This window comes from Hakea prostrata, chromosome 4 (assembly GCF_041222555.1).
Source record: "Hakea prostrata isolate BN-2017 chromosome 4, UWA_Hpros_2, whole genome shotgun sequence".
In the NCBI taxonomy this organism is placed as follows: domain Eukaryota; kingdom Viridiplantae; phylum Streptophyta; class Magnoliopsida; order Proteales; family Proteaceae; genus Hakea; species Hakea prostrata.
This window is the reverse complement of record NC_142603.1, coordinates 11,967,709-12,093,425: the sequence shown is the minus strand read 5'-3', so window position 1 is coordinate 12,093,425 and position 125,717 is coordinate 11,967,709. Positions and strand designations below refer to the sequence as shown.

The 125,717-nt window shown below is 37.5% G+C and overlaps 8 protein-coding genes, 1 non-coding gene and 2 pseudogenes across 12 annotated transcripts; 3 read left to right on the top strand and 8 right to left on the bottom strand.

Annotated features, from left to right (window-relative positions):
* Positions 1–13,473: 13,473 nt before the first annotated feature.
* On the bottom strand, positions 13,474–22,402 carry LOC149017933 (uncharacterized). Its single transcript, XM_089152256.1, has 2 exons — positions 21,972–22,402; positions 13,474–18,010 (listed from the first exon to the last, which is right to left on the bottom strand). Exons 1-2 carry the CDS (start codon positions 22,313–22,315, stop codon positions 17,794–17,796), a joined length of 561 nt encoding a protein of 186 aa, XP_089008382.1. The 5' UTR covers positions 22,316–22,402; the 3' UTR covers positions 13,474–17,793.
* A 1,303-nt stretch (positions 22,403–23,705) lies between these two features.
* LOC149017932 (glutamate receptor 2.2-like) lies at positions 23,706–27,711 on the bottom strand. Its single transcript, XM_089154253.1, has 4 exons — positions 26,380–27,711; positions 25,967–26,279; positions 24,714–25,123; positions 23,706–24,520 (listed from the first exon to the last, which is right to left on the bottom strand). The coding sequence occupies exons 1-4, from the start codon at positions 27,709–27,711 to the stop codon at positions 24,098–24,100; spliced, it is 2,478 nt and encodes an 825-aa protein (XP_089010379.1). The 3' UTR covers positions 23,706–24,097.
* A 5,955-nt stretch (positions 27,712–33,666) lies between these two features.
* LOC149017931 (glutamate receptor 2.2-like) lies at positions 33,667–43,546 on the bottom strand. 2 transcript variants are annotated; one of them, XM_089152254.1, is made up of 7 exons: positions 42,853–43,546; positions 42,323–42,662; positions 41,254–41,418; positions 37,757–39,093; positions 37,348–37,660; positions 36,032–36,441; positions 33,667–35,323 (listed from the first exon to the last, which is right to left on the bottom strand). In XM_089152254.1, the coding sequence occupies exons 2-7, from the start codon at positions 42,336–42,338 to the stop codon at positions 34,904–34,906; spliced, it is 2,661 nt and encodes an 886-aa protein (XP_089008380.1). In that variant the 5' UTR covers positions 42,339–42,662; positions 42,853–43,546; the 3' UTR covers positions 33,667–34,903. The 2 variants fall into 2 exon arrangements, with proteins under 2 accessions (XP_089008380.1, XP_089008381.1); XM_089152255.1 differs by lacking the exons at positions 41,254–41,418; positions 42,323–42,662; positions 42,853–43,546 and adding an exon at positions 41,027–41,096.
* A 7,017-nt stretch (positions 43,547–50,563) lies between these two features.
* On the top strand, positions 50,564–63,505 carry LOC149017930 (serine/threonine-protein kinase SAPK10). Its single transcript, XM_089152253.1, has 10 exons — positions 50,564–50,820; positions 50,951–51,198; positions 53,598–53,672; positions 53,755–53,856; positions 53,946–53,999; positions 54,098–54,190; positions 54,403–54,495; positions 60,173–60,277; positions 60,461–60,559; positions 62,822–63,505. Exons 2-10 carry the CDS (start codon positions 51,022–51,024, stop codon positions 63,104–63,106), a joined length of 1,083 nt encoding a protein of 360 aa, XP_089008379.1. The 5' UTR covers positions 50,564–50,820; positions 50,951–51,021; the 3' UTR covers positions 63,107–63,505.
* Positions 63,506–67,035: 3,530 nt separating this feature from the next.
* Positions 67,036–75,248, top strand: LOC149017929 (putative disease resistance protein At5g66900). Its single transcript, XM_089152251.1, has 6 exons — positions 67,036–67,200; positions 67,301–68,171; positions 68,684–69,096; positions 72,568–72,923; positions 73,609–73,841; positions 73,930–75,248. The coding sequence occupies exons 2-6, from the start codon at positions 67,517–67,519 to the stop codon at positions 74,739–74,741; spliced, it is 2,469 nt and encodes an 822-aa protein (XP_089008377.1). The 5' UTR covers positions 67,036–67,200; positions 67,301–67,516; the 3' UTR covers positions 74,742–75,248.
* A 4,041-nt stretch (positions 75,249–79,289) lies between these two features.
* On the bottom strand, positions 79,290–83,520 carry LOC149017928 (protein IQ-DOMAIN 22-like). The gene is made up of 4 exons (XM_089152252.1): positions 82,955–83,520; positions 81,585–81,785; positions 80,593–80,670; positions 79,290–80,398 (listed from the first exon to the last, which is right to left on the bottom strand). Exons 1-4 carry the CDS (start codon positions 83,378–83,380, stop codon positions 79,580–79,582), a joined length of 1,524 nt encoding a protein of 507 aa, XP_089008378.1. The 5' UTR covers positions 83,381–83,520; the 3' UTR covers positions 79,290–79,579.
* A 5,279-nt stretch (positions 83,521–88,799) lies between these two features.
* LOC149017927 (dehydrodolichyl diphosphate synthase CPT3 pseudogene) lies at positions 88,800–92,445 on the bottom strand (annotated as a pseudogene). Its single transcript, XR_016173167.1, has 3 exons — positions 92,220–92,445; positions 91,824–92,110; positions 88,800–89,986 (listed from the first exon to the last, which is right to left on the bottom strand). The product of XR_016173167.1 is annotated as a dehydrodolichyl diphosphate synthase CPT3 pseudogene (transcript).
* A 2,933-nt stretch (positions 92,446–95,378) lies between these two features.
* Positions 95,379–95,450, top strand: TRNAD-GUC (transfer RNA aspartic acid (anticodon GUC)). The gene has a single exon. It is a non-coding gene; the product is annotated as a tRNA-Asp (tRNA).
* A 215-nt stretch (positions 95,451–95,665) lies between these two features.
* On the bottom strand, positions 95,666–104,299 carry LOC149017925 (nucleobase-ascorbate transporter 3-like). Its single transcript, XM_089152250.1, has 14 exons — positions 103,957–104,299; positions 101,894–101,991; positions 101,610–101,786; positions 100,838–100,938; positions 100,597–100,672; positions 100,443–100,502; positions 100,171–100,355; positions 99,971–100,067; positions 99,793–99,879; positions 97,546–97,604; positions 96,911–97,002; positions 96,751–96,828; positions 96,465–96,616; positions 95,666–96,279 (listed from the first exon to the last, which is right to left on the bottom strand). The coding sequence occupies exons 1-14, from the start codon at positions 104,084–104,086 to the stop codon at positions 96,061–96,063; spliced, it is 1,611 nt and encodes a 536-aa protein (XP_089008376.1). The 5' UTR covers positions 104,087–104,299; the 3' UTR covers positions 95,666–96,060.
* A 7,349-nt stretch (positions 104,300–111,648) lies between these two features.
* On the bottom strand, positions 111,649–113,326 carry LOC149017924 (serpin-ZX-like). The gene is made up of 2 exons (XM_089154251.1): positions 112,869–113,326; positions 111,649–112,740 (listed from the first exon to the last, which is right to left on the bottom strand). Exons 1-2 carry the CDS (start codon positions 113,286–113,288, stop codon positions 111,703–111,705), a joined length of 1,458 nt encoding a protein of 485 aa, XP_089010377.1. The 5' UTR covers positions 113,289–113,326; the 3' UTR covers positions 111,649–111,702.
* A 4,723-nt stretch (positions 113,327–118,049) lies between these two features.
* LOC149017923 (serpin-ZX-like) lies at positions 118,050–119,923 on the bottom strand (annotated as a pseudogene). The gene is made up of 2 exons (XR_016173175.1): positions 119,368–119,923; positions 118,050–119,239 (listed from the first exon to the last, which is right to left on the bottom strand). The product of XR_016173175.1 is annotated as a serpin-ZX-like (transcript).
* Between the last annotated feature and the right edge of the window lie 5,794 nt (positions 119,924–125,717).

Below are 125,717 nucleotides of genomic sequence, written 5' to 3'. Positions count from 1 at the left end.
TTTTAGGGTTTTTGGATCGGTGGTCCCTTGATTAATAATTTAGTTAATTTTTTTCTGTTAATTAATTTTGGTAATTAATTGTTTAGTGATTTGACGAACCTTAAATGTAATCTAGAAGGAATATGTATTAAGAAGCAGTGGAGATTCACGTAGTCACCGAATCATGTATGACTGCTGGTCAACGACAGAAAAGCTCAACACTTACCCTCTAGTTATTATTTTTTAAATAATTAGCCTTTTTCTTAATTTACAGAGAAAACATCATAAGCAAACATTTTCTCAAACTCTTACTTAGGGTCAGGGCTAGGGCCAGAGCCAAAATTTAATATGGGAGGTCAACTGTTGATTTTTTGCACAAAAACACAATGATTTTTCCATCCTTTATCTTTACCATTAAAAGTTTTTTCTAGTCAAGAAGGTTAGGAAGTAAATTTTAAAAAGTTCAAAAAAGAAAAGGAAAATTTTCAAAATTGGGGAAACCAAATGCTAATATTCCACACATAGAAAGATGGCCTAAGGGAAATTTTGAAAAGTGGGGTCCACAATCCCCCCCCCCACCTCTGACCGTGGGGTTGCTCTATCCCTGCATTCTCCTCTCAATTGGAATTTTATTTTTGGGTGATGTATTGTAACTTAGGTTAGTCGTTGTGATACCTTAAGCGCATACAAATCTTTGATTTTTTTGATTCAGGACAAGCTAAGAGAATACACTTGAGATCGTATGGATAAGTCAAAAGAAACCCATCAGAGGCACTTGCAAGGAAAGTGTTTCGACCAACTGGATACCCTTGAGTGCTGATAGAGTTGTCTAGAAGATTAGGATCTATGCGGAGATCTTAATATAAGTGATCTTTGTGGAATATACTACCTTGACTTTGATCTACCTATTAATTTTATTAAATAATTATAATTTAATTTATCGAATAAATTAAAAAATATGGTACCAAGGTGTCCTAGAGTTCTTGTTGGGATAATTAGGTCAGAGCTGTAGATAACATTGAGAAATAGTCATAAGGTTTCAAGATAACCCCACCAGCACTCCATCTTCAACCATTTCCAACTTCTTCTCTTCTTTGATGAAAAATATATAAATGTTATCTTTTAAAATATATTATCACCATAATGCAATAAAATAGTCAGTCAATGAGAACGTTACAGAGGCTGCTAGCATTTCTTTGGTGACCTTTCGAAACCCCAAATGGTGTGTTTGCTTGCCAAGAAACTCAAGGATAAACAAATAGAAATAATATTCCATAGAATTGGATTTGAAACAGTTGAACGACTAGTTCCTATAAATAGAATGAACCTTGATTTCAACTCATTATTGTAATTTTTTTTTTTTAAATTTCACACGTTATTTATATTTGACCATGGCTAATGTCTTATAATTTACTTAGGCTCATGCATGTTTGATTTTATTTGTTTGACAATTTTTAATATTTTTTTAAACTTAAATACTAAAATAATTTTTCATCAATTAAAATTTTACTTGTTGACTTTTCAGAAGAATACAATTAAAATGTCCTAGGGTTTTGGGGTTTAAGTACACGATTACTTAAAGCATTACATTTTGAGTATTCAGTTCGAAATACCCAAGTTACTGTTTCTAGAGGCGGTGTTCCCCCAACGTCAAGGGGCCTTGGTCCCCTCATTTTCTTTAGAATCTCTTAACGAAAGTCTTTTTAGCGCCTTCCAGTGTGAAACTTCATCACTTCGCCCGTCTCTTTAATTAGAGAAGATTTCTGAAGGTAAAGGTAATGTGTAGAAATGTCATTATACCTCTTGTGTTGAATCTTAGCACCGTTCCTAATTGCTTTTAGTTAATATTTAAACAAAATACTACTAGGGTTTACGACCGATGAACTGTTCCACGAGGTTCACTGCGCCATTAGTTACAACCAATACGATGACCTACATTAGAAGATTAATTAGATAATCCAAAAAGAGGATAACCCACCACATGGCTCTTGTAAGATTTGTTCCACAAGTAGTAAAGGTTCCAATCATCCTTTTCCAAGAACTTTCCTCTTTGGCTCTTCAGTTGTTCTAAGGAATCATTTCTGATTTTTTTTGGTTATTCAAATTAGAAATGATTCTTTAGCTCTAAATATACAAATATTTATGGACAAAAGTCATCAAATTTAAACTTGGCACCCCACTTCACTACTTTTCTAGTGTTTTCTTAATTCAATTTCTTGGTTATCCCCTAACTTTTTCTAATCTTTAAGATTTGATTGGATCTTCCAACCATTTCATAGATTCCATGTCTGTTTTCAAAACAGAAAATAGATGGAAATAGATAAATAATTCCAAGTTGGGTGTTTATGCTCATTTGTTTAACAAATGACACTTCCAATGGATTTGGTAAAGCTGTATTTTTCATCAACAAGAATCTAGACATGATGGAGAGAAATAATTTAATTATGCTAAACTTTTTATTCGTCTTGTACCATAATATTTGATTGGTGGTTTGATCGTAATCCATTGTATCTTTAATTATATAATATTTTTTATATATTAAATAAAGATACGACGAATCATTCATGGGCGCCGGTGAGTAAGGCGACAAATACAATAATGAAGAATCTATACACAGCTGGAGGGGCCACAACTTTGAATGGATGGGTCCCATACATTAGAGGTGGGCCTCCATCCTATGTGTTATGTAGAGTTGTCCCCCCCCCCCCCTTTTTTTTAATGTATCACATCAAGAGGCTTGTGGCAAGAGATGAAGGTAGGATTGCTTATGATACAAGCAAAAGTATAGACATATTTTTATATACTAGCTAGAATTTAACGATAAATACAAAAACTAAGTGTGCGAGTTTGGCCCAGATAGCTCGAATCCATCTAGTTTGTCCTGACGAGTAGGTCCTGGCTGAGTTATGGTGGCCCTGAATAACGTCGATGTTGAACTATAATGGTCAAGCTGTTGCCATTCTTTGTTAAATTTTCAACTAGTCCAGGTGCTGTACAGTCTATATTGTTGATTCGATTTCCCATCCGGCAAAATATGGAATCAGTATATTCTGAGATCTTATCATTCTAAATAAGCTTTTGTCATCTAATTATTCGACATAAATTTTCATGCACAAGCATGTATCATGCATTGTCAAACACACAATATTGTATGAGACATTTTGAAAACAAAAATAACCAAAATTGCTAACCATCATGCAGATAAGACTTTAACATATATAATTAGTGTAAATTTTAATTTCAATTCCCACCATATGATTCATTAGTTAATTAGGTTTGCTTTTTCTAGCTAGAAGAAATTAGGTTTTGCTTTTGAAATTATATTAATTTTAAAGTTAAATTCTTTAGCCAAAAGTTTTTAAAGAAATTATAAATAAATGTAATGAAGTCTAAAAGTCAATAAAATCTGAAAATTGTATGTCGACATGAGATTAAACATTTTAAACATTCTTTAGAAAAATTAAGATCCAGATGAGAACATGGTATCCGAGAGACCAAAGAAGGTGGTGTGACCGCCAACAACCCTATTTGTAATATTAATAATGAGTAGCCAAAAGTATGTTGCCATGCCAAAAAAGAATCCAAAATTTGAGAACAAGCCAACTTTATTCTATTTATTTTATTTCTGACCTTTTTTATTTTTATTTTAACAATTTCTGACAGAGATAATTCAAGCTATTTTTCAACCAAAAAAAAAAATTCAATGAATTCTGACATTACGAATTTTTGTTACTCTTATGAGAATTAATATATATTAGGCCATTGTTATGAAATCTACTTAAATTTTTTTTTCCTACTTGGAGTAAAGTCTATTTTAATTTACATAGGTGAATTTTATGAAATTGCATACCCAAGTATCTTTGTTGTAAGGAAAATTATTGAGTTATTTTTATATAATTTTTTGTAATGCCACTATTTAGGAATAATGTTTAATTACCATGATCATGTGAATCAAGAGTTTTACAACCTATAGACAAATTGAAATCGAAATGATTCTAGTTTTCAGCCAAAATTCACGACTCTGTGCGGATCTTGGTTGTGATGCAAATCAATTACAAAAACAGTCGGACAATTATTAAAAGACAGGCTTTATGACTTTAAGGATTTGAACTCTGTGGAATTGTGTGACCATACGCAACTATTAGGAATCTTCTGACATTATATTGAAAGATCAATGAAAGACTGACATTACTTATCATATTATTGACTATGTCTACGAAATTCAATTTTCCTTTTTCAATAATACCGTTTTGATCCAAAGACCCGATATGATATTTTATGATAACGAGTATCTTGTAGGAAATTAAACAAGAATATAGACGAAGTCTTTGTCTAAAATTAATATATCTTGCATAATCTTCACCACTTATGTCTAATTTGACTATCCTAATAATAACTTCACCGGAATTAATAGACACGAACTTTATACACCCTTTTTCAAACCCTCAAAAGGATCTTAGTGGTATTGAAACCCTAATTAAACCCAAGTCTTGGTAAGCAAGAAAAGTAAACTCATCTTTTGGTGCTATTAATATGTCTTATATGTCTTTGAATGCACGAGAGCATCTTCGTCACACACACAACAAATAATGAGATGAGACAAATGACACATAATTAATACAAGATAAAGAGAATTAACTAAAATATTAACAACTTGAGAAGTCTAAAATGGAGTTAGTAATCAAACCCATTAAATTATAATCAAGATAGTTAAAACCCAAATGGTTGATTGGTGGTTGTCTAGAAAGAATATCCCAAAATGCTGTTTTTAATGGAAGAAACGTGCCATCCCTTCTATGAAGCTATAGGTCTAAGGTTGAAGAAGATAACTTTGTTATTCATTTTTGTTTTTTTCCTAAGGAGGCTTAGCTGTTTGTGACACAGAAGAAGAATATTTTCTCTTGTTTCCCTTTAAAAGGAGAGGGAATATTAGATACCAGCTCCAATGGCTAGTAAGTTGACAACATATATAGATGGATAGATAGAATCCTTCTCTCTCTCTCTCTCTCTCTCTCTTTCTCTTTGTCTCTGGTTTTCTCATTCTCTCACAGCTCATAGCATCTTTAATCTGATAAGACTTAGCTAATAATGTCAATATCAATTTGGTGCATGAACTTACTTAGGTTTTGAAGGTGACCCTTCATTTATCTTTTGTCTTTGTCTAGCTTGGAAGGATCTCAAGGCATCCATCCATGAGCTTTGACAGTGAGTTTCTTCTAAAATAACCAGAATGGAATCCTATAACATTTGGAATCTTTACTTCTCTTTCTCTCTTGAATACCTTTTCTTTTGATGGCTGAGAGATATGGAATCTGAGATAATAATAAAAAGGTGTTTGTCTTAAGTGGCACATTTGGAGTGGCTTCATGCCTTCATTGTTTTTGGCATTGGCCCCCACCAATGGCTTTTTCTAATTCTTTGTTTGGGTAAAAACTCCTAGTAGCTTCTTGTCATTCATCATTCCTTAATTTTGGGAAGCCATAAAGAACATTTCAAATCTTTCAATTGTTGGATAAGTAACTATTATGGATTTTTCACCCATGGTGAAAGAGTAAATTTTAAAATTTCTTAAACTTTTGTCATTACAACTTTTTAGGGGAGAAGCCAAGATTCAGCATTGCTGACTATAATGACAAAAAAATTTATCTAACAAAAAAGACTGACTACTAATATATTTCACACAGAGAAAGAAAAAGTGAACTAAAATAAAAAGAAGACCAAACAAACCTTTCTAGGAAATTTAACAAATCGAAATAGCGGGGGTGGAGGGGGGGCGCTACGACCTGGGCCCTAGGAAAAATCCACCCTTGGAGCTATCAGTATCAAATATATTAAGTAGTCAAAGACCGAACTTTTGTAGAAAGACTTATGAATATAGTTTTCTTAGAGGTAGTTTTTACTAATCTAATATGAATAATGAAACTACACACAAATATTTTACAAGAGAGCCGATAAAGAACGAAAAAATTATACCTCTCACAGGGTTTGGAAAATATCAATCTTAATGATACATTTTTCTAAGAAAATTGCTGAGATAAGGTTACATAGAAAAAATGCTCTCTAGAAAAATCTTCAACACCAAATTCAAATTTTTTTTTCTTTCTATCAAATAATATCCATAATTAAGAGAATAATAAATTAATGAATCCCTAGACCCTAGTACAATTAGGGGAATTAAATTTATGGATGAGAAAGCAAGAGAATCTAATTAGCTTTTTGGGTAAAAGGAGTCGATCGTTGGCTCAAACATTTGGAAAGTTGTTGGGCTTTTAGACGTGTAGTACATTGAGTCCATCCCTTTATGGGAAAAAGCGAGAAAAGAAGAGAATAAGAAAATCCAGATTCCGATCTTGTTTTTATTTATCTCAATTCTCAGTTTCTCAGTTTCTCACACACCAAACAAAAAATAAAAATAAAAAATCCAAGATTTTTTTCATAATGGAATGGAATCCAATGAAGCAATGAAAAGAAAGTAATATAAGGTTATAAGTGTAATTTTCAACAACCAAGAAGTGACATGACACCTCATGTCTACGTGGCGACGTGTTGATGGTATAATGAAATATGAGGATCCGGTTCGCCGCATACGAGAGAAGAAGGGCTTTGGTTGGTTTCCACGTTGTACTCTTTCTCTACCATTCTTTTTCGGAATCTAATTTTCTTCTTGTTTAGATTCCTTTTTCTTATTCTCTCTCTTAATACTGAAGATCCACGTGTTTTCCACCTTTCTTTTTTCCTAATTTTCTCGCTTGTTCACGTGCAGCCATGAACTACCTTACGTTCTTTGCACCACCAAGATTTGAATCTAGATATCCTTAGACCAACCGTTAACCAATAATTTCAATTTAATATTCCTTAATCCCATGAGATTAGCTTCCTCCACAAGAGATCAACATCCTTTAACTAAAAAAGTCAAACAGTGCAAATCCACATATATTTGGGTGTCTCAACAATTAATATAGAAAAATAACTTCAAAGGGTCGGCTCAGTTGGTAAGATCAACGCTTTATTATGTAAAATTAAGGGTCTGAATCTCGACTGTGTAAATTGCTTGGCTAAATACTCATAGAAATCCCACCATTAAATTTGGTAGGATTAATTCTGAATCCCTCATCATAAACGGTTCAGATTGAATTCAATAAATTCAATAGTTAGATTTATTTCACCACCATTCAGCTATATTTAAATACTTGAGGATATAATTGAGGTGCATCTAAATTAGTTTAAACCAATTAGTTTTCGGGTTGGAGCTACCCTGCTCAGAATTTTTTGAAATTTATTGGAGAGATCTCTTTGGTATTCTTTTCATGCATGAAATACCAATACTTAGTCGTTTTGAAATTTCCTTAGAGAGACCCTTTTAACCTTCTTTCTATGTGGTTTCATTATTTAGTGCCCGTGGCTCTGTGACTCATTAGCTAAGTCTGGGTTTGGCTTAGATAAGCATTTTGATGGGATAGGTAGTTTAATTACCTTTCTTATAGGGTTCTTTTTCTTGTTAGGATTGCTATTGGAATAGATAAGGCTTAGGGGAAATGAGAGTTTGTTACTTCTAGAACTCAAAAGAGAAAGACCCATAATGGTAGATAGGAAAGCAAGATTAGAAGATATTTAAGTTATCCAGATTTGTTATATGAAGAAGAGGACATGTGGTGGAGTCAAGCTATCATTCTTATCCTGAAACATAAACAATTTTCTATAGTTTTCAAGTTTCCAGTTCATTATGGATCAATGGTTTGGCCACCAGCATATCTTCAATTCCAACCACTTAAAATTACTTGCAGCACTTGTCATTGAATACCAATTGGATCCATAGTGTTAGCAGCTGTAAATTCCTTTTACTGCTTTTCTTTTCTCTCAACTTTCTTCTGTCATTAGCTTCTTCATGACCACAAATGAAGAAGCAGAGAATTGAAAAGCTTTGTCGGATTGTTTAATGGATCTGCAGAGCAACTTTATGACTGCATCTGTTCCATTTCTAAAAAAGATTTGTCCAGAACCCCAAAACCAGAAAAGAGATGAGATCCTTCAAGGAAAAAAGTATGCCCTAAGTGGATAAGGTGAAGAAGAACCCCCAACATGTTTGTGGTTTAAAATTTGGCAATCTTTACCAGACCAACTTGGAGCATTAATATACAGGGAATATATATAATGTCTTTATTCTCTCTGGTGTGATCTGGTAATACTGACTACTCATACTTGTTTTTAGTAAACTCTTATCTTCATCAGTCAATAAACCCCTTTTTAATGGAGATGTGGGAAGAGAATATAGAAGCAAGGAATTGGACAGTTTGAATAGATTCCTTGATTCAGATAAGATTTTTCTTCTTCTTCTCCTTTTAATATGTTTTGGAATTGATTCAGATAAGCAACAAGGATGGATTAAGAATCCAAAGCAAGAATGGAGCATTAATGAGCCACCTCAACAACTTTCACTATTTAATTTTCTCTGCCCTAATTATTGGCTTTGGTTCCACTCATACATTATCTTCTAAGAAATTGTCAGTCACATGAATTTCAATAGTCACAATTTATTGTATGAAGCTAAATAAAATATAGAATCATATAAGTTGGAAAAACAAAGCAATCAAAAACGTATATACATACAAGACCAGATTTACGTGTTTCCTCTTAAGGATATATCCATGGCAAAGTAAAGATGGTATTTCACTATGAAGAAGAAGAGATGCATTCTTAGCCATTTTTCTACCCCGACCTTTTCAATTTGTTGAGAGATTGTATATAGTCATAGGTGAAAAAACCCCACTTCAAGGATAAATGATCACAATGACCCTGTACGTAAAAATGAGGAAAACAATAACATATGACCTCCGAATAGTTTGTGGTTCACAACTAGTCATTTTGAAGACGTCTAAATTTTGAATAAGAACCATCATAATTCAATGATGATTAATATTTAAAAAGAACCCCCTAGATACATTAATTAGGCCTTAGAGATATTTTACAGGATGAAAATTAACCTTCACAACAATCAAGGGGGAGGTTGGGCCATTTTTTATTTTTTTTCCCTTTCTAATCCTCTTTTTATATATATGAAATATTAACATTTGATCTTTTTTTTTATATAAATTTTCTTCTAATTTTCTTTTCATGTATCAAATATCAGTAATTAACTTAACTAATATTAAATACTAACTCCGTTTTCAACCACAACAATATATCATCATGAAAGATTCCTAAAACCCTAAAATCAACCAGACTAGAAGTGTTCCCATAACCATCATGATTTCTTTTCTTTCTTCATTCCTTTTCATTTTTTGTTTTTTTGGGGGGTTAACATTTTGGTCCCCCACCACAAGCCAAGCTAAAACCAAACCATATCATACAATACAGTAGTATTCAATTGAATTTGGTAGTGTGCGGTTCCATTGAATCTGTGAGATTCATGATTCATGCACAGCTGACACAGATTGACATGACAGAACCAAGAGATTGAGATTCCTTTTTACTGTTCTCCATTCTGGTGGTTACATCACAAGAAAAGTTCTGGATTCTGGAAGACCCGAGAATTTAACATATGGTGGAGTTTGCATGGGAACTGGGAAATGACGTGTCTGTTGTTGCTCGCGAGTATTGAAGATTCCTTTCCACCATTGTCATGTTTTGATAATGTAATGTAATGGTTGATTGGTTAGCTGAAAAGAAAATAGGAAAAAAGTAATGGTTGAAGAGAAACCAGTTTACAGTAATTCATAGCAGAAGCTGCTCAGTTTATAATATCTCATTTGTTCTAGTTTAAGAGGCAAACCAAATGCAGCTCACTTCTGTTATACGATTAATATAGTTTCAGAGGATAGTTTAATCATCATTTTGTTATCGAAAGACAGAAGAGATTGTTGGGGGTTCATTATCTTGTTTTCTTATGGATGAGTCGGTCAGAAAAAATGCTCTAAACAACAGGTTATCCAAGACATATTACATGTTCTATCAGAGAAACATGAATTTTAAAATAGTCTTGATGACAACACCCTCATCGCCACCCTCACCCCCACTCTTACTCATAAAGCTCTTTTCTTAGGTCGAGCTTCAGTACTGCGCAGCACCGTGAAGCCGACGGTCAAGATTGAAATCTCGATCGAGATTTTCGATCTCGACAGTCCACTTTGATTTATAAACACACCGAAATGGATGGTTGAGATCGGAATCACGGTCAAGATTTTGATCTCGACCATCGGCTTCACATGTTGCGCATTAAATGCGCAGCATTGAAGTTCGAGCGCTTTCCTTCATGCCACTTTACTCTCCTACTCTACATTTTTGCTTGAAAACAAGATTTTTCATATTGTTGACTCAATTATAAACAATTTTAAAACGAATCCATCAAAGACCCATTCCCAAACAAAAATAATCTCCTAACATAAAAAAGTATAGAAATGATTTTATAAACATATCGATCTCTTAGAACATAAATGTCTATAGACACATACTAAGATACCAACTTTTAGGAAAATTTTCAAAGAAACCCCAAAGATAATATGAACACCCCAATGCTATGCCAAATTAGTAATGACCCCTAAAATGTCTTTGTTTTTTAAATTTATACGATTGGATAGTCTCGATAGTAAATTCTGTTAAATTGTGGTTAAATAATTTAATAAGTCATATATTGTCTTTAATCTCTTGTGACTTTACAATATTGTTTTTAGCAAAACATAATCCTTAAATTCATGTTCTTTCTTCTTCCATGTGTTCCTTTTTTCTTCCTTCGTTTATCATTTTATATGTTAAAATAAAATATACGAAAGACATTCCCTTTCTTGACTGTCCCCCCCCCTTCCAATTGCTCTTCGGGTTGGCACAGTATTCTGCCTGGGAAAGATGTTCTTCGCCAAGGGACGGTTGGGAAAGTGGGAATGGTGCATATACAAATATTACCTTTGTTCAAGTGCACCAGCACACCTCCTTTTCTTCCACAGCCCCACATGGGTCCAGGATCTTAAAATTGGGTAGACCTGCCAATGGAATATCCTCTACTTCATTCCTTTTTCTCCCAATTAGAGGTAGAGAATATTCTTACGATCCCCATCATGTCACTTGGCACTCCTGACTCTTGGATTTGCAGTAAAACTAGAATTAGGGTTTTCACTGTGAGATCTATTTATCATCAATGTCTGGCAATGGCATATAGCTAAGGTGTTGCAACCTCCTCTTCATCTTCTTCTTCTTCTTCTCATTGGAGGCAAATTTGGAAAATTTTCACTTTGCCAAAGATCAAACAATTCCTTTGGAGAACCTCTCATGAGGCTTTAGCAATTGGTAACTCTCTGTTTCATAGAAGGGTATCTTTAGCTCCGGTGAGTTTACTTTGTGGCCACACTTATGAGAATGCTTGTCATGCTTTATTGTTTTGTTCTCATGCTAAAGAGTACTGGAGAATTGATGTGACAGATTTTAGGGGATATCATCTCCATGATTGGATGGATTTTTATCATGCACAGGTTTAAGGATTGCAATAATATCACTTGGATCAATCAACTTTGGAGCGTCATGTCTTGGTGTATCTGGAACACAAGAAATGTGGCCATTTTCAAAGGACTGACATGTTTATTAGTCATACCAAGATTACTTTTTCTTACCTTTGTGCATATATCCAAAACTATATAATGGGACCACTGGCATTGGATAGAGGGGTTAACCGATCTGCGTATCTTACTTTGGATGATAGCGCTCTATTTTAGATTTTTGTGGATGGCTCATGGGATCTTAAGACACAAGTAGGAGGTTGATGTTGCATCTTATGGGATTTGAGTGGGCACTTTTCAGCAACCCAATGCAAATATGACATTAGCAGTTTAATAACATTGGTAGATCTGGAAACTATTTGGGAAGGTCTTCTTCTTGGATCATCTCTTGGAGTTTCTCACTCGTAAGTGCATTCGGAATGCCTTTCGACAGTTCTAGCTTTACAGGGTTGTTCGTCTTTTAGAGGGGTTATGTTTGAGTCTTGTACAAGATATTGGACGTATTTCCTATTCTTTTTCTAGGGTTTTGTTTCACTTTATTCCTAGGGAGGTAATGGTTTTGCTAACTTTTTGGGTAAGGGAACTTGTAGTCTCTCTTTGGTGCGGTCCTGATGGGGTGTTCCACCCTTTTCTTTTCTTTTTTAATCACTGATACGTTTTTGCTTGTTTCTATCTTGGCCTTAACTCTTTTATATAATTAAAGCTTTCATATTTTGGCCAAAAACCAAAAAGAAAAAAAAAAAAGAGAAAGACAAAGCACAAAACATGGGGGTGGAGTGCACATTTGACTTCGTATCTTTTCATTGTGAAGAAAAAAAATTTTCATATCTTTCCTATCCATAGTATCCATGATTAATCTTATCTATAACGTCATATATGATATATTCACGTGATTCATAATAATAAACCATTTTAATACCTTTTGAGGGTAGGGTAGGAGATGAATGAAAATTGGACAGCTATCCCAAGTGGGCAAACATGATTTTAATGCACCATAATTGGTCAATATGAATATGATATCTGAAAATGATATCAACAAAAATTATAATATCAAATAAATTCTTTTTTTCATAATTTTTAAATATATATATATTGAAGATGGAAATTCCGACTCTGATCACCTATTTGGAGGAGTTGAAAATTTATAAATAGTTTATTGTATTGTATAATTCAACCAAAACAAAAATCATGGAAAAAAAAATTTTAATTTCTTGGTGAGGGAGAGAATGAAAGATTCCGATACCGAAAAAAGTTTTTCGTAAATGAAAACTAGTGGGCCGTGTACTGCATGAGATTCCACCTTTTGAATTGGGAGAAGTACAGAAAAGAAAAATCCAAACTCCTTTTCCAGAGGAGAAAGCATCACAAACAGTAATTTCCACACCGGTGGAATCTTTATTTTTTTATTCCAGAAAAATCTTTTGACGTTTTCAATTCCCTTTTTTATATATATATATATATATATTTTTTTTTTTAAAATATAATAAAGGAAATTAGGTAAAGCATCTCTATTCTTTCATTTCCTTCCTCCGACAAAGCGTTTGTCATCAGGATCTGTGTGGGACCCACTGTCTGATCTAAAATAAATCAACCACCCCATCTCATATTGGATTCTTTAAATATTCGTGAATAACAAGAATATGACAATGATAATAATAATAATAAAATATACGTGTAATAAAGAGAATTGAAGCTTGATCCTTGATCCTCCTCGTGAATCATTGAACTTAGATTCCGATTCCGGAATCGGCATAATTCTTCTAACAACTGTCATTACTCGCGAAGATGGTTTTTTTAATTATTCACAATAAGTCAAAGAGTAGTTGTGAAAATTCATACCCATTAAATGCCGTGAGACTCAGTGAGTCGACCCACATCACATGGGAATGAATTGAATTTTGAATCCCTTGTTCCAGGATGCCCCATACACCCCACCCACCCCTGTTTCAGGCCTACCCGTGTCAGGTCAGGCAGCACAAGACCCACACTCTTGTAAGGGTGAAAGCGAGGGTGTATGGGGCAACAGGAGCAGAGGATTTGGTTCGAAACCTTGAACTTATTGTCTTACATAAATATCTGCCACCAATGTGCTAGAAGCACATCCACACAAATACGATTCCGAGATCGGAGAAGATTTAACATCACATCACATCACATCCAACAAACACACTTAACACTGTGCAATCCTCAGTCTTCTGACTCTATTACAGTATAGATATCATGTGAAAGTAAATATGAAAACTGAAATCATGCTAACATGAACACCACAAAAGTGTTGATAGCTTGATGTTTCTACACTCCAAAGCTGGATGAAAAGTTGGCTTTATGATGAGTCAAGGGCCACACAGTTCCCACCACTATCAGATCAAATGATCAAACACGATCCACAGGTCTTTGACCTTTGATCATGCATTATCGATGAGATAGATTGGCTTGTCAAAGCAAGCACCAAAACAAATGAGTAGCAGCACCTGCTTTTTATCAAGATCTTACTCTACCCTAGAGGCTAGAACATACATACCAATACAGACTTCTTTACAACTTCTATGAGAATGCTTCCCAATATGATTGTTGATGAAGCTACCTCACTGTCCTAATCTGATGTTGGATTCTTACTGTGGGTCCACTTGCACATGAAATTCTATCTGCTTCTTCCTAGTACAAGCACATTCAGTCTAAATCATCAAATCTTCTTTTGTGGATTTGTTCCAAAAACTCAAAGTAGCATTATACCATTCAGACAAGTAAGGAATAAGTTCAAACTCTGGATCCTCATTTGAACATGATAGCATCCCTGTACAACTCAAGCCAACCTTTCCCACCTACATGAGACTGATTAGAGCTGGCTTTTAATAAGAGCTAAACGAAAATTCCATAAAAAAAAACCTAAGCATATTCTATAGAGAAGTTCAACCTAGAAGATTTGCAAAGCAAAGCTAAGTTGTGGAGTAGAGAAAAACATCCCAGGGAGCCTAAAAACATGACTATCACACTAACGATCCTTGCATTTTCATTGTCAAGACACCAGACACTACTGAATTACCAAATAGGTTGGGAGTTTACAAACCCCCACATTTTGACTCCTGAAGTTCTTGCCTTAATGCTTCCTAGAAATTATTCCAATCTGTTCAGAACAACCTACCTTCGTGTTTACTTATGGGTTAAGAAAGGGGGGCAGATCAAGCCAGAGAGCTCACTTCATTTCTTATGTATGCTTCATAACACATGCCTGTAAGATTGCACACAACTGCAACTAATAATCATGCTAAATCGAACTTAATGAAAAATCTGTCTGAAGCGAAACATGTGTTTTAACAGAATAAGTCGTCATTTTTTTTTAACTTAACAACGACATTTTATATATGCTTCAAAGATAGGCCAGATCAGGAACAGAAAATCCAAAGAGAAGTAGTATGACTTCAAAAATAGAAACATAAAATATCAAAAAGAGCAACAAGATTTATGAGACATTAGGTCAAGGTTTCCATACTGAGCAAAAGTGAAATGTGATAGTAGGAGAAACAAAAAATGAACAAATGAATGGAGAAACACAAACTAAATTGAAACAACAAAATATCCAATAGAACTTTAGAACAAAAAGGGCATGTTCACATTTTTAACAACATCCACGCTTCTTCAGCTTGGGATTCTGAACAATGAGCTTTAGAAGGCAACAAACAAATATCTTTAATTGTCTACAAGACCAAATAACATACGTTGGATCAACTTCTTACCTTACTGTCTAATGAGCAACAACTTTAGCCCCTTTCTTGAAGTCAGGAGTAGTATTCTATAAGATTTTAGTGGAACTGCGGTCCACATGATATTCAACTCCAAGCATGCATCCATATTAATTCACAATCATAAATATGATTTAAAACAACAATGCCAGTTAGTAAAGCAACGAGAATTTCCTAGCACGATGCCAAAATAAAAAAATTGAATAAGCATCAATTATGGCTTCACATACAGCAGCAAAGTGAATTTCTACCTTTTAATTCCATAATTGATTTTCACCAGAGTACTCAAATCCTTTATAAGAAATGCCGTACTTGTCTCAAACACAGACAATGAACAATATGAAGATCAATAACAATGTTATCAAGATACCTCCGATCCACTCAGCAATGGTTCCAACTGACTCACTAACAAAAGATGCATTATTGCAATTGCATATAGTATCTTGACTCGTTCCTTTTAGTAGCTTGTTCTGAGTTCATCAACTTTAACCCAACATTTATGGCTCACATTATCACATCATCTGGTGGTTTGATTCTTGGGTGTGTTTTAAATTTGCCTTTATTCTGCCCAAAACTAGCCAATCACATAACACATGCATGCTTAATTTTCTAGCTTCTACCCTGTTCCTGTAACTTGACACTAATGCTGAATTCTTATTACTGTAAAGCCCCTATAACCGACTTGCAATTCATATTCCTGGTATCAATGAAATAAATTCACAAAAACTAAAGTAGTTTACTGAATTGGAGCCATTTGAAAACATTTCACCAACTATATGTATGGACCAAGAAACATATACATACTCTGGTGCATACAGAAACAAGTTCAGAAATAATTATCAAATCTGATAAATACAGAACAAAAAATCCAAGCTAGCAAGCAAGAAATTTTTTTGAATGTACAAATGTATGAGCTGACTGCAAAACAAAATCATACAGAAAAGCCAACTTCCATCTTTAATGGTCTTCACCTTATGAGACAATTTCAGAGTTTAACATCTGAACTTAAGTTATAGCATCTTCTACCCACTTACATCTAAAAAGATGGTGATATGACATAAAAAAATCCACCTATATAACACGTTGAGATATATAAAACTTCAACCTAGCAGCCAAAAAGACCCTCACTACAATTCTTCAAAACCCAAAGAGACCAAGTAAGAGTTTACATATGGTAGCTTCTCTATGAGCCGCATCCTTCTCTCTGGAACAATAGAAGGAAAAGATTCGCCAAGCATGGTCATCTAACATGTGTTTGACTGCCTTCATGTGATCTTCTTTTGAGAGACCATCCATGCCATTTAGTAAAGTTAAACAAGCTTCAACACTTGAGTCAATAATAACATTTGGAGTCTGATCAGGAGGAGAAGCCCTCTGCATTTTCCGATAAGAATACTTTTCAATGACTAAGAAAATCCTTGTGGCTTCTTTGGCCACCCCACGCTTCCTTTCAGCAGGTGTTCTATCTGGATCATCCACTAGATCCGTATTCATGATTATTGTATATTTGCATGGTGGATGCTTCTGACTCTACATCATCTGGTGTATCATATTCAGCTTCAACTTCTATAGGTTCATTAGCTTGGCTACTTCCCCTATTAACATGTGCATAATTTTCACCAAAGATCAATTGTAACTCCTCCGAAAATGGCAACCCATTTTTTCTATACTTACTCCAAATAGGGATTTCTTGAATAGTATAACCCAAGTTATTTAAATAAATTCAATAACATGCTACACATTGGAACCAAATAGTCACTACTACACAACTATCAATAGATACAATGCAAATCCTGTGAGTTTGCTATCTCGTATTGGCTCAAGGACACAGGTCACTTGTGGTTGACCCATCAACAACATCTCCAAACCTAAAAACTCTACAAAAATCTCTTCATCTGAATCACTAGATGTATCCATATAATGACTATAATCCTTGAAAGTAATCGCACGAACCCCATTCAAATAAAAAAGAGATAACACCCATCTTTAATTCATAACATTCCATAAAATCCATACTTAGAGTTTTATAATCCACACCCTATTAAAAAACACACATAACGCATACAATGCATAACCAAATTTCCATAATCCATAACTTATTAAAAAGCACACATAATGCATACAATGCAAACCCAAAGTTTCATACTCCATACCCTATTTAAAAGCAGACATATGCATACACTGCAAATCCAAAGTTTCATAGTCCATACCCTATTTAACAGTAGACACATGCATACAATGCAAATCCAAAGTAAGATGGTCCATACCCTATTTAAAAGCATATATAATCCATAAAATCCATAACCTATATATATATATATATCTATGTGTGTGTGTGTGTGTGTGTGTGTGTGTGTGTGTGTGTGTGTGTACAAACATTCTTATACAGACCAACTGCATATAATATCATCCTGAAAAGAAAAATATAAAAACATCATGCAAACACATATTGTTCAAGTTTGAGTGGGGTCACTGGGGTGGCTGGGTAGATGCAAGCATAGAATAGAGAAAAATCTTCCTGAATTCAGGGGGGGCAGATATCAGCACTTCTCTGAATGTTGGATCTGACTTGACATATAAGATTGTATTGCCTAACGTGGGGTATCCAAATTCATTGTCATAAGAACACTAAAGGCCTTAGCAATGCTGAAGTCATTACTATCATTGGATGTTGCAATATTCTGAGCTAGGTACTTGTCCCGCTTTGCCAAGTACATTTCTGTTAAGAACTGAATTGGACTTGAATTCCTGAATTCGGGGCCTGTGCTCTTTCTCTCCCTTTTCTTCACATTTGGAGTCTTGTTATGCCTTTCAGTTCATGAAATCCAAAAAATAAAGTTCATGTTACATAATGTTTAAAAGCATGAAATCCAAAAGATAAAGTTCATCATAGGAAAGAAAATATCATCCATCATATGATCCATGAAACCAACGTAAGAAGTCCATCATAAAGGAAAGGGGGGGGGGGGGAAGAGGACATCAATTCTGTCCATCATGAAGTTGAGCCATAGGTGAAAGGAGTGTTTGGTATATTCTGTTGACTTCAGGTGTCATCATAAACTGGATCAAGCATTAACAGAGGATTTCTGCAACTCTTAAACATACAAATAAGGAACAAGAAAAATGAAAAAAGTCCTTAAAACTATTATACAGAGAACAATTGACTGAAGCAGAACCAATTCCTGAACATTTCAAAAAGAAATTGAAGCACAGAAGAGGAAGAATTCCAAAAGGGAACATCCAACCAAACATGACAAGTATTCCCAAGCACAAAATTGTTTCACAAGAGGGTGTAGTGGGGGGGGGGGGGAGAGCGAATTGGGAATGAGAGCTTCTATTGCTATGGAGTTCCCAAGAAACTTCACATGTCTCCCACCCCTCCTCCTTCCCTCTGACTTGCAGATCAACTGACAATAATAAGATTAAAATAAAAACACCAAAAATGCAAGAAATAAAAGCTATAATAGTACCTGAGGTCTCAGATAAGAGCAATACCAGAGAAGAATATCCAACCTCAAGGATGTATGAATATAAGCATTAGTCCTTGACAGCTGAGAAGTCCCCCCATTAGCATGTGCTAAGATGAAGAAGATGGAGAAGAGATGGACAGCTGCACCAAGCTGATTTCAATTACTGGGTTACCAAAGATAGAGGAGATGAAGAAGAGAGATCCCTTTCACAAGTACAACAGCTAGGTTGAAGGTCTGTCTGAGAATAAGAGGAAATTTTTTTTTCAGCTTTTCTCATTTCTTCCTGGGCTTTAGATCCCCCCCCCCCTTGACAAAATGACTTCAGTAAAGCTATTATTGGCATATTATTCACATTTAATATGAGTTTAAACCTAGCTACCATAGAAGTGTGTTTTTAAACTTTTTTTGCAGTAAAGTGTGGCAATAAAACATTTTCTTAATAATACATCCAGACTCCAGATACAACAAAAATACAAATTTAATATGCATTTTGACCAACTAAGGAGAAAACTATAGAGAACAAAGGTAGATTGACATAAGCCCAAGAAAAATACGTAAAAGAGTCACCTAATGAAATTTTTGGAAGAATAATCCTTTAAGGTTTGAGTAAGAAATAAATGAAGTTTAGAAAGGTAGCCTTAGATAGTAAGTTCCAGAACAATCAGACAGGTAAGGATATGTAAGCGAATTAAATATATTAGAAATTTATAATCCCTACTAAAATCCAGCACACAGAAACCCATACAACAATGATATAGCAGGTCTTCTATACGAATGAATGAAGAATTCCTAATTCTATAGATCACTCCCACACAGAGATGCAAAAATAGTGCTCGGTCTTCTAGAACAGAAACGTGACCAACCACATACTATACTGATGGTAGAACTTTTGGTGTTTTCTCTCCTATTATAAGCAAAAAGATCTACGCAAAATGTTGCTCGTCTCTATCTATGAAGATCACAGAACAACTATTCACAACCTAAAACCCCGGCAGAACAGAGCACCCATACCAAAACAGAGTACCGGAGAGGTCATGCATTTGACAATGGTCTTGGAAATCAACGTAGATGCCAAGCAAAATCTAACCAACATGCAAATTAGGAAAATAAAAACAAAAACAAAAACCAGAGAAAAAGATGGAAGAAGAACCCCATACAAACCTCTCTTTCTGGGAAAATTACGTGATTAGCTGCTTTTAGGTTTCCCCTTACAAAAATAGCCACTCAATGTTTCACTTTACAAAATTAGCCAAAACTGAGTTTTCATTTACAAAATTAGCCAAAATATTGATTTTTCACATTTTTGAACATTTTTTACCCCTAAAACTGATCACATTGAGCAGGAAAATCACTATTTTGTCCAAAAGGGAAAAGGCATTATTTTTTTCATATCCTTCGGACATTTTCACCCCTATGCCGGTATGGTCAATTTTAAGGGTAAAAATGTCCAAAGAGGTGAAAAAAACATTATTTTGGCTAGTTTTGAAAATGCAAACTCATTTTTAGCTAGTTTTGTAAAGTGAAACATTGAGTGGCTATTTTTGTAAGGGGAAACCTAAAAGCAAATCACGTAATTTTTCCCTCTTTCTTCCTCAAAGATTTGAAATCTGGAAAGAGGAAGAGATCCAGAAGAACTTGCCTGAACGAGTACCAAGACAGAAGCTTTCGATTTGTAGATCCTAATTTGTAGGTGAAACTCGATTAGGGCTTTGAGAACTTTCCAAATAATGTGGTACTGTATTTGATTGATCAAAACAATAGCCAAATAGGACCTTTCACAAGGAATCAAGTTCTGATTTGATAGACTTAAGATGAAACAAAATTTAGATGTGAAAGAAGGCTGAAACTAGAGTGGTATTATAAGGATAATAGCATAACAATATGGACTGAATAGATCTTCAAAACAGGGGCAAAACTATGATGAAGAAATTGAAATGACAATATAAGGGAATTGAGAATAACAATGTAAGTATTCACACTGCAAGGTGAATCGATTGGATCGAAAACCAACCTACCTTAATCAAACACAAGGATTTTCCATAAAGAAAGAATGCTAACAAAGCAATTTGATTTCAATTGATGAGTTGTGTCTTCACCTCTTACATGAGTCTTTTTATATAGCATTCTAAAGAGACATAAACATTAATGGTAACATCCAACCACTAACTAACACCATTTACATATTAATAACTCAACTACTACCTAACTCTTGACAAAGAAAAATTCATTTGACAATGAGTTCTTTTATTTTCAAAGCACAACCCTTTTTATTGACTTTTCAAGAACTAGACTTGGGCTTAAGTCTAAACCATGAATATGTGGACTAACTTTAATCCACTAAAACAGCCCTAGCCCATGAAAGTCATGGGCTGATTTGAGTGATAGCTTTAGATTTTGATGGGCCTGACCCAATAGGCTTCTTCTTTCTTAAATATGTTTTCAATTCTGCATCACCAAGCTTTGGTCCCATGAGTTACCGATCTTCTCAGAACTTCATGGCCAGAGCACGATTGATTAGGGAGATTTTCAAAACCCTAAGGCTTTCGTTCTCCTTCGAGTTGCAGATCTTCTCAGAACTCGATTGCCAAAGCCCAGCAGTGGCTTTCGACTTTTTCCGACTGTTGTGAGTGTGAAAAATCTCTGAATGGAGATGTTTTGTCTTATGTTCGTAATGACATTGATGCCCCTCAATTCTGTCGCACCCAATGAGCGTGCCCCGCATTTTGTGAGAGAATTGCTTCTGTGTCCAAGAAGTTGGAGCTTCTTGGGCAGGCACAACCAATTTGTGTGCTAAATGCCTAGTTTGGCACACTTTTACTAAACCATCATACTAATTTTAGACCAGTTTACCATATAAGATAGTGACTTCTCTGCCAAAATAGGAAAATGACATAGAATAAGTGTGCCAAAACCGTTACCATACAACCCGTAAGTGTGCAGGAGCGTTACCGTAGAATTCCTATACTAAGAATTAGCCATTGTTGATTTCTGTGGAAGCTAGGAAAAGAAGAGAAAAATGTAGACTGACATTATTAGTTAGTCACTCTGCCGTCCCCTAATTGAACAACCATTATTCTGTGGTAATCATGAAAGTAATCAACATGCGGAAAAATACTACAACCGCAGTCGCACCATTGATCCAAGAATGGACGAATGCATAATGAGAATCATATTCCTTTCAATACTTCCATTATCAGTGGCTAAACCAGAGTAACCAAAAGCACAACCACAAAACCTACAGATTACAGCACAGAAGCGGGAAACAGCACAAAATGAAAAACACAGAGAGAAACACTCACCCTCCCTCCTTTGCCATGCAACTTGCAGTGCTCTCATCTTCTCCTTCGTCGTCGTCGTCGTCTTCTTCTTCTTCCTCAGAATCGAAATCGCTGTTGGCTTCCGATTTTACTTTTCCGTTGCTTTCGTTAACCGCTTCTGCAATTCTCTCTTCTTCGTCGGCTTTGTCGAGTTCCCTTCGCAAGAAGAGGTGTACTTGCTCTTTTATGAACGCTTTCTTGTCTGATAAACCGATTTCAAAATGTTCTTCCAGCTTCTGGCTCACAGTAGTGATGGTGGTGGTAATAAGGTCCGGAGAGCGGATAAATTCTTGAATCCTTTGTACAAGTTCTGAGTCAGACACCATTTCTCTTCTTTTTCATTCACCATCTCTCTGCTTCTTTACCTTCTCTTTGATTCATTTAGGGAGAGAGAAGAGAAGAGGAAGAAGAAATTGAAGGAAGGTTGGGCCAAGAGGGTGCTGGGTTTGGGTGGGCTTTAAGAGAAGGAAAGCAAAAAAGGTGGGGAGATGGGTATGGGCTCAAAGCGGTTGATTGGACCATCATTTCCTTTAGATGTGTGACATGTGTCACAATATCACATCAAAAGGTTGAGGTCCATTTACAAGTCACATCATTTTTCTTTAAATTTAATCACAAATGATATCATAAATGGAATTCAACCATTTGATATGATGTTGTGATACATGTCATACATCTACGAGAAAATGGATATTGAATAAATTTTTGAAGGTAGTTTGGACAAATGTGACCCCTCTTCTTTCTTTTCTTTTCCCCCTAAAAATTAGAACATAACGTGTTTTAAGGATAACAGGATATATAATGTGGAAATTTAGAGAATATATTAGATATTGAATCATCATTAATCTTATTATTCTAAGTATAGTGAGATTATTAAAAAAAAATGGTTAGGGACACTTCTTTTTATTATTACATAAATAATAACGTTATGTAGCTATAGGATATGTATACTAAGAAACTGAGTCTTAATCCTCCCATTGCACATTTAAGAAGGGTCTCGTTTCTGAACACTGATAAGGTGAACTTTAAGTAAAACATGCTCCTAATTGTGAATAGAAAGGTGTGAAGGGAGCATAGTCCTATATCCTGACTAAAATAGATATGCATACATGTACATGTTTAGATATTCTAAGATTAATATCTAAACATATAGGACTATGGATATAAGTAAGAAGGTGTATAAAACATGTTTATTCATTATAATGTATTTTGGCATTTTAAAAAAGGTATTCATGGTATAGAATGAAAATCCAAGACATTATATAAATAGTTTATGAAAAAGAAAGTAAATTACTCACAAATAAGCAAGTTGTGGGTTTTGAAAGTTATCACTTGTTAACGAAGTAAAAATAAAAGAAGATAAAAAGAAAACTGAAATGAGTATTTTGGGTTTTTATTTTCATTTATTTATTAGCATGTCAATTAATATGCCAATTAAAACAACAATTAATAAAAAAATCAATACGGCTGCATTTAGAAGTCTAATGCGATATTAAGTTTATGCTTAATGTATGGGAAAATGTCGTTTTTTCAATTGTACATTCGAAAACACATATTAATACAATAATTAATATGGATATTTACTAACTATAGACACCAAACACACAGAGTCAACCTCATCCATGCCTTGAACAGAGAAGCATTCCTTGTTCTTTGATTTTTTTCAAACAAATGCGCCTCACTTGGAAATCCTTATAATAACTTTTCTGAGTTTAATTACTTATTCATGCAGTAAATGTACTTACAACAGTAGCAACAATAGTGGTCACTGCCACCATTTCCGTTAGTATTTTACATATCATAGCTTTGATGTTGTTTCTCCAACTATATCCACTTTGAAATCATCATTAACTTGGTTTTCTAATACCAATGGACTCAGAATCATCTCTTCAAATGAATCCCCCCAAAACCCATCAAAGTACAGCAGTTTGAATCAACTTCAAGGCTGGCCACCTTTTCTCTACAGAAGCTCATCAGAGAATTGTGATGCTAGCTTATCATGATAATATCTAGAACTGGTAACAGAGAATAAACATATTAATGCTTTAGGTGCCTTTCAAAATGATTCAGAGAATTTCATGCACCCCTGACTTTGGCACCTACACACTTCAGCTTTCTTCAACAATGACTTCTTCCTTGTGCTCGGCAGCATCTCTGCATCCAAATTTCACACATCCAACTTCAGTTGAAGGGTTGTGCATCCTCTTCACAGCATTTCTGATATAATTGATCTGACATCTAGCCTTTTGCCAATGTGATTTTATGGACATTCTTGTGGTGCATGTATGCCAACTGCAGTTCCCAAATGTGAAGAAGTGGATCAATAGTGAAAATACTGAAATGATTCCTACAATGAAGAAAAGACCTCCGAAACTTCGCACAGTGAGCTGGTTACTTGACACTGAAGTAGCACTGCAACTTGTTCCATTTTCTATCCAACCTTGCTTGATTTTGTCTAGTGTACCATCATCAGTAAGATTTAAGATCGCCATGGACATGTAAGGGACTAAAGGAGAACCTTTAGGAAAGATCTGGAAGACATACGATACATAAACTGTCCATTAATATTCACAAACAATAGAAGTGTTGGGGTTGGGGTTGGGTGGGGGCGTGGAGGGAGAGCATTCTAGCACATCTTTTTTTCTTCTTCTTATTTAAAATTTAGATTGAAAAAAGAAAACCCAACCTACAGAGAGAGTAAGTAAGAGTGGGAAGGAGACTTACAAAGCCAAATCCTTCAGATGAGTAAATGCGTCCGACCGTGGTGTATTTATTACAATACATATTGAGAAAGATTGGGATGTAAGGAAGTTCAAGAAAAAACACTTCAACTCCTCCATTGTGTGTTCCAACAGATAAGGCATTATGATATTCCTCTGGGGAGCCATAACTCTTGAGCTTGGAATCATCCAACTTCAAGTAGTTTGTCAGAAAATCATGCACAAATGAATCTCGTTGAAATCCCACATTATATCCATTTTTCATTATGTCATTAATATCTGTGATTGTTGGCTGCAACTTTCGAGCAGTTAATGTGGATGAAAGACTTGCTGTGTAACTTTGCGTTAGGATGAGCACAAAGAACACCCATGTGATCATCACAGTCCTGGTTAAGTTACTCTCAATCTTCTCTCCTACAACCATTGAAAGAAACTTATTTCTGACATTGATATTGCTGTCACTATCCACCACTACCTAAAATTGAAGAGACTGGAAGAAAAGAATATGCTCAATTAAAGTGGATCCTTAAATTTAACATTGATCAATCTCCCTCCCTGTTGTGTGTGTGTGTGTGTGTGCAATCATTTAACATCGATCAATCTGCTTCTGTGACTCTGTTGTTTGTGTGTGTGTGTGACATTTTTTCTGCAGCAGGAAACCCATTTCGATGCTCATTGCAAAGGGTTAATACACAAACATGTCCATAGAGTAGGAAAAGTTCTTCACATGGTGACAGAAGCAAAATTCTTTCATGGCATATTCTCAAATTGCCCATTACCTTCATAGGATACTAAGACCATTTCATGAATGACCAGCAAAGATTTTTGCCAGGACAAACTTGAAATTGCTTCATTTGCTTTGGTTGCATCAATTTCAAATATATAAGGACTATGAAATTCATTTGGTGGTCCAATTTTGTAAACAAATTTTCCATATTTCCTTGGGTGAAGATGATGGTGTTGGTCATGAAGTTTAGACCCAGGTGGTTGAGAGAACCATCACGAGAATAAGGGAGGTGTTTTTATTTTTAAAATTATATTGACGTTTAACCTATCAAATAAAACCATTTCATTAAAGAGCAAGAGTGAGATTCATTTCAAATTCAAAATTACAAAAGCTCTTCAGCTATTTCAAAGTTTCTGTTCCATTTGATAACCATTTCATTAGAACAATGTGTAAAACACTCAAACTAAACAACTTCTGAAATAAAAGTCATGATGAATCAGGAATAACTTGAAGGTAGAGGTTACACTTACGCTGTGCAAATACTAGTGTTAAGAAGGAGAACCAAAGGCTTGTTTGAAGGCGTTCCCTTCTTGACACCCCAAGCTCAGTATTTGTAGGATGTTCAAGAATCCACACCAAAACCCCTATGTAGACGAAACCAGCCATAGTCATCAACCAAAGACCAAGGCTTAAAGGCTTTACAAACATCCATAATTCTTTATTCACATCATGTTTGACTGGTACCACCATTTGCAACCCGGATTCTGTGTAAGGCATTGTGAAATCTACAAAAAGAGATCGATTTGCCAAAATTGTTATATCCCCCACTGCAGCATCGAAGTTCTGTTTATTCCCATGCATCACAAGAGAATTACATTAGTATTTATATTAAAGAATAAATATTTGTAATACTTTTTATGGACATGATGGAAAAGAAACTCACCTTAAGGTAAACTTGATCTATAAGTTCATTATAGCGCGAAAAATTTCCAGTCGGTGAGTAAGGTAGAAATTCATAAAAGATACCAAATGGTAGTCGATTTGTTGCATTTCGGAATACGTCTATGCAAAATCCTGAAATTAACACCTTATTAGTGATGGGGTCTTGTTCCACTTTTACAAATTGTTTATAAGTAAGCTTAACAGGCACCAAGATTTTCAAGCGCTCATGACCCATTGTTGGTAGAGCCCAACCCATTGGCTTGGTTGTTGAGTCTCCTGGCCATACAATAGATTTAAGGTTACAGCTGCTTGTAGAAGTTGAATTTCTTCCCTTATTTTTTTTGTCTAACTGTCTTGAAATGCCAATCTCTGGGTTCCAATATCCAATAACTCTTTTCCCCTCTCCAATCACATTGAGTATTTCGAAAGCATAAGGTTTTAACTGTCCTCCAACCAAATGGAAATCACCACTAAGGCCTTTAAATCTGATTCCCAAGATAGTCTGGAGAAGTTGTGGACCAATTGGTGAGTATCCAACCCTTGAAAGATCAGTTAATTTGTTGGTGGAATTGCTACTCAGGAATTGAGGATCCAAGGTTCCAACTTGTTCAACTGCCATAGCTAATGCCCAAACTGTATCATATGCCCATATCCCATAGGGACTTGGCTCAGATATTTCACCACTTGATTTGTTTGAAGAGTAGAACCTTCTTTTCCATCTGACTTTAAATTCTTCAAGCTCTTTTGACTTCGGTATGTATGGTCTCACACCTAAAACACCTTGCATTGAATTAATAGTACTGGAATCCATGGGAGTCAACAAACTTGATAACCCATCAGTGACAATCCAAGCAAAACCTTGTCTCATCATTCCTGCATTGTTTGCATTAAGAAAAAGCCGAGATCCAACAGAAGAAGACATGTGGACGATGAATATCCTAGTTTGCATTGTTGTCAGTTTATGAAGTTCTTCTAATATTTGATCATCATTTGCATCCAAAGGAATGGTACTCCTATATGGCACACGAACACCAATATCTTGGAAGGCATCAATGAAATAGGGTATCACTCCATGTCCATAGTTGGTATCTTCATGTATCAGAACCACTTCCTTCCATTCAAAGGCTTGGATAATGGCAGCAATGGCTTTAACTTGGATTGAGTCATCAATAGTGGTCCTTATAAAATAAGTACTTTTAAGGGTAGAAAGAGAAGGACTTGTTGCAGAGAAAGACAAAATAGGTACTTGAGCTTTTTCTCCAAGATTAATCACAAATGAAGCTTGAGTTGATTGTTGTGGCCCTATGATAGCTTGAACTGCTACATTTTTCATCAGGTGCAAAGCTGCATTTAGAAAATCTTGTAAGTGAACTATACAGTGTGTAAGCTGCATGTATCTGTTAAATTAGAATTTCCAACTTTGCTATTGACAAAATATTCAGATTTTGACTTAAAAAAAAAAAATTATATGCTGCTGTAGCTTAAAATGTGTGACTAGAATTAAACCTCTGACAAACGACAAAGAAAAAGAAGAAGATGGAAGAGATTGCGGCAGAAGAGCTTAACCAGCAGTCTCTCCTCCATAATTACAAAATATAATAAACAGAAAGTTAGTTTAGAGAAGAAAAAGAATTTCTTAAACAGATTACAAGTAGATAGAAGAAAGTGAAAAAGATATAAAGGCCGGGTATTCCATGGGACATTCTACCTTTGGTTGAAGATATAGTTTGTGAGTTGTTGTACCCATAACCCAAATTGGACCAAGTTCATCTCTAACTAGATATCCCCATCCCTGGCTTAATAAAGTCCTTTTGTACATCTCTTTGAGCATTATTTCTCAAGAGGAGTCTCTGGTTTTCTTACCCGAACTAACTTAATCTTTGGAGGTGGCTTCCCGTCCTCAGAGACGGCCCACTTTCACCTTTGCTTTGGTCTCAGGAGCAAAGACCGGATCAGAAGCAATCCAAAGAGCTAAGAGTACATTTTTTTACCATCAACAGGTATATATATAGTAATTCGAGACACGTATATATAACAATATGTCCAATTCTGCAAGTGCAAGCTTATAGTGTTTGCCAAGTTTCAAGCCTTTGCAAATACACCCAAAGGTTTGAACACCATACTTATGATGTAAATTGATAGTAGTCATTGGCTATTAGCTTGAGATATTGAATGGTATAATTTCTTAAAACTTAAAAAAGAAAATAAGGAAATGTCATGGCTGATGATCAAATATGTAGATCTCTCGAAAATTGCTTGTTGGTGCAAAATTCACAGAGGGTTACGAACTACGAATTAATCACGCCAAACTAACCAGATTTGGCTCAATCTGGACTTGAATCCACTCTTACTTGCAAGGTTGAAGAAGAACAGTTAGAATTGGAGCCGATCAACTGGATCGGCGCTCTGTCTCCGACGGTTAAGTCAGTGAACGTTGATGGATTAGGGTTCCAGAGCTCCTGAGAGCTTCAGAAATGTTTTAATGCTTAAAGGCGGGAACAAGCATATAGTTTTGAGTGAATTTGAGTGTCTTACCTTCTGTACATGCTTCAGCCCTATTTATAGATTCCTCTTTGTGACTTTACTTTCTCTTAGCCGTCGATTGAGCGTTATAGAATGGATGGCTAAGATTAGATCTTTGTATGACTTTCGGGTTGATCCCGTATTTGGCTCAAACCATTGGTTAAGCCCTATTTATAGATTCCTTTTTCCTCTTCTTCTTTTTCCTTCTCTCATGGGTCATTTTGCTAGACCTTCTGGTCGCAGTTTCGCTCCCGAAGCTGGGACTCCTTCAAAACCTGACCCAGAAAAAAACTCTGCTGATCCTTCTTCTAGTCAAGCCCCTAAATCATATTGGGACCTTGTTTTATATGCCCATGATGAGGTAATAGTCCCTTCATGAACCCGTGGACGTTAATAAAGAGGAGAAGAACCCGAAAACTGTCGGTCCTGAATGGTATCCTACCAAGATCAAGAAAGCCAAGCTATCTTCCTATTTTACGGGATTATCACTTTCCTCCTGAGGTTAAGGCTTGGACCATGCAGGCATTCATCAGCCATTTTTTCAGCCATGCAGACTTTCATCAGCCAAGCAGTTTTTCACTAGCCATTTTTTCTAAAGGCTTCTCATCAGCTATGCGGGCTTTCATCAGCCATTTTTTCTAAAGGCTTCTCGTCAGCCATATAAAAGGCTTCTCATCAGCCATAAAGGCTCTCATTAGCCATTTTCTCTAATTAAAGGCTTCTCGTCAGCCACATAAAAGGCTTCTCATCAACCATTTTTTATAAAGGCTTTTCATCAACCACAAAAAAGGCTTCTCATCAGCCATTTTTTCTAAAAGGCTTCTCATCAGCCATAAAGGCTCTCATTAGCCATTTTCTCTAAAAGCTTCTCGTCAGCCACATAAAAGGCTTCTCATCAGCTTTTTTTTCTAAAAGGCTTCTCATCAGCCATAAAGGCTCTCATTCGCCATTTTCTCTAAAGGCTTCTTGTCAGCCACATAAAAGGCTTCTCATCAGCCATTTTTTATAAAGGCTTTTCATCAGCCACAAAAAAGGCTTCTCATCAGCCATTTTTTTTCTAAAAGGCTTCTCATCAGCCATGAGGGCTTCGAATCAACCAACTTTTACGAATGGTTTCCCATTAGTCATAATCTGTTGATTGTTTTAAAAAGAACACTTTCATAATGGTAGTTTTATCAAAAGGGAAGAAAGTTATGTATGACTGAGCTATTACTGTTATCTTAACAAAATTACAAGAACGAATAAGGAAAATTCAAAAGGATAAAAATAAATAAAAGAAAAGAAAAACTTTGATGTGATGCATCATGCATGGGAATGAAAATCTGAAATCCAATAAAAAGTAGAAGAAGAGAAGGTAACTGAGAAGTAATGGTGCATTGAGGTTACCTGAGGATGCTGAAACTACAACGTCATTCTGGGAGTCCATGGTATGAAGCACAAGTCTTGTTGTATAATTTGCATGAATAGACAAATTATAAAAATCTGATAAAGCCATAGAAATGCACATCTCCGCAGTCTCCCCGATTTTTGATGTTAAGTCAATCATAACTCCGACATGAAACAAGGCTGTTGATGAATTGGCACTTCCATTTTGATAACCAACCACTAAGAAGAAGAAGAAGAAGAAGAAGAAGAAGAAGAAGAAGAAGATATGTGGATTTCATCATGCCAAAGTGAAAATTTAGTAATGCTATACGAACGAACGAACGATTGTTCAGATTTAGTAACACCATCCACCAGAATACAGACAACTGAAAATTAGAGTTAAGGATCTGCGTCGTGTGAAGTCTTGGAAAAAGGAAATGGCGTGTTGACTGGACAATGAAGAAAATGGAGCTGTAAGAAAGCGCGGACTATGGTGCAACTAACATAATGTCTTATTAAGTGTTTTTCCATGGATGAATTTCCCACAAGTCTATTTCTCTCAAGGCCAGGACATTTTCCAGATTTCCTTTTGGACCGTGTGCTCCAAGAGAATAGCGACCTTTAAATGAACCACCGAAAAGAAAGAAAAGAAAGAAGAAGTAGAAGAGAAAGAAAAAAGAGATAAAAGACAAAAATCTATTCTTTCCCTTTAAACCCCAATTAAAATAGTTATTAAAAATCAAAATTAAAATCAAAAGTATCTTTAATTATTAAAAGTCCAACATGCCCTTTTTTTTAAATTTTTATCAAACAATTAGAAAACCATGTACTACTATCAAGTAAAATTAAAGAGTATGTTTATAAAGTTAAACACGCACTACTATTTTGGGTTTTTTTAATTGTTTGATAATTAAAAAAAAAAAAAAAGTATGTTGGGCTTTTAATAACTAAAGATAATTTGGATTTTAGTTTTGGTTTTTAATAAATATATTAATTGAGGGTAATTTACTGTTAGGGTGATTACGACGATTTAGGGTTTAAAATAAAAAATATTTTTAGCCAAGGATGGTTTGGGATTTAAAAAAAATATTTAATAAAGTTAAATTGAACCAAAAAGTTAATGTAGGTGTTTGATATATTTGCTAGGTAAAAGGGGAGGTAAGTGATATTATCCAACTAAGAGGGGGTGTAAGTGCTATTTGTCCAACTAAGAGGGGAGGTAAGTGATATTTACCCAAATAAAAACTGTATTGAAACAAAATTTTGACAGTGTTATGATAGTAGATGAAATGATATATGTAAAAAACAAATATAAATCGTTTAGAAGATTGGCAAAATTTCTTCGACGACTACTCATTTTATCATTATAAATTTGGTGATACTGTTGGAAATTCTCTAGAAAGTTAGAAATACGAAGGAATTTTGTAGCGCAATCTTCAAGGTCAATAAATAATATTATTAATTTTGTCCCAATGATTCGGGCCTCAAAAGGTAATGTGCTAAATGTGATTAAGGATAAGCATCTGTATGGAAGAATTTCTAAAAATAATTCAAAGTAGGAAGAGATTTTATAGCGAAATCTTCAAAGTCAATGGATAAATCTTACCATTTCTATCTCAATGATTCAAGCTTAAGGCAACGTGCCAAATGTGATTAGGGAGGAGAATCTGTGTGAAAGAATTTATGAAAATAATTCAAATTATGGAGGGATTTTATAGCGGAAATTTAAGGTCAACAGACAAGCTTGGAAAAATTAAAAGATATTTTCATATTTATCTATTAAAATTAAAAGATGAAACATTGGAAAAATTCTTAAAATTTTAAAAATTGAGTTGAAAATCAATTAAACTTAAAAACTAAAAGAATTATAAGTGATAGAAGAGGTGAATATTTTTTTACAAAGCTTAAAATTTTTTGTTTCTTTGAGGGTATAATTTTTTAAAGTAGTGTACCTTACTCACCCCAATTAAATGGCATAATTGAACGGAAGAATAGGACATTGATAAAAATGTTAAACTTCATGTAGTTGACCGCTGAGATGCCTGCCTATTATAGGGGAGAAGTACCGTTAATCGCTAATCACATTCTAAATAGATCACCCCACTCAAAATTGACTAAAACTCCATATGAATTATGGCATAAACATTCTTGTATAATTGATCTCTTAAAGACTTGATAACCTATCGTTGCAGGCCTACGATTCCAGAGTGTTAGTAGAAGACTACTTTGAACCATTTGAGTTGAAGTTAAGAGTTCAAAAATGGAACCTATGGAGATGGACGAGATAAAAGATGACCCGATCACTTTTTTAAATGATTTTGGAAGGAGAATGAAAACCAACCCAGATGGGTAAAAAATGAGATTTTGACACGCATGAAAACCAAGGTTGGAAGACCCCAATGTCAAGGTAAATATTACCATTGAGTCAAGCATGTTTAGAGGTGTTTACCCCCCAAAGCTCGTCGGAAACCACTTTTGGATGAAAGAGTTATAGGGGCAATTTTCCTAAGGTGTTTAAGATGGTTGTTTGCATTGATGATGGTGAATGTTGGTAGTTGAAAAAGGTAGAATACTATTAATACATATTTGTTGAAGTTTCCTAACATGTTTCCGAACCCCATTAACTGGTGATTGGTATTACCTCTTCTATTTGAGACCGAAAGACCATCTCACAGATGCTCGTGGGCAAGGGCAACACTTGTTTCGATTTGGGGGTTTTTAATGTTGAGACTTTATTGGGTGTTTTGGGAGTGTTTTGGGGGCATCATTATTGTTTGAAGGTGTTCCCTCCTTAATAACCCCATTAAGAACCAAAGGCTTGTTTGAAGGCGTTCCCTTCTTAATTAATACCCCAAGCTCAGTATTTGTAGGACGTTCAAGAATACCCACCACAACCTCTTCTTCTTTTTTTGCTTTTTTTTTTTTTTTATTGAAGAAAAAGAAACTATATTAAAATTAAGTCTGGAAACACTTACAAAGACTACATATAATGTTATTACAGTAATCCTCTTGATTAAACGCTAGATTAACATAATATTCAAAATGCATCCGGAGCAAACTGTTTGGGAAAATATCAAATTTAACCATGGTCATCAACCAAAGATAAAGGCTTAAAGGTTTTACAAACATCCATAATTCTTTATCCACATCATCTTTGACTGATGCCACCATTTCATCTTTGACTTAGTCTAACTAATCTAGAAGCAGAACTTCAGGCTCATATCTAGAGCAGGACTGTAATATTTTGATACATCTTTAACTAATGCATTTCATATTTTATGATCAAAAAAAAAAAAAAAAAAAAAAAAAAAACAACTCCTACATGAAACAAGGCTGTTGATGAATTTCCCACAAGTCTATGGACTTATGCAGTGCAAAGGTGAAAATTACAAAGGAAGTCACAAGAGAAAAAAAAAAAAAAAGCTTTCCATGTTAATTTGGTTACGTGATCGAAAGTTTAAATCCAGCCAAGCAAAGTCTTTCTCTAGAGAGAGAGAGAGAAACCATGACATGCTAAGCAATTTCTTGTCTTACAAATCGATTTCAAAATTTTCTGCCGTCATTAGGTCCCAAGTGCGGACAAATTCATGAATCCTTTCGACAAGTTCTGAGTCAGGCACCATTTCTCTTCTGTTCCATTCACTATCTCTCTGCTTCTTTGCCTTGCTTCCTCTTTGAGATTCAGAGAGGGAAAGAGAGAATAATTGTAAGGGAAGAGGAAGAACGAATTGGAGGAAGGTTGGGCCGAGAGGGTGATGGATCCTTGGAAGGCTAAAGGGGTGGAAATCAGGGATGGGAGAAGGATGGGCCCCCATCCAGAGGGAGGGAAACAGGATGGGCTAGGCTGCAAAAATGTACCGAAGATGGGCATGGGCTTCAAGGGGTTGGGCTGAAGAGGAGGGTGAGAAGGTCCTTTACCGGCTACATGAGATGGTTACAGCCTTGCAGGTTCTTCTTTCTTCGCCAATCAGCACTCAATAGCAATTTTATAATGATGAAAAATATATCCAAAAATGAAGCATAATAGGCAACTGTTCGGGTTTCTAGTCTGTGATACCATTCATTCATCTATGCCTTGAGCAGCAAGCATTCCTTGTTCCATGATTTTTTTCAAACAAAGCAGTTACTATTTTATCACACAATGCCCCACTTGGAAATCCATATAATAACCTTTCTGAGGTTTAATTACTCATTCATGCAATCACTACATGTACTTACAACAGCAGCAACAATACTGGTCACTACCACCACTTTACTTAGCATTTTGCATGTCACAGCTCTGAAGTTTGGTTCTCTAACTATATCCACTCTGATCTCATCATTGACTTGGTTTGGTTTCCTGATACCACTGGACTTAGAATCATCTCTTCAAATGAATCCCCCAAAACCCATCGAAGTACCTCCAGGTTTTGCTGAAGCAGCACTTTGAATCAACTTCCCAGTTCTCATAAGGATGTCCAAAGCTAGGCCACCATGTGATTAAAAAAATTCCCTCCTTTTCTCTACAGAAGCTCGTCAGAGAATTGTAATGCTAGCTTGTGATAATAATATCTAGAAATGGTAACAGAGTAAACGTATTAATGATTCAGGTGCCTTTCACAATGTTTCATGCACCCCTGCCTTAGCACCTACTGACTTCAGCCTCCTTCAACGACTTCTTCCCCGTGGTCGGCCGCACCTCTGTGTTCAAATTTCATACACCCAACTTCAGTTGAAGGGTTGTGCATCCTCTTGAGAGCATTTCTGATATGATTGATCTGACATCCAGCCTTTTGCCAATATGATCTTAGGGACAACCTTGTGGTATATATATGCCTACTACAGTTCTCAATTGTGAAAAAGTGTATTAAGAGTGAAAATACTGAAACGACTCCTAAGATGATGAGGAGACCTCCAAAACTTCGCATGGTGAGCTGGTTACTTGACATTGAAGTAGCACTGCAATTTGTTCGATTTTCTAACCAACCTACCTTGATTTTGTCTATTGTACCATCATCAGTAAGATTTAAGACCGCCATTGACATGTAGGGGACCAAAGGAGAACCTTTAGGAAAGACCTGGAAGAAATACAAAACATAAACTGTCCAATATTCACAAACAATAAGAGTGTTGGGATTGGGTGGGGTGGGAGAGCATATGCTGCTAAAGTGCCTATCCTGTGTCTATCTATCTCCCTCACCAAGGGGAAGGACCATCTTGCCCCTCTTACCCTACCGCGCAAGGACGGCAGTTACTCGAAGCAAGCAAGGATGCCCAACCCTCCAAAAAGAAACCATAATACAGGTATTCAAGGAGCATCTAATTTTATCAGATATGTCATGTCAAATAGGTGTAAAATTTTGTTGGGGAACAGCCCAAAGTCCACAGTTCACTTCTCAAGTTTCAACTAATCAGATTGGTGATGAGAAAAACAAATATTGACAAATTCAGTTTACCCAAAAAGCAAAGAGGCACATGTCAGAACAGAGAGCTCTAGGACACAAGGGAAAGATGGCATAACATTAGAGGGCAAATGATAGAATCTGAGATGGAATTCCACATGTAAGCAGAGAATATACCTAAAAATGCAATGCTTAGAATTCCCATATCACCATCCAAGATGGCCAATATAGGTGCTCATCCATGGAACCCAATAGAAAACTTTGGTGTAGGAATTCTAGCCCATCTTCTTCTTCTTCTTCTTTTTATTTTAACTTAAATCTCAGAAAAAATAATGAAAAAGAATGCCCAACCTAAAGAGGAGTAAGAGTAGGAGGGAGACTTACAAAGCCAAATCCTTCAGATGAGTAAATGCGTCCGACTGTGGTGTATTTATTACAATACATATTGAGGAAGACTGGGATGTAAGGAAGTTCAAGAAAAAACACTGCAACTCCTCCATTGTGTGTTCCAGCAGATAAGGCATTATGATATTCCTCTGGGGAGCCATAACTCTTGAGCTTGGAATCATCCAACTTCAAGTAGTTTGTCAGGAAATCATGCACAAATGAATCTCGTTGATGTCCCACATAATATCCATTTTTAATTATGTCATAAATATCTGTGATTGTTGGCTGCAGTTGTCGAGCCGTTAATGTGGATGAAAGACTAGCAGTGTAACTCTGTGTTAGGATGAGCACAAAGAACACCCATGTGATCATCACAGTCCTGGTTAAGTTACTCTCCATCTTCTCTCCTACAACCATTGAAAAAAACTTGTTTCTTACAATGTTATTGCTGTTACTGTATATATACCACTACATAAAAGAGACTGGAAGAAAAGAAGCTCAATTTAAGTGGATCCTTAAATCCCTGAGAGGAACTACAATCATTTAACATTAATCAATCTGCCTCCCTGTTGTGCATGTGTGTGTGCAATCATTTAACATCGATCAATATGCTTCTCTCTCTGTTGTTTGTGTGTGTGTGACATTTGTTCTACAACAGGAAACCCATTTCGAAGCTCATTGCACGGGGTTAATACACATACATGTCCATAAGAGTAGGAAACATTCTTCACATGGTGACAGAAGCAAAATTCTTTCAAGGCATATTCTCAAATTTCCTGTTATCTTCATAGGATAGAAAGACCAGATTTGGTATAACATCTATTTTAATTTTGGTTTATGACATGAATGACCAACAAAGATTTTGGCAGAAAACTTGAATTTGCTTCATTTGCTTTGGTTGCATCAATTTGAAATGTATCAGAACTATGAAATTCATTTGGAGGTCCAATTTTATGAAAAAAAATTCCATATTTCTATGGGAGAAGATGATGGTGTTGGTAAAGAGGTTTAGACCCAGGAAAAGGCGGTGTTGGTCGTCGACTAGTGGTGTTGGAGAGACCACCAGGAGAATAAGGGAGGTGTTTTATTTTTAAAATTATATTAAAGTTTAACCTATCAAATAAAACCATTTCATTAAAGAACAAGCGTGATCCATTTCAAATTCAAAATTACAAAAGCTCTTCAGCTATTTGAAAATTTCTTTCCATTTGATACCCAATTCATTAAAATAATATGTAGACTCAAACTAAACAACTTCTGGAATAGAAGTCATGATGAATCAGGAATAACTTGAAGGTAGAGGTTACACTTACGCTGCACAAATACTATTGTAAAGAAGGAGAACCAAAGGCTTGTTTGAAGGCGTTCCCTTCTTGATACCCCAAGCTCAGTATTTGTAGGACGTTCAAGAATCCATACCACAACCCCTATGCAGATGAAACCAACCATAGTCATCAACCAAAGATCAAGGCTTAAAGGCTTTACAAACATCCATAATTCTTTATTCACATCATCTTTGACTGGTACCACCATTTGCAACCCGGATTCTGTGTAAGGCATTGTGAAATCTACAAAAATAGATCGATTCGCCAAAATTGTTATATCCCCCACTGCAGCATCGAAGTTCTGTTTATTCCCATCACAAGAGAATTACATTAGTATTTATTTCAATGGATAAGTAGATGTAATACCTTTCATCAACATGATGGAAAAGAAACTCACCTTAAGGTGAACTTGATCTATAAGTTCATTGTAGTGCGAAATTTTTCCATTCGGTGGGTAAGGTAGAAATTCATAAGAGATACCAAAGGGTAGTCGATCTGTTACATTTCGGAATACATCTATGCAAAATCCTGTAACTAACACCTTATTAGTGATGGGGTCTCGTTCCACTTTCACAAATTGTTTATAAGCACGCTTAATAGGCACCAAAATTTTCAAGCGCTCTTTACCCATTGTTGGTATAGCCCAACCCATTGGCTTGGTTGCTGAATCTCCTGGCCATACAATTAGTTTAAAGTTACCCATAGAAGTTGAATTTCTTCCCTTATTTGTTTTGTCTAGCTGTCTAGAAATGCCACTTGCTGGGGTCCAATATCCAATGACTCTTTTCCCCTCTCCAATCACATTGAGTATTTCAAAAGCATAAGGTTTCAATTGTCCTCTAACCAAATGGAAATCACCACTTAAGCCTTTAAATCTGATGCCCAAGATAGTCTGGAGAAGTTGTGGACCAATTGGTGAGTATCCAACCCTTGAAAGATCAGTTAATTTGTTGGTGGAATTGCTACTCAGGAATTGAGGATCCAAGGTTCCACCTTTCTCAACTGCCATAGCTAATGCCCAAACTGTATCATATGCCCATATCCCATAGGGACTTGGCTCAGATATTTCACCGCATGTCTTATTTGAAGAGTAGAACCTTCTTTTCCATCTGACTTTGAATTCTTCAAGCTCTTTTGACTTCGGTATGTATGGTCTGACAACCAAAACACCTTGCATTGAATCAATTGTACTGGAATCCATGGGAGTCAACAAACTTGATAACCCATCAGTGACAATCCAAGCATAACCTTGTCTCATCATTCCTGCATTATTTGCATTAAGAAAAAACCGAGATCCAACAGAAGAAGACATGTGGACAATGAACACCCTAGTTTGCATGGTTGCCAGTTTATGAAGTTCTTTTAATATTTGATCATCATTTGCATCCAAAGGAATGGTACTCCTATATGGCACACGAACACCAATGTCTTGGAAGGCATCAATGAAATAGGGTATAACTCCATGTCCATAGTTGGTATCTTCATATATCAGAACCACTGCCTTCCATTCAAAGGCTTGGATAATGGCAGCAATGGCTTTAACTTGGATTGAGTCATCAATAGTGGTCCTTATAAAATAAGTACTTTTAAGGGTAGAAAGAGAAGGACTTGTTGCAGAGAAAGACAAAATAGGTACTTGAGCTTTTTCTCCAAGATTAATCACAAATGAAGCTTGAGTTGATTGTTGTGGCCCTATGATAGCTTGAACTGCTACATTTTTCATCAAGTGTAAAGCTGCATTTAGAAAATCTAGTAAGGTGAACTATACAGTGTATAAGATATATAGGTTAAATTAGAATTTCCAGCTTTTCTATTGACAAAAATACAGATTTTGATTTAAAAGAAAGAAAATAATTAATTTGCTGCGGTAGCTTAAAATTTGTGACCAGAATCAAACCACAGGCAAACCATAAAGAAGGAGATGGAAGAGATTGCAGTAGAAGAACTTAACCAGCAATCTCTCCTCCACAATTACAAAATATAATAAACAGAAAATTAGTTTAGGAAAAAAAGACTTCTCTAAACAGATTACAAGGAGATAGAAAGTGATAAAGGAAACTAAACCTACGGCTACCCAGATAAATAAAAGGTCACAAAAGGTAAGCTACACATGACTCATGTACTGTCCCATATGAAATAGCAGAACAGTTAACATTCCTTCTCAAGCTGGAGCATACAGATTACCTATCTCAGCTTGAAACATCCATTTTTGAAAGCAGGGCCAGTTAGTGATGAGGCCTGAAAGAAGGAATAGGAAAGTGACCCCAAAAAAAACCGATGGGGAAAGAGATGGATCCTTTAGCTCTAATACCACTTAAAGGTGGATATGTAAAGAGGAGGTAAGCCTGGAAATATAGAGTTGCAGAGAAGGAAAAAATGCACAAGGAAAGGGGGCAGAGGAGAAGAATGCTCACATGTGCACACACATCCACATGGACTCTCAAACCGTAATTCAATTCGTCTTTGACGATGCAGGATTAAATCATCTTTAAGGAAAACTAAAGACTCTTAAATCTAAGTCTCTAACTAGGACTATAATTCAGATAAGGAAACTAGAAGTATTGAAAACCAAATATCATATGCACGTAACTTTTACTATAAATAGAGTAAACATAAACAAAGACATTATTGCCCCCAAATTATATAAATTCTTAAAATTCTACCATACCCACGACCAAAACTGGACATGCATAGCTTAGGCCTTGCATCTAGTCTGGCTTGAAACAGAGCTCATTTGAAGGTAAGAATCCATGTAGCTGACCCCATTTAGTTGCGAAAAAGGCTTATAGGTTGTTGTTGTTGTTGTTGTTGTACCCACAACCCAAACTGGACCAAGTTCATCTCTAATTGGATACCTACAGTTGGGTTCAGATCGGTCTGAAGCAGACTACTTGGATCAATTTATCTATTACTCTTTGTTACAGAGTCCATTCTGTCCAAAGTTGTTTCACTCTCTCTTCAAGTGTAAGTGGCTTTGGTTGGTCAAGTCTGTTGAACTAAGTGATCTACTAGTTTCGCAGATCTTAGAAACAGTCCATTTGGAACTTGGATCTACACCATAGTTGTCAAGGCATCAACGCCTTGGCGCCCTAGTCAAGGCGACCTGGTGTCGCCTTTGTTTTCGCTGTCCTCCATCGCTTTGCCTCATTTTGTCGCCTTGACGACTATGATCGACACTAGATATGTCGGAGTGGGTCAATATTCAAAACTGGTACGTCATAATTCGAGACACACATTACAATATGTCCAATTCTGCAAGTGCAAGCTTCTAGTGTTTGCCAAGTTTCAAGCCTTTGCAAATACACCCAAAGGTTTAAACACCATACTTCTGATGTACATTGACAGTTCTCATACCACTAAACTTTTGTTGCAAGGTGATAGTAGTCATTGGCTATCAGCCTAAGATATTGAATGATTCAATTTCTTAAAATTTAAGAAAGAAAAGAAGAAATGTCATGGTTGATGATCAAATATGTAGATCTCCCAAAAATTGCTCAACTAAAGAAAACACATTTCTTTGGAATTTTAATTTGGATTTCCTATTTTGAGGGAAAATAACCAACAATTCCCTATTAAATAAATACTTGACCGAATCTCACTAGCTTGAAAAGATAAGAGACTTTGAAGAAAAATGAAGTCTCACTGGTTTGAACCAGGGACTATTTACCTGAAGTCCCTACATACCCTTCTTCTCTTCTACTTTTTTGGAGACATTTAAAAGTACCTAATAAGAAATAATCCAACCTGCTTCCAGACATTCATTAGCATGAAAGGAAAGACTCCCAGGAGGATAAAGAAAGCAAATAAAATGCCAATTTTGATCTGATGCAGGGAAAAATATGAACAAAAACAAGAAGAGAAAGTAACTCAGAAGCAGTGGTTCATTGAAGTTACCTGAGGATGCTGAAACTACAACATCATTCTGGGAGTCCATGGTATGAAGCACAAGTCTTGTTGTATAATTTGCATGAGTAGGCAAATTATAAAAATCTGATAAAGCCATAGAAATGCACATCTCCGCAGTCTCCCCAATTTTTGATGTTAAGTCAATAACAACTCCTACATGAAACAAAGCTTTTGATGAATTGGCACTTCCATTTCGATAAGCAACCAATAAGAAGAAGAACACGAAGAGGGGAAGAAGATATGTGGATTTCATCATTCCGAAGTGTAAGTTTAGTAATATTAACGAACTACAGCATGCAGAAGTTTTGTGTTCAGATGTTGGGATTACTATTATATAGACAACCGAATATAAGAGAAGGTTCTCTCTTGTCTGAAAGTCTTTGCCAAAAAAAAAGTCTTTCACAAAGGAAATGGTCAACGGGCAATGGGCATGTGTGTGTGTGGTTTTTTTTTGGGGTTAACGTGTGTTGACAATTAGGAAAATGGAACTGTCAAAAAGCATGGACTACCCCACTAACATCCCCACAAGTCCTTTTTTCTTGGATGAATTTCCAGCAAGTCTATTTCTCTCCAGGGACACCTGGTCCCCCTTGGGTCCGAAGAGTGAAATGTTCAACTTTTATGTTTTGCTTTTGGGACTAGAGCCTTACAAAATCCAATAGAAATGTGTCCCAAACCCTCTACTTATTCATTTTCTCTTTTAGGATCATGGTTTGAAGCCAACCTCAATTTTCCAGGGCTCTGAGGTCTGCTGCCAACCGTTGGATTGGCATTTTGCTGACATGACACAATGACAGACCTAAGGGATACAACGTTAGGAAGTAGAGGATGTGAACCCATCCATGTGGGGAGTGGGGTTGGGTAGATGGGAGAGGAAAGATATTTTTCAGATTTCATTTTGGACCGTGTGCTCCAAGAGAACACTGACCTTTAAAATAAACGAAAAAAAACAAAAGATAAAAAATCTCTTTCGCAATGTTCAATTGAGTGGAGGAACTCATGCTCTCCTAAAGAGAACATAACCTTTAAAATAAAACGTAAAGATGACAGGAACTACCTGGTTGCAGGAGCATTCACATGCATATGCTAGCTCTGGAGAAGCAGAGTCATGCAGCAAAGAAACAGTTCCACTGCTGGATGTGCCCATATGGAACACTGATGATTCGACAAATTCCAAGTCTGTTGAAACCCAAGTCGGCATGAGACTTTTATGAGTCATTTCTCACCTACCTCTCACCATTCGCTGACATGACATTAGGAGCATCTTCCTCCTTCAAAAGTCTATAGAAAGGGTTATGAATATGATGTTAACTTTGACATTCTTTTCCCTCACGGCAAAGGCATCAACCTCACTATCCTATTCCAACTGCATCTATGACCAATTCTCTTATACGACCCTGTCCATCAACGGATAAGGTTAAACTTTGCAGCTCAAAGGTGAAAATTACAAACGTAAGTCACAAAATAAAACAAAACAAGCTTTCCAGGCAATCAGAGCTCCAGTTCGTAATTAAAAATTCAAAATATCGAGACCATGGTAAGCGATTTCAGGATTTAGAAAGAGACCATTGCAAAGTAGAGTTTTACCAAAAAGAAATCGTTGCTTTCTTTGTGTCTTCGCTGCCTTGCCGCCTTGGAATGCGACTCCTAAACAAAGGCAAAGCAAAGTATCCAGGAAAAAGAGGGATTCGAGTTTCAGGTCCATAATGGAAAAACAACCAATATGGTTTCTGATTCAAAGAGAAATTACTGGCAAATCAACGCTTTGCACCACCTCCAAACAAAATCCAACAAGGATACAGTACATAATATAAGGATTAGTTTAAATTGTGCAAGGAAATCAAGAGAGGGAAAAAATACAAGAGAAATAATCAGCAAGAAGGAAGAACATAGAACTCATCTTTCATCGTATGAAGGAGAGTTGCCCAGAATTATCAAGCCCTAGAAACAAGATATTCACCAGTGACGAGCAATGCAAGGACACCCGTCGTCGAATCAATCAAGAAGAAGCATGATTGTTGACGAGCGTTAAGAACCACGAACAGACGAATCTCTCGGCAACCCACTAAAGAACCTACCAAAATCCAAGTTCAAAATTACTGATTTCTCATACTTAATTGGCCTTGATTCTGTTAATACCCATCCAAATATGTGGATTAACCTTCTTCTTTTTGGGTAAGATGTTGATTAACCTTCCAGGCTTCCAGTGAAGAAGATGTTAAGCCCACAAAGAACAACAGAGTATGTCGGAAAGGACAAAGAATGAAAGAACAAACACTTGCATTGAGGGGCTTTTAAATATATTGTTCTGTTACCAAAAAAAAATGAAATATCATGATCTGATTTTTTTTTTTTTTTTTTTGGTCTTTTTCCTTTTTTTTGAATGAGGAGAAAATGGGGTGATAGGTGTGCATGAACGCACATCTTCTTCCTTAGTAAATAGTAAAATGAGTGTAGGAAGAGAGATTCATATCCAAGCCAAGTTGAATTGATTTGAATGGTAAAAACCAAGGTATTAAAGTTTGAGTTGGTTCATTTGTGGTTTAGGTCATTTGTAATTTGAGATTCATCTCTCTTGTATCTCTCTTCTTTCAATGGTGTTTCAAGGGTTCTTCGTAACCCATCTTCTCTTCTCGGTTTCTCTTTGGTTCCTGACATGTTATGACTTATTTGAAGGGGGGTGTTTTCTGGCGATTTGAGATCACAATGGTGTGGCTCACCTTCATTGGTATTCATTGTATATATTTTGTAAGTCAAACTTCTCCTTGATATAATGAATCAAGCTTCAATTTTGAGCCCTAGAGATGTAGACCAGGTCGAACTCCATCATCATTCTTTAGAGTTTTGTGTAATGGGGTGAGGGAGAAGGAAAAGAAAGCAATAGGTCATAACATTGCCATGCTGATTTTAATGTGGTGGTTGATAAGGCGTGGCGGAAAACAGCAACAGCGGAGGTTGAGAATGTTATGGATGAAAAATTCGGGCAATGTCGTAGAGAATTTGAGATGTGGAACAAAAGAGTTTTTGGAAATCTACAGAGGAATATTCAAAATACTATGCATCAGTTAGAGTTTCTTCAAAATAAATCAGTGGGTGAAGCGGATCAGGAGCAAGAAATTTCTCTCATGAATAGACCGGAGGCCGAAACTCGAGGGACCGGAACAGGGACAGAATCGGAAAGAACTACACAGAGGAGGCTCAATAGGGTGATGAAAATCAAAACATCAAATGGTGTTGACCATAGAATCCATAAATATAAAGAATTTCAAGAAATACATAACTTTTTACAACAAAGAGTGTGACCCGATGCTATAAGGAGGTGTTGGAGGCTTTAAACACTAGCATCAATGAACAAGAGAACGACCCACCACCACCATCGAGGAGAAGCAAAAGCAGCCATCCAGATCACCCCCAAAGCCCCGGAATAGATGCTCCAGTATTCCAAAAATATTGGGAGCTCATCAAATCCGATCTAATGGTTTTCTAACCTCATTAAACAGACCCCCCCCTCAAGCCAATGACACCAACTTAATCCAAAGAAGGCTTCACGAGGAAATTGACATTCGTCCCATAAGTTTAGTTAACACCATATGAAGGTAACAACTAAGATATTGCCGAGATTGAATAGATTTCACGAGTTGATTGATCCAACATGGCTTTGTAGAGGGACGATCCATCTCAGATAATGTAATGGTGGCTCATGAAGTGTTCAACTTTGTGAAGAAAAAAAGAAAGGAAGATGAAGATGGTGATCATGAAAATGGACATAAGCGGCATATGATAGAATGGAATCACTATAGAACAGATCCTTCTCCAATGAGATTCCCTCAAAAGTTTGTGAAGCTACTTATGCAGCATAACCAGTGGAATACTCCATCTTAATTAATGGGGCTATTAGATGTGTTATTAGCCCTACACGTGGACTACGCAAGGAGACCCTACCCCCCATTGTCTTCAACCAAGGTTCAGCTTTAATCGTAAAGGAGAAGCACTGAACGGTCAAGGTATTCAAATCAAAAATAGGGAATCCTCTCACACATGCCGATGATTGTTTAGTTTCGAGTTGAAGCTAACAACATTACACCAGGTGAAGAATATTATTAGTTCATACCGAAAGCAAGTGGCCAAGGTAAAAGAGCAAAGTCCACCTCGTGAGTAATACCATCCTAAATCAAAAGATGGACTCGCATCTTTAAAATTCCAATGGAGATGGCCCCTCAAAGTATCTCGCTCCCATCTACAATCCCAAAACACAAGTCTTCCATGAAATAAATGACGGGTGGAAAAAAGAATACAAGGATGGTCTCGAAGTTGCTACACCAAATGAAATCTTGTTAAAACCCCCTCAATCCAATTATGCGGGCACAGATACCGGGAGCCCATAAAAGAAATTCCCAAGTGCTCAAATTTGGGGTGATCTAGAGGGTAATGAGAAAACTCATTGGATGTCATGGGACCGAATGCACGCTAAGGAAATGGGAGGACTCGGATTTAGGGATGGCTCGACATAACAGAGCATTGTTGGCAAAGGGCCCGGAAACTACTAACAAACCCCTCAGGCTATGATTATGAAAAGTATTACTATCCAAAATGCAACGGAGGCAAAATCGGAAGTTCACCTTCATGGGGATGCGAAGTGTTCATGGCAGAGATGTCATCAAGAAAGGAAGGTTGGAAGGGAGATAGCATCATCTATGGAAAGATAGATGGGTTCTGGGCAGAGAGGCGCATTCCAGCCTCTATTTTGCCATCAAAGGATGTAGTATATGTTAAAGATTTAATTGATGTGGATGGTATGTGGAATAGAAGCATTAAATGCACTCTCTAGATGAGATTGCCTTAGCCAACAATCCAATACCAATGTTCCCAGAGGATCAACTCATTTGGCCAGATAAGAAAGGTATTTTACAGAAAATCAGCATACCACATCGATCAATGAAAGCAGAAATTAAGCAAAGGAAAGCTCAACCTCAAATCGAAAAAGTGGAATTGGTGGATAAAGCACGGAAAAAGGTTTGGAGTCTTAATGCATACCAAAGGTGCGAGCTCTACTATGGCGGCATGTAACCAAGCTTTCATCCGGAACAAACGCATACATAGGGGAATGGAATTGGACGATAAGTGTGCTAGATGTGGAGATTTGAAACTACGGACATATACTTTCATGCACTTATGCACGAGCGGTGGGGCTCGAATCTAGGCTTGCGATTTGATGAAAGTTGGATTAACGATTGATAGATGGATTCAGAATGGGAGCACTATAAAATGGCGGACAAAAGCACCTATAAGCATGGAAGCTCAAAATGATCCGGAGAGCCAAATATGAATGTGTCAACAATGGATGCGGCTCCACCGATGTAATCCAATTAGCCTCAAGGGCACAGAGACTCCTCAATGCACAAAGAACCCCACAACAAAGCAACTCACCCAATGTGGTTAACGAGCATTCAAGGACTCAAGTTGGGTGCTCATGGAACCTCCGAAAGGGAGTACTAAAAATAAACTCGATCCTGAAATCGATAAATCAACCACGGGATTGGTTTTGTGGTAAGAAATTGGAGAGGGATCCAATTGGCAAGATCCATGCCATGGTATCGGAGAAGCGAAGTTGGAGAGGCCTAGGTACAAGCATAGCATGTACGAAGGGAAGCGACGAAAAGAAGAGCCAATGGAAGAACACACATCTCGACCTATAACTGGACCGTAGTGAAGATAACGCGGCTGGGCCAACTCATGTACTCTTTGTTCCAAGGAAGCAACCAGCTCATTCCTGCCCAACCCGACCTGAGACGGCGTTAGATTGGCTAATCTACTATCGGTTGAAGGAGCTGTTCTCATCCGTCCTGTCTCTTGCATAATCAAGTTTTCTACCAAAAAAAAAAAAAAAACATTGTGAGGCCCACTTTTTACTTTTCCCAACTTTCCCACAAAGAGTGTGTAGTGGGGGTGAGGGAGAAGGAAAGGAAAGCAAAGAGTTTTGTGAAAAAAGTGATAGTGGTGAGGCCTACTGAGGCCCACTTTTTACTTTTCCCAACTTTCCCACAAAGTCCCACCAAATATATGGGGTTTTAAAATGACTTGGGGTGGGAAAGTTGGACTACCACATCATAGTTTCTCACTTTCCCACTCCAAGCAACCAAACAATCTATCATTTAGGGATTTAAGGGAAAAGTAAGAAATCTATACTTTTTTCAAAAATTTTCTCACCCCAACTTTATTCCAACAAACAAACGCAGCCCTAGTGTTTTGCATCTTCTGTTTTTCTAATTCAACCATTGTTGTTCCTTGGTCCCTTCCACCTTCTTGTACATTTCACCAAATATTGATATTTCATGTGCCTGAAGATGGAGCCTGCTCATCTCCTCATCCATCTACCAGCTCTTCCCGGTCAACCTCGAAGATCAGGAACCCACACCATCAATAACAGTAGAGGAAGATTGTTTCTTATTACAGAATCGAACAGGTAGTGGAGCTGGCAAAGACTTGTCATCAATTAAGGTGGATTCAATCAGTCCATGAAGGCGATAATAGAAGATCCATTTACTGGTTAGGGTTCCAGCCTTTCGGGAGTCAAATTTATCCCAAAAAAAGAAGACAAAAATCAGCTAAGACTCCATTACTTAATGCTTGATCAGTTTTATCCTTCACTACTTTTCTCCAGCAGCTACTCTGCTGCTAGTGGAGAGATCTCCACCGTCTTATCCAACAGGCATTATCTTAAATGTGATTAATTGACCCCTGAAATTTATTTTTTTTTTCTTTGAAAACGCCTTTATAATAAAACGAAAATACCCAACATGTCTACTAAATAAATCTTCACGTTGACAAAAGTATCCAAACTTGATCGAGTTAGGTATTGTAAAACCTTCCCCCCAAACACGGACCTTTTATTAATAATAAAAATAAATAATTAGAATTATCAACTTATCATCTCGTGCTATATTTTTTTGTTTGCATCATTCGATACAATCTTGGAAAAGAGTAGATGATAATCTTCCATAATCAAAGTGGACTCCATTAGTAGTATAAGGAGGTCGACAAGGTAGTGTGCTCCAAAGTTAATTTCGTCGGTGGTGGTGGTCTAGTAGTTCCAAACTCTCATGTATATAGTTTGGTAGTACTCATGTCCTAGGTTTGAAATCTCTCTACTCTTTTTTTTTTCCGTATTGGGTAGTTGTGTGCTTTTTGACTTGGGCATGAGATCGTTACCGACCTTCGTAGAATATACTATGCATGTGGCTGGGCTAGATTGACAATAAGTGCTCGCGTTACGGGCTTTCGTGGACTATATTATGCCTCCGACTGGACTACACTAATGGAAAATGCTCGCATTACCGATTTATATGAACCATACTATACCTCCAGCAGGGCTACATGCCTTCTTTTTGCTGGAAAAAAAATATAGTTTATTTCACCTTTTAAAGTCTTGAAGAAGCATATCATCATAAAAATAGTTAAAAATAGTTCTCAATGGGAGTGTATGTCGTCAATGATTCGCCTAGTAAACAATGGTGCCTTGTGGGCTCCATTTATCATCAAAAGAGCTTCTCTACAATTGAAACTCACAAGAACTTTACAAAGTCTCATCTAAGCAGCTCTCTAGGGACCTTTTTTGATGGCGAGTAGTTGCATCATCAAGTTGTGATCCTCAATATGCCCAACTAACGAAAAAATTAATTATCCCTTATAGTTATATATACTCCAATACTATTTTTTACCAAACCGTTAGAGTTTTCCCTTCTCTTTGTTATCCAGCCTCCGTGTTTTGCCCTTCTTCCTCGGCTTTGTCGGAGTTCCCTTGTAAGAAGAGGTATACTTGCTCTTTTATGAACACTTAGTTAAGGCAAATCAGATTCCCCTTCTTTTTTATTTTATGGGTGACGATATGATTAAAATACGATTAGAATTCGAATCCTCTACTTGCAAAATAGTCGGTCAAACTTCCTTTCATCACACATTTGGGCAAGGTTCTTGCTTCTAAGCATTGAAAATGTGATAATAAGTAAACCTCTAGCTTAAATATATAATAAAAAAATATATAAGGAGCACGGTTCTCTACCCTAACTCTAATGAACATGCACATATATATTATACGTATGCGTGTTTGGATATTTTAGAATTAGATTTATTAAACATCAATTAGAGTAGCCGACGGTGAGGGATCTTGCTTGGGTCCTTGCGCAGGACCATCAAGCCATTCACTTTGGGCGGTGGGATCGGAATTTCAGATCCTACGGCCGAAATTTCGGATTGATGATCCTGCGCAAGATCCAAGCTTTTTCGGACGGTGAGAGTGGTTTAAAATCCAAAGCTATCTTCTTGAGTTTTATACTAATCTCAACCATTATCACGTCCACCTTCCCACCCGTCTTGCATGTCTACCAGGTAGCACCATTGACTGTTTCTTCACCTGCTTGCCGCCCAAGTGGGCCCACTACAAACTACCCAATTACACCGGACCTCATATCCTAGTCAACGGATAACGCAAGTTATCCGTTTTCTCTCTCTCTCTCCAAGGGCTTTCACATATAAAAGTCAGACTCCCACTCCAAAGCCCACAATTATAAACTACGCCCAAATATATATCCTCTACCCAGAGCGTCAAAGGGCCCTTCGATCTTGTTAATGAGCCTATCCAAACAAATCTAGAGTTATAATTTAATAGCAGCAACATAATACTGTGATTCGTAAACCACACTGTCTACATGTATCTCCTTCCAACTTGACCAATATGCCCATCCCTAAAAAAGGCCGGCAATAAGGACCAACCGTGCCGTGTTTTCTGTACAAGTCTCACGTGACTCACGTCAACGTATCGTTCCGTACCGGAGTACACTAATGAAAGGGCTTCCAGGAATACTGGAACAGTTAATTTGCATTATTACTGATGAAGGGTATTTTCGTCATAGAAAAGTCCAGACATTAACGGTTAACCTCTTAATGAAGGTTAGGTTGCTTGACCATATATACTCATTTGTCCCCACGGCTCTACCACTGTTTTGTCTCTTTTTCAAGTTTCAAGTAAACGTATAATTACAATCTAACCCTTCCATGTACATCCACTTGAGATCTCCGACCGTCCATAATTGGCGATACTAATCTAACGGTTTGAATTCACTTACATTGAACTATGTCCCTTCACGCGACGACCAACGAGATTGCAACCTCGTGACTTGTGAACATTATCCGAAGTCGGTGGGCCACAGGGGATGTGTCAATTAAGAGAACCAGAGGGGTGTTCTGGTCATAAAGCCATCGATTGCCATAACTTCAAAGTTCAAAGCCATTTTTTTATTCCATTTTTGGATTTTTGATTTTTGATTTTAGATAGATAGAATAAATGTGTACCTATTCTACAGGTATTAATCTGTTTCAATCGATCAGGTGGATCAAAGAAATATCGGCTGTGAGTACGGGATTTTTAGATAGAAAGAAGCACAAGTCGAGTAAAAGCAGTTCACGAGCTCTCACCAGCTCTGCAACTCTTCATTGTTTCAGTTACAAGTTCAATTGAAAAGAAGAAAAAGAAATGGAGAAGAAGCGAATTTGGTCGAGGTAAGTATGCTTCACGGACTTGAACTTCTTACCCGTCTCTTTCTTCAACCAACCGTTTCTCGATCGCTCTATTGCAATGGATGATCATTCTTGTGCCACGTTTCTCTGTTGTTGGTTTGATCGTGATTAGGGTTCGTGTTCCAGTTTCTTTTACTTTGATAATATGAACTGAGACTTGTTGGAGAAGAAGATAGAGTGTCCATGGATCGATCTCAAGTCACCGTTGGTCCAGGTATGGATATGCCGATAATGCACGACAGCGATCGATATGAGCTTGTTAAAGATATCGGTGCTGGGAACTTCGGCGTGGCTAGGCTGATGAGAGATAAACAGACTAAAGAGCTTGTGGCTGTCAAGTATATTGAACGTGGCGAGAAGGTTAGTTGAGCAATCGATTCTATTCTGTTTCTTTTTGTTTGGTGATTTGCTTCTGGTATATTTTTTTCTGTCTCTTGTGACTGTGAGGTGTGTTACTTAACCGTTCATGGTTACTGTTGATGACTTGTCGATTACTGGTAGAGATGGCACAAAAAATTTAATTTTATAGATGACTGAAAATTCTGTCCAGTGATGGAGGAGAAAAAATTGAACTTGAGGATTATTGAGTGGTTTGACAGTTTTACCACGGGCTTTAGGGCTGTTCCCGGCCCTCTCAACAGTTATTTTGTCGTGTACGGTTGTCGGCGTTAATGTGGAAGTTTATTAATGAATGAATAAGGGCTGAAAGAGAAGTTGATATTTTGATTCTTCCATCATCTCTCAACCTCTCTTCCTAATTTATAAAAACTCATAGTGGTGATCTCTGCTTCTTTTATCTTGAAATACTAAGTTGATATTTTGATTCTTCCATCCTCCCTCAACCTCTCTTCCTAATTTATGAATACTCATAGTGGTGATCTCTGCTTCTTTTATCATGAAACACTAAGTGTTTGTTTATCGTGGTTCGTTATATTCCTTTTTGACGTTCTTTACTTTGTCGGATTTGCAGTTCTGATTACCCTGATCTCCTGTTGATATTGATTCCTGTGGTTGACCGACCTTATTCTTTTAAAACTCTGAGGTCTGCCTTTTGGTTCTTAAATGGAATAGATTGTAAGTGCTTGAATTTAGCATTGGTGTCGTTTTGGGTATTTCTGGAAAGGTTCTAATGGGGGACAGAATGTGAAGAAGGAAAGAAGAAGATGAAGGGAAAAAGAATGGAAAGCTAAGAAGAAACAAAGTTGCAGCAGGGGAAGAGTGCGCATGTGCACATTGTTGTGGTGAAGACAAATTTTCACCTTGTAAAATGTTGTGGAACTCGTTTCTAGGCCTAAACGTGCCTGGATTATCCTTTTTTGACGTTGACCACTGCATAGTAGGCTGTTGGTCATGTTCAAAATTTTCAGCTCTTTGAAACAGCTGTTTGTGGCCCCTAAACTATTTGGAGGTCCTGATTCCTTTTTTGGCATTTGTAGTGTGCAAGGGTATTTTGGTCTTTTTTCTGAAATATGGTTTTCACTTGTGTTCTATAAATAATCTCTCAAAACGTTAGAGAGGGGTAAAAAATGATTTAGGGCGACAGTCTGTAAGTGAAACCATCTATGCTACAGCCTTTGGGTAAACCATGTAAATCTTGTCTTGTGCATGTGTTTTGCACCATCTCGGTGGCTTCATTCAGTTCATTGTGTAGCTTTGCTAGCAGACATACTTTAATTCAAGTCATTCTATTTGATATCAAAATACGTTGACTACTAGCATTTAGATAATAAAAATAAGAGACTTCAATACGAAAACAATTATACTAAGACTCTTTAACAATTTAAAAATACTCTTAAATATCCCAGCAAAATTAAGAATCTCCTTACATAATTATGCCAGTCAATTAAAGAACTACAAATCCTGGATATCTACTAGAATATGGTTGGACGTGGATCTCAGTCTGGATTCACAATCGCAAACAGATTTGGTTCTAAGGCTGTGCTGCATCAGGTCCCTTCAGGTTGCAAGGAAAATGAAGGAGAAGTGATGTTGACTCAATATGATTCCAAATCTGGTTTGCTTAGTTTGCCACCAGATCCATTGGATTCAAAAGGTAAAACAAAGATTACATTTGAGAAGTATAATAATATCACAGATGGTAAGAGTTTTATGTAAGCAAGTTACTCAATCATTCCTTTTTGTCTTGGCATGTTCAGTTTTAATAGCAAGGGTCTGAAAGGTTTGAAAACTTAAGATTCTAATCGGAAGGAACATTATGAGCCTAAGAAGTATTCTGTGGCATATTTTGGATTTATCTTGAACCAGACCTCAACCAAGGGGTACAGGCCGCAGTGCAATGTTAAAGTTGCTTTTCTGCGATCTAGTGATTGCGCATTTGAATCAGGAAACAGCCTCTTTGTGAAATGCAGGGTTAAGGCTGCATACACATGACCCTTCCTATATACCCCACACTGGCAGTAGCCTTGTGCACTGGGTATGATGGCAGTTGTCAGCTGAGGATGAGAATAACTCAGAGAAGTTCTGTGTGCTGCCTTTAGTTTTGAGTGGAGTAGATGGCCCCTAGCAATGATTCTATGTTGACCCACCAGCACATTACATGGTAAGCTGCAAGGATCTGAAAGGTATAACACATTTAAAATCTTATATTAGATGGTGCCCCCTGACTCTATATAAGTATTTTGGTTTCAGATTTATCTGAAATCAGCATTCAACAAAACAAGAGCAACTTAAGACTTTATGATCAATGAAATACCAAATTCATTTTATTGCTTTCTGATTCTGATATTATGTGGGCGCAGATTGATGAAAACGTTCAAAGGGAAATTATTAATCATAGATCACTAAGGCACCCCAATATCGTTAGATTCAAAGAGGTCAGTATTGATTTAGTCTCTTTATTATTTTTTCTTGCATTAAAGATATGTTTCTTAAGTTTCCTTTACCATCCTACTCTAGGTCATATTAACTCCCACCCATTTGGCCATTGTGATGGAATATGCATCTGGTGGAGAGCTGTTTGAGCGCATATGCAATGCTGGCCGGTTCAGTGAGGATGAGGTTCTTATTTCAATCCATTTTGTTTTGTTTTTTCTTTTAAATCTAGTTTTTGTCAGTAGTTAATTTTTTTCTTCTATTTTTGACTGCAGGCCCGTTTCTTCTTCCAACAGCTTATATCAGGAGTCAGCTATTGTCATTCAATGGTAGTTGAAAAAGCTCTCTGTTTTGGGATTCCATCCTACATTTATCATGAGAATGTGGATGAGTATTTGTCTGACTTCTCCATGTTGTTTTCATGAAGCAAGTATGCCACCGAGACTTGAAGTTGGAAAATACATTGTTGGATGGAAGTCCTGCTCCTCGTTTAAAGATATGTGATTTTGGCTACTCTAAGGTACTTCCTTTGCTTTTGCAAATGCCAGTGTTCTACTGCCCTTGTTCTTATCTGTTTTAGTAGAGCTTGGAGTTAAGAGCTGATATTAGAAGGTCAAGAGTCTTTCTTGGTCTTAATAACCTTTTTATTTTTCTAGCTTTGGCATCCTCCTCATATTTGGGCTAGCCCTAACATCTGTATTCTTTACATTTCTAATTTGGCTGTTTTCTCAGTCATCTGTGCTTCATTCACAACCTAAGTCTACAGTCGGTACCCCTGCATACATTGCTCCAGAAGTTCTACTGAAGAAAGAGTATGATGGCAAGGTAAAGATCATTTCTAACATGTACAACTTGATTTATTGGAGTCTGCAGATTTTGTGAGTCAATTGTGTAGTATGGCATTTGTTCTTGTTTTAGGTAAACTGCTATGCAATTTCTTCCTGAAGTGCCACTAATATGGTCTTTTAATTGTTTTGCATGACAATTTCTGACACTTTCAAGCAGAAACTACAGTTTATGGTTCTCTTTAAACATTTTTCTTGTTAAGTACTGTTTGCATTCTCCTAGAGGAATTAAAACCTGATTATTGGGACTCAGAACCATAGAATGATACCAGAAGTTAACAATCTTGTGTAGCCATGGTATGTAATTCACTTTTGGTGGCAAGCACCTTGACAATGGGCTGATTCTTTTTCAACTTCTAGCAGGAGATTGCATTCAAACTTGCACCTATGCTTAATATGAAGTTCACCTTCTCATTTTTCACAAAACTAAGCTGTCAATCAAATCGAACTTTAATTAAAAAACAAAATGCTGCTTATTTTCGGCTGCCATTGTTTAGCTTTCTCTAATGTGACAAGAATGCCTCAATTGAAATGCTGTGGATAATCATTCTGTATCTTCTAGCAGATAGTATGCTGTAAATCTAACACTGATCATTACAACACTGAACAAAAGTCCTGAGATATTGTTTCACTCATTCCTTTCCTGTGGCATTAGTATTAAATCATAGCCATTAGTACTTGAAGAGTTAATGCAATATCATGCAGAATTAACCCTTGAAGGGCATCTTTTGGGTGTTTTTGGTGTAGATCTATTGTCATGTTGATAGGCTGTTGACTTCCTTTGAATGCTTCAGATATGACTTTGAAGCTAGTAATGTACATTTAATATTTAGATGGTACATTGGAAGTGCGTTTATTGGGAAACCGAGAAATTTTTGTTGATTCTAATTATCTCAGGGTTTTAGAAGAAAATGAGGTTGGAACCACCACAGCTTTTGGTGAACACATTTTATTACTGAGTTGTATATTACTCTTGGAGGTTTTTGAATCAATACAGTTTATCACTGTTCAGGAGTTGAAATTCTTCAAGAAAGTGGACAGAAAGTTCTCCAGAAGTAAGAACCCATACCATGTAGAGGGAAGTCAGGTGCCTGCTTGACTGTTCTATGTTGTGTAATAATCATCTTCTCTTCAACTACTTGGTATGCAGTGCTAGCTTCAGTTTAATGGTGGCAAGCCTGAAACTAAGCTGCATGACTGCCTGAAATATGAGATGTGGCATACCACCATTTGCTCCAAGTGTTGGGGGCTACGTGGCAGTTTTAAATTTGTTACTGTCAGTGTATACCATTGTGGTGAGTTCGTTTATTTAGGTGCCCACCTAGTGATATTGTATGTCCTGCACAGAAACAGCCCAAAGTGGCTGTGGAGCTGCTAGTGGCCAAATCTAATGACCAGTGATTAGATGGGTCGGCATTGTGATACTCTAATGAGGTCAAAACTCATTTTTTTTGTTTTCCAATAATAGTTTGTTACTATGTCCTAAGTCGTTCTCTGGTGATTCTCTTCAATTAAGGAGTCCTGTAGTGAGTTTATTTCAATTATATAACAGGCTTCTACACCCACAAATTTTGGGTTTGTTGGAATGGATAGTGGATTAGTTATTATATTTTGCGGAAGCTGGCTATTGTCTATGGTTGGCCATTACTGTTGCTACTCTGGCAAGTTTTTGAAATTTGAACTATAGTCTGCTGTAAGACAAGGAAAGGTAAAATAATGCAAAGAAGAAGGGAAATCGCAAACAACAATGATACTATAAACACATGATTTTACATGGTTGAGCGAGATTGCCCATGTCAACTGTTAGATGAGATCTGTTCCACTATCTACAGGGAATAGGGTTATTGTCGCTCATCCTTACTTCTCTTTCTGATTGTGTTATAGATAAAGAACCCTCGGTACATACTTATAGTGAAAAAAAAACCCTGTACAGGAATTTACTGAGCACCCAAAAACCAAGTGATGGGTGCTAGACATTGTACCCCCAACATTCACATCCTGGAATTACGTGTGATTTATTGCTTTTGTTTTGAAATCTGTTGCTGCTTTCAGATTGAGGAATCCATCTGAAACTCTGTTCTAGAACTTATTTGTTTCTTTAAGCACTTGACATGCATTCAGATAAAATCTTCTTTCCCTTCTTACCAACTTTTTTTTATCTTTCCCAGTATCTTATTCGTTCCTTGAACTGGAGTCTGGTTTGCAGTCTCATTTTCATGCACTGAGTTCCTGTTTGATTTTTGGCTGTTATTACCTATCTGATTTAGGAAATTAACTTATGTCCCAATTCTGGCTAGTGAGCCTTGGTGCAATAGTTAAGCTGCAAATTTGAAACTTGGAAACAGCCTCTCCTGCGAAGCACAGGAGTTCAGTCTGTATGTTTGCCCTCCTAGAAGCACTAGGTTGCCATAAGTTTTTGTTTGACTGGGATTCTTACTTTTTGAGTCATACTAAAACTAGGATTCTTCTGAAAGATACAGTGTGATTGAGATTCCCAGTCCTGGAATTACTGTGATTCTTTCCACCAAACTTCCCTAGATTGAGTTTCGAGTTCAGTCTACCCTAATCTTTCTCCATATTCACGTAGGTTGAATTTGGAAAGGATCCCCGCAAGGCCTCTAACTGGCAATTGGCAGCCCATTTTATGGCACCTGTTTCATGGCTTTAATTTGGGCGCGGCCACCGGAGACGGAAATACCCGCCCCCATAGCCCTGATGCATGAACTGACAGTACAAATATGGGGTCTCTGGGCTGCAAATTTTAGAGAGGAGAAGAGAAGGTTGTTAAGATCTTGTGGGAATGCACTTGGTGAAACAAAATTGTTCTCAATCTCATGGAATGACTGCTTGGTTCTCTAGAGTCAGGCCCTAATTTTACTCTTCTGGTAAATGAAGTTGGGAGCTGTAGCCCTCCTCATATGAACATATCATTCTCTGATACATGTAGAACAATTGCATTCTACACAACTTGTCTTCACATACAAAATAATTTTCATTTAGCATTCCACTCTGTTTAAGAAAATAACACATAATCTTACATTATCAATCATAACATGCCTGGCATTCATACATTTGATTTTCTAACATAATCATACTTTACATGGCTCACAAACACCTAATTGATGGATATCATATCATTTTATAATATGTTCACCATGCTTTTGATTTGTATAGCGTATGCAAAGCAGTCTTTTTTGTATTATATCATGTATTAAGGCTCTTTTTGGTATCAATTCTCATTCTCTATTATGCCTATTTAAAAGAAATAAGTACAAGAATTCATTATTGGTCAAGAATGAAAAATGGTTTGGTGAATTTTGTCGAAAATAAATTATGGAATGAAAAATAAGTTTGATGTCAAAATAAAAAATTGTTAGTAAATAATAGTGAGCAAGTGATAAAAGAGGGAAAAAGTATGATTTTTATAAAAAAATGTGTATTGACTATTTTACCCTCATCTTAACCAAAAAATTTAAGTAAACTTGTGCATAAATGAAGAGAATGAAATTCTCACCATAATTCATAATAGACAAAAAGTTCATTATGTATTTTTAAAGTTTTTCTATTATTTTAAATAAAATTAAAACTGATAATAGATGCCAAACAACTTAAAATAATGAAAAAACCTCATAATTGACAATGATAATTGATACCAAAAAGAGCCTAAGTCATGTTCCCCTCACCTTGATTCCTTCATGTTTGATTATTATATTCATATCTCCTAATAATGGAAATACTAAAATGGCTAATTCGCTTCTAAAGAAAGTAAAACTTATCTGTATACAGATCCCAAGAAAAGAACCCTGAACAATCATAAAATGTCACTTGCAATGATCATTAACAATAATTAATTAATTCAACAACTTCTAATAAATAATATCATATATCAGTAGGCATTCCAGTTTAAATGCAAATATTAAGACAATAATTATAGAAATATTTAAATATTCATAACCATCCAACGTAATGATAAAATAGCACAGTTAATATGCATGCTGTAGCACTACTCTGCCTAATGCAATTGTGTAATCAGAGGCATCAAGGCACCCTTCCTTGGTTGCCTAGGGTTTGCCTTGACACTTTGTTGGTGTCATCTTGATTTTTCCTTCCCACTTCCTAGGATTGCCTAGTCAAGCTGACTAGGGTACATGTGATGCTGGAGAAAAGTTAGTGGACCACATGGCCATTTATTTTTCTTTCGACACAAAATTCTGGTTCCATTTTCCTTGTTTTGGTCTGTGAATTATTCTTAAGGATGTTAGAATATTTTAGTCTGTTCACATGCCAGTTCTGTGCGAAGGCTGATCTAGTGGGGTTTAGAGAGTTAATAGTTGACCATTCAACAAGTGTTTCGTTAAGAGTTGTGTTTTGGCCTGAAGTTTAGATGAGTATTTTGATAGACTTCCACTTAGCCCATCCCATACTCTTTTCTAGCTGGGTACCTAAGCCCTTGTTTTGGGGCCTCAGATTGGCCTCAAATCTGATTTTGTATGGGCAGTCTTCATTAGCCAGCAATGCATGTGACCTGATTTTTGAAGAATGTGGAGGTTTTTCTTCTCATTGGGCTTGAGTAGACTTGCCATTAATTGTGTTGACAATGTATCAACACTTCATGGCACAATGTTCAAATGTTCTCAATTGTGATACCGTCCAATTGGAAGATGCTTGATCATATTTGGCCAATTTTTGCATTGAAACTTGATCCTTCTCTTTGCCTTTGTAGTGTTAGAACTAGGAGTAGCCAGAATTTTGGTACCAGACTAATGCGGCAGTATGCCACTGATCTAACATGGCTTAAACAATACTAAACAGAATTGTTTTCTAGAGAATAAAATATTCCAGATTCACACGAGTCATCAAAATCAGATGGGTAGATATTGGAACAAATGTCAGGGAGACCTATTCTCAAGGTAAGGAACTCTAACTGAAAGTTTCTTGTTGATCCAATGGCTGATCTGAAAATGTAGATAAATCCTAGTGATACTGGGATAGGGTTTTCAGTCAATTTACAATGTGTTTATTGTGTTAACAGGAGAATTATAAAATCAGAGAAACTCTGCTATTGTTAAATAAACCACAGGACTGATAATAGGAAATTGATTCTGCATTTTATAGATGGGAAGCCAAAGATAAGGAAAGATTTGAAGAAACAAATTATCTTCAGATTAACAATAAATCCTGGCTAAATGCCTTCTCCAAGATAAGATGATGAATGATCCGATGGTCAGATTCTAAAGAAAAGATGGCGAACCTAGTGCCAAAGGCTTCCACACAAGCAATCTCTTTTTTTTTTTTCTTTTTTTTTTTTTTTTTGGGGGGGGGGGGGGACAGTTTTCCTATGCAGTCTTACCCCAGCTGTGTCAAATAACACTTGTATATGAGTCCTGGGATAGAAATAGATTATAAAAGCTACAGAAAATAAAGGACTTCTTTCTTGAGTATTGATTGAGGGTCGGTTTTATGTTATCTGCATCGTCATTGGTTGTATGGTGTTTCATTGATGAGCAATAGTGACTAGTGAGGAAATAATCTCTCTCTTTCTCACTTCTCTTGGGCCTTTATCTTGTCAGCAGGCATATCTTCCCTGCTTTTACACACATGGGGTAGTGTGACAATATCATACTTCATACTACTAAGTTGCTTCTTCTCTGAACCAGATTGCAGATGTGTGGTCATGTGGGGTCACACTTTATGTCATGCTGGTGGGCGCTTACCCTTTTGAGGACCCTGAAGAGCCAAAGAACTTCCGGAAGACTATACAGGTACATGGCCAGACATTATCGTCAGCAAGTTCTGTTGTTGGTGGTTGTTTCTTGTGCAGTGACTATTGATTGGATTATTTGAGCACGCACACACACCAAAAAAAAGAAGAGAAAGATGACTATTGATTGGATTTTTATAATTATTATTTTGTTTTCTGTTTTTTGTTTGTTTGTCTCATGCAGCGAATATTGAGTGTCCAGTATTCAATTCCTGACTATGTTCACATATCTCCTGAATGTCGCCACCTGATCTCAAGGATCTTTGTCGCCGACCCAGGAACGGTTAGTAATTTATTTCTATGGATCCTAAACTCTGCAAAGTTCCGTTGTCACCCTAGCTTTAATGTTTTCTTTTTTTGGGATGAACAAAAATATCATTACCAAAACCCAGGAGGGGAATAAAATAGAAGAATGTACAAGAGACAAGAGGGAACCCGGGGGTGGGGGTGGGGGTGGGCGGCACTATAAACGACTAGGCGGCAATAGAGAAGAACCTACACTTTAGGTAACATCAATAAGCTTGTCCCGACAGGGGGTGTGGGAGCATCTGAAGTCAGAGACATCAAAGTAGATGGCTCTCTAGATTGAATCCAAATATATGGGGTTGGAGGTCCATCTCCTATGGTTCTATTCCCACCATAAGACATTGCAGCACCAACCACCAACTTACTGACCAAATCGCAAATGGTAAAGCCTAAAAAGGAACTCAAAAGCCATAATTAGTCCCTGAAAACCAAGGAAGTGTCTAGAGCGGGGCCAAATGGAGGAAATGACAATTCCCAAAATAAAACGGAAGAAGGGGCAAGAGAAAAAGAGATGGTCCACATTGTCGAGGAGGAGGCTGGCCAGATGGTGCAGGCATGATGGATGGGGGTGTAAAGGGGGAGATTGGACCAGACTTGAGTGGGACTCAAAAGGAGGGGGGGTGGGACCCAAAAGCTTCTAAAGATGAAGTTAGAAAGCATCATGGACTTAGGAATGTTAGTATAGACTTAATGGGGGCCTAAGAAGTTGTAGAGGATGCCTAAAGGATGCTAGGAATCAAGCTAAAAGGAGATGGAGGTACCATCACAACCAGTAGAAATGGTAGACAGAGCAAGATGACTTAGGAGGAGGAGCTTCCTTTAGACCCAGAAGGTTAGTGAAGACAGTACGCAAAGTCAAATCTCAAAAATTTTGGAGTATAACTAGTTGACCCAAACGAAGTCATGCTTAGTGGAGATATTCCAGGGCATCATCAAGTTAGCATTGTTCTAATCTTAGATTGAATAGAAGCCTAGGCCATCTTTAGCTTTGGGAAGCAGATAAGGACCAACTGATGGGGTGGAGGAAGTAGGAGAATTCTTGGCCATTCCACAGGAAAGCACAAAAGAGGCTCCCATGGCTCTTGTGGTGGGTGGGAAATAGAGAAGATGTCACACTAGTAGAGGCATGAAGGTTGGAGGACTAATTTGATCAGGACAGCTCTTCTGGAAAATGAGAAAACCTTGCCTTTCCAAAGTTGGAGCTTTATATGCATGTAGTCAAGTTGCGGGGTACAATGGGTGATTAATGAGTCTACTGAGGATGAGCAGTCCCAGGTAGATCACGGGAAGGGAGCCAGAAGAGGAACCCATAAGATGCATTAGGGAGGCCCTAAATGTATATAAGACACCTACTTAGAGAAAGTGTGATTTCTCCAAGTTGATGCAAAGACTGGAGAGAGAGACTTGAAGAGGGAGAGGGGTGAGAGGGTGGAGGATAAAAAAGTGGGGAGGTAAACCTGCCAGTGAGCCGCTAGGGATCAGTTTTAAAGATAAATTGCTCAAATTTTACTAAATATCGTGTATTCTTCTTGTGGGGCCCACTTTTTTTTGGGGTGAGTGGTCCTTTTTATTTTCTGTTTGTGACTCGTGCTTTTTATTTGTCAGTCAGTCAGTTGGGTTGGCTGTTGAGTAAGAATTCATTCCTGTAGTACCCTTATTTTCTATAGATCTTATTTGAAGTAACTAAATACAATACATTTCAGACAACTGCTTCGAGAGTTGGTATCTTTTTGCTTCTTGAAGTACTTATGGAGGTGTGATCCGGGTTAGGCCGACCATTACTTTTTTTTTTTTTTTTTTTTTTGGGAGGAGGGGGGGGGGTGTGGGGGTGGGGGAATAAAATGCATTGATTTTGTTAAATTTCTGCTTAGTGATGAATTTGTTTGCTTTGATGGTCTTTCTGAATCATATGGCTGCTGTTTCTTTTGGGGGGGGGGTGTGGGGTGGGGTGGGGGTGGGGGGAATAAAATGCATTGATTTTGCTAAATATCTGCTTAGTGATGAATTTGTTTGCTTTGATGGTCTTTCTGAATCATATGGCTGCTATTTTATATTAATTTCTTCATTGTTTCTTTAATTACATATCTCGATGATGTGGACGCACTTCAAGATTTCCTTTAAGGTTTTAATCACAATTTTGAACTCCCAATGTACTGTTGGAAATAAGAACTGCTTTTGTAATTAATGTAGCATCTGGGCGCTTATCAAGTCTCACACTCTTGAATAATATGTTCAACAGAGAATTACCATTCCCGAGATTCGGAACCATGAGTGGTTTCTAAAGAACCTTCCTGCAGACCTTATGGAGGAGAACTCAATGAACAACCAGTTTGTAGAACCTGATCAACCTATGCAGAGAATCGATGAGATCATGCAGATCATAGCTGAGGCTACCCTACCTGCTGCAGGAACTCGTGGCCTCAATCAGTATTTAACTGACAGCCTGGATATTGATGACGACGACATGGAATCTGATCCTGATATAGATGTAGACAGCAGTGGGGAGATTGTCTATGCAATGTGATTAGCAAGCAAGAGTGTCTATATTTTGAACTCTACTAGCTTCTGGGACAAAGCTCAGAATGCCTCTTCTTGGCAACATTTGAAGGTATGGGGAAAGCAGGTCCTGTTAAAATTGATCAATGTGTAGATGCTAAGTTGGTAAGAAGGAAGTTCAGTCCCCTCATGCTTTGCCTATTGGAGTCTGAAATGTTAATATTACATATCTTTACCAGTCTCTATGTCTGCAAAGAATTAATTATTGAATCTGTTGATGGAAGTTGGCGTTTATGTGAGGACCAGCCCCTGCCCCTGTTGTAGTTGTTCTGCGTTCTAGAGATGTGCTTCTCTTTCGCCTTCTTTTTCCATTCCTTGCCGTGAGCGTATTGTACTATATCAGTCATTAACTTTTGCTCCCAGAACAAATTCCTCTTGTATCATGAGTGACAAGTTTAAGAGCGGGAGGGAATAAACAGGTGTCCGATTCACTCCTCTACTTCCTGGTTGTGTGTATCTAAAGTTGTAAGTTCACTGCTGGATTAGCATATTGTTGAGGGTGGCACACTCATAGGCTCATAGCCATGGGACATACATGTCTGCGAAGTAGTGGATGTGCATTTCTTTCTATAGGTACTTCCAACTGTCAACAGTTCTACTCTCCCCGGAAGCTCTGATTAACATCCTCAGCTTCCTCCAGGGTTGGTTTCTAGTTCAAGACTAAAAGCTTTTCTGCCATCCTGGACCAAAAATTAACCACCAACATATGCGAAACATGGTTACGCTTTTTCCTCCAAAAAGGGTTGGAATTCTTGTACCCATTGTGAAGATTGATCCGCTACAACATCTTTGGCTACCCAAAAAATTTTTTTGGAGGTTTGTGATAATAATAAAAGAACAATCCAAACTAATGGATCAACACGTCTTGAAAGAGAGTTATATGCCTTACCATACTCTTGGAAAGCGGTAGTAAGATTTGAGGTTTCTTGATTTAGGTTTCTGGGTGAGAACTTACAGTCATGGTAGGTGTTTCTTGATTTAGGTTTCTATCAAGTGTAATTTTTTTCCATTAGTTTCTTCAACCTAAAACAATGTGCATTACATGGTCGTTCGTCAATCATATTATCTACTGGCCGTCGGTCAAGATGGAGGAGTAGTCAAATGGTTAGGAACCTGATTTCTCAATGGAGAGGTCATGGGTTCAACTCCTATCAGCGGCTTATGTAATATCCTTATTGAAAAGGAAACCGTTACGCTTCATGGAATCCTGATGACTAACCGTTAGAAAACTATCCATTATTTTGAAATTCAAATCATTCCCCGCCTCTCAATTTTAACGGTTAGAAATTCAAACGTTGCTTTGACGTTAGTTTCCAAAAGCCGGCCGTGTGTTCCAGATAATGATAAGGCATATAATATAACTTTTCTCCAAGACTTTGTTGATCCCAAACCTCGAAGAAAGAAAGAAAAAAGAAAAAAAAACACGTGCTCGTTGTCTATATATCTTCACTGGGATTTCGAATGGCTTGCCTGCTTGGTCATATTCAAGATGTTGAATTTTGAATTTAAGTTGTTTCAAATGGCTTATCCTCTTCATTTTCCTCTTTCCATTTTTTGATGAGAAGCTCCCAGATAGAATCAGTCAGTCTCTGTAATAGAAATTTTCTATTTCTTAGTTCAAGAATTTCCACGAAGAAATTTGTATGTTGTTGAACAACGATTTTATTTAGCTTCATAATCACAATGTTTGACCACAAAGTTCAATTGGCGTACGGTGATTAACAAATTCAATTTAAATTGATATTATCCTTTTGTGGTCAAATTCATACCTATATTTCAAAGATTGGTAAAGAAAAAGAAAAACAAGCGTTTTTTTTTTTTCAAATAACATCTGGAACATAATGTTTTTCATGCTTCATAATAGGACAAATTACATATAGATTCTCTGTGTTTTCAATCAATTAAAAGAAAAAAACCCACCTCCATCCACTAAACCACACAGGTTTCATCACGTTGCAGTGGCGATGAAAACCACAAAGACCTCACCATAGGCGTGTACAGTAAAGAATAGGAAATAATGGAGAAGAATCCCATCTTCACACACAGATACCGGTTGGTGTATGAGAACCCAAGACATGTTTAACCAAACCCAGATGGATTATGCCCAGTTGAGCAACTAGCACAGACAGAGTTGCCATCACACCTAAAGGAAAATTCGCCAACTGGATGCACATCACTTGTTGCTTATAAGAAGACGCATGGCAGGCTCTTGCCATATCATCCTTTGACTGAACCATTGCTAGCTACATTCCCCTTATTTCCTTCACTACTCCAATCTTCAGTTACTTTTCCTTTAATTGCAATCCATACAAAAACATCTACCCTAGAACACTACCCGATAATCACCTTTTCTGGGTTAGAGGATTCCATTCCAAATCATTCACGGCGTCTAATTCTATCTCTTCCTCACGTAGCTCTGGTTCATCTTGAACACGCAAGCAAGACAAATTGTGTTTGAGAGTCGTGTAAATAAGGGTTTGATTTGGTGCAGGTGACAGTTTCAGATTTGAGTTTTTCTAAACAATTGAGATTTGAGAGTCGGGTAAATAAGGGTTTGATTTGGTAAATTAGGAAATTTGAAATCCTTAAAATGTGAAAAAAGAAGAAGAAGTTTTTACAAATGAACCACACTATTTGATTTTATATTAAATTTACAAGATACAACTACCTACTCTTTTGATTTTTGCTGTTGGATTTTAATTGTAAAAATATGATGCAAATCTTATGGTATAATAGATGTGAGGATATTCTGGTCATAAAAATCATAATTTGTCGTTAATTGATTTTATTGAATACCTCAGGAGGAGGCAAATGCAAAGTGTCAGTTGTTTTTCACCATTTTTTCTTTTTTCTTTTATCTTTTAAGCTGCGTTTGTTTGCAAATGTGGGGTGGAAAAAAAAAAATGTGGGTCCCATGTGTAGTGGGGGAGGGAGAAGAAAACGAAAGGAAAGGGTTTTGTGGAAAAGTGATAGTGGTGGGTCCCACTTTTTACTTTTTCCAACTTTTTTACAAAGTCCCACCAAATATGTGGGATTTTAAAATGGCTTGGAGTAGGAAAGTTGAGTTGCCACATTTTCAAGGAAACTTGTTTCTCATTTTCTCACCCCAAGCAACCATACAATCTACTATTTTGGAATTTTAGGAAAAAAGTAAAAAATCAACATTTTTTTCAAAAAATTTTCCACCCCACCTTTATTCTAGCAAACAAACCCATACAAACAATTTACTATTTTGAGATTTTAGCGTTTTTTCTTTCTTGAAAGTCTCAATGGGGTCAAAAGTAAATGAAAGTAATTTGGGAATCGTGAAATAACTTAGACAATGAATTTATCATTTAATTTTATTATCTTATATATAAAATATATATATATAGAAGAAAAAACATAAAAGATGGTAAACATAACTGAATAAAGTTCAAAGGAACTAAATATGGTTTTTTTTGGTTAGGAAAGGGTGTAAATAAATCAATCTGCCAAGAGGGTGTATATAGAATTTATTCCAAATATACATATATGTTGATGTCATGATATGTGATGAGTCTCTGATGATTCTAGGAAAAATTTCTAAAATTTCCAATAAAGGATTAGTGGAATTTACTTTATAATTGAAACATCATATTCAACTTTGCCCGTTGGATACGCAACATCTCATACTCAATTTCCTTGCATATATAAAAGGCGAAAAAAAAGTTAAAATGGGCCCTACCGGATTTTGTCGTATTTCAAATGGATGCTTATTGTGTTGGTGGAGCAGGCCAAGGAACACATAGGTGAGTTCGCAGGTGATGAGAAATTTCCAAGTGAGTCGTCAATCGTGATCGCATCAAAGCACGGAGGCCACCTAATAAAGAAAGCGAAGGACTTTTTTTTTCGCATCGAAGAGTGGACCACTCCATTTTTCAAGTATTAAATCAGAGTCACAGAACTCAATGGTAAAGTAATGAGAAACTTCGAAGTAGTTTTAGGGTTTTCAGATCGGAAAATGGATGGTGGAACTTGCAGGAAGAAGATTCACGTTGTCTGACACAGCGACAAATTTATTGCGAGTGTTACATGGTTCAGGTATCTAGCGCGTGTCTTCTTTCATCTTCATCTGCAACTTCTTGGAAAAACTCCCAACGGCTACTTGACTTTCGTCTTTTTTTATTTTTCTGATCCTGAGAAACGTGGAGCCAATCTTTTCCCGAGGATGGAGTAAGAGTAGGGTTTGGTGCAACGACGATGTAAAGTGTAAGGTGAAAGCTGATTGACTGAGGTAGGAAGCAAGGAATCGATTTCGTGAAGGAGTCAATAAAAGTGGGAGATTGATTATAAGTAGTAGATCTGCTTCAGATATTAGAGTTTTCAAAGAAGTTGCTTGAGGTTAGAGAGAGAAAATATGGAAAAACCGTTTAATGATGGGGCGTCTTCGAAAGAAATAGATCAACTGGGTTTTACGGCTGGAGATTTGCTTTCTGCGATTCTAGAAGTCAAGAATAAGCCCAATCTTTTCAAATCATACTTGGAACTACTCGAAGGTACTCTTACAAATGTGTCGCCTGTGATTGAAAGTTGGAGAAGAACAGGGGTGAAGCTAGAAGGTCATCAAAGAAAAAATTTCTTTAAGTTGTCCGAGAAGATGGGAACAGGAGTGGAGGTCGTTAGGAAGTGTCCTAAGGTTCATTCCTGGAATTTTATACAGAAGATTCGGTACTCGGTTAAGCTTGGCAAACTGGACGAATATATGACCAATTTTTTTAACCTAGAGATGAAAACGGAAATCTGGCGTGACAACAAACAACTTTTGCTTGATTTCCAAGAAGTGCTGAAGAAGGTGGAAGGGCTGAGTGTGAAGCAGGGAAGGAACAACGGATCTAAGGGTGTGTTTGCAGTTCCTAGAATCCCAGAACATGTAGTTGGATTCAAAGTTGTTTTGAGCGAACTGAAGAATGAATTGTTGAAGGAAGACGTGAAGCTACTTGGAATATGTGGTCCAGGAGGATGTGGCAAGTCTACGTTAGCTGCCATGCTTTGCAAAGACGACGTTGTGCAAGGTAAAAGTTCCAAACGATGTATTATTCATTTTCATTTAATCTTCTAACTATGTGTTTTTGCTGCATAGCTTCTACTGGGTGTAGGTTGTACACAAAAATTTAATGATTTGAAAAGTAAGCTGCGTTAGCCAAAATTTATGAGTCTGAATACGAAACAATTTGCACAATTACGTGCATCTTGATACCAGGTTAACATACATACGTTACTGCATATGATTGGTGTGAAAAGATGTATTTTAATTCCTAATATGCTTTCTCTTATTGGTAAGGACTCTACCAAAATCACATAAGCTAATCTCTGTATTTGGTTAATATATTATCCTGAATCTTTGCCCTCTGGAGGCCCCCTCACTCCGGAAGCCCAAACAAAAATAAATTAGTTACTAACTCAGACCCCTAATTTCCCCAGAGCTGAAAATAGCAAAGGACCATAAAAAAAAAAAATGTAGATTTGTCTCCTTATTTTTCTGTCAAGTATTGTCAAACTTAATTTTTAACTTTCTTATATACAGGCAAATTCAAGAACATATTGTTTTTAAATGTTTCAAGGACGCCCAACATAAGGGTGATTTTAAGGACTCTACTTGAACAGATTGGTGGTCAGGTGCCTGAGTCTGATGTTGGTGATGAAGATGCAATTAAGCAGTTGCAATTCTTTGTGAAGCAGACAGCAAAAAAGCCACTATTGTTGGTTCTGGATGATGTTTGGGATGAACAACTAATTGAAAAGTTCTCCTTCGGAATAGAAGGATATAAACTGCTGGTTACATCGAGAGAATTATTTAAAATATATGATGACAAATATCATTCTAAGTATTCTTTGGGAATACTGAATGAGCAAGATGCCAGGGAGTTCTTTCGTCATGTAGCACTGGCCCAAGATGGGAATGAGAACTATATTCCAGATGAAGATCTCCTAAATGAGGTGCTTGTTATCTTCCATCCACTTGTATTCTTTTCACTCATCATTGCACATCCTTGTTTAAATTAAGTAATTAATCCTTACCCACACAGTACGTACAACTGTTTCTATATAAATGGCACAAAGAGACATCTCGAAATCCTTACTGTTTTCGTAATGGTGTTTCTGAATTTGACATGTGACGTGGTGTCTACTAAAGCTTAATCTCTTATCATGAAAACAGAAGAAGGCTGATCCGCCTTTCATGTTCTGAATGTAAGAAAGGTAAACCCATTTTTATGTTCATGAACTGAAACACCAAGAATATGAAAAAGTACAGGTCAGACAGAGAAATCTTGATGGCGTAAATCTGAAAAGCATGCAACAGGACTTTGCTACGATAATTTTGGAGAGAAAGAGGAGTAAAATTATTAATACTTTTGGAATTTTTTTTAAATACCCAAAATTTTGGATAAAAAAGAAAATCATTTCTCTCCTTCACTCATTAGTGACTAACATGTCTCTTTTTCCCTTGATCAATCTTAACAGATAGGGAAGGTGGTTAGTTTTTTAGAGAGGATGTCTGACCCACCTTCCCCCTCCCTTTGCTTCCAACAACTTCCTCTTCTAAACCTCCGGCTTCTACCCCTTGGACCTCCCCCTTCTCCCCCACCTCTGCTTCCATGTCATTTGGCATTTCCCTACAACTCATCCCTCGAGAAATAGATGGTCGTATCACTTGCATGGTGCCCTTATGATATTTTGGATGATGAAATTGCTAGTTGGAGCAATTGCTTGGGGGCAACTTTTTAGGATCGAGGCCTCCCTTGCCTTTAGTGCAAGCCTCCCTCTCTAAACAAAGGAAGCCTTCAAGTGCCCTGGACATCTTCCTTCTTGACCACAGATTCTTCATGTTCAAGTTCTCTGTTGTGGAAGACAAGATCCGTGTAATAGAGGGTGGGCCTTGGATGATTGGTAAGAAACCCCTCTCCTTGCGGCATTGGCATTGCAAGCTGCTGCTCAATCATAAGGACCACTGTTCCCACGAGTCTCTTTGTTGAGACTTTCACTCCATTACTGGCGTGGAAGAGCTAAGTATTGTTGGCTTAACCTTGGTTACCCTAATCACTTTGGATGCTATCACCATGAAGAAAGAGTGACCCACCTTTGCGAGGGTCTGCATGGACATCTTCATTGAGTCTCCCATCCCTTTCATCTCCATCACTGAAGAATCAGGTTTTTCTTTCTCCCAAGAAGTGCATTTCGAATGGAGACCTACCCACTGCCTCTCAAGCAGAAAATTCGGTCACCCCCTATGCTGACAGCAACACCCCTTCCGATCCTTTGCCCCTCACCCCTGCTTTGATGGACTCCATCTTAGGGTCCCATCCTGTAGTGGTGTAGCATATCCCTAGTAACCACTATGCCACCAATCTTCCTTCCCAGGTGGTTGAGGTGCATTGCAATCCTACGATTGCCTCTATTCCAACTGAACTCTCTCTTGCTCCTTCTCCCTCCGTCCCACTGGTTCTCTTGCCACCTTACCCTGTTGTCAACGTTTTTTCTTCATCTATCTCTTGGTGTAGACCCTTGTAGTCTTATTTCCGCAACTCCAACTCTCCTCGGCCGTTGAGTTCATTGGAACCACTTGTAGTCTTATTTCCGCAACTCCAAATCTCCTCGACCGTTGAGTTCGTTGGAACCACTTGCTGCCGCTGGTGGTCCTTCCCCCATTGCAACCTCAACATCTTTGCCTCTCTCTCTATCCCCAGCTGATCCCTCCTTCGTCTGTCTCCACTGGTGACTCTGTTGCTTCTCTCAACTTCGCCATAGCCCTTTGCTGCCATTGGGATCTCTACTGTGAATCCATCTTTAACCTCTGTTATAGCTTCTCTAGCTGGTTCTAACTCTAGCACTTCTATTGGTTCTTCTACTTGTATCACTGTTGCCCCTTGCCTCACTCACACTATATCCCTCCCTTGCAACCTCTCATCCTTTCTCCTCCTTCTCGCTAACACCTCTCCTCCATTCGTTGCTGCTCTGCATACCCTGCAACTCGCTCTCGTTCGGCGGCTTTCTACATTCTAGGAATCCCTTACTTCCATGGCACAAATTCAAACCTCCCTTGTGCTCACTTGGTGCTGTGCCGGCCCCCTTGTTAGCCTATCTCCCCCGCCTTGGCCCACTCTCAAATCTCTTCCCTCCCCTTTCTAATCCTGGGCTTTTTGGCCCATTGTTGAACCCCTTGGTTCATTTCTCCCCTTCTCATTCCTTGCCTAGGGTTCTATCCTAGTCCACTCAGCCCCGTTGCACCCTCCACCCATGGCCATTCTCACCCTCCCCCAGCCATGGTCCATCTCACCTCTCTCTCCACCACCGGCCATTCTCCTCTTCTAATAAACCTTGTTTGGCCCTCCCTCTATCTCCTCTAACCCATGTTCCCCCCTTGACCAATGACTCCTAGAATTCCGACCTTGAGGGCTCCTCTTTCGAACCCCCCCCGAGTTGTAGGCGTAGATCTCCGTCTACCAGAGGTCGTCATCACCTTGACCAAGATTTCGTTGTGGAGCTCTATTCTTCCATGAAGAAGAAGAAAAATCAAAAACGCTAGTCTCTCTCTTTGTTTTTGTCCCAGCTTTTGGCTTTTTTTTTCCCTCTTGCTTTGTAATTTCATGTGATTGCTTTGCTTAGTGCTGTTTGGCTTTGTTGGACTTAGCCCTTGCATCTTGTATCTCTTCCCCCTCCGCCCCTTTGTCCCCTTTGGTTAATGAATTTCCTCAGTCATCCAAACACCGCATCTTGTATCTCTTCCCCTCCGCCCCTTGTCCCTTTGGTTAATGAATTTCCTCATTCATCCAAACACCACCCCCCCCCCCAAAAAAAAAAAAAAAATCTTATCAAGTAGTGTGTGTTGACTGTTGAGACACTATCCACTTGCATCCAGGAAAAATATAATACATGTTGGGTCCTTCAGACAAGCGTGCCATCATCTAACACAGGCCCAGTGACCTCTGCTTGAGAATTATCTTCATTGCCTAGAGTATCCATATGCATGGAATCCTGGCTGTTCACCATGCTTTGCTTGCAAGTCAAAATTCAGTTACCATAGTTGGGTTTCAATCTTTTAGAAACTGAAGGATACTGGGTTATGAGCCTATTCCAGTAAAGCTGTGATCCATGGTCAATCTTTGCATTGGAACAAGAAGGAAAATTCCATTTGCTTTATTTAAATGGTTTGAAAAATAAGTTGGATTTCCTTTTTTCCTTTTTGGGATTAGATGAAGTGCAAAAGGATTATGGAACAAAAAGAATACCTGGTTCAACTTTATCCTATTTTTTCTGACAAGAAAAAAAGGGTGGAGCAAGAGTCACCATTTAGGCTTCACTATTATTTTTTTGTTCAAATTCAGTTAAGGGATTGGCCCTCAAATATGTTTGATTTGGTGGGTTTTGCTTCAATAACTGATTCCAGTTAGCTATGTTTGAATTTTGCAGATAGTGAGATGCTGTGATGGATTCCCACTTGCTATTAAAGTGATTGCCAAATCACTGTGTGGGCAGCCTGCAAAAGAATGGCAAAGAGTGGCAAGGAAACTGTCTGAAGGTTCCTCTGTTCTTGATTTTAATAAGTATTTGATAGAACGTCTTGCAACTAGCTTGGATTCCTTGGAAGAAGTGGTTCTGGATTGTTTCCTGGACTTGGGTAACTTCCGTGAAAATGAAAGGATTCCTGCCTCTACTCTGATAGATATTTGGGTTGAACTGTATGAACTGGATGATGAAGATGAGGCCTATGTCAACCTCCTTGAACTTGCCTCCCGAAGTCTTGTCGATTTCGTTGATAGTACTGGGTATGTGTTCCTTTCATCTTGAAGTCATTTTTATTAAATTTCATTGCTAATAAATATTAATTTCTTCCATGAACATGACTAAGTTGATTACAGTTGTTTTTGTCACCCCCTCCGTTTTTGGGTCTTCAATCTTTTGGAGACGTTCTTGTATTCGGCAACAGGTTGAATTATATGATTTGTAGACAATTAATAAAAGAGACATGAGGGAATGAAAGGGATAATAATATTAAAATGATCTAACCTCATGTACTACTACCAATAGTTGAAAGTACGTCATGACCTGCTGGAGAGTACGATTGTAGTCACTTGCACCCAACTAGTGAATCTTACATATGTACCAACCTTCAGAAAGAGCATACCCAGTGAGCAAGGCTCCCGCCACTGTGGGATGTTGAACAGTTGTAATGTACTCAACCTACCCTTTTGCAGAGTGGCTGTTTTCAGACCTGAACCCATTACCAATTTGTTATGATGAAGCAACTTTTACTGAAGAACCAAGGTTGCCCTGATGTGCAGACTTCCTAATATAATAGGAATGTGAACCCAAAATGCACACTTAAATTGGACCATCTTTTTCTAAATGATTTAACAATGTTATCCTGAAATAATGAAGTGAGCAATGCTGATGGAAGATGATGAATTGTAGGTCAGGCAAATGTATAAGCATAGAATTCTTGTTTGCCAGGAAAAATGCAGGTAAGATTGATGATGGTGTCGATGGGCTGTTTGTTACCCAGCATAAACTGCTTAGAGAGCTGGCCATCTACAAGAGCCGGCAGCAGATTGACAACCAGAACCCACAACAGATTAAAAGAGCTACCATACAAAAGAGAGAAAAAGAAGGCTATCTCAGGATCTCTCCAAAGAAACAAGAAGAAGAACAGCAACCTAATGCACGCCTTCTTTCTGTCCACACAGGTTTCATCATATTGCTTTTAGAATTTTTCTTACTTCGCTTCTATGTGTTTTTACCTTTGCTAACTAGTAAGAAGGCTGTGGCTTGCAGGTGAAATGTGTCCAGAAAGCTGGAATGGCATGCATCTACCCGATGTTGAGGTTCTGAATCTGAGTTTCTCAGCCAGAAAGTATACATTACCCCCATCAATGGACAATATGAGGAAGCTAAAGGTTCTGATAATAGTAAACTATGGAAGGTACTCTGCCGAGCTAAACCTAAGTGATGCGACAACATTCTGTTATATGGAAGACGTTAAGAGGGTCAGGTTGGAGAAAGTTCAGATTCCTTCCCTTCATAAAATTGAAACGCCGATGACAAATTTGCATAAGATATCACTATCTATGTGTGAGATTGGTCAAGCCTTGAGAGATTGCACAATTGATGTTTCTGAAAAGTTACCTAACCTTGTTGAGATTAACATTGATGATTGTAGTGATCTGGAGGAATTGCCTCCTTGGGTCTGTGATATTGGTGGCTTACAGAAGCTCAGCCTTACCAACTGCTCCAAATTATTTGCACTGCCAGAGGGAATCGGAAATCTTACAAATTTAGAGTCGTTGAGGCTTCATGCCTGCAAAGGGTTGTCCAGTTTACCAGAATCAATTGGAGGACTTGAGAAGCTTAGATCCTTTGACATATCAGATTGTGTGGACATAAAAACGCTGCCTGACCAAATGTGCAAGTTACAGGGTTTGAGGAAGTTTGACATGAGACATTGCGCAAAATTAAAGGAATTACCCAGTTGTACTACAAAACTTGTTCAATTAAGGGAAGTGATCTGTGATGAAAATGCATCTGCTCATTGGGAAATGCTACAGCGTATCTTACCTGATCTGAAGATTAGAAAGTTTGTCATCTGAAGGACAACTTCCAACTTGAATTGCGTTGGGATTTGATCTAGCAGCCACTACAGCATCTGAAAAGGGCGTTTATTAGGTTGAATATTCGTCATAAGAACAATTTCATTCAGGCCTAGGACGAATCAGGATTGAATATCCAAGTCTTATAAGATAATGTTGAACATGATATTTGCGTTTGGTTTGGGTTTTTATGTTTTTAAATATTTGTATTATTATACAGTAACCCTATATAACATGGTAGTAGGGCGTGCTAACTGTAGTTTTAATCCACTGGACCATTGTCACTCTGTCTTGTAATATTTGTGGCTCTTCTAGCCTTTTATGTAGAACTTGTATTGAAGGTTTTATCGCAGGTCTTCCACTCTTTTGACCTTAAGAGGTTTATGGAGCTGAACTACAGGTAATGGTTGAAGATGATCCAGTACTGCAAGGTAGTATTCAGTTACTCTTTTACTGACTCTTTTTTTAACTGCACTCTAAGCCGTTATAGTACCAGCACATCCTTACCCAAAAAGGTGCTCTGCGTTCTTAAAACGAAGTGGTGCGTTGGTGGACTAATAATATGAAAATCATGAAACTATTTTCATCAGATATCGTTCTAGTGCAGTGGTAAGTATTCACGCCTGCGTGACCGGTGATCCGGGTTCGAACTTGAGCAGCAGGGGTTATTATTGTTATATTTTTTTATAATTTTTTGTTAGCTCTGGCTCTACAATTCAACAACTAATGATTGGGTTTTTTCTTACAGGGATCGCACTTGTGAACTAAAAATTGCTCAGGGACGTTGAAGCTATGCACCATCTTCAGATGGAGCATATAGTGTTCCAATATATCAGAGGACAGTGCTTAAGCTTCAGGAACTGAAGAACGTAGATACCCTCAGATGGATTAGCAATTATCATTATCTACTATTACGGGAAGAAGGGAGGAAGATAACCATTCGATAAGTGCAGAATTTTTATGTAATATGGACAAAATAACATTGAACCGGGTTCGACTATGGTCTGGACTGGTTTGGAGGTTAAACCACCAAGTAGCGTGAAGAAGAAGGAAGCCGACGGTTATGGAAAGAAATGTGTTCCCATGGTATTTGGGATATACGATCGTGTTACACAAGGAAACTATAACTAATTCTGAAACGTGGGAAAAACCAATCAGATTGCCACCTGGAAAGAGCTTGGACGAATCCAACGGTCGAGAATAGCAGGAAAATCCTATATAAACTAAAGGTTCGCACACCACAAAAGTATCTAAATTGTTTCCTACTATTAATGTAATTCAATTAAGTTATGTTTCTAGCCAGAGCTTTGTGGTGATCCATTGCTAACTTAACCTTCGGAGGTGGTTTCCCAACCACAGAGTTGGCCCACGTCTAACCTTGTTTTGTAGGCACGCACTGAGGAATCTAAAGGTTGAATAGATTTTGGACGCATCATTTGGCGTCGTCTATGAGAAACGCTTCAAAAGCCATGGTAGACACCAGATCTAAGATTCAGAAGCACCAAAATCAAAATTTCCAAATTCTTCGGATGGAAATCTTCCTCCCCCTAAAGGAAATCATGTTCGTGAAGGTGAGATTCACGAAGAAAGAAGAAATAGAAGGAGGAGCTCGTTTGAACGATCCTAATGGAAAAATCCAGATGATTGCAGTCATTGAAGAGCAGATGAATCAGAGCCAACAACAGATGAATCAAATGCATGTTCAATTTTTGGAGAATGGCCAAAGGTCTGAGGGCCCCAAGGAACCCAAATCTCCATGATTGGGAGGAGGCTAGAAGGCAACCCACAGGGAAAGTCATCCAACCGAGGGCCAAAACCTTCGACAACCTCAAGAAAGAAACCTAAGACCTCCAGAAGAACAGGGAGAACGTTCGAGAGTGAGAAGGACAGGGGAACTACCAAGGAGAAGCAATCCCAAGAGACAGGATCGATCACAAGGAAGTTGAACGAGAATCCTAACAAGGATCGAGAGAAGAGTACAAACTCACTCAACAACATCCCAACGATCGACAGAGACATCGTTTGGACGCTGAACGTAAGGGCAATACAGATTGATCGAGAGTTGGCTGACATAAATCAAAATCTGGGACAACTCACAAAGGGGAAAAAGACCGATGATATATACTCACTCATCAGAAAAAACCTGTTTGTGGAAGCAATTGTCAATTACGAATTCCCTCATAACTTTAAGCTCCCGACTTTCTCTTTGTTCGAGGGATCTGGAGATCCGGTAGCCCATATGAGTTACTACTAGTAAACAATGATAGTTGCTGGCAACTCAAATGAGATCTTGTGCAGAGTGTTTGGGTCTTCACTGACGATTGCAGCTCAAAAGTGGTTTTCAAACCTGCCGTCAGGAAGAGTAGCTAATTTTGATGAACTTGCCCGAAAGTTTATTGGTCGGTTCCAAAGTGGGATTTAGACTAAAAAGACCGAGGAGACTCTGTTCAATGTCAAACAAGCGGAGAACGAGTCTATTTTGAGATAATTTGGAGAGATTCAACAAAGCGACTATGGAGATTGAAAACCTTGATGAACAAGTGGCCAAGACAACATTTTTTACAATCTTTCCATCATAAGACTTAAAGAGTTTTTACCATAGGATATGCCAACCGCCTATGTTGAACTTGTTCAGAGATGCTAGAAGCAGGCGAAAGTAACAGAAATCCTTGACGCTCAACAAGGAGAGATGAAGGCAGCCAATAAAGAACAGAAAGATTTAGAAAAATGCCAAGGTTGGAGAGCACAAAACAACGATTGGGGAAACAAAGGACAATCGGGATGGAGACAACGTTCACCTAACCGTGCAAGGTATACTCCTTTAAATGTCCGACGCGGTTAGAGATCTTGATGCAAATTAAGGATCAAGATATCTTGAGATGGCCATCTAAGATGGTAGCCAAGCACGGAGAGAAGAATATGAACAAATATTGTTGTTTCCATAGAGACTATAGACACTACACTAATGAGTGCAGACACTTGAAGATGGATATTGGAAGATTAAGGGAAAATTACAAGATTAGCCATTTTTGGCTTTGCTTTTACAAAAGTAGCCATTGTAACTTCACGTTAACAGAAATAGCTAATACCAGTTTTGGTATTACCAAAATGACAAAAACAGTGAAATACCTTCCGTTTCGAAAAAATACACATACTTCTCTTCAAATCGATGAAAAAAATGACCGATTTTATCGTTGAAGTTGCAGGATCGCTCTTTTTTCTTCTGAATCGCAAATTGAGTTGATCCTGCAACTTCAACAATAATGGTGTGGTTTGTTCGATTAGGAAGCTTGTGTTTCTATGGTGTCGAAGGGGCTCGGCAAAATTCGGGATTGGATGGTGGCTCTCAAAACGCTAATGCTTGTTCATCGGCTGTTAGAAGTGGAGATCTCCTCTGTTTCAGACAGAGAACCGTTAACGCTAGCAGGCGGGAGACTCATCTTCTTAATATGCTTATTTTTTTGTTGTTCGAAGTTAACGCTATGTATCCGGATAAGAGTTTCAAGTGTTTAATGTATGAACAGGAGCAAGGAGGAAATGATGGCGAAGATGATTGTTTTGGACTGTGAGAGGATCGATTTAGGTATTCACGGTCGCGTTTTGATTATGATCATGGAGAGTTCAAATACGAACCAAGCTATTATGGTGGTGATGGGTTGCGTTGGTCGAGATCTTACGCTGACGTGAATGAAACAAAACGCAGGAGATGAAGCCACCTACTCCACTTAGGGATATGAATTTTTAGAGGATTTTGGGAAGATGAGTTACCTGCAAAGATTGTTTAATCGGTTCTTGGCTTCTCGTCCCACGGGCTTGGCAAAAACAATAGCATGGTTTTGATCGGTTTTCATCAAGGCAAATTCATCAGATTTATTGTTGAAGTTGGAGGATCAACTCAATCCAGGATTCAGAAAAGCAAAGTGTTATCCTGCAACTTCAAAGATAAAATCAATCATTTTTTCACCAATTTGAAGAAAAGTATATGTATCATGTCGTAATGGAAGGTATAGCATTGTTTTGGCCATTTTGGTAATACCAAAATTGGTATTAGCTATTGCTGTTGAGATGAACTTACGGTGGCTACTTTTGTAAAAGCAAAGTAAAAAATGGTTAATCTTGTAATTTTCCCAAAGATTAATATCCCAAGGGCATTTAGCCAATTATATAAAGTGTCGTGATGGCGATCGAGAAAGAAGAACCACTAGAGAAGAGAGCGATCGGGAAGCAGAGACCTCGGCCTAAAGCTTCTCACTCTAAGAAAGGGGGGAATGAGATAGCAGGAATCAGTCAATCTTCGATCCTTACTATATTCGAGGGACCAAAATTCCGAATCCTTTAGAAAACTGAAAGCAAAATAAAAGTTTGTGGGATCAGGAGAAGCAGTCAAAAGAAAAAGACCGAATGTTTAGGAAAGCATTGTGTTCAACGAGGAAGACGAAAGAGACGGCCCACGTCTAACCTTATTTTGTAGGCAATCATTGAGGAATCTGAGGGCTAAACAGTATTTGTACGCATCACTACTGATAAAAGGAAAATATTCGCATGCTGGGGGGTGAGTAATCAAATATTTGCTGCCTTGGTTCAAGCATCAAACGTTCAAGTTATGGCCTCAGGGGTCCAACATACAGTCGTGGAGAGTCATCAATCAAATTTCAGTAAAAAATGTAAAATGGGCAATCGAATAAAACACTTTGTGAAAGCTCTTGGGCAAATGTTATTCTGTTAATATTATAAAACTTCGTGACATGTTTCTAGCGCAGTGTTGACAGAGAAAGAAAAGGCTATAAGTGAAGAAACTGAACACGAAGCACAAAATATTCACCCACCATAATACAGTTCTAGTATCTGTTGTGGATGTACAACCCACTGGAGCTAAGTGAATCGCTATAAATTGGCATCCCAAGTCTATCCAACCGACCTGAACCTGGGTACGCCTTGCTCTTGAAGTTTGCATGCAGTGCTGATACTCTCTGAGCATTAGACCTTGTATCCCCGAACCCGTTAGCAGAAAACCTCTTAGCAGAACTAGAATTGTCAAACTCAGGTCTTTGTTTTGGAGCACTCTGAGACCTAACTTTAGCCCTAAATGACTCTGTGTTGGCCATGAAATTTGGATAGTCAGAGTACCCACTGATGAAGCTTCTGGACCCTGAGTATCCACTGAAGTAGTTTTGTGAGCATTCACTCTTAGCTGGTGTGAAGGTCCTTCCCTTCGCACTACCAGGCCTCGATGTAGCAGAGACACATTTTGGACTGTTATTCGCTGTCCAAAATGCTGAATCGTCTACCTCATGATTCAATTTAAAAGGGTTTAGGGACTGGACTTCATCAGAAGAAGAGCTTCGAGCAGACAATTGTGCTGTTGTTGAGTCCCTTGAAGGGGAGGCCATTGTAAAAAAGCCATTACCGTTCTGATCTGAAGGAGTACAATACTTGGAAGAGTGATGTACATCGTTCTTCTGCTTTGAGTTTGAGTGCGGCTTTCCAGTATCAATTTCCAATATTTTGTCACTCTTCTCATCATCAGTAGCTTTAACTGAAGTTTCCTGAAAACGGTCTCGGATGCATTCATCCATCCAATGATCAAAACGATTCTTAGCACTCTGTTTCCTGTCCACATTATTGCCATGCCTGATATTTGACCTTGAATTGTTTCTCTGCTCATAGATGGTTGTGTGAAATTAAGGATGTGCTCAGCATGTAAGCATTTTCTTTATCATAATGGAAAGGATATAATTTAGTTGAGCTTCAATATAGTGCAGAATTGGAGTTCCATTAATTTTTTTTTGGGGGGGGGGGAGGGGGAGTTCAAAGAGATGGAAAGACATTGTTGACTTGGACAAGGACTCACCTTAAGGGATGGAGACCGATCATATCTAGCACTGCTCGCACAAATTGGTTGTTCAAGTTTCTCAGGGGTTGCTGGGCCCTGCAAGAAAACGAGATAAGAAATTTTGCCCAATGAGAACTATATTAGATTAGTAATGGCAATTCTTATTCCAACAAAATGACATATTTAACCTTCAAAGGCTACAGGATAAAAAAAAATTTCCAACCCAACCCTGGATCAACTAACAGTCTTAACACTGAACTGATGCACCTCAAGTTCATTTTTTCCAAGCCAATGATACATTGCATGAATTTTTTCTAATTCTAAATGGTTTTTACAACTTTAAATTGAAACAAAACAAAGGAAATCCCATCTTTCAAGAAAAAAAATTATTTTCTTCCATTTGCCATGTGAAAACATATGAAACCTAGTGCATGAATGCTGAAAAGGAAAATTTTCCTTGAGACAAGTTATTTCTGAACCATCCTACCGAAAAAAAGAATAATAATTCCTACCAAAAAAAAAGTTCTTTCTGAAATAACCTAAACAAAAGTATTTCAAAAACGGGGCTCAACTAGTTTCCAAAGTCTGAGGCAAGGTGATTCAAAATTAGGTTACTGAGGTTAAGTTTGGGGACAGGATCTGTGAACCGTGCCAATTTTCAAAGATAAATACCACAAACAGAAAGGTTGTAAAGTCTTCCACAAGGAGTGATTGTGTCACTGGGTTAACCTTTTTTCCCTTATAAACTACAGAACTAAGGGTCTTTTAATCACTTAAACATGAATTTTAAACCATTTCAATTAAAATCTGAGGCTGTTTTTTATGTATCCAATGCTTTTGGTTTCTACCCTAGAGATCTCATGGATGTGCCATAATCCCGTTTGCAAATGTTAAGAGACAAACCATGGTTGGAAAACAAGACAGTTGTTGTGCCACAAAAAATCAAAATTATCAAACAAATAGAAGAGAGCAGTAAGGAACCACTGTAATTATTTTCAACTAAGTCTTACAGGATTGTGTGACAACAGCTGCTTGCTGTAAGAATACTGGGATTCTGAAATGTGGATGCGACCTGCCCGAGCTCTCGCCTGAGCTCTCACCAATGCCTGTAAACACAGGAGATTCTCCACCATCCCTTTTCTCACAATGTGGCCCCTCACCAATGCTTGAAGTCTAACCAAACCCTTCAGTGCCCTCAAAGCTCTCCTTGCCTTTCAAACAATGCCCCAAAAGTCAAATTAATTTCAAAATTTTCAGTCAACCAAAATTCAAAATCATACAGAAACCATTTTCTCCATAGAAAAAGAGGGGGGGAAACAAAGAAAAGGTGGACGGGTATGAGTTTCTCTTTTCCTTTGTGGGCATGTAACTTCAAAAAGAAGCCTTGCAGCATACGGCTTCAAGGTGTAGTTACATCAAATAACCAACAAACAGAGAATGAAAATTTTCAAAAACGAGAAGGGGCGTTTGAACAGAAATGATTCCTGCTCTCTGACACAACATTCAGGTCAAGCCTAACATCTAGAAAAAGAAAACGACACTTCATCCACCATTCTTAGCCTCTCAGTCTCAGACAAGATGAAACTGAAGCGGAAGCAACAATGTGAATTGCACCAACTTCCTTACCCCGTGGACCCGGTCAACAAAAAAAAACGATTCTAACATAAAGGAGTCACAAGTACAACAGGGCAAGAGATGACTCGAACCAGAGGCATTGCCAGGGAATCCATCTTAGCATTTTGCAGCATCACCAAAAGCCCAGATAGTACTTGGGATTCCAAGACCCTTAAATTGATTCGATTTCTGATCAGATTTCTAATGCTTCTCTATTGACCAAATAAATGCCGTCCTAGATTTTTCAGGTTCCGGTCGATATGAATTTTGAGATGCTCTGATCATGAACTAGATTATCTATATCTAAGTGAAAATGCTTTACTTAGTTAATTTTTCGAAAGAGCAAGACGAAATTGGCGCCAAGAGAGAGTAGAAATCCATTTACACACAGAGAGGGGGTTATTATTACTTCCCAGGAAGAAAGAAAAAGTGGAATGGCTCTGGACTTCGGAAAACTCAAAGCAGAAAGGCGAATTATTATTACAGTACTTTCCGAAAAAGAAGAAAGTAAAAAGTGGAACGGCTCTGGATTTCGGAAAACTCAGCTTCACCATCATCACCAGATCTGCGGGGAACCAAAAAAATCCAGACTCCATGGATCCTATTTTATGTTTCTACAGATCCATTTCTGCTCAGCAGCTCTGCTTTCGGAAATTTAGAAAGCAGACCCTCTTCTTTTCCCCCCAAATTAAACAAAATGAAGAAACTAGCATTTAAATTTCTAGACCAAATGAAGAAAACTAGGAAGACAAGAGAAATGACTAACCAAATAGCCTCGGAACGCGGCTTGTATCTTAACGGCAGCCCATTCCCATTGTTCTCGCTTCCCGAGACTCCTGTTGGTGGAGTTGCAGCGGCCACTATTGCTGGTTAACCTGACTACCGCAGCAGCCGCTTGAGCCGCCGCAACAGCAGCCTCTGCAGCTGCAGCTGTGGCTGCAGCAACCGCAATAGCGTGGTGGTTCTGATCCTCAACTCCTCCTGCGTTGTACGACAATTGCTCGCTGTGAAAACCCCTCTTCCTATCAACAACATTTGGAGTCGTCGTAGTAGTCTTGTCCTTCAAGGATCTAACGAAGCTCCATCCCTTCTTCTTCTTCTTCTTCTCTTTCACAGGCTTCGAATCCGGCGCTGACGACGCTTTCTTCTTCCCGCTCAAGAACCCCTTCAACCACCTTGCCGTTTTCCCCATTTCTCAGAATTTGAAAACCACTAGCGGTGTCTTTGAAAATGGTTTCTACTTCGCATTATCAAAACCATTACAGCAAAGCTGCGATCAACGAGAGGTGGAAGCGATAGAAGCGAAGAACTGCCTAGCCTAGAGAGGAGAGTAGAGAGTTATTACAGAAGAATGAGAGAGTTTAAAAATCAATAAATGCGGAGATACGGAAGATTTAGACGGAAAAGGACGAATTTTAAATAATAAAAAATCCATCTATACTAAATTTATGGTTAACGTGTAGCGGACCTCTGAACAGGTTAACTAAACGGCTTCTAATATTTACCGTCAGATTCGTTAAATTAAATCAGAATCCTTTAATAACATTTCTATTTTTCTTCCTCGTTAGTTTAGTTTAACTTAATATCACCAGTTGTCAATTCTTCTTAAAACTATTCTAGTGGTTGAAACAAATACCTTTTAATGAAGAGGTCGTGATTTAACTCTCAGCTGAGGCATATTAATATCCATATCCCTGGCTTAATAAAGCCATTTTGTACCCAAAAAAAGGAAACAAGCGAAGATCTTATGAATAAAATCTAAAAATTATGAAGGTAAATGAAAGAATTTCGAACCAAGTAAAAAGATCTTATGAATTTTAAAATCTCAAGAAAAGACAAGAATATTGTTGTGGGTTTATGGATACGCAGATTGAAAGAATTGTTCAGAACTGATGGAAATGGAGAGGAACCGAGGAAGAAATGGAGAACGAATAAAGATTTTATAATCGTTCTCTTAACATATTAACACATCCCTTTCCTTTAATTTATTATTAAAATTTTGAGGGAAGAAAAAGGAAGCGCAGTAGGACTAAAACGACCAAATGCGGCATTCCCGGCTCCCGCGTGAGCTCTTCTTGTTTTCATTCGTAATTACTCTATTGTCCCTGTTGGCTTACCATTTTCCAAATTGTGACCGACCCTATTAAATGACACTTATGGCCTTAACAATATTCAGAATTACCTCTACATTGCGGAAAGCCGGAAATATATTCGTTTGTGATATTTGCTACTGTTGACACGTGTGAGAACAGATCCTAAGGTACATGCATTAATAATCATTAATGTGTGGAATAATGTAGTCCAACTGGATTATTTTAAGGGTGGCTGGGTGGTGGATACTCGTCTGGATAAATCTGTTGATTTGTGTTGGGTTGTTGACCGGTAATATTGATACCTATTAATAGGAGTGTTCAATGGTAGTCCCAAGTCCCAACCGTTAAAATCGAACTGCACTGGCCAGTTATAGTATGAATCGAGCCGAATCAAATGTTGATGAGCTGTATTTGAGCTAAAGGAGGAGGAAGCTGCACCAACCCAAAATCGAACTGCAACCTGTTATAACCCGTTTTGTAATTTTATATTAAATAGTATTTAAATTATTATATTACCACTAGACTAGTTGGTATAGACAACTAAAAAAATTAGGCATGAATTCAAAGATCAAATAGTCATTCTACTACTAAATATTTAAGTTCTCGATTTCTATAAAATGGGTGGGTTTTTTTAATGGAAATTGATCAATAGCAACTTTGTTGTCCATAGAATTTTGGTTTTTGTTAGTAAGATGCTCAATTGTATATTCTTGTTCTTTTTCTTGCACACCATAAACCGTTAGTCATCCCAAGTCTAAACCGTTAGCCAAAACTGTTAGTTAGTCCAAATTCAAACCACACCAAACCGAACCGGCCCAAAACCATTGTTTTGCTAATGGACTGTGTTTAGGCTAGGTGTTTTTTAGCCAGAAATCGTTAAGCCCAACTCAAAACCCCAAACCACATTGTTGACACCCCTACCTATTAATGAAGAGATCATAGATTCGACCTTGTAAAAAATATATGTAACATCCCCATTTCTGAGGAATAAGGCCAAATATAAGGCCAATTAAAGCTACAAATAGGACCAATCAAGGTTAATCAGAGCTAGGATGGGTTTGGCTTTGCCCCTATAAAGCTTAGCGTCAAAGACAATAATCTTTAGCCCTGAATTAGGGTGAAGGCATAAATAAGCTTAGATTAAAATATATAGGACTATATTTGAGATATTTACCAAAAAAAAAAAGAAGAAAGAAACGACTAGGTTTGAGATTGCAAAAGCCCGGCCCTAAATTAACCCTAATGGTTTCATTATATAAATCGTACAAAGACTGTATAAAAACTATTATGGTACAATTTCGACGTATATGTAAAACGTTAAATAAACAGTGCATTGAGCTTTTTGATATGTAAACGTCATTATTCTATACAGTTCGTTACACATTACTGATATGACACTTGAAGCTGGTAGGAAATTAGATACCTTTCTGAAAACCATACCATTTTTCGTAACACTACAATAGTGTAGTGTTTTATATAACCGGTATAAATTTCATACCATATTGACACCTTAGTTGTGACCTTTACTTGAAGAAAAGTTGGTGAAGGTTGCCTAAATGACAAAAATAATATATATTTAGTGTTGCCTTTATAATATACCAATATTAACAATGCACACTATTTTGACAAAAAAAAATGCACACTATGGGTGTCAATCTAGTAGAGAAAAGGTGTTTGGTACGTGCAGTACTAAATTTATGTCATATCACTATAATACTGAATACCAACTGGGCATACATATTTATTCAGTACAAAATCGACTCAACATAATTCATTTATATAATTTTCTCCATACCATTTATTAAATAATAAAACTATGTCATATTTATCCCACTTCATATTATTTACAACTTTAACTCACATCATGTTTTACATTTCTATATGAGAGAAGAGACCGATCTTTATCGTTGAGTTTTGGTGTCTTGTATTATGTGGGCTCATGTAATTATGGTTTTGGTTGTATTTATAGTTGAATCAAGGTTTTGGTTAGTTAATTACTAATACTTGGTTAAATTTGTAATTACATTGAGATTAGGGTTTTAGGTTTCTCAATAAATAGTCTCTGTGAAATAACCTAATAAACACGGTAACAAAGGATAATATTTTGTGAATGTGGGAGTGGTGTGAAATTTTCTGAAATAGTGGAACTTCTTTTCTCTCTGGTAGCATAGATAGAGTTTTGCTAAACTACATTAAATTCCCCTTATGTGCTTTACTTGTGTTATTCTCTGTTCGTGATTGTACATCCATTATCCCTAACATCTTTGTTTACAAAGTGGGCATTTGATATATTTATTCTAAAAGTATTTTTAATTGAACCTATAATAATTCAGATAAAAGTGTTTTAAGAGAATTTTTAACTATCATTCTCACACCTGGAAGCAATTAATTAATATTGTAATTCAAAGAGAGTTGCAAGTGTAATATAATTCTTAGTTAGAATTATAAGGACAATACATTTAAATTTGAGTGAGACTCATCTTTCTGAATCTTGTGTTTGAATTTTTAACATTTTTTACTCTATCATAAAACATTCAAATTTTAGGTTTTGAATGTTCAGTTACAGAACCCATAAATCCATAATATGAAAAATCTAATTTTCGAAGACCAGCAGTTCTGGACAATATAAATGTATATCCACAGCTAATCTACTTGTAGATTATTCTATGTCAAGTCTTCCCTGACAAAACTTAGAATAACATTTATCACTTACTAACATGCCGTGCTGTGGAAATATAGATAAGAACAAAAGCTTTTTTTTCTCTCTCTCTCTTTGTAGTAATAGATAGGACAAAAATACAACAGGCGACTTGACAACCACCTGCGGTACCATATACAATTAGATTAGACTTCAGAGATAGATACAAGCAAGACAGCTTGGGGCAGGGCTGAAGTGGTTGCCATCTTAAGTTACCTCTAGTGTCTTCTTGCGTGGAAGAAGAAGCACATCGTCAACACTCAATTTTTGTTTTTGGACAAAACATCTTCTGACACTCCAAACCCAGAGACTTTTCTTGAGATAAAACACAAAAGACAAAGAGGAGAGTCTGGATCCTCACATGTCAGCAGCCCAGTGACAGGGTTGAGTTTTTTGGAGATGAAAGGAAAAACATAAAATAGAGATGAGATGCTTTTCTTTGTAGTGCTGTCTCTTTTTGGCTTCAGAGCAATTACACAGAACACAGAATATCCAAGTTTTGATTGGGAGTCAAGGAGGGAATGAGGGATGATCTGAGAAAACAGAGTTTAGAAGATTGATTAAGTGAAGAACAGAGCAAAAAGGGGAAAGTCCCCCCTGAAGTATCATGAGTAGAAAAAATTGTTCTTTGTTTTGGTAAAGACCATGGGTAGAAATACTTCAATAGAATAAGTTCCTAACCACTAAAATGTCTGATGGATGGGCTAAATTCCAATCATGGTAGTTCCTCTCATTCTCTAGCCAGAAGGCCATGTCTCTCCAAGGCAGGACATCATGGCCATCATCCTCTCCATGGCTAGTTGAGTTATAATAGTTGCCTCGGCTAATAGTTGCCTTTGAATAATTGTCAGTTTACCAACCAAAAAAAAAACCATTCAAATGATATAAATTATAATAGTTGCCAATTATGAATGAATTAAAGATTTCCCATCTTCTTCCACCTGTATTTCATAAAAATTCAAACACCATATAAATTATCCAACTAAAAGAAGAAAAAAAAAACAGAATTTTTGTGTCTGCCTAGTCTAGGTGACTTACCCGCAACTTAACTTCAGCTATCTCAAACCATTGTCAGTACAACCTAAGAAGACCAAACATCTAAACATGAGAGAGGTAAAAAGGACAACACAATTCATCAAATATATACAGAATTAAACCATAAAGGATACCAAATGATGATGATAAAACATAAATCATTTAGAATTTCATTGCCATAATGCCACAGGCAAATGGAAGCACACGAACAATAGGAAGTCAGGAAATCACAGGCATTAAAAGGAAACTAGCATGTTGAAAAGCAATGACTAAGGAAAACAAAGGAAGTCTTCTGACAAAAGACTGGCCTTGGGGAAACTCTTGACAATGCCAACAACGATCTCCATTACTTCTTCCCTGTCAAGATGGTCATCTCCATGAGCAGAGATCGACCGAATGGAATAACGAGACTCCATGTCAGGACCACAATTGATCTACTGCAGAAAGTTGAATTGGACTTTATGTGATAGGTGCACCTCTAGTGCAGCAAGTTGAATTGCGACCTGATGTTAAACACACACTCATTTACAGTATCAATATTAAAGGAGGGGGTTTAAAAGTTCTAGTATTTTCAATACAGGACCTGATAAAAACAAAAGTGCTTCTGTTCCCAACTCCAACTCCTACTTTTCCTCTTCTTCTTTTTTCCCGTCGGGTAGAGGAATGTAGTGTCATATGTTCAATGGGTACTCAGGGTTGCTCGCTGAAAGGACAAATTAGAAAAGATGACATCCACTGTGTTCAGAAGTTGCCAAGTTGTGTAAGAATTAACAAGCCGGAAAAAAGAAATCTGGCAGCAGCGTGGCTACAAAGAACAGGAAAAAACTAAAAGAGAAGCATTATCTTGTAATGAAAAAGTTAAGTTCACTGTAAAGATATGGCTAGTAAAATTCAGTTTTTAAAGTGACAGTATAAACAGCAGGGAAACATGTCATGAAGAAACAAAAGTCATAATGCCACATTTTTCATGTAATGCTTTGCTCTTTGGTGATGCAAGATCACTCTTCCCAGCCACCATGGTGAGATCTCTGGCAAAGAAGCATCTAGAACATGAATAAGTTATGCACTGTAAGGATAAGGCTAGTCTGCCTCAGTTTCTAAAGTGGTTTAATCTAGTAATCAGAGCATAAAAGTACTACAGGTGCATTTACATGGTGAGACAAATCATAATGTAGCCTTCTTTTTATCTATGTAAGGCTTTGCTCTTTGGAAATGCAAGATCACCCATCCCAGCCACCACAGTGAAATCTCAGGCCAAAGAGCATCTAGAACATGCAGGTAGCAAAACCTAGTCTGCCAAAGAAGAAAATTGCTCAGGCGAGTCTCCCCAGATGTCCGAATTAAGAGGTCAGGGTCTGGGCACTCTGCTAAAAACATATGCCTCTCCAAATCTTCTGTAGTAATCGAATATTTGTCCTCTGAAGGTTTACTGAATCCTTTGAAGGAACTTCTTATCGCACCATTGACATTTGGATGTACTTGATCCCGTGCCAACTTTTCCTTGCAAGATTCGTGAACAGCATGAACAATTTCATCAGTAGAAGTATATGCAACACAAACCGAGAGCACTACATTAGTGTTCCTGGCAGTCGCTGACAATGCTTTCTTCCCTAAGCAACTCATCAATTTTTTCCTTCATCAAATCCATAATTGATTGAACTTCATTAGGGTCCCTCTTGAAGTTCTCTATACTGAAAGCATAGACTGTCACATACTTCACCCCGATCTTATAACAACATTCAAGAACACAGATGAGAGATGAAAACCCAGCCTTGTGACCAGCACCTGGGTCAAGTTTTCTGCCCTTGGCATACCTTCTATTCCCATCCATAATGAAGGCAATGTGCTTGGGGATGGGACCTACCAAGAGCACAATGAAGAACAACTTTTGCAAGGCATCACATACCACTGCTACCAGCCTCTGAAATAGTTGTTGCAGGTTGCTTCCATTACCATTCTCCATTTCAGGATCCTAACCACAAAAAGAAGTTAGCACCATATTAGTCCAGTGAAGTTTTTGGCCAATTATCTGAAACAGTTAGTGTGCAACTCTTTGACTCACAATAAACATCATCTGGTTGGCAAGATAATCTTAACTTACAGCCAACTTGATTAAAATGTGTCATTAAAATGAATATGCTAGCTAAAATGAGATACAGCACATTGGGAGTTATAGAGGAAGAAATGGCAAAAAATTTGCCATTACCACTCTTATATTAATGTATAAACCACTAAATTCAAGCTAATTAAAGAAGTCTCAGAATCAGGAATCACAAACATAAATGGAATAATCACCATAAACAAAAACAGCATTAAAAAGAACTAGCCTTGCTTAAAAAACTATGAATAACTCAAGACACTCGTGGCAATTTCACGCATGTGGTTATAAATAACAAATAAAAGCAAAGGGAACCATCAGAACTAAAGCATCAGTTGGTCTTCATATCACACAAGTAGACGCACGGTTCAACCAATCAAAACAGCCACAGGCCGCTCCCCCCAAGGAAGTACAAAGGCCCAATAATAATATTTAGATTGACAAATAACTCTAAACAAATGGCCCTGAATCATTTGCCTCCAGTTCAATAATAGAGCATTAAAATGAAACTATGAGAGTATCTATTGCATAAAAGGAGTAATAGCTTATCCCAGAAATATGGGATCCACTGCTCTAATCCTATTCAACTATTTACCATCCCACTTCAGTAAGGAACCTATTATCCACTATATCATAAGTCATGACCTTTTTAAATGCAAGTGGAAGGAGAAGAAATTAGCATTTTTGTTTGAGAAATCATTCAGCTGATTATCTGTCCTTTGTAGTAGTTGGCACCATTGCATCTACCCATGGAACCTAGACGTGTTTCAAGAAACTGAATATGAGGAAGGTGATCATTTACAGAAAATAGGTCTCCAAGGAAACATTAAATCAGCAACAATAGCTTTCAGAACAAACAAAATCAGGGTACAATAAAGTTGGAGCAATGGCTGGATTTTGGCCGACACCAAAGGCAAATTATTCCTAAAGCTACCCATCCATATCAGAAATTTCTCCCAGACAAAAAGAGAATCTATGATCTCAGCAACCACAAACCGAAGTAAACAACAGAACCCAATACACCAAACAAACAAAAGCCTCAATTATCATCCCGCATAAAGAGAGACAAAGAGGCCAATGATTATTGTCATTATTCTACACCAAAATAATTTCTGAGATCAAATGCAAAGAAGTTCAGGGTTGGAACTAGTGCAAAGAGAGAGAACGAGAGAAAGTTACCCTGGTTCAGTGTTGGAAGGAAAAGAGATAGAAGAGAAGGCGGTTGTAACAGGATAACACATAAGTGCCAGAGACGAGTGACAACGGGATGAGGACTGAAAAGAGGGTTTAGTAAGGAGTAAAATGAGTGGCATTACATTTTATCCTCGTACCATAATGTTATCATTTCGCACCTGAATGAGTTCTAAATTTAAATGCAAACGAAGATGAGTTTCTCTCTTGAAGGTGTAAATCACGAAGGAAGTACAGTTGTCTCGCAGATAGTATTTTAACGGTCACTAACCACTTCAAGTTCTCTGTTTTTCTTATATAAAATTTAATTTTAACTGAAAACTGAGACACTGGATCCATAAAGCCGCAATAAATCTAGTCAAATTCTTGACGACGATTAAAAAAAACGAAACACGAACTCTGAGCCCTGAACTCTAGGGTTCTAAAATCTACCGCAATATCATTTCTGCTTAGCGGAGTGTAACTAGCGATGATGTTTAAATTTTGAATTAACAGAACTTACAACAGGGTCCAAGATTACCGGGTCTCAAGAGTTGGTTAGACAAATTCCAACGTTGGGTCGGTAAACAGAGGGGAAATCACAGGCACGATTTGCAGCGCTTCCTTCCTTTGTTTCTTCCCTGGAAATGCTTATTTCGTTTCTTCCTTCTTTCTCCTTCCTTCCTTTGTTCTCAGATTGCACCAACAGCTCTACAAAGGAAGCCTTGACGTTGTCTCATTCCTGGTGTTCTGAGACCACTTAATAATGTATAAGGTATTGCTTCTCTTAAACATACCAAATGTTTAGCAAATGAAGAGACTTTCGAACTGTAAGAAAAAAAAGTCATGGATTAAGTAGACTCTCTGATTAGTCGGTGAAAACAATAACGAACATAGAAGAATCAAAAGGAGAAAAATCGATTCTTGTTTTACTCACATTGACGGGTAAGCTTCTCGCAATCGCACCACCAGGAGATGCCGAGACAAAAAAAGATGGAAAACAAATGGACCACTGAAACAAGAAGACACCAAGAAGAAGAAGGTGGAGAAGAGATGAACCGCTGCAACAATGAGAAGCCAATAGAGTGGATCAACGAAGAGAACAGGGTGCCCCTTTCGCAATAACAGTTCGAACAGCTATCCTGGAGGAAATTCGAAGGAGTGCCCGGTTAAGAGAGTAGACGGATGGGATTCGCCTTGTACCACCCTGTATCCGAAACGAATCCGGCAGAAATTTAGAAAACGCATCGGAATTCAAATCTTAGATTATTGATGGGTGATTATTTTATTATTATTTTTATTTTTTTTTCTGATTTCTGATTTTCGATCAACGGTTCGGGTTGGGCCGGTTTCGGGCTGAAAAGCACTCAGCCCAAACATGGCCCATTAAGAAAATAACGGTTTTGGGCGGTGCAGTTTGGGTTCGAGTTGACTAACGGTTTGGGCTAACGGTTTAGAATTGGTTTACTAACAGTTTGGGTTCGGGTTTACTAGCGCTATGTTTTGAGTGTTAATGTGTGAAATTTATCAAGAGCATGTAAACACATATAAGCATTAAGTTCTATTCAAATCTCTTGTGTTGGGTGTTCAAAACCAAAAACTTTTTTTCTACAAAGAAGTAAAAATTATAGAACTAATATACAAAAGAAAGTTAGCATCTTGATGAATTTTAGTGGGTTGTATTTGCTTATTCTCCTTTCCTTTCTTGATGCTTGTAAAAATTGATCAAAATAAAACATTAAAAGATTTTCAAATGATAATACACTTGCTAAATATTTACTAAGCCCGTCTTCCAAATGGTGAAGACTTCGTTTAACAAAAAAAATAAAAATGGTGAAGGCTTTGATAGGCTTGTTGTTTGCATATTCCAAAGTAAAACAATTAAGAAAACAAATAGAAACTTGAGGGTTTTCTTTTCTTTTACATTTAAATTTATTTTATTTTATTTATTTATAACGGGTTGGTTCGGATTTAGGCCAATTTCGGGCCAAAACGGTTCGGGCTAACGGGCCACACACGAGCTAGCATGGCCCAACCCGAACCATTGCTGGCTGAGGTTGTTCAGCCCAAACACAGCCCATTAAGCTTCGGTGCAGGCCGGTTTGGGCTATAACGGGCCGGTTCGGTTTGGTTTTAACAGTTCGGGTTAGATTTGGACACCCCTAATTCAAGGGCTAATATAAAATACACATTCTTGTTCTGAGTTAAACCCAGAAAACGTGGGTAGAACGCTATAACTACAAACCCGATTGGTATTCCCTTTCTTTGAAATCGTTAATCTTCTTTTTAAAATAAATAAGAATGCTAGTCAATAGTCATCGTCTCTGCAAATAATTGATACCAAGGAACGAAGTATCGTTCGTTTCGCCCGGTTCGCTACCCAGCGAACCGGGCGATATGGCGAAATCTCGCCGAAATCTCGGCGAGATTTCGCTGCCTGGTTTTTTTAAATTTCAAAATAAACCTGCAGCGGTGCGATTACCCATGTAATATAAATATAAAATTGATAAAATAAACCTGCAGCGGTGCGATTACCCATGTAATATAAATATAAAATTGATAAAAATAATATAAAAAATAATTACAAAAGGGTGAGGATTCATGTAATAAATGCAAAGTTGAAAAGTACAAAAATAATATAAAAAGTTCTTACAAAAAGTACAAAACGTCATTCAATCATATAAATGTATAATATAATAATATTATTTAAACGAAAATTTGCTTTTAAGTCTCTCTCTCTCCCACCTTTCATCGTCTCTAACATCTCCGGCCACCTCTGCAATAATATTTTTCCCTTTGCAAGCTTTCACTCTCTCATTTTCTCTATTTTTTCTCACGGCGACGCACAGTCGGAGACTGCCGGCGGCGATAATCGGCGAAATGTAACTCATCTCGTTTCGGAGCAACCTTTCGGTTCGCTGATTAACGAAACTGGCGAATTTCGCCGATATTTCGGCGAAATTCGCCGAAATTTCCTTCCATGATTGATACTTCAAAAGTCAAACCATTACAGAGACAACAAGCATTCAAAGCTACTCTACCAAATAAATAAAAATCATTCAAAACTAAAACCCTATAGTTTAAACAGAAGAGGAGAAATGAAGCAAAGAGTAGCTTCAACTTGTTTGAGCTTTTGAGGCTTGTAAAAGATGTGCTTTGACTGAAAACAAAAATTGAAACTTGAAAGTGCAACTTTAGCTCTCTATTCTCTCAATTCGGTGAAGCTCTATGCTGCCTACGGCTTCACTAACCAGATCCAAGGTTCAAGCTTGGACTAGGATGGTTCAATGGGTGCTTTTCGAAGAACCCTCCCTCAGAGAAGTTGTGTAATGAAGGCCATGCAAGTAATACACAACTGTCCTCATGTGACTTTTCAGTGAAGGTGGCAGGAGTGAGGAATTCGACACGGCCTTATTTAGCATTTAATGCACAAAGGATCCTTAATATCTCATTGCAAATAAGGAAGCTTTTGACTTACTCCAAGCTCACCTTGAGCCCTGAACTGGCACCTCATTTGTCCCCCCAACTGTGGGCCAGTGTCACATCAATATCAGTCTAACGCTGAGCTTTGATTAGTCAATAAGATCTTCCGCCAACAAGGTGATCAGGAGGTTTTAGCTTGTTGATCAAGTCTCTCCAAGAAGACATCTCCACCATTTATCTTGTCAGATAAGCATCTAAGGGCTGCTATGCGCCCATTATTTCTTGAGGTATGGACTAGTTATATAACTCATATCTATGCCAGAACAATGGTAAGACTTGGATACTCCAGTCATTACTCTCTTGCATTTACTCCTGAAGAACATACTCTTCTCCATTCCTTTGAGCATTTAATCTTCAAGGTGGAGTCTCTGGTTCACCTACCTGTACTGATTTAATCATTGAAGGTGGCTTCTCGTGGCCCACTTTCACCTTTGCTTTGGTCTTAGGAACCAAGACTCGATCAGGAAGTGACTTATTCAGAGATGATCACCATAACAATTTCCCGTTTAGGGCTACGTAGTCATTGGGTTTTATTTCAGTTGACCGGTGCTGGTGATTTCAATGACGGGTTGCTTTGTGATATACAACAATCTACGTTTACTGTCATAACCAAGTCGTTGTAGTATAGTGGTAAGTATTCCCGCCTGTCACGCGGGTGACCCGGGTTCGATCCCCGGCAACGGCGATTGCAATTTAATTTTTTGTTAGCTTTAGCTTTAGCTTTATGGCTCTACGCTATACAGTTGTTTCTCTGGATTCACAGCCCTTGTGATCGCCTCCCTAAATTATAAGAGTGGGGCTCAAAATTAGTTTTAAGTTTCCTAAGCGGGATAATGTCGTTCATTCCATTGGAAGATCCCCCAGAGCATCTGCAAACCACCTCAAGATCAGACGGAGAGACAAAGGGAGAGTAAAGATGCAATTTTTAGTAGAGCTGCTCATTAAGTCGCCATGATTCAACAGTGAAAGAGATCGATCTGCTCACAGGAGATATGATTTCTGATTTCCCTCAGATGAGTTAAGGAGGCAGAATGTTTGCATGGAAGCTTCATAGCTTTGGCAGCGCGTGTTCCAGTTTCCCGGCTAGATGATATAGAATTATCAAAGCTTGATGCCTTGCTTTAACTTAAAAGAGTTAGATTCCTTCCATCTTGATGTATAAAGAAAAGGAAAATATCCATGTCTCAAGTTATTCTACAGCTCTAAATATTATTTCACACACTGTTAAATGCTAACAGAAAGTAATGTTTAAATCATGACCAAGGTGATAGAGATGTACAAGGATGTAAAGAGACTCAGAGAAATCTGGTGGGGATATACTCATGTATTCTAAGGGGAAGGCTGTAGAACTCTTCATTTCTGACATCTCCCTTCCTATTCTGGAAGGGTACCCACCATGGCAGTCCTCTGTCTTCAGCTGTCCGGTGGGCATCGAGCGTGTTGTCAAGCAGTGTCCCGACAATCATTGCCACAGTTGGAGGTGATGAGAATATTGAATTCAATATATCATTGAACTGCAAAATACACACAAATGAGAAAATGCATCAATTAGAGAGACACTCCTATGATAACAATGATGGAGTTCCAATTAGGGAGCTAGCTCAAGTTGTTGAACTAATGTGATGAAACTCTTTTGGTGAAAGCAAAATTCAGAAACTAGGGAAATCTGAACTATTACAAGCATATCAATATCACTTACCCAGCCTGCAGGTGATCGGGCTGGTCCATTCCCATTGTACCCATTAAAATACTGAGGAATGGATATTCCCAGGAAGAGAGAGACCCCCAAGATGTAGATATTTCTCATGGAGTTATTGTTGGTGAACTGAATAAATGTAATCCCAACAGCAGCTACAAGGGAAACAATAATATGTGCCTTAAAGAATGACAATAACAAGATTGATAAAGTATAACTAAGACAGCTATGTTATACAGAGAGGACAAAAATGCTGCATCATGAGAAAACCTTTAGACTGTAGACTCACCAACAAGTCCATATAGAATACAGTATACAGCAGCAAATATTGGCAATGGAATTGATGCAAAAAAGGCTCCAAACTTCCCTGAGGAAAGAAGAAAGTGATAAAAACAAATATCGAAAAGGCCAACATGTGAAGGAAGGGGGAGAGGGGGGGAGATACCAACCAAATATTGAGAAGAAGATCATGAATGCAGTTGATATCTGGACTACTCTCCGGCTCCCTACATGTGTCAATCCAAGAAGGCCAACATTTTCACTGCAAAAGAAATCAGTCTTATTAGTACACAATCATAAGCTCGGAGTGCACTTAATAGGAAGTCCTTTGCTTTAAAATTAAATAGGTCTGACCGAGGTAAATATCTTAGTTTAACAGTTTAGGAAATTAACTGAAGTCAATTTGTGTCTCAGACTTCTTAAACACATATCCCTATGCATGTTTCACCATCACTTAGTGCAATGATAATAAGACTATAAGAGAGATGAGATAGGGGAACAAGATGCAACATTGGTAAAGTAAAAACCAGTGTGTTCCCCTTTCCAACACCCACTTCATGTTCAGACCTAAATTGGTGTAATACTAGTGCATGTTTACTCTCCAAATAAAATATACAAATTCTGCAGAACACTTCCACATATTGCATTTTTCTTTTTTTTTTTTCTTTTTTTTTTTTTTTTTGGGGGGGGGGGGCGGAGGAGGGGGCATGGAGAGGGGGGGAGGATTGATAACTAGTTTGTGAGAGAATGAGAGTTTCATTCACAAAATGGACTGTTAGGGCACAAAAGCTCAGTTGTAGCTTACACAGATGCACTAGTACCAACAGCAGCACCAAATATTCCATCAAGCAGTGTGCCAACACCCTGCATTCACAAGAATATAGATTTAAGGACATTAGTTGAGTGATTATTACCTTAAGAGTAAATTCCAAACTAACATGTTATACTTGTTCAAAATAAAATTGAAGTCCTGTAGTGCAGTTAGTGCTTTTGCCCAAGTTACTGCTGACTACTGTGTGCACGTTTTCACTTTACCTTTGTACTTAGAAAATGATAGAAGGTTCAGCTTCATTTTAATTTTTCTTTACTGTCCCCCACCCAGAGCCTGAACACCCACAGGCAGCTTCCCCTCCCTCACCCCCGCCCAAAAAAAAAGAAAAAAAAAAAGAAAGAAGCCTAATTTGCAATTGCCATCCACATTTTAGTTTTGTTCCAGTATAGAAGCAACATTGTAGTCAAAGAAAACTACTCCAGATGCAAAATAGCCTTAAAAATATTTTCACAACGCTTAAAACAATCTTTGTCTCTGGCTGATCATGCATCTAGTTGCAACATATAAATTAAAATGTAGACAGTAATTGCAATTAGCCAATACGTTCCAAGTACAATCAACCTTTCAACAATATAGTATTGAGCTTGATCATGAATTGAAGCAAGCCTTCACAAAGGCAATGGCAATGGCAATGGTATAACTAATGGGGAAACAATAAAGCATCTTTTCTATTTGCATATGTTTGAAGGGATCATTTCTTTTCACTTGTTTATGCTGAAGATTATACTGCAATATATAGTTGTCATGGTAGGTAGCAAGCCTGGGCTGTGCCACAGCGACCAAAGCGTTTCTGGGAAAACAGGGGTTCAAAGAGCTTTTGTTATTATGGAAGAGGTTTAGGGATACAAAATGATTGCTAGGGATATGAATGGAACTTCAATCATTACTCACATGTAATATTTTAAGGTGAAAGAACAAAAAATAAGGTTCATTTCATTTGGAAAAGAAAAGGAATGAAAAGGCAGCTCCATCCCTGACTCTGCCTTCCAATTGCAGTGACAATGACAAAGGAACAGATTGAACTATGAACTAATAGTCCTCCTTTCCTTTCCTTTATTCATTCTTACTTAAATTCCCCCCCCCCCTTTTGTGGGATTCTCTCGGGTTTTTGTTATGCGTGCATGTGCACCTTAGACCCAGAAAAAAGAAAAAAAATCACTGGTCACCTTAGGTGGTGCAGGACTCAATCACTTATGTTGTTTAGGCAAGCCTTGAAAATATATGATTATCTTGGCTGATCTTTTCCAATTATCATTCATGAATAATTTGAACCAAGTCAAGTTCTGATATCATATATTTTCTAATGTTAGAAAACTACTTCTGACAAAGCATACCTGATACCCTGATGAATCTCTCTTTTAGTCATAGACATATTAGCCAACTGTTTCCACCACTTGATTATTTTCTAAAGAATGATATACAAGACCGAAACTTTGGTGCAAGCAAACATGCATGAACCCATTAAAAAAAATGCACAATTTGCAAACAAGAACCTGGGATAGGTAAACCTTAAATTTACCCATATACCACCAAGTGGGCCTTTCACTTTAAATTAAGTACTTCAAAATGAAAGTTCAATCACCAAACTTAGCACAGTCAAAAGTATATTTACATGGAATTTACACCCATATACAAAGATCTTATCAACCTTAGGGAATAGAAGTCACTAACAAATTCCCTTCCTAGGAGGCTCTGCTGGAAGATGGTAGGAAAGCTCCCAATAGGACAATTTCACTAATCAAAGAAAAGGATTGAATAGTAGAAAGAAAATTTGCAAGGATTCAAGGGGGGCTTTCACACATGAGCATGTGAATGCAAAAACTCTATTTTCTCACACACATGCACTTTTCCTTTGATTCCTAATATTTCTGCTAGGAAAGGACAAGCTTAAAAACCTTTGCCAAGTGAAAACTGGAACATTTTTCAGTCTTTCCATCCTAAAACACACTTAAAATCCAAATGAAGTAAGATAAAACAACCCTATTTCCATTAAATTAATATAAACAAAGAGCCAAGATTTGATGGAGCACCATCTTTCTCACAATTCAGAAGTTCCAACTATGGCCTTGTCTTACTAATGATTTTTCACTGATTCAAGAACCAACAAAAAATTATTTGTCAAACTGTCCTTTTAGGTATTCTCAAGTTTAAATTTTGCATAGATATCCAAGACAAATGAAGTAGAAAATTTTTAAATAGTAGTTCTTCATACATACAAACCTGAAGGCCAATGCTTCGACTAATGACATGTGCTGGGGGTGGTGTAGCTCCTGCAAAACGTGCAGCAGCAAAATATGTTCCTGTGGACTGTATTGAGAATGAATTGGTGAAATTGAAGTGAAAGCCAACAGTAGTTACTGTCAACAGCTATGGAAAAAGTCAGAGATAAACTACAAACCTCAGCTGAGGAAACAAGTGCTGCTCCCATCATGCCAAAGACATGACTGGCACGGAAAATGGGTGCACCCCACTGAAAAGGGTATGGAATTCTAATCCTAGAATCAAGGTAATAGCAGAGGTGGTGCGAGCAGAAGTCAGTTTCCAAAAGAATAATTAAAATCACGTAATGAAGGAAAAAAACTATAACTTGGGCAATACCAAGGAGCTGATGAAATTAGGTAAGAACGGTCAGTCCGGCAGTTGATCTTAGTCTTCTCAGGGGCACCATTGTAAGCGCCACCAACAGTAAGAATAGCAGCAAAAGCCCAGATAATTGCAATGCAGAAAAGCAAGGCAAACCTCTCAAGTAGGTTATGCGTGCTCTCATGAAGATGCTTCAAATACTGCAAGCAGCAATTAGCAGTAGAAATTCAAATTTTACTTTCTAGGCAACACCATAGGCATTTCTAAGCTCAACTAAGATACATTACTTGCTGGCAGATAACCAATAGAATCAGCATGGGCAGACCAATTTCAATGCAATCAGCAACCTGAAGATACCACAAGAACATCATAATATAGTTTTTTTATGAGATCTATGAAGTTTAACTACTCTTGAATAAGGGTTCAGTGAGATGCCTATACCCGGGGGAAGCCCCTCCCAAACAGACCAAGACCCACAACACAGACCACTGGAACAATAACTATGGGACTGAAAAACCTGAAAGGAGATCAAAGAGAAAATGTTAGAGAAAAACATAACAAGACTTCCCAAATCACTAGATCTGTTTTGCAAGTCTTCTACACTTGACTTCTATAGAAAATCCAAAAGCTCAAATGCAGGAAAGAAGAAAAAGGGTTGCCTCCCAGATAATAACACTATTACCTAGTAAAATTCCCCCATGCCTTACTGTACCCGATTATGATAGTGAGAAACGATGAGACAATCAGAGACCCTTGAATAGCTCTCACAGTATGAACAAATCTCTGCAAGCACATTAAGAATTAATGAACATTGAATTGTGTCTTACTGTTGTCAAAAATCAAACTAAGCATCAAAGGCATCAGGAAACTACCATAGCACTGAATTTGTATTTTCTTTTTGATTTTTCATTAATTAGAATATAGTGTCTTTTCTTCTCAACAAACCCTCTGCTCCCAAGACGAAAAAAACTTAGCAACAACATTGTGGCCAAGAAGCACAAAGGAAAGATGCACTACTTTGCATTAAGTTTCCAATAGTATTACATATCCATAGAGGTGACTGATTGAGTTCCATGTGATAGATGACACCATACCCATCTCACTGGCCAAGTTTCAGCCCAAACAAAGTGGTTCAAAGTCAACCTGATACCATAGTGTTACCACTGATTTTGTGGCATTTTTTTATATGTAGGCATCATTATGCTTTAACTTTTCATATATTTCCCCCACTTGTTTGGGGCTGAAATTAAAGCAGTTGAGATGGGCATTAGGTTACCCCATATCATGGAACCACACCATTTTCCTGTGTGGGTTTTTTTTTTTTTTTTTTTTTTGAGGGGCGTGGGGGGGGGGGGGTGAGGGCAAGGTTGAACCTTGATAAAGCTCAACATAGGGTTGAACTTAATAAAAACATATCCATTTTATATTAATTATCATACTAGTGTCACACATACCACATGGTCATCTTCAAAGTTACTATTAGAGAAATCATTGATGATTGATGTAACTGCTATCATATACGCAGAAGATGCACTCATCACTGTAGGAAGTCGTGTCCCAAGAAATGTTTGAAGCAGTGTGTTGATTCCCCCCATGAACAGCAATGTCTGAATCACACGGGCTTTATCTTTCTGTATTTTTATCAAGCAAATTTGAACTTTCAAATGTCTGGAGCTGAAAATTAGAGAATAGCCCATCGGTTTATGTTTTGATGAGATATAAGATGAAGAAAACTCACATGGTTCCCTCCCATTTGAGGAACAATAAGGGAAGAGATCATGACCGTAGTTCCTAGCATCACAATATAATGTTGGAAAGCCAGAAGGACCGTTTCCTCTGTAAAAGTTTAATGCAACATAACAGTAAGTTGCAAAATAGATGATATTGTATTAAGTCCTTGTCCGGAACATAGAATTAATCAAAAACAACAGACCAGCTATTTCGATGAAAAACCAGTTCTGGTCACTAAAACAATGATGTGTTAGGAGGACCAAGTTCATGCATTTCATGGTACTTTGCATGATGAAATTGAGGATTTACTAAGCAATTTATAATGAATGAACGAGACAACCAAGGTCAGGGATAAATGATACATTTTCCATAAATGAGATACCACAAAATCTTCATGTAAAAGAAGAAATATAAAGGACAGACAAGGATCCTCTCATTTTTTTTGGGGTTAATGGAGCATTAATTAAAGAGAAAAGCAGAGTTCGAGAATAGAGACAGAAATATAAGACACATATAGGACCCCTATTTGATCACCAAAAAAACAACCATAAAGGATTATACAACAAATACAGGGGTTGGGAGAAACATCAAGCTAAGGATGTTAAGAAAAAAAAGTTACTGATAGGAGAATTGGAACATACCAACTAGAGGCAAGATGCATATTTCTTAATACGTCTAGGCTTTTTCAACAAACAGGGGGTTTATTTCTGATTTGAAAAGAAATAACTTCTCATGTGATCCTGTTCTACAGTATGTGAGGAGGTTCGTCTTAACTTTTTCCCTTCCCATCAAATATGATAACTCAAAGCTCAAAGGGCAAGCTTACCAATAGTGTCAAAGATCAACTTATTGAGATGCTGTGGCCAACTTCTTAAGGACCCCCATCCCAAAAAGATACAGAAAATGGACATTAAAAGAATAGGCGATCCATATTTTCTCTATAGTAGCAACACAAACGACAACTATGTATGAGAATATTTCTCCTGTGAAAGAATTTGCGTAGGGAGAGACTGTCACAACCTTATGTCAATGATCATTCTGAGATTTCTTCCATTCAAATTCCAGGCAAAAGTAGACATGAACTTCTTTGAAAGACTTCCTAATCATAAAACTAAATCATCAATGTCTCTTGATTACAACAGAGTAGATGAAAGTGTAAACCTAAACTCGGTTGAGTAGTTGAAAGTGCAAGGCCATTCTACGTGACATAGAGCCAACACATGATATAGAAGGAAGTTATTAGTTATATTTCTACATGAAATAATCAACTTATCAGATCAACAATAACCAATTTAAGTCTGCTAACATGATTTTTTCTATAAAATTTTCCTGCAAGTTGGTAAGTGAGGTGGGGAGAAAGGATGAAACGTGTTATCAATCCCATCATAGTTTGGGAATCAAACAAACAAAAATCGGATTAGTTTTGATGATTCGAATAAGAACAGAGAGCTTGAATAAGATGATATTTGACCGTTTCCCAAGCAGCAACAAGAACGAATCCCCAAGTTAAGACCACCAGGAGCTGGGGCTTTCTAAGATTTAATTGTAACCGGAAACTAATCTTCAGATGGGGTGGAAGATAAAACCATATGAAGGTCCAGGGAGACCTTATTGAAGGTTACATTCTCAGGTGAGAGACTAACAGGATCAAAGGCTGGAAGGATTAATTCAACTCTTGAAATGGAAGACAAATAGACAAAGCAGTTGCCTTGATATGGTAGCTAGTAGACTCATCAGGATCACTGAGTCAAAAGATTTATATCATAACTGTGTCTAGCTTTCACTGATTTGTGGAATTAAGTACTGTTAGAATCACCAAAGAGAAAGCCACTTGATTCTGGACTTCTTGGGAAATCAAATTTAAATTAGGAAGAGCACCGCAAGGAGACATTTCCAAATCACAATATACTCTGAAACCACAATAGAGAAAACCCATATAGCAAAAGTTTCCAATGGCTAGCTACTAAGTAAATGTCATGCAAGAATCAACGCCATAGTGAACCAAGAAGGCCTAAATCAGGAGAACATAAGCAAAATGGGAAAAACTAACGCAAAATGGGAAAAACTAACGCAATGAAGGATTAGAGTGGATGCAGTAGTGAAGCTGGCTAAGTTGCTCTGCTGGAGGAAACCCTCTTGCCGTCGTTATTGCTGGTGGTGGTGGTGGTACCACCTGAGGAGGTTGGGTCGTCTCAACCATTATTTTACAGCTCCTCTTCTTCGAACAAGTTCTTCGTCTTCTTCTTCTTCTTCCTCTTCTTCCTCCTCGCCTTCCTCTGTTCCACTTCCAAGATTCCTTGATTCACAAGCCAATATTTTAATAAAGAGAAAGGGCTTTGGACTTTAGAGTGAGATTGCCTTTTAAGGTTCTGTCAGTACACACGATTACCGAGGAAGGCAAAGCATGGGTAGAGACTCCGAAGACGCGTTAGCGTTTCTCTCTGAGCATTTATTGTTTTTTAGGCAGTTTCAGACTTTGAGTTCTTGTAACTTGTAAGTACATGCCCACCAAAAAAAAAATTTCGTAAGTATATTGAAATCCAAAATTATTCTAATGCTTTCGGCTAAATTACGATCATGCCATTACCATCATTTTTGAAATCTCTCATTCGTGGCGGGATATCAATTATTAGAAGATTTTTCGGGTCTTCTCTGGAGATGCTTTCACATGTCTCAATTAGGCTGTAAATGGATGGTCCAAATCTTCTTCTGAATTCGAATTTGTATTCGTTTAAGGATTTTCATATCCAAAAATTTTCAAAAAAAATATTCGTATGCATTTGTTAACCAACCATTATCCAAATAGAGTAAAGTATTTAATATTTTTTTCTCTGAAAATAGATGATATTCGGATTCGAAAACCGGTAATCGGATAATCAAAAAAAAAATTTATCCGAATAAAGTATTAAAAAATTTTACAAAAATGGCTGATATTCAGTTTCGGAGTCGGGTAAATCGGTAACCAGAAATTTTGAATCAAAAATTAAAAATTAAAAAAAATGACAATTACCGATCAATAATGGATTATTATTGGATATCTGATGAAGTTTCGGATTCGAATTCGGATGCCTTCTCTTAATTTCTGTCTGATTTGGATTCGATAGCAATTTTACTAATTGGATTTGAATTCGGATTCGGATACTAGTGTGTTCAAGCCGAATCCGATCTGTTTACAATCTAGTCCCAACTATCCCATTGTTCGAAGTTCGAACCATGGAAAGAAATTTCGGGTTTCGCGAAAAGGCGAAATAAAAAATGCACCGAAACCCGATATTACAACCTTTCGCCGGAAAATAAACCAAGATTTTCTGGCGAAAGTTCAACCTTTCGCCCGACGATTTTCCGGCGAAACCACATCCTCATGCTTCCAGATCGTTGCTGGAGAAGAAGAAGAAAAATGAAAAAGAGAAAGAGAAATAGCCGGCAATGTTGCCGGAGAAGAAGAAGAAAGAAAGAAATGGTTGAACCACTGGCCATGTGTAGTAGAAAGAGAGAAAGAAAGAAATCAACGAGGGTCTGAACAAATCCGGACAAATCAAAACCAAAAACCCTAGAAGTAACAAGTGAAATTCAACGAATTAAAACCATCAAAAATTAAACTCGGCATTTTCCTCGTTTGGTTCTTAAACATTGTAGAACAAACATTGAGATAGAAAGATTGATGTAGACAATGAGCAGATACAGGGGGAAATACAAACACTTTGAGTCTCAGACATCCAAGGAAGGATAGAAGCAGCACAAGCTCTCAAAACCGGCGAGGGCGAAAGCTCTCAAGCGGCCTCTTAATTTCTGTCGAATGTTTGAGAAACAAGCCTTAGAAATTATGATAATTGAATTTGGATTGACCAAATTATAAACAGCGTATGCATCCAAGCATGGTGTGGATGGGTCAAGTCGAAACACCAATCGCGTATACAGGGAATCCCTACCGTCAGTCAACCATCCCATCGTTCGCATTTCGGGGGGGCGCGGGGGGGGGAGCGGGGCAGCAAGAAAGAAATCGTTCCTTGGTTCGAACCACCATGAGAAGCACTGGAATCGAAAGAAAAAGAAGTAACAGACAAAGCTGTGCTGGTATTTTCGTAATTTAATGATCATATAAGGGTCAAACGGCAGTCACGTGTTCCGCTACGAAAGGTTTTTACGTTTCTAGATTTGGGTGCCCATGCACGTGGATGGAGACGTGCTTCCCATTAACATTTTCCATATAATAGTATGGGTTCAGGGAACCACATGAGCAAATTTAGCGCAAATTATTTTTTTTTCCAGAAGAGACGAATTTTTTTTTTTTGGTACGACAGAAGAGACGATTTTCTTTTCTTTTTATCATACTACCGTACTGTTATACAATTTTTTTTTCTTTTAAGGAAAACTAGTAAAGATTTCACGTGCCATGCACGTAGGTTGTTTTTTTGACACAGCTTTGATTTGAACTTAAAAAACTAAACTCTGTTTAGCTGATAACAATCTGAAGAAATATGTTTCTTTCTCATCAAAGATAGCTTTGTCTGCAAAAAAAATGTAGTAGATTTAGAATTAATTATTGTTTTAGCAAGGTCATTGACAAATTTTACATGCAATAGAAATTGCTTGGAAGTAGTCATGGAATGAACTCGTGAAGGTCTTCCCCAAAAGGAAAAAAGGAACTTGCAAAGATCGATCTCACCATCAATTGCAGAGAATAGTCATTACTAGTGACTTTCCAGCACAATTCATAGAACTAGAGGTCTCGATTGCTAGGTAACACCAAAATCATGACAACTGCTTTCCAAGGTCTGGTGCACAAATAAACTTGTGTTGAATTTCTATCTACCAAAATAAATAAATAAATAAAACACTATTTTGAGGAATGTGAACCTTCGTTTCGTTTCAAGAGGGTGGAGCGTGGTTTGTTTCATTTGAAAAGGTGTTTGTTATGCTTATTGGTGTCTAGTTTTGAAATGGTGCATTCATTTGGGGGGAGGGTATGTTGGTCTGAAGGAATGGTATTTTGTCCAGTGGAAAAATACATACTCAAGTTTTGCTATTATATGGTAGTATGACAATATGAATCCTAAACTTATATTCATAGTTGGATGTGAGCATTCTTTGGAAGGGTTATTTTGGTAAGGAAGTTCAAATGAGTAGTTGTGTTTCCTCAAACCTATGTTCATGGGGTATGGATGTAAGAGGGCTGTTTTGGACCTTTGAAATATTTCATGGCAATTTAGGTTTGTATGATCATATAATACTATAATAGTATGTCTTTAGCATCATTGGCTATTTTTGACAGTTGGTACTTGGAAAGGAATAAAACTTGCCTCTTTTCCATAGTTGTGATGCCTAGAGCTTCAGCTCTACCTAGAACAACTTGTGCCATCAAAGCAGTGGTAGAAGAAGAAGGTGAAGAAGAACAAGCAGCCGTTCTTGAACATTGTACATTGCTATCAGAGTTGAAACTGTATTGGCTAGTGAAGCCACTCTTTCAAAGGTAGAACCCTTTACGCCACTGTCATTTGCACCTTATCAATAACTAATCAATATCAAACATGGAAACCATCCATTAATTTGCCATTATTGTAGAACTTTTGAATATTTTCAAAGGAACGAAATGTTTGTTTGAAAGTTGTTTGGAGAAATGTATCTCTTCAATGGAATAATTTGAAGAGTTGTGCCTCTCGAGGAATTGTAGCCCTTCACACATGCTAAGGATGTCTTTCAAGTTTCAATCTATGTCATCAAACATAAAATATTAAAAGGTGTGTCTATGAGGTGGGTGTGAGGGGGTTTGGGGGCTTACAAGTATGGAAATTTATCAAGTCCATTTCTTTGTCAAAAACAGACCATCCATTTCCTTGTAGATGTGTGCCATATGTCCCAACATCACATCATATGGTTGAAATTCATTTTTAGTCATTTTATAGTGGGGGTGAAATATCTATAAAAGATTCACGTTTTTAGTGTAGATTGATGAATCTCTAGATTTTATGAATTCATAAATTTTCACAACCAAACGGGTATAAATCTCGCATTGATGAATCCAGATATTTCAAATCTCCGGATTCATGTAACCAAACAGGCCCTAAGTTGTTTTCGTTCCAAAAATATCAAAATCCACTAAAAACAAAAAATAGGAAAACTACCATACATGATATAAGGGCCCTAATAGGGTTTTAATATGTTCTTATGTTTAGGATGCCAAATTCCATAAAAACCTCACTGTCAAAACCATTTCACTTAAATACATCGCACCCAACTTTTGCACTAATAAACATAAGAACAATAATTGTGTCAAACATGTTTCTACATGCATTTATTTTCATAAATTTCAAATTATATTGCAAAGTCACCAAAGGCAAAACAATTCTATCAAATAGTTTGTGGCCAATTTTTTTGGTTCATGAAGCAAGAAACGTTAGAAACTATTCTTTGGTGAATTATCAAAGGGGTCCTAAGTTTATGTGAAACAGGTTTAAAGAAAGGTATTCATAGAATTTAACATTCTAAACATAAGAGCCCTAGTAAACCTTTTTTTGATATTGATTGCGCCTCCGGATCAAACACCATTAATGACTTTCTACTTCTAGGAATGCCAAAAAAAAAATTCTGAATTTTCAAAGTAGAAACATTGGATGATTGTTGAGTGGGTTCTATTTTTGATTCTATAGAAAGGAAAATAAAGATCCAAAAGTACGACTAATCTATATGAAAGGCATGTGTTAATTATTGTCAAACTGGTGGAACCAAATGTGGGAATTTTCAATACATCAAAAATTTAAAGTGTTCTTTTGGCGTGTGTTAAATGCAGGATTGCCGGTCCGGGCCAAACTTGCTCAATGGTCAAACACAAATGCGAAATGTGCAATATTTGGAAAATCAGAAGAAACAATAGGGCACATTCTTATTTCATGTGACTGGAGAAAAAGAGTCCATGCTACAGGACCACTAGGGCTTCGCACTGAAAATGGCCAGAATTCATCGCTCATCAATTATTGTCATGATATGATCTCACAACTGAGTAAAGATGACACGCGATGGGTTATGTCGGTATTCATAATAATTTGTTATTTCATTTGGAAAGAAAGAAATGAGAGGGTGTTTAACAACAAGATACCAAACCTAGTGGAGGTATTAAAAAGTACAAATCATTAGATTAAGGCGTTGAACTTACAAAAGAATGAAAGTAGAGTATCTTTGGTCAATCATGAAACTGGGCTCAATAATTTTTCTTTAGATGAACTTGAAAGGAATTGATGTATGTATATTCCTCAATCTAATAAAAATATTTTGATATGTGCAGGGCTACCTTACCAGCACCTAAGAGTAACAGGTTGGAGCATTGAGATATGCAGAGAGGAACACCTACAGACCATCAATTTTGGAAAAAAGAAGACTAAAGGGATTTTGGATGCCATACTTTTTGCCCTACAGTTGGGGATGGGTAAAACAACTGATAGGGGGATATAAATTGATGAAATTTAGACCAACCATCATCGGATTACAAAGCTTTTTGTCATGCCCATCAATAGAAAAGTGGCCTCTTAACGAACTGCAAACATTGATGGAGTCGGCTAACACAACAAAATATGTGAAATATGTTGAATTCTCCAATCCAGTGCTTCAATTGTTTTTTGAAAAGCATGCAAACTATGCAGCTATACAGGCTAACAACTATAGTCGCAGTATAGGTACTATGTGTAAGCGTTTTCAGCACTAATATCTTTTTAATGAAACTTTTATTTCACAAAAAAAAAAAATCTATATGAAAGGCAAAAATGTTATCTTTTTAGAAGCTTTCATACGCAATCAAGCTCAATTAACAAAGGGGAGAACACAATGTTGGAACCCAGTTCCTTCAGCAAGACGTTCTTCTCAAATTCTAGAGAAACATTAATTGGTTTGGTTGCTTATTGATCGTTGGAGATCCATTGCGATGTTGAAACCGGAAAATTGAGACATTGTTGCAGATGATTATGGTAGCAGGAAGACGGCGATAATCCTTTCATGATCGACACCAGGAGCTCACAAATCTTTACTTAAACAATGAAAGTCAACATCTCTCTTGGGCAGTTTATTGGCAGGGAAATGCAAGCTTTGGATGTCTTAGGTTGACTATGCCGTGAGTGCAGTGCCATTGCAAACCTTAAACGTATGATTCAAACCTCATAGTCTCATAGATATATCTCTTGATTCCTCTTGTGCGGCTCAGCTTGAGAGGGTTTTAGTAGCATCTTATGCTTATGATGCTAAATTCTATGAAAGCTCTTCTTTGAAAATATTTCACTTAAACCAACCCTCTCAACTTTTGCTTCCAAAATGTACAATTGTTGTTGCATCAAAGTGCTTCTTGAATATGTCATCTGTGGACATGGAAACTGATAACCAAGCTCTCATCTACATCCTGTATAAAGATCAATCAGAGGTCCCTTTGAAGATATTTCCTATTATCTCGGATATACGGCAGATGATGGATACTTTTGAACATATTTCCATCACTCATGTCCTTAGGGAAACCAACTTAGTTGCAGATGCTTTGGCTAAAGAAGGGACTCTAACTCAGGACTCTTTTTTACATGTACAGACTCTCACTTCTTATATTAGCTGGTTAATGTTGTTTGATCTTTTTTCTCTAGGTTGTAATCGTGGTTTTTCTCTTTAATAAAGTCTTCTATTTGCACAAAAAAAAAGTGCTTCTTGAACTAGAATTTTTCATAAATTTCAATTTATGTTGCAAAAATCACAAGATAAAACAATTCTATCAAGCAGTTTTTGGTTTTTTCCCCCTTTTCAAGAAGCACCATAAACTATTTTTGCCGAATTATCAAATGGCACATAAGTTTATGTGAAACCAATTAGAACATGGAATTTAACATTATAACCATAATAATGCTAAAACCTTGCTGATATTTATTTTGCGTCTAGAATAAAAAATTTTTAAAGGCCTATAAATGTGCTTTTGCTTCAAAAAACACCCAAAACTATTTCTAACATTTTTCAAAGTAAAAACACAATGGGGGTTATCAAAGGGTACTGATTTTATTTTATTTTTATAAAATGAGAAAAAAAAAAAAAAAAAAAAAGACGTTTATGAGTATGACTAATCTCCATGATTAGATGCTTTCATATGCAATTCTATTGGTTTTCATATTATTGTAGGGTGGGCCATGTAATTACATAAGAAAACTATTCTTACTTGTTAAGGAGAGATTAAAAGTTGCTTTATATTAACTTACTAGAAAAAGTGGGTGGATCTTACATTTTGAATTATACAAAGGAAAAGTGTTCTCTGAGCATGACTGATCTCCATGAAAGGCAAAAATAATGTCTTTTTGGATACTTTCATATTCAGTAGTATTGGTTTTCATATTAGTGTAGTGTGAAGGTAGGCCACGTAAGTGGTTGTATGGTAATCTTAATGCTTATTTTTTTTCTTTTCTTTTTTGACACTTTTAAGAATAGAAATAGTCTAAGCCATGTATGTGTTTCCTTAGGTTACAACAATCATAGAGGGTTGTCTCTCCATTATTCACCTCAGTCAAACAAACAAACCCTAATTTTGATATTTGGAAGAATCAGAGGTGAAACATTTGAGAAGAGAATTAGAGAAAATACAAAGTAAGTACAATGAAGAGATAAAAAATTCCCTATTGATCTATTCATTAAATACCAAAAGAAATTGATTTCAATTGCAAATGAAAGTTTAATATCATTTATTTTGAACATAAACATTATTTATAGATGGAATACATTGTTTATGAGGGAAGATACCTCCATACATGAAAACACACGGTACAATGACATCGCAAATCTTATCTTCATTAGCAGTTGCCATCTGCACTATTGGTGAGTCTTTTTTTTCTTCTTTTGGTGATACTTCGCAGTTGTTAAGTCTTGATGGTTGATTAGGGTCTTCCCTTTAGGCAAGTCTTGCTGATTGATTAATGTCTCCACTTTGGAAGAGTCTTGTTGATTGATTGACATCTTCGCTTTGGGTAAGCCTTGTTGATTGATTGACGTTTCCACTTTGCAGAAATCCCGCTTATTCATCGACTGTTTCAAATTTGAATTTGAATTCAAATTAATATTGCCTTCTTCAATGTTAGGATTCATGACATGCCCGATGAACAACACAACTCCAGTTGTGTCTTCTCTGATCAGGTACAAGAATGGGTGGTCGGCCACAAAATCAATTAGGCCAATTGGCTGACATTGTTGTTGTTGCATCATAAACACAACAGCACAAGCAGCAGAAGCTTCTGTACCTTCCTCATTGACATTAATAAAGGACTTCTGAAATATGCCGGAGACACAGAGCTCTACTGCCCTTGGTGAATCCACCATCTTTATAAAACCACCTGGTAAAAAGGGCAACACCAATCCTAAATCTTTTAAAATTTTGGATGACTCAAACCCAAATGAAATCCTGAACCTGGGAATCCTAAAAGGACCCACTGGAACTGCTTCAGATGGAAGATGGCGATCTAAGAACCCATCTTCTGAACCAACCTTCTCTATCAAACCTGGAAGCCCATCTATTGCGTCTGGTAGAAACATGTACATGGAGAAACTCCTCTTATCTTCTCCTTGTTTATATGGAAGCCTGAGGACTTTGAATCCGTCATATGCTTCAACATATTGCTTTTTGTTGCTGGTCATGAAGAGCCCAGAGACTCTGCTTCCGTCTAGAAGGTAGAACTCGTGGTCCCTGGTTCTCCATGGATCAAACTTCTCATTCCAGGCTCCATTAAAATAGAGTGCATTTGCAAAGATTAACCTGGTCAACGTGTCAACTGACCCTAGAGGAAGAAGCTCTCTGATAAGTCCATTTGTTTGTTTTTCAGCCCATGAATTCACTTCGTTGCGGACTTCATCAGGCTTTCTCACCATCAAAATAAGCAAAATAAGAATCAGTAACACAATGTAGATTTCAAGAACAGTACCAAAATTCAGAATAAAGAATCTTCTCAAAAAAGGAAACCAATTTATAGGGAAATTAACCGAACCTTTGTAATGAAATCAACTTGAGTTGACTCTGCCTTGTAAACATTATCAACAATCTGTTTGAAAGAAGGCGTCAAAGGGGTAGACATGTCCACCCACGCACCATTTACAAAGCACAAACGCGGGCCGCCGCTCTGGGTACCATCGGCCAAGACAAAGCTGACGATCTCTGAAACGAAGGAATTTAGTTCTCCATTGCCGTTCGACCTCATAAAAGAAAGGATCTGGTCACGGGTTGGACCGTCGGAACCTACAGCAACTAAGCTCAGAGTGGCATACAACGACAAAGGGGAGAACACAATGTTGGAATCCAACGCTTCTTTCAACAAGACGTTCTTCGCAATTTCTAAAGAAACACTGGTTTGGTTGCTTATCGATTGTTGGAGATCCTTCGTGATGTTGAAACCGGAAAATTGAGACATTGTTGCAGATGACTAAGGTAGCCAGGAAAACGGTGATGATGATTGGCACTGGGAGCTCACAACTCTCTGCTACTTAAAACAATGAGAGCCAACGTCTCTCTTGGGTAGGTACAGTGCCAGGAAGTGCAAGCCTTGGACGGCATAGGTTGACTCTGCTACCTTAATCGTACGACCTGAACCTCATGGATATATCGCTTGATTCCTCCTGTGTGGCTCAGGAACAAGGAATTGCGTTGACCTCTTCTCCAATCTTCGCCTTGTGCTGCAAGGCACTTCGTTGAGTTTTCCGGGATTTTGCTTGCCAGCAGTGCTTACGTGTAATGATGAAAAATTGACTTTTAGAATAAATCGTCATCGTAGATTGTAGATTTTTCGTGAAAAAAATAAAATTTAAGTAGTAAGAGACACACAAGTTCAAAACGAACCAATACGAAACCAAAACCCTATTTGAAAAACGAAAAGAAACATCGTCTTCTTCCTTCTTTTGTGCTTCAGATCTTGTTCTTGATGACGAAACACTATGAAATCTAAGACGGGTTCTCTTTGTATGTTCAGTTGGAAAGCAATAAAGACTTGATACGTTTGAATTCCCGTATCAAATTCGGTTTCTCTGATTTGGGTTTTCTGTGTTCCTCTGCTTCTTCAGCATTTGGGTTTTTGTGGTGGAATGAGATCAAGAATCCAAGCATTCTTGCTGGTTTGCACTTGCTCATCCGATTTTAGCACTCGTTTTGTTTTCTGATCTGTATTTTTTTCCTTCTTTTTAGCTTTCATGGAGGAAGATCAAGAGCTGAAGCATGTATGCAAGTTCTGAGGAAAGAGCTTCCCCTGCGACAGGTCCTTGGGTGGTCATATGATCATATGAGGTCACATGTGACCATGAATATAGTTGATGCGGAAGAGAAGCTCATCAAGAAGAACGCTGCTTCAGCTTCGGCTAATGGTGGAAGTTATGGGCTTCGAAGCTGGCGTTCATGCTGGTTATGGTCTCAGAGAGAACCCGAAGAAGACTTGGAGACTTTTAGATCCGAACGATGAGATGATTAATCAAGGCAAGACTTGTAAAGATTGTGGTAAAGAATTTCAGTCATGGAAAGTCTGTTTGATCACATGAGATGCCACTCTAAGAAAGAGAAGGAAAGGGTCTCGAGCAATAGCTTGGAAGATGATTCATGGCCCGGTGAGAACCAGAAATTGGTCAAGAACAAGATCTGAAGCACAAAAGAAGGAAGAAGACAATTTTTTTTTCCTTTTTTTTTTAAATGGAGTTTTGGTTTTGTAATGATTCGTTTTGTACCTTGTGAAAAGGGTTTGTTCTCACTTAAATTTCATATTTTTGCATATGAAAAAAAATCTATGATGACGATTTAATCTAAGAATCAATTTTTCATCTTGACCGTTGGCTGTTTGGAGTAGTGCCACATAGGCACTGCTGCCAAACAAAATCCCGTTTATCTACGCTCATGAGTTGACAGCTAGATAACCTTTTTGTCGAAAATTGCTTGGGTGAGTTGGAATTAATGCTCAGCATTTGCAGCGAGGTCGAGATCTTGACCGTTCACAACATAGTGCTATTCAATTATGCACAACATTGAAGTCGAACTCCTCTGTCACTTTCAAGACTTATGGATCTTTCAGCCTGTGTAGGGATAGCAAAACAGTTGCTCGGGAGCAGCACCGACCTAGGCAGTCGATGGCCTAGATTTAGAATGTATATTAATTAAATGGTCTAGATTTTTTAAATCTAGATTGAGCAATGAATCTAGACCAACAACTACCTTAGCAGTTTCACTTTGGCGCTCCTTCCAAGAAAAATAATCCATACTTCTCAGTGGATAGGTCATGAGTTTAACCCTTGCGAACGACAAAGTTCCCTCTGAGGATATAATCAAGGTACGCATGCAAGCTGGCCCACATGAACTTAAAAAAAAAATTGCCATTATTACCTATAAGAAATGGTTCTATCCATAGTCATTGAGTAGAGTATGATCGTGCTATCTTGTAAAATGTTGTTTTTAACATTTATATTGGTGTCATCTTGGCAATTTTTTAAGATAAACCCTTACGTGAAAACCCTTCTTCTTTTTATTTAAGGTGCTATTGTGATAAGAGTTGTCACCACTAGTCCAAGACATTGGAAGGGAGAAAGAAGCATTTTCTACATGTTTGGGAGTAAGGAGTTTATCCAATATCTATGAATGCAATTGACATGTTTGTTGAAAGTGTGCAAAGAACAGGTGAAGAAAAATAACAGTGAAATGGACTGATGTAAGATCTCCAAGATGAGTGAATTTATGAGCCCTAACAATCATTATGACTATTATTAGGGTAATTTTCATGTGGACCCCTTGAGGTTTGGTCTATGTCATTTTTAGTCCAAAAAAATTGAGACCTAATCAAGATCAAACATAGAAACCATCAATTAACTTGCCATTATTGTAGAACTTTGGAATATTTTCAATGGAACAAAATGTTTGTTTGAAAGTTGTTTGGAAAAATGAATATGTTCAATGGAATAATTTGAAGAGTTGTGCCTCTCAAGGAATTGTAGCCATTCACACATGCTAAGGATGTCTTTCAAGTTTCTATCTATATCATCAAACATAAAATGTTAAAAGGTATGTCTATGAGGTGAGTGTGAGGGGATTTGGGGACTTACAAATATGAAAATTTATCAGGTCCATTTTCTTGTAGATGTATGCCATATGTCCCAACATCACATCATATGGTTGAAATTCATTTTTTAGCCTTTTTACAGTAGGGGTGAAATCTCTATAAAAGATTCACGTTTTTAATGTAAAAAGATGAATCTCAAGGTTTTAGGAATCCAAAGATTTTCACAACCAAACGGGTATAAATCTTGCATTGATGAATCCAGATATTTCAAATCTTGGGATTCATGTAACCAAACAGGCACTAAGTTGTTTTTGTTCAAAAAAATATCAAAATTCACTAAAAACAATAAATAGGAAAACTACCATACATGATATAAGGGCCTTAACAGGTTTTAACATGTTCTTATGTTTAGGATGCCAAATTCCTTAAACACCTCAGTTCACCATTTCACTTAAAGACACCGCACCCAACTTTTGCACTAATAAACATAAGAACAATAATTGTGTCAAACATGTTTCTACTTTCTACATGCATTTATTTTCATAAATTTCAAATTATATTGCAAAGTCACCAAAGTCAAAACAATTATATCAAATAGTTTTTGGCCAATTTTTTTGGTTTACGAAACAAGAAACGCTAGAAACTATTCTTTGGTGAATTATCAAATGGGTCTTAAGTTTATGTGAAACAGTTTAAAGAAGGTTATTCATAGAATTTAACATTCTAAACATAAGAAACCTACTAAAACCTTATTGATATCGTTTTATTGATATCAATTGCGCTTCCCAATCAAGTATTATCAACCACCCATAAATGACTTTTTACTTCCAGGAATGCCAAAAAAAAAAATCTGATTTTTCATAGAGTCTTAAGGAAACTCAAATACTCTTAAGTTCTCCTTCCCATATTAAGAGTCTGTTTGATGATCCATCGAAAGATGGTTTCTATAGTTTGTGTTGAGAAACAGAGAAACCAAAAAAAATCAGCCCAACCGTTTGATAAAGTTATTTTGTTTCAGGCATTTTTTAAGATTCAATTGAAATGTATGAAAAAGCTTCAAAAAACAATATTAATTGACACAATTGTTGTTCCTCTAATTCTAGAAGCAAAGCTTCAACATTGACTAGGGATCCGTTTGACAGGCTACCTAAGTATTTTTGTTTCAAGAAATACTATGAATAGTTTGAGCGTTTTTGTAAACATAAACACTTTTACTGGTGTTTGATAAAACTTGCTTCTAGAGGTTGAAATAGTATTTATGGTTGTAACTGGAGATAGAGAAGGTAAAGAACATAGACCCCTTTTGCCATTACAGGGGCTAGATTTCATTGGAGATATAGAAGATGAAGATGGACTTTGGTAACCAGAGACAAAGAAGACTTATTGTCTGTTGAAGAAGCAACAGATGAAAGAGTATTTTTATTGTAGCATGAGAGGGTTTTAGTAGAAACGTCTTATGCTTACGATGCGGAATTCCATGAAAGCTCCTATTTGATAATGTTTCACTTAAACCAACCCTCTCAACTTTTGCTTCAAAAATGTACAATTGTTGTTGCGTCAAAAGTGCTTCTTGAAGTACAATTTTTCTAAATTTCATTTAATGTTGCAAGAATCACAAGATAAAGCAATTCTATCAAGCAGCTTTTGGCTTTTCCCCCTTATCAAGAAACACCAAAAACTAGTTTCGACGAATTATCAAATGGCACATAAGTTTATATGAAATGAATTAGAGGGCAACATTAATGGAATTTAACATTATGTCCATAAGAATACTAAAACCTTACAAATGGTACATAAGTTTATATGAAATGAATTAGAGGGCAACATTCATGGAATTTAACATTATGTCCATAAGAATACTAAAACCTTACTGATATTTATTTTGCGTCTAGAATCAAATTTTATTAAAGGCATACAAATGTGTTTTTTCTTCAAAAAACACCAAAATCTATTTCTAACATTTTTCGAAGTAAAACACTCCAGGGTTATCAAAGGGTACTGATTTTATTTTATTTTAATATAATGAGGGAAAAACAAAAAACGTTTACGAGAGTATGACTAATCTCCATTCATATGCAATTATATTGGTTTTCATATTATTTCAGAAGAATCAGAAGTGAAACATTTGATAGGAGAATTAGAGCAAATAGAAAATAAGTACAATGAAGAGATAGAAATAATTCCTATTGATCTATTCATATAACTCCATACATGAAAACACTGACATTGCAAATCTTATCATCATTAGCAGTTGCCATCTGCACTATTGGTGAGTCTTTGTTTTCTTCTTTTGGTGATACTTCGCAGTTGTTAAGTCTTGATGGTTGATTAGGGCCTTCCCTTTAGGCAAGTCTTGTTGATTAATTAATGTCTCCATTTTGTACGAGTCTTGTTGATTGATTGACATCTTCGCTTTACGTAAGACTTGTTGAGTGACTGACGTTTTGCAGAAATCCCGCTTATTCATTGGCAGTTTCAAATTTGAATTTGAATTCAAATTATGATTGCCTTCTTCAATGTTAGGATTCATGACATGCCCGATGAACAACACAACCCCAGTTGTGTCTTCTCTGATCAGGTACAAGAATGGGTGGTCGGCCACAAAATCAATTAGGCCAATTGGCTGACATTGTTGTTGTTGCATCATAAACGCAACAGCACAAGCAGCAGAAGCTTCGGTACCTTCCTCACTAACATGAACAAAGGACCTTTGAAATATGCCGAAGACAAAGAGCTCTGCTGCCTGTGGTGAATCCACCATCTTGATAAAACCACTTGGTCTTGGTGAAAAGGGCAACACCAATCCTAAATCTTTTAGAACTTTGGATGAATCAAACGCAAATGTAATCCTGAACTTGGGAATCCTAAAAGCACCTACTGGAACTGCTTCAGATGGAAGATGGCGATCTAAGAACCCATGTTCTGAACCAACCTTCTCTATCAAACCTGGAAGCCCATCTATTGTGTCTGGTAGAAACATGTACATGGAGAAACTCCTCTTATCTTCTCCTTGTTTATATGGAAGCCTGAGGACTTTGAATCCGTCATATGCTTCAACATATTGCTTTTTGTTGCTGGTCATGAAGACTCCAGAGACTCTCCTTCCATCTAGAATGTAGAACTCGTGGTCCTTGGTTCTCCATGAATCAAACTTCTCATTCCAGGCTCCACTAAAATAGAGTGCATTTGCAAAGATTAGTCTGGTCAACCGAATAACTGACCCTAGAGGAAGAAGCTCTCTGATATACCCTTTTTTTTTGGGTAGTAATTCCCTGATAAGCCCATTTGTTTGTTTTTCTAGCCCATGAATTCACTTCGTCGCGGACTTCAGCAGGCTTTCTCACCATCAAAATAAGCAAAATAAGAATCAGTAACACAATGAAGAATTCAAGAACAGTAACGAAATTCAGAATAAAAAATCTTCTCAAAAAAGGAAACCAATTTATAGGGAAATTAACCGAACCTTTCTATTTAAATCAACTTGGGTTGACTCTGGCTTGTAAACATCATCAACAATCTGTTTGAAAGAAGGCCTCAAAGGGGTAGACATGTCCACCCACGCACCATTTACAAAGCACGAACTGGGGCCGCCGCTCTGGGTACCGTCGGCCAAGACAAAGCTGACGATCTCTGAAACGAAGGAATTTAGTTCTCCATTGCCGTTCGACCTCATAAAAGAAAGGATCTGGTCACGGGTTGGACCGTCGGAACCCGCAGCAACTAAGCACAGAGCGGCATACATCGACAAAGGGGAGAACGCAACGTTGGTCTTGGAATCCAACGCTTCTTTCAACAAGACGTTCTTCGCAATTTCTAAAGAAACATTGGTTTGGTTGCTTATCGATTGTTGAAGATCCTTCGTGATGTTGAAACCGGAAAATTGAGACATTGTTGCAGATGATTAAGGTAGAAAGGAAAACGGTGATGATGATTGACACTGGGAGCTCACAACTCTCTGCTACTTGAAACAATGAAAGTCAACGTCTCTCTTGGGCAGGTACAGTGCGAGGAAGTGCAAGCTTTGGATGTCATTGGTTGACTCTGCTACCTTAATCGTACGACCTGCAGTCATAGATTTTTTTTTTTTTTTTGTACAAATGCGCTTTTTATCTATAGGGATAGGGATACTACAGGAACAAGGAATTGTGTTGACCCCTTCTCCAATCTTCGCCTTGTGCTGCAGGTCTCCTAACCATCCTACTACTCCTCAATTGGCTGCACCTCATAGATATATCTCTTGATTTCTCCTGTGTTGCTCAGGAACAAGGAATTGCGTTGACCCTTTTCCAATCTTCGCCTTGTGCCGCAAGCTGAAGCCAAGGCACTTCCGTGGAGTCCGTTATCTACCACTGTGGGATTGCACACCTACGGGGAGAAGATCCGGTTTGTCGGAAATTGCTTGGGTTGCGCATTGCGCACACCTGCAGCGATTGTCGAGATCTCAAAATTGCTGCCGCCCGGGAGCAGGATCGACATGGGCAGCGACGGCCCAGATTTATTGTTTGTTCAGATTTTTTAAATCTAGACCGAGCAATGACTCTAGACCCGAACAGCTTCACGTTGGCGTTGATTCCAAGCAAAATTCGCCCATTATTACCTATAAAAAATGGTTCTCTCCAGACTCATTGAGTAGAGTTTTTACATTTATATTGGTGTCATCTTTGCAGTGTTCTTACATAAGCCCTTATGTGAAAATTTTTTGTGTTTTTTTTTTTTCCTCTTCATTTTATTACTGTTATTAGAGCAAATTGCACTGACACCCCAAAATAGATGCCCTTAAAACATTGGTACCCCTCTTTATATTCTCAAAATTAGATTTTCATTGGATATATTTATCCAATTTATCAATGAAACCTTTTTAGATACTGTTTATTATAGAGATATTTTTTAAAATAAACAGTAATTTAATTGTTGTTAGTGATAAATTGGATAGATATATCCAATGAAAATCCAATCTTGGGGGTTCTGTGTTTTTCAAATATAAATTGACGTGTCAGTGTTTTAAGGCCTCCATTTTGGGTGCCAGTGTAATTTGCTATTTTTATTTATTTATTTATTGATTGTTGTTTTTTAAGGTGCTATGCAATAAGAGTTGTCACCTCTAACTCATGACATTGAAAGGGAAAAAGAAGAAGTATTTGACATGTATGTTAAAAGTGTGCAAAAAACAGGTGAAGAAAACTAACATGAATTGGGCTGTTTTATATAGGTCCAAAGAGGAAGGTTGCCTGGAGATAAGAAGATTATGAGATGTTAATAAAGCTTGTCTTTGTCATCTAATATGGGAAATAAAAGCATGGCAGCTCCAAGATGAGCATTGAGCCCTAACAATCACTATGACTATTATTACTGGCTTCTTACAATTGTTTGTGCAGTTGATATGGTTTATTTTCTTGTATGTTGTTGGGTTTTTGAGTCTAAGAAAGACGAGAAAACCAAGCTTGAAGGTGGAGCTCCAGCAACCATGGCAACCTAATCCATCATCAGTTTAATTTATTTTGGCAAAAGGCTCTATGGATGGTTCACATTAAACCTTTCTTACCAGCCTACGAATTTTCAACCCCCATTAAATTTGCTGTATGTACAGATTGGTGGGTACCTCCATAGAAACTCTCCCCCCCCCCCCCAAAAAAAAAAAAAAAAAAAATAAAAAAATAAAAAAATTCAAACCTGCTTCTATATATTTTAATTTCTTTGTTTATTTGAAACTATCTTGCTGTGTACCTGTGTCAGATATAACTTTTGCTTCCTTTGTTGGGAAAATCTTGCTGTAACCGAAGTCCATGAAAAGAATATGTAGAAGTGGTTGATTTCAACCAGCACCGGCCTCCCTCTGTTTCTCTGTGTTTGATTGTAAGCCCAGACTGCTACCAGCAAGGACAAACAGAATTTTTTTTTTTTAGTAACAGATGAAACACATAAAACCAGCATAAATCATGGAAATGGTATTGCCTCTAATTCTGACATACTTTCTCTGCATATCTTTTATGAACAAGGCAGCCGTGCAGTTGGAAAGAATCAGTGATGGGTTTTGAACATTTTGTCTTGGTTGTGTAGGTGAAGGTGTAATTGGTGATTGTTGAGAAATTTGAGTCGATCATGGTAGTTAAAACCAAAAAACAAACAGTTCCACTGCAGGGTAGGGAACATTAAGTCTCCATCATTGAAAAGGTCATAAACATGGAAAAACATATTGGCGCGCAATTCGGCGAGTTCGCCAGTGGGCGAAATAAAAATGTAACTGAAATAAAGATTTCAATACTTCGCCCAAAAATCGACTTTCCGGCGAAACTATGATTTTCTGGCAAAATTTCAAAACTTCGCCGGCAAACTTCAAACCCCTTTTGATTATTCTTATGCTTTACTATTTTGTGCTTTGAGGTGGGTGGGAGAAACCGAGAAAGGACTAGAGAGATCCATGGCGACATCTCTGTGCTCTGAGGTGTTGTAATATTAGTCCCACATCGACTGATGTGGGAATATGTGGAGAGGAAGAGGCTATAAAAGAATGCCTCTTCCTTATTCTTTAATCATCCCAAATATCTTCTCTCTTGGATATTTCTATATTTATAGTGGAGTTTTCTCTCTTGCCCATATATTATTGTGTCTTTCTTTTCTCTTAGTTGTTATTATTGTGTTCTTCTTTTCTCTTATTTGCTGATTGTTCTATTCGGTGGGTCCTTCATAACCCGACAGTGGTATCAGAGCGAGGTTTTTCTCAAGTATGCTCTGTGGTTGCAGCATAGTCCGAGCTTCCACATCAGAAAAGGAAAATTCCTTGGGGGGTTTGTTTGTTTGGTTTAGGGTGTGGGTATCTACTTATAGTATGCTCTGTGATTGCCACTTAGGTGGATCCTTCACATCGAAAAATAAGTAAGATATTGTTTTTTATCCTACGGAGGTCTTGCGAGAAGTCGCAATTTCACGTGGTTTCTTTTCGGGTATCCTAGAAAGGTGTATTGGGTGATTAAGTGCATGTCTAGGAAAATTTTGTCTAAGGAGTCCGGTTTTTAAGCGGACCGCTTGTGTCCCTCCAGTCTTTCCGGAAATTTTCCTGGTGCATTTTGGTTCAACCATATACCAGGTGGAGATACCTCGAGAAGACAAGTTTCACGTGAAATAGTGGGAGTTATTCTGCACCAACAACGCTCGTGATAGAAGCAATGGCAGCAAAAATTGATATCGGCAAGTTTGACGGCACGAAATTCTCATTATGGAAATTGAAGATGAAGGCATTATTGATAAAAGATAACTGCCTGGAAGCCATCAATGTTCGGCCGGCGGAGTTCACGGACAACGAAAAGTGGAAATGAATAGATGCGATCGCTCTTTCGATTTGCATCTAGCATTATCGGATGATATTTTAGCGGGCGTAGAAGAGAAGAAAACGCTAAGGAGGTTTGGGATCATCTCATCAAATTGTATGAAGCCAAATCACTTCACAACAAAATCTTTTTGAAGAGAAAGTTGTATACCTTACGGATGTCAGAATCTACATCAGTTACAGAGCACTTACATACTCGATTTCGTTATGTTCTCAACTTTCAATGTTGGGACATAATGTTTCACCACGAGAACGTGCTGAAATTCTACTCCAAAGTCTTCCAGATTCATATGACCCAATCATTATCAATTTAACCAAGTAATATCCTCTCGATTATTTGGTATTTGATGATGTCGCTGCTACAATTCTTGAAGAAGAAAGTAGACGAAAAGGCAGGGAAGATAGACAGCAAGCTCACATCAAGCGAAGCTTTGTCTATGACTCGAGGAAGGTCAACGGAACGTGATTCCAGTGGGAGTCACAATCAAGGGAGGTCAAAATCCAGGGGTAAGAAGAATTTCAAGTGCTACAATTGTGGCAAAAGGGGACACTTCAAAAATGAGTGTCGATTCAAAAAGGGTGTAGATAAGACAGAGACATCTCAAGGGTGCATTCTGAAGGAGATATTCTTTACCGAATCAGCAATGGCAGCCAAGGATAGATTGGAACATAGTGATGCTTGGATCTTGGATTCGGGAGCAACATGGCACATGACCTCTCGCAGAGATTGGTTTCAAACTTATGAACCTATCTCTACAGTGGTCTGTGTACATGGGAAATGATCATGCCTTGGAGATTGTTGGAGTTGGCACCATCAAGTTGAAGATGTACGATGGTATGGTACGCACTATTCAAAATGTGCGGCATGTGAAGGGCTTAAAGAAGAATCTATTGTCTTTGGGACAATTAGATGAAATTGGGTGCAAGACACGCATCCAAAATGGAATGATGAGGATCGTCAAAGGAGCGCTAGTTGTAATGAAAGCTGAAAGGGGCGCCGCAAATTTGTACGAAGTAATGGGAGAAACATGTCCTGGAGGCGAAGCATTAGTTGCATCAACCGGTACTCGCAGAAGAGATGACAAAAGTGTGGCATCGAAAATTGGCCCACATGTCGAGCAAGGGTTGAAGGTTCTCGGAACAGAAATTACTCCGGGTCTCACAAAGGTTTCATTACCCTTTTGTGAGCACCGTGTTACAAGCAAGCAAGCATAGATTGAAGTTCAATGCATCTCGATTCTAGGAGTAAAAGTATACGGAATTAGTTCACTCGATGTATGGCAAGCACCGGTTACATCTCCGGAGGAGCAAGGTACTATGTATCTTTCATTGATGATTATTCCGAAGATGTTGGGTGTTTCCTATCAAGAAGAAGTCGGATGTGTTTTCAGTTCAAAACATTCAAAGCGCAAGTTGAACGAGAAACCGAGAAGAAAATCAAGTGTCTCGGGACGGACAATGGCGGTGAATATACGGGGATGACTCTTTGAGTTTTGTAATCAAGAAGGCATCAAGAGACAACTCACGGTGGCTTACACTTCTCAACGAGAATGGAGTAGCGGAGCGGATGAATAGAACTCTACCGAAAGAACAAGAGCCATGTTAAGAACGCAAGCATGGCTAATTCCTGGGCGAAGGAAACACCCGCTATGTGATTAATCGATCACCAACAAGATCGATTGATCCGAAGACACCGATGAATATGTGGATGGCAAGCCGACTGATTATTCACGCCGCACACATTTGGGAGTCGTGTACGTGATGTATCATCCCAAGAAATTTTGAAGTTGGATCCAAAATCCGAAAATGCAGATTCTTGGGAAATGCCGATGGAGTCAAGGGGTATCGTGGGATCCCACGCCCACAAAGTCGTCATCAGCGAGAGATGTCATTCGAGAAGATAAGCTGCAAATGGAAGATGTGAGTAGCATTCAATAGAAATCCGGAGAGTACAACAGTCGGAGGAAGAGAAGTCCAATCCGAAAATTCTTCGGGGTAGAAAATTTCCGGACAGAATCAGAAAATGAGGAACAAGTACCGCTGAGTCTACAAACGAGAAGTTCGACGGTCACCTCGTGAAAGACATACGCCAACCTGGCAGCCTAATTATATTATGGAGAGCAACATCGCATACTGCCTTCTAACAGAAGATGGTGAGCCATCAACATTCGGAGAAGCGATTGATAGCTCGAAGCGTCACTTTGGATGGCAGCATGCAGAAGAACTAGAAGCCTCATAAGAATAAGACGGGGAGCTTGTACCTTACCGCACGGAAGGAAGCCCATTGGTAACAAATGGGTTTACAAGATCAAACGAAGAGTGATGATCAAGTAGAGCGGTATCGGCAAGAATGGTGATCAAAGGATATGCTCGGAAAGAAGGTGTTGATTTCACGAAATCTTCTCAGTGGTTCGACTTACTCGTCCAGGATAGTTTTGGCACTTTGTGCTACGTTTGATCTACATCTTGAGCAGTTAGATGTAAAAAGC

What these genes read in the sequence shown, in the direction of transcription:
- LOC149017930 (XM_089152253.1), top strand. Translation starts at nt 51,022, where the DNA reads ATGGATCGATCTCAAGTCACCGTTGGTCCAGGTATGGATATGCCGATA. An exon ending in TCAGCTATTGTCATTCAATG is followed by an intron (nt 54,000 to 54,097) that starts GTAGTTGAAAAA and finishes GTTTTCATGAAG; the next exon opens with CAAGTATGCCACCGAGACTT. An exon ending in TTGTCGCCGACCCAGGAACG is followed by an intron (nt 60,560 to 62,821) that starts GTTAGTAATTTA and finishes TATGTTCAACAG; the next exon opens with AGAATTACCATTCCCGAGAT.
- LOC149017925 (XM_089152250.1), bottom strand. Translation starts at nt 104,086, where the DNA reads ATGGTTGAGACGACCCAACCTCCTCAGGTGGTACCACCACCACCACCA. An exon ending in GTCGAAGCATTGGCCTTCAG is followed by an intron (nt 97,605 to 99,792) that starts GTTTGTATGTAT and finishes TTGTGAATGCAG; the next exon opens with GGTGTTGGCACACTGCTTGA. An exon ending in CCCGATCACCTGCAGGCTGG is followed by an intron (nt 96,280 to 96,464) that starts GTAAGTGATATT and finishes TGTATTTTGCAG; the next exon opens with TTCAATGATATATTGAATTC.
- LOC149017924 (XM_089154251.1), bottom strand. Translation starts at nt 113,288, where the DNA reads ATGTCTCAATTTTCCGGTTTCAACATCACGAAGGATCTCCAACAATCG. An exon ending in AAGTTGATTTCATTACAAAG is followed by an intron (nt 112,741 to 112,868) that starts GTTCGGTTAATT and finishes ATGGTGAGAAAG; the next exon opens with CCTGATGAAGTCCGCAACGA.
- LOC149017929 (XM_089152251.1), top strand. Translation starts at nt 67,517, where the DNA reads ATGGAAAAACCGTTTAATGATGGGGCGTCTTCGAAAGAAATAGATCAA. An exon ending in CAAAGACGACGTTGTGCAAG is followed by an intron (nt 68,172 to 68,683) that starts GTAAAAGTTCCA and finishes TCTTATATACAG; the next exon opens with GCAAATTCAAGAACATATTG. An exon ending in CCTTCTTTCTGTCCACACAG is followed by an intron (nt 73,842 to 73,929) that starts GTTTCATCATAT and finishes TGTGGCTTGCAG; the next exon opens with GTGAAATGTGTCCAGAAAGC.
- LOC149017928 (XM_089152252.1), bottom strand. Translation starts at nt 83,380, where the DNA reads ATGGGGAAAACGGCAAGGTGGTTGAAGGGGTTCTTGAGCGGGAAGAAG. An exon ending in CCGCGTTCCGAGGCTATTTG is followed by an intron (nt 81,786 to 82,954) that starts GTTAGTCATTTC and finishes ATTGTTTGAAAG; the next exon opens with GCAAGGAGAGCTTTGAGGGC. An exon ending in AGCTGTTGTCACACAATCCT is followed by an intron (nt 80,671 to 81,584) that starts GTAAGACTTAGT and finishes GTTTTCTTGCAG; the next exon opens with GGCCCAGCAACCCCTGAGAA.
- LOC149017932 (XM_089154253.1), bottom strand. Translation starts at nt 27,711, where the DNA reads ATGAAAAATGTAGCAGTTCAAGCTATCATAGGGCCACAACAATCAACT. An exon ending in AACACTAGTATTTGCACAGC is followed by an intron (nt 25,124 to 25,966) that starts GTAAGTGTAACC and finishes CAATGGTTGTAG; the next exon opens with GAGAGAAGATTGAGAGTAAC. An exon ending in CATCTGAAGGATTTGGCTTT is followed by an intron (nt 24,521 to 24,713) that starts GTAAGTCTCCTT and finishes TATGTCTTCCAG; the next exon opens with ATCTTTCCTAAAGGTTCTCC.
- LOC149017933 (XM_089152256.1), bottom strand. Translation starts at nt 22,315, where the DNA reads ATGGTGTCTGACTCAGAACTTGTACAAAGGATTCAAGAATTTATCCGC. An exon ending in TGCATGGCAAAGGAGGGAGG is followed by an intron (nt 18,011 to 21,971) that starts GTGAGTGTTTCT and finishes ATGAACTGAAAG; the next exon opens with GCATAACAAGACTCCAAATG.
- LOC149017931 (XM_089152254.1), bottom strand. An exon ending in TAGATCAAGTTCACCTTAAG is followed by an intron (nt 37,661 to 37,756) that starts GTGAGTTTCTTT and finishes GGGAATAAACAG; the next exon opens with AACTTCGATGCTGCAGTGGG. An exon ending in TACAATAGTATTTGTGCAGC is followed by an intron (nt 36,442 to 37,347) that starts GTAAGTGTAACC and finishes CAATGGTTGTAG; the next exon opens with GAGAGAAGATGGAGAGTAAC.